This window comes from Nicotiana tabacum, chromosome 24 (assembly GCF_000715075.1).
Source record: "Nicotiana tabacum cultivar K326 chromosome 24, ASM71507v2, whole genome shotgun sequence".
NCBI classification, from domain to species: domain Eukaryota; kingdom Viridiplantae; phylum Streptophyta; class Magnoliopsida; order Solanales; family Solanaceae; genus Nicotiana; species Nicotiana tabacum.
Genome location: NC_134103.1, coordinates 95682132 through 95823168, shown reverse-complemented (window position 1 = coordinate 95823168; position 141037 = coordinate 95682132). Strand labels below are relative to the sequence as shown.

General features: G+C 38.7%; 10 protein-coding genes, 1 long non-coding RNA gene, 1 other non-coding gene and 3 pseudogenes across 16 annotated transcripts; 9 read left to right on the top strand and 6 right to left on the bottom strand.

Annotated features, from left to right (window-relative positions):
• Positions 1–1325: 1325 nt before the first annotated feature.
• LOC107815168 (premnaspirodiene oxygenase-like) lies at positions 1326–6459 on the bottom strand. Its single transcript, XM_016640682.2, has 2 exons — positions 5559–6459; positions 1326–2083 (listed from the first exon to the last, which is right to left on the bottom strand). The coding sequence occupies exons 1-2, from the start codon at positions 6369–6371 to the stop codon at positions 1463–1465; spliced, it is 1434 nt and encodes a 477-aa protein (XP_016496168.2). The 5' UTR covers positions 6372–6459; the 3' UTR covers positions 1326–1462.
• Positions 6460–43783: 37324 nt separating this feature from the next.
• LOC142178573 (uncharacterized) lies at positions 43784–47946 on the top strand. The gene is made up of 2 exons (XR_012706827.1): positions 43784–43920; positions 47306–47946. It is a non-coding gene; the product is annotated as an uncharacterized LOC142178573 (long non-coding RNA).
• LOC107825882 (premnaspirodiene oxygenase-like) lies at positions 45414–47858 on the bottom strand (annotated as a pseudogene).
• A 1837-nt stretch (positions 47947–49783) lies between the features above and the next one.
• Positions 49784–49880, top strand: TRNAY-GUA (transfer RNA tyrosine (anticodon GUA)). Its single transcript has 2 exons — positions 49784–49820; positions 49845–49880. It is a non-coding gene; the product is annotated as a tRNA-Tyr (tRNA).
• Positions 49881–50605: 725 nt separating this feature from the next.
• On the top strand, positions 50606–57304 carry LOC107825892 (ankyrin repeat-containing protein ITN1-like). Its single transcript, XM_016652811.2, has 4 exons — positions 50606–50844; positions 51098–51673; positions 52233–52642; positions 52966–57304. The coding sequence occupies exons 2-4, from the start codon at positions 51103–51105 to the stop codon at positions 53791–53793; spliced, it is 1809 nt and encodes a 602-aa protein (XP_016508297.1). The 5' UTR covers positions 50606–50844; positions 51098–51102; the 3' UTR covers positions 53794–57304.
• On the bottom strand, positions 55078–57120 carry LOC107825888 (pentatricopeptide repeat-containing protein At2g29760, chloroplastic-like). The gene has a single exon (XM_016652808.2). The coding sequence runs from the start codon at positions 57118–57120 to the stop codon at positions 55078–55080; it is 2043 nt and encodes a 680-aa protein (XP_016508294.1).
• Positions 57305–57790: 486 nt separating the features above from the next.
• LOC107825887 (phosphatidate phosphatase PAH1-like) lies at positions 57791–65946 on the bottom strand. Of its 3 annotated transcripts, none has more exons than XM_016652806.2 (11): positions 65712–65941; positions 64191–65538; positions 63464–64068; positions 63288–63361; positions 62000–62084; positions 60902–60988; positions 60407–60479; positions 59485–59528; positions 59262–59390; positions 59069–59167; positions 57791–58285 (listed from the first exon to the last, which is right to left on the bottom strand). In XM_016652806.2, exons 2-11 carry the CDS (start codon positions 65386–65388, stop codon positions 58226–58228), a joined length of 2454 nt encoding a protein of 817 aa, XP_016508292.1. In that variant the 5' UTR covers positions 65389–65538; positions 65712–65941; the 3' UTR covers positions 57791–58225. The 3 variants fall into 3 exon arrangements, 2 of the variants coding, with proteins under 2 accessions (XP_016508292.1, XP_016508291.1); XM_016652805.2 differs by having other exon boundaries at positions 63464–64074; positions 65712–65939; XR_012706858.1 differs by lacking the exons at positions 57791–58285; positions 59069–59167; positions 59262–59390 and having other exon boundaries at positions 60902–61002; positions 63464–64074; positions 65712–65946.
• Positions 65947–69199: 3253 nt separating this feature from the next.
• Positions 69200–71111, top strand: LOC107825886 (protein CANDIDATE G-PROTEIN COUPLED RECEPTOR 7-like). Its single transcript, XM_016652804.2, has one exon. The coding sequence runs from the start codon at positions 69561–69563 to the stop codon at positions 70863–70865; it is 1305 nt and encodes a 434-aa protein (XP_016508290.1). The 5' UTR covers positions 69200–69560; the 3' UTR covers positions 70866–71111.
• A 5325-nt stretch (positions 71112–76436) lies between these two features.
• Positions 76437–76871, top strand: LOC107825881 (uncharacterized). The gene has a single exon (XM_016652800.1). The coding sequence runs from the start codon at positions 76437–76439 to the stop codon at positions 76869–76871; it is 435 nt and encodes a 144-aa protein (XP_016508286.1).
• Positions 76872–80332: 3461 nt separating this feature from the next.
• LOC107825891 (uncharacterized) lies at positions 80333–84145 on the top strand. Its single transcript, XM_016652810.2, has 4 exons — positions 80333–80469; positions 80683–80858; positions 82106–82304; positions 82583–84145. Exons 1-4 carry the CDS (start codon positions 80394–80396, stop codon positions 82813–82815), a joined length of 684 nt encoding a protein of 227 aa, XP_016508296.1. The 5' UTR covers positions 80333–80393; the 3' UTR covers positions 82816–84145.
• A 584-nt stretch (positions 84146–84729) lies between these two features.
• Positions 84730–87795, top strand: LOC107825890 (ABC transporter G family member 20-like; annotated as a pseudogene).
• A 3036-nt stretch (positions 87796–90831) lies between these two features.
• On the top strand, positions 90832–94077 carry LOC107825880 (ABC transporter G family member 20-like; annotated as a pseudogene).
• Positions 93876–97364, bottom strand: LOC107825889 (uncharacterized). Its single transcript, XM_016652809.2, has 3 exons — positions 97093–97364; positions 95521–95881; positions 93876–95338 (listed from the first exon to the last, which is right to left on the bottom strand). Exons 2-3 carry the CDS (start codon positions 95869–95871, stop codon positions 94088–94090), a joined length of 1602 nt encoding a protein of 533 aa, XP_016508295.1. The 5' UTR covers positions 95872–95881; positions 97093–97364; the 3' UTR covers positions 93876–94087.
• Positions 97365–98069: 705 nt separating this feature from the next.
• LOC107825884 (dirigent protein 17) lies at positions 98070–101092 on the bottom strand. Of its 2 annotated transcripts, none has more exons than XM_016652803.2 (2): positions 100930–101092; positions 98070–99667 (listed from the first exon to the last, which is right to left on the bottom strand). In XM_016652803.2, the coding sequence occupies exon 2, from the start codon at positions 99641–99643 to the stop codon at positions 99158–99160; it is 486 nt and encodes a 161-aa protein (XP_016508289.1). In that variant the 5' UTR covers positions 99644–99667; positions 100930–101092; the 3' UTR covers positions 98070–99157. The 2 variants fall into 2 exon arrangements, with proteins under 2 accessions (XP_016508289.1, XP_075104308.1); XM_075248207.1 differs by having other exon boundaries at positions 98070–99692; positions 100930–101091.
• A 17864-nt stretch (positions 101093–118956) lies between these two features.
• LOC107825883 (E3 ubiquitin-protein ligase SGR9, amyloplastic) lies at positions 118957–120600 on the top strand. Of its 2 annotated transcripts, XM_016652802.2 has the most exons (3): positions 118957–119615; positions 119935–120080; positions 120182–120600. In XM_016652802.2, the coding sequence occupies exons 1-3, from the start codon at positions 119059–119061 to the stop codon at positions 120193–120195; spliced, it is 717 nt and encodes a 238-aa protein (XP_016508288.1). In that variant the 5' UTR covers positions 118957–119058; the 3' UTR covers positions 120196–120600. The 2 variants fall into 2 exon arrangements, with proteins under 2 accessions (XP_016508288.1, XP_016508287.1); XM_016652801.2 differs by having other exon boundaries at positions 118974–119615; positions 119935–120600.
• The last annotated feature ends 20437 nt before the right edge of the window (positions 120601–141037 follow it).

The following is a 141037-nucleotide window of genomic DNA, read 5'->3' as shown; positions in this document are numbered from 1 at the left end:
GGGGGAGAGCGTAAGCCCCATGGATCTTTAAAAAATTTAATTTATAAATTAATAAAATAACATAATAACACAAAAAATATAAAATATAAATTAAAAGTCAAAAATTAAAAGAAAATTAAAGGAACTCATAGAAGAATAATATCCAACATGATTCTTAAGTATAACTAATGCATACAAATCATGTATAACGTCTTTAACTTTCAAATAATTAAAAACTTACAATTTCTTTAAAATAAATGATCAAACTCCACATTTTATCTTTCTAAAAGTAAATAATTAATAAAATCTTATTAGTACGATAATTAAAATATTACTCCTTCATGAATAAATATAAATTAGTTTAAGATATCAAATTAAGAAAAGTGTATAACAAGGACGGACAAATGAACTAAGACACGACCAATTACAAGTGAAGATATAAATTCGCAATATCATGTCTCATTATTAGAGTTATGCTCAATCTTCATATTTCTATCGATGAATAGAACTTTTATCATTAATTTGTTAAAGAATTTTGAAGGTCAACGATATTAATTAGGAAATTCAACACGTGATTTGTGTTAGAACTGTTAGGCGAGCTTGGGGCGTAAGCCTTACAGAACTAAGCCCCATACATGAGACTCAGGGCGTTTTGTAAGTGCCCAGCCCAGGGGCGATCCCCGGGCGAGTCTCAGAAATGCCTTTTAAAACACTGGTTTTAATGAGTTGGAGCAAATAAGCTATGATTCAAGTCTCACATCCATGCCCACTTCCCCCGGCTCAGTGCTGAACTTACACTCCAGATATTCTGTGTTCATGTTGCTCAGCTTGAAACCCTTAGACTCAAGAGCCTGTCTCCAACTTTCTACTTTCTTTTTACTTTTTTCCTAATGAAATGCGTACCTGTAGTATGTGCTTTTGTCTTATGTGTTGCGAGTTGAGACTTTGAGGCTGAGGAGACTGATGTTAAATGGGAAGTTTTGCTGCTATATAGGGATATAAAGAGCACTGCAGGAATGCTCTGCTTCATTGAAAAAATTCTAATCATTTTGTTCCACACTACACCTTTTAAAGCACACATTGAATTAAAAGATCAATTTTGTATCTTCTTAAAAACAAAAGGGCTTACTGCTATGACTAATTTTATTTGAATTAAAAGATCAATAAGCAATTGCATATAATTTTGGATGGTAGAGCTTGTTAGAACACAAGTGTCAGTCCCCCTTGATAACACTGAACTTATTGAACATCACAATAATATATTGCATATGCATCGGTAAGCTGATATATACAGCTTCCAACAAGATGACAGCCCCTCATAATTGAATAGATGACCATCGCAAAGTTGAAATTCCAGAATATATTGGATAAATAGGGTTTGGTATATCATTAATAAATACATAATTTACACAAGGGCGGAAACACATAAAGAACTCCCAAAATAAAAAAAGGGAGAAAAAAACCCTCACTGCTGTATCAGATATCATTCCTGAGAAGGATAATAAGGAGTGGCAATTAAGTGAAGTTCACTCTTCCTTGCTGCAGTTATTGCAGTAAATTCCGTCATGTCCAAATCCTCAGGTTTGACACCATCAGGGAGTTTCCAGTCAAAATGATAGAGCAATTTAGCTATTGGAAGGTGAACATTTATTAAACCAAATGAAATTCCAGGACACATTCTCCTTCCGACACCAAAAGAAAGATACTCAAAGTTATTCCCCATGAAATCCACAGAGCTCTGCTCAAATCTCTCCGGCTTAAATTCTTCTGCGTCTTCCCAATACTTTGGATCCTTTCCTATTGCCCAAACATTAACCATGACTCTTGTTTTTAATGGGATAGTGTATCCATTGATGTTTGTTTCTTCCCTACACTCTCTTGGAACCAAGAGAGGGAGTGGAGGATGAAGTCTCAAGGTTTCTTTAACAACCTGTTTTAGGTATTTCAACTCCTCAATCTCGTCCTCATCGAATGTTTCTTTTCCTTTGAATGCTTCTCTTATCTCAGCTTGTGCCTTTGCAAACACCCTTGGGTTCCTCATCATTTCTGTCATCGCCCATATTGTTGATGATGTTGAAGTTTCTGTTCCCCCAGTAAGCATGTCCTACATATATCGATACTTAATAAAGTATGAGTTATACATCATCCTTTTCATTTTAAGTGATGGGGTTTGATTGGCTACCAAGTGTAATAAAGAAAGATTTTTAGCACATCACAAAAAGTATCCTCAACACTTGTGGTTTAAATATGTCATGTTATTTCTATAGCTATATATAAAAGCATGTGATTAAGGGTAAAATATAAAGTTTCAAGTTGAAGAGTTTATAAATATAGAAATTTGTGATTCTTTTTGGAACGGATTGAAAATGAAAGAACAGTCATACATGAAAAGGAGTATCAACTAAGCAGTTTATTCCGATAGTACATGCTTTCACAAATTTAATGAACTATTAAGTGCTAAACCATTCAATAATCGATGTCTTGTACCATATTTTTATTCTTTTTTTCTTGACGAACTATTAAGTACTAAACCTTCAATTCTTATACTATCATATTTGATTCACCTTGATATTTTTATCAAAGGTGTGACCTAGTGGTTAATGAAATGGGTTGAGAATCGTGAGGTCTTAGATTTAAATCCCCGTAGAGGAAAAGCACTAGGTGATTTCTTCTCATTTGTCCAAATTTTAATGGACAGAATTATTCAGTACCTATGCTGGTGGGAGGGAGCCGGTATCCTATGAAATTAATCGAGGTGGGGGCAAGCTGACTCGTACACCACGATTATCATATATAATATTTATATTGTTACTCCATATTTGAGGCTAACATAGTTCTAAACTAGTCTTAAGTATTCCATACAAAAGGACCAAAATATAAATTTAAGTTAATTGAAGGTAAAGGGTGATTTGAACTTATAGGATACTTCAATGTTACTATTGATTTATTGACCCCGGTTGCCCTATGGGCAGAACTTCAAGTTTAATAAATGTTACTCCTTGCTTGTCGTATGGATAACACTTTTGACTTTTGACCTTAAAGGTTTGTCCATGAGCAAGCGGGGGTACAAAAATCAAGACCATCAATTTTCAAAGTCATTGCGTGTAATTCTTGAAGGTTAAAAGGGTTAAGTCAGGTTAAATGAAGTAGATGGAGAGGTATGAGGCTTCGGGTTCAAATCAATGGAGACAAAAACATTAAGTTATTTTTTCTCATCTGTCTAAGTCTTGGTGGACCGAGTTACCTGGTAGCTATGCTGGTGGGAGGAAATCATGCACTTGAAATATCCCATACACTGTATGCTGACAATACATTAGTAATGGGTGATGCAAATGAGGTTTAATTAAGATACTTGAGAGTGGTCTTGGTGTTTTGAGGCAACATTGGACTACATATTATAGTTTAGCAAGGGATTATAGAAAAGGTGGAGAAGAAATTAGCCACCATAACCACCCAAGGGTTGTGGCCTAGTGGTCAATGAAGTGGGTGAGAACCATGAGGTCTCAGGTTCAAATCCCAGCGGAGGTAAATACTAGGTGATTTCTTCCTATCTATCCAAGCCTTGGTGGATAGAGTTACCTGATACATGTTGCTGGTGGGAGGTGGCAGGTATCCCGTGGAATTAGTCGAGGTGCGCGCAAGCTGGCCCGGACACCACGGTTATCAAAAAAAAAAAAAAAATTAGCCACCATACCCCTTTTCTCCCTCTTCTTCTTCCATTCCCCCCCCAAACTCAACCCGACATGCGTAGATATTTAGGATATAATGTTTCGATGTTTCTTATATAATGTTACTTTTTTTCTTCTTTCTTAAGTTGTTTCTTATTTAATGAAATTGGAGAAATATTCTTAATACTTAAAATTCTAGATACAGATGTTTCCGTACTTGGCATTTTTGTACCATTTTTATATGAACTTTCTTGCGGATGGAAGCTTAAGTTTGATAACTTTGTGTATCATCACTGGAACTTTAAATAACTGCTGATCTGGGTTAGTTTGTAATGTCCAATTATATACTGCTAGTCATATATTTTGTTTATTATATTATTGTATTTGCTATTCGTTGTCAGATACTACGACGAATCTCCATTGACATGTGGTAGTGGAAAGAAACTCCATTGAAAGCCATTAAAAGTTTCCAGACTTTGAATTCAAAAATAGAGTTTGGTAAAATTATTATTTGCATGGATGGGCTGTTGTTGCAAATGATTGGGAATATCCTTTGGAGTTTAGTTAAAAATTGGAGGTGGTTTTGGTTGGAATTTCAGATTGAATCTAGACGAAGAAACACAAACAAATTGTATATATTTTATATGTCGGGTGTAGAAACACATACAAAATATATACAATTAACATAATTGTATATAAATGATATAAAAATTGTAGTTTTGACCGGATTATGTACAAAAAAATTGTTTTCAAATTGTAGATAGATTGTAAATTTTGACCGAATTTGTATATATTTTGTAAAAAAAACTTTAGGTATGTTATGTAAATAGGAAAATTTAGACAAAATCGGATAAATATATTTAAAATCTCGTATATATACGAAAAAGTCTCTAAATATTACGAGGACCAAAACCAAAATTCATGAACAACTGGGAGACCAAATTTAAACAACCCATGATTTTCTCGATAAGAATAGTTTTAGATTTTTTAGGTGAGCAAGAACACTTACAATCATAACTGCTTTAAACACTCTCCACCTCTAACTCTAAGGTTGCGGGTTTGGAGCTCCCGGGGAGAGGGTAGAAAAAAAATACAAAAAGCTGATAGTTCAAAGACATTGGTAGGAGCTGTAGGAGCTCTGCCCTGAATTCAATGAACGACAATTACAGAGTTAAAAATTCAGGATATATTGGATATTAGGGTGTGGTGTATCATTAAATACATAATTCACACAAGGGCAGAAACACATAAAGAACCAAAAGAAAAAGGAGAAAAAAACCCTCACTGCTGTATCAAATATCTTCTTGAGAAGTATGGTAAGGAGTGGCAATTAAGTAAAGCTCACTCTTCCTTGCTGCGGTTATTGCAGTAAACTCAGTCATGCCCAAATCCTCAGGTTTATCGTACGCAGTCTTACCCTACATTTTTGCAAGAGGCTGTTTCCACAACTCGAACCCGTGACCTCCTGGTCACATGATATCAACTTTACCGGATACGCCAAGACTCCCCTTCTATCTAACTAACAATATATGTCAATTATGTTGGTCGCTTGTAATTCCATTAACGAAAGAAACTCTCTTTACTAGGAGAAATTCGTTTAGCATAACTATTTGACTTGGTTAAAAAAAACCATTAAAGAGGAAACTGTCCCGGTATTCTTTATTATCAAGTCTCAAACTCGAAACCTCTCCTTAAGTGTGAAATGATCTCATTCATTTTATCACAGTACTTGTTGGTAACTAGCTTGTAATTCCATAGAAGTAGTTCTGTTTAATTACTAGGATAGATTTGTTTAGCTCGAAGGTTTGGCTTGGTTATTTTGAAACAAAACGAAAGAAAAGAAAACCCGTGATTTTCTTGGTAATTAATAAGAATAATTTGAAGATTTTCCCTACAAGTAAGAAAACTTACAATCATAACTGCTTTGATGTTGTCATTGATGATTGGGATTTGAAGTTCTCCACTCTCCTTTAGTCTTAGTAGAACATCAACTAGATCTTCACCTCCTAATGCACCATTGCCTGTTTTACCACTTGCAAGATTCTTTTTATGCTCATTCATAACATCCTCAACAATAGCATCTACTCTTTTGTGAGTACTCAAAATTCTACCCCTCATTCCACTTAGCAAATGAAGGATCTTGATTGAAGGGAAAATGTCAGCTACACTAAAGCCACCTGCTAAGGCTAACACTTCGTTTACTACTTCAATGAATTTGAATTTTTCTTGGTCTTTCAACAATTCTCCAAATGCTGTTTTGCAAGTGATGGAGCTCTCATACCATGATATCCTTTTGGTAATGTTTATTGACTCGTTGGGTGTTGATGACTGGATATGTTGCACTAGACGAGAAGACTCGTCGCGCCTAATAGAACTAAAGGAGCGAACGCTCTTTGCACAGAGTAGTTCCAAGACACAAATTATCTCGAGGGACAATAGTTTAGGCCTCGATACAAAAGCGAGGTCATGAGTTTTTAGTACCTCTCGCGCCATGTCAAGAGAAGAAACCACGACTGTAGAAATTTCACCTAGTTGAAGGTGCATGAGATCAGGTCCATATTTTTTGGCCAAGTTTGCAAGTGCATGGTGGGGAAGTCCACCTTCTAATGCCAAGTGATGGACACTTCCTAAAATAGGCAATTTCCATGGACCAGGAGGCAGTTTCTTGTTTAAGGTTTTTGATTTCTTCCATTCCCCTACTAGTAGAAAGAGGAAAAACCTCATAAAGGAATATGAAAATAAAGTTGAATGGAACCTGAAACTCCATTAGATATCCAAATGTTATATATACAACTCTCAAGTTTTGTTTGTAGGCTTTCTTTTGGCCTAATATATAATCCCAATATCAGAGAAAATAATCCACAGGTAAATAGTATATACTTTAGTTCCAAACAAGATTATAATACTAAGATTTGCAAAATGTCTCCAAATTTTGTAATAAAGTAAATGAAAGTTGCATTCGAGATAAAGACATTTTGCCGGACTTATATTTATTTATTATCGCACTCTCATGAAAACAATAAATCATTTGTTAATTAATTTTAATAATAATTTAAACACATGATATCAATAGAATAACGACGAAGACTTTAATATACTGTCCAAGCATGATTAATCATTAAACATTAAATTACAGCCAGCAATGATGTGCAAAATCTTAGGCGAATCTGTAGTTCCTATTTTGTAATAATATGCAGTCTCATAACACACAATAAGTGATGTGGACCTATTGTCATAATTTGACTTATAAATGAGTTTTAACCTAGGTCGATAGGTTTAAATTAATATTTACTAGCTAACCTAACGTGATGGTTACTTTGCATTATTTCTTAGGAATTTTTACATTCCTATACACTATTTTAATCTTTATTACCTTCCCTACTCAAGTTTTAATACAATTACATATTATATACCCAATTACCAATTATGTACATTTTTAGGCATTTAATGATAATAATTAGTATTCCTCCATTAACACCTATTTCCACTCTTCTTCAAAAATCAATCTATATTTTTTCACTCTTCTTCAAAAATCTCTTTCCATTTTTATAGATTCAAGCTCTAAATACTCTACCACACACCTCCATTAACGTCTGTTGCTTGCTTAACTTTCAATAAAGAAAAAAATACTTTCAAAGACCAGCCCTAATTCCAGTAAGAGAGCAGCAATTTCACCATTGACAGCCATTAAAAAGCTTTGAAGCTTTGAATTCGAATTTGAATTTTTAAAAACCATTATTTGTTTGGATTAGGTGTTGTTTCAAACGATTGGGAATATTGTTTAGAGTTTATATCTCATTTTTATAGTGCTTTGGTAAAGATTAGACTTGATTTTGGCTGAATTTCAGATTGAAATTCGAAGAAGAAGAAGAAGAAGAAGAAGAAGAAGAAGAAGAAGAAGAAGAAGAAGACATGGAATACATTATACTTACGAAATTGTAGTAAAGTTGTAGTAAAATTGTAGAAAAATTATATTTTGTTGTTTACATATATTTTTTTATTTAAATATTGTATGAAAGTTGAACAATATTATATAAAAATTATATTTAAGTTGTATGATATTGTAGTTGTATATAACTGGGTAGAAATAACATATGAAAATTGTAGATAAATTGTATAATATATAATTAGTTGTATGAAATTTATTTTTACTATGTATAAATTAGATACAAAATATACAAAAGACATATTGTATAAAAATTGTATTTTAGGTATATGATATTGTAGTTGTATTTAACTATGTAGAAATAATGTATGAAAGTTGTAGATAAGATGTAGATTATTTGTGCTTTTATATTGTGCTTTTAAGCTCTTTGCCTAAACGTGTTAAAACTATTTAAAACATTACTTAATTTCATGAAATACCTTGCAACTTAATTCAGATCGACTTCTCATAAAAGGTAAACTTATCTATCTTCAGCATTACATGCCAGAAGGATTCCATCTTATTTTGTAGGAAAAAGTATAACCATTGTTGAGTATGATTTGTAGAATAATGCCCTCCAAATATATACTATCCAACTAGGGCTGTCCTATTAATTATTACTCATACCTAAAGAAAGTGAAAATCATAGGATATAATTCTTTGGAAATGGGTGCTCTTCTGATTTTGTATTTTGAATAGCAACTTCAACAAGTTCTTAATTGGATAATAATTAAATAGACTTGATGGACAGGGAATAGAGTCTGGTTCCCTTTTAAGGATTAAATTAGAATTTTGGTTTTATCCTGAATCCTGATAAAAAGAACTTGTAAAAAGTTATCCCCAAATATTAACCTAATCTTCCTGTTAATTATAGAAGAATTCTTACTAAATTCCAACATAAAACCGAAGGGTTAAAAAGAAGAAGAAGAAGAAGAAGAAGAAGAAGAAGAAGAAGAAGAAAAATGATTAGAAGAAATAACACAAAATTGTAAGTACTATTAAGACATGGTTACGTGATCAACCAGATGAAAGAGTTGTCCACTGATTTAATCACTAAATTGCTTCAAGGGTGGAATATCCGGAGAGAAAAGGGGAAAGATGAGAGAAAAAAGGAAAAAGGTATAACTAAATCCCTTGATTGAAGGCACTAATAATGAATTGGGAGCCTTTAAGGTGGAATGTATATATTTTGTAAATAAAACTTATTTAGGTCGGGTAATTAACTAAACGTGGACATTTTTGATAATAAAGTTTCAAATAATGTATAGGAAGGTAAAAATCTCTATTTCTTAAACAATATAAATATACCGTATATACGCATGCCCTTTAAAAAATGCTATTATATGTGATATATTTGGTTGAATTTTGCTGCATTAACAATTTGAAATCACTTGATTGAAAATAGAGTTGTCAAACGGGCCGGGCTGGTCCGGTTCTGGACCGGCCTAGATCGATTTTAGCCCGGACTGGACCAACTCGGTAGTAAGGGGCCGGGCAGGGCTGGGTTGGGACGGGGACCGGGCTGTGCCGGATAGTTTTTTGGTACCGGTTAACCGGACCGGTACGACCCGTTATAATCAAGTCACATGGGAACCGATTAACCGGACCAGCCCCGACCGGTTCAATGGCTATTTTTTGATTTTGTTTTTAATTTTATAAAGTTGACGATTGTTATACAAAATACAAAAAAAAAAATAATAAGCCCGGCCCGACCCGATCCATTAGACCCGGAACTGTTCCGGTTAAATTTTGCATTGAGAAAGTCCGGAACCGGTAAACCCGGAAAAATATAATCGGAACCAACCCGGTACGAAACCGGTCGGTTTCCTTTTTCCTCAAACCCTGACCGGCCCGGCCCCTTGACACCTATAATTGAAAGTATTCCCGTGGAGTTCGAATCTTATCAAAATACCTAGAAATTTATGCAAGGTTATTCAAAGCTAATAAAACTTCATTCTCCAGATCTAAACCTATAACCTAAATTAATTTTCAAACCTCCCTTACCACTATACTAATATCTTTTCTTATGTTGAGGAAGGCAATAATTTATATATAACTAATATAAGTAGAGCGTCGTATGGATTCATCTGAAGCTAGTCCTTTAGACACGAAATATAAATTTATATTTAAATATTTACTAAAATTACAATAAATCTATTACATAAAAGAGGGAAGATGGTCGACCAGGGGAATAACTGACATTTCACATATCAATTATCATTTTGCTCAGTCATGTACTTTTAGCGTGCTCATTCTAGGTCTACCATTTCACTATTTCAACGCACCAAGTCTAGAAGCATCACTCTTTCAAAAATAATTTTGCTCTATTCATCTTGTATCTGTCTGTTATGATCTCAATTTTATGGTATGATTTTCTCTCAATTCTTGTTCAAATCTTCTTCTTTTTTTCTCTGCAATCTTCTTTTCTTTCTTTTCTTTTTTGAGACCTCTTAACAGTTACCAATTTAATGGAGGAGTTTTCTTGACTGTTGTTGTTTTCTGGAGACAGAACAAACTATCAACACCTCTGTTAATTGCTTAATGATGGAATGAGTTTTGATATAACTATTTGGACTTATAGTTAGTACTGCTGCATATATTTATGACTTACAGGTAAGTGTTCCCTATTTGGGAATTTTTCCTTTTTCTCTTCGAATTTCATAAATTATATTTGCACCGCTAATTGCAATAGAAGTTTTCGATGTTTATCTTGTGCATTTAGCTCTTTTCTTAACTAATTCTACTTAGGCATATTTTATTTTGAATATCTGGTGCCAAATTTCTTGGTTCTGTCCAGACAACCTCAAAGATGTTCTTTGAGAGATCGCAACATTTTAGAAATCTGAGTGGTCTACAATGAGGTATTGTTCGCGATATTTTCCCTTTTATTCTTCGTCCTCCATCACCGCTGGACTCAATGTAAAAAATAAAATTTATTAAAGTCAATTGTAGTATTTCTTGAGCCTTAGTCTCTTTTTTAAACTGATTTTGCACATGCCTATGCTCATTGACTATTTTGTGTTAATTTGTTAGCAATCAATGGTATTAAAGTACCATTGGAATGCTTAGAACAAGCTGTGTTTCCCAAATGCAGAGGGAGGCGCTGGTTTCAAAAGATTGGAGGATATAGCCAAGACCTTTACTGCTAAAAGGTGGTGGAGGTTGAGGACTCACTATAATCTATGGTCCAAATTCATGATCAATAGATATTGTCAGAGAAGACATCCGATAGCCAAGAAAAAATAATGTGCTGATTCTAGTTGTTGGAGGGAGCTGATGGAGATTAGAAATAGGGTGGAGCCTATGGAGACTGTCTACTGATGATTTTTTCTCTTGCTTAACCGCCTTTGATCTTCTAAGACAAAGAGGTGGACATCATCAAATGTGGAAGGACACTTGGATTAAACGCATACCTTTCAAAATCTCATTCTCAATATGGAGGATCTGGAATAAAAAAATTCCAGTTGATGAAATTATCTTCAGATTTGGGCAACGTCTGGATTCTAAGTGTTCTTGCTGTAGACAGCCACAGGAAGAGACTATTGAACATATTTTCAATACTACTCCCAAAGCTAGAGCAGTATGAACTTTCTTATCCAAGGCTTTAGGTTTTCATTCAAATCCCCAAATCCTCTATATAATAACACTCACATGGAAGAATCAGACAACCTTAAATTTTTATATCAGGACTTTGTATCACATAACACCAGTTTACATCTGCTGGGAAATCTGGAAAGCTATATGTGGAGCAAGATATGGCAGAGGATATCCAACTATGGAGAGAATATGCAGTAAAATTCTCTTCCATCTAAAGATACACTTGAAGTAAATTGGAGCACAAATTGATTTGAAATGGAACTGGTATACTCTTTGCAAGGATCTGGACAGTAGAAGACCTTCTTTAACTATTAAACTTGTCACATGGGAGAAACCTCCAAGTAGCTGGATTAAAGTTAATACAAATGGGAGCAGTAGTTCAGGAAATCAAACAACAGGTATAAGAGGCATTGTAAGGGATACAAATGGAGACTTAATTATGGGTTTTTCTAAAAAGCTTCATTTATGCACTAATAATCAAGCAGAGATTCAGGCTGCTTTATTTGCGATTAACTGGTGCAATCAACAAGGTTATTGTAACATCATTTTGGAGTTAGACTCACTCCTGGTAGTAAATATGATAACTAACAAGAATGGAATTCCTTGGAAATTATCTCAATGGGTGGAGGAGATTAAGGATAGTTTGCAAATTCACCAATACAAAATCCAACATTGTTACAGAGAAGCAAACTCTGTAGCAGATGTTCTCGCTAAAGCTGCAAGTAACATACAAAATGGAGATGCTATTTTTTTCTATAACTGGAAAGACCTTCCAAGGGATGCTAGAGGTTGCTCAAGGATGGATCAAATCCAGATGCCTAATTTTAGGATCAAGAGACAAAGGAAAGGGAATTTCCTGTAAGTCTCCCAATTCTTTTGGAAATTTAACTTCTTTAACCTAGTTTTCTTTGCACTAGGATCTCTCTTTGTTCTTGGAGATGTTACAACATGATGTGGAGATAACATGTATAATTTTGTCATTAAAAATATGTATAAAGTTAGGCATGCCTAACTTACTTGATGTAGATGGAGAGGTAAGGTTTTATATCCCCCTTCTTCATGTGTTCTCGTTTTAGATGCTAATATATAGGTTTGGGGTTATGCCTAAACCCCCACCGGCAAGGTGAGTTTTAATTTTAAAAAATGGTATTAAAGGAACTCAATGAGAATAGGAAAAGGCTTTGTGAACTAAACACTCAAAGGACAATAAGGCATTTATGTTCTGTCAATTATTTTGATTGCTTTTTATGGTAATGTCTTTTCTATTTTTCTGAGTAGAGATTGGCACTTTGGACTATGTCATTGTGTACGGTTAGAACCGATTGAATCAATCGTATGGACTGATCGAGACGGTAATACTTCGATCAAAAGGTATCTACGTAAGGTCAGGTCAGGTCAAGGTCCGAAGAAAGGGCTTCAGGATTCGAGCTCCAATTCCGATCAAGGATCAGTTCGGTATCATTATCGGGCCCATGACTAAATCGAACCACGAGGCAAAAGGTTGTCGGAGACGCACAGACCGACCAACACCCACCCCGAATATCAAGACTCCGAGTCAGGATCGAGCTCGAGTCAAGGCTAATGGCTTGACCCGATATCGAGTTCGAGTCAGTATCGAAGCTCACATACAAGACCGTTACAGCCGCACTAAGGGAGAGAATCCTGACGGGAAGTAGGAAAAAGACAATACATCATGGGCTCTCCACTACGTATTTTTTATTGTATATAAAGTAGGATCCCTCTACTATAAGAGGGGGATAGATTGTAAGCAGAAGGGCAGGGTAACAAAAGATTTTCTTTCATATTGAAAGATATCCTCTTGTGCTTATTTCCCTTTATCTTATTCGTTCTTCTTCTCATTATTCTCATTCTCATAGTCAAGAATACACGTATTTCTATTTCTCTATACGATTTGTATCAAATTATATCATATATCCTTAGAACCATATACAAATTTAACTCTATCCTATTTTTCGGGTAAATAGTTTGACGCCCACCGTGGGACTAAGGATAACAGTGGTTGTTTGATACAAATCTACAATACACACTAGTTTACAACTTCAAATCAACAATGGCAAACCCTCGATTGATGGCTTTACCTATCGACCACGAAGCCGGCCTTCAAGATGAAACTAACAACTTGACACCCAGGACCGGAAGGCGAATTAACGATGTCACCGAAGCTCGAGTCGAAGTACTGCTAAATGTCAATTCATAAGTGTCTCTTGAGGCGAACCAACGTTCCGAACCGAAAAAAAAGCATTTAAGGCGGTACTCGATCCGTAGCTCGAGACACCCATAACGTGGAGGAGATCGGAGTCAGCTTACAGTTGATCTTCGAGATGTTACAAGCCCAGCAAATAGAGATAGCTCAGTTATAGAGCCAAACTCAGGTACAAAGCAGGCCGGAGCCCAATCCTCTTAGAGAAATCACCCACAGAACGAAACCAGCCATAGTGAAGTCAAATGAGCAAGAATCGAGGACTACTCCCGAAATTACTAAATTGCTCGAGAAACTCACAAAACGAGTCGAAGCCAACGATAAAAAAGTAGAAACATATAATTCCAGGGTCGATCAGATCCTGGGAGCTCCACCAATGATAAAAGGGCTAGATTCGAAAAAATTCATTCAAAAGTCTTTTCCCTCGAGTGCAGCCCCAAAACCAATCCCCAAAAAATTTTGTATGCCCAAAATACCCAAATATAATGGAACGACCGACCCCAACGAGCACGTCACTTCTTACACGTGTGCCATCAAGGGCAATGATTTGGAAGATGATGAGATCGAATATGTATTATTGAAAAAATTCGGCGAAACCCTGTCAAAGAGGGCAATGGTATGGTATCATAATTTACCATCTAACTCTATTGATTCTTTTGCTATGCTTGCAGATTGCTTCGTAAAATCACATGCCGGAGCCATAAAGGTCGAAACCAGAAAGTCGGACATGTTCAAGGTAGTACAAAAGGATAACGAGATGCTAAGGGAGTTCGTATCTCGTTTTCAAATGGAGCGAATGGATCTGCCACCAGTCACAGACGATTGGGTTGTTCAGGCTTTCACTCAAGGTTTAAACGAGCGGAGCTCGATGGCTTCACGACGGCTGGAGTAGAATCTGATCGAGTACCCAGCTATTACTTGGACCGATGTGCACAATCGATATCAATCCAAAATAAGAGTTGAAGGTATCTAGTTGATTTCTAGGTCCGTTACGAAAAGAACTACCAAGCAAAGGTCGACCAGAGATCGATACCAGCCATATAGCGGAAACTATACTACTGCTGAGTATTCGAGGCCTCTTTAAAATCAACCTCGTATACTGGGGGGCTTTATCATTGAACACATCTGTGATGATTATCAAGTTCAGTGCAAAGGAAATTACTTCGTTATTTCATGACAAACAGTGTCTCAAAAGGAAATGTTGTAAGAGCCAAATGGTTCAAAACGAACCATGCTTATGTAGTTGGCCCGATCCCTGACGCAAAACATGAACACATGTATAATGACTTGCAAAGAAATCCCTCTTCTTTACCGATATTCTATGTTCGAGAGTTATTATGCAAACATGATGGAGTTCGAGCAAGCGCTCACTCGACCATTACGCCTACAGGCTACATTATTTCGAGTTCGAATCATTCACTCGACTACTAAGCCTACGGGCTACTTTTATTTCGAGTTCGAGCAAGCACTCACTCGACTATTACGCCTACAGGCTACATTGTATCAAGTTCGAATCATTTACTCGACTGCTAAGCCTACGGGCTACTTTTATTTCAAGTTCGAGCAAGCACTCACTCGACCATTAAGCCTTTGGGCTACTTTGACCATTACGCCTACGGGCTATATTATTTCGAGTTCGAATCATTCACTCGACTACTAAGACTACGGGCTACTTTTATTTTCGAGTTCGAGCAAGCGCTCACTCTACCATTTCGCCTACGGGCTACATTACATCGAGTTCGAATCATTCACTCGACTACTAAGCCTACGGGCTACTTTTATTTCGAGTTCGAGCAAGCACTCACTCGACTATTATGCCTACGGGCTACTTTGCATCGAGTTTGAATCATTCACTCGACTGCTAAGCCTACGGGCTACTTTTATTTCGAGTTCGAGCAAGCACTCACTCGACCATTAAGCCTAAGAACTACTTTGACCACTACTCCTACGGGCTACATTATTTCGAGTTCGAATCATTCACTCGACTACTAAGCCTATGGGCTATTATTTTCGAGTTCGAGCAAGCGCTCACTCGACCATTAAGCCTACGAGCTATATTACATCGAGTTCGAATCATTCACTCGACTACTAAGCCTACGTGCTACTTTTTTTCGAGTTCAAGCAAGCACTCACTCGACCATTACGCCTACGGGCTACATTATTTCGAGTTCGAATCATTCACTCGACTACTAAGCCTACGGGCTACTTTTATGTCGAGTTCGAGCAAGCACTCACTCGACCATTGCGCCTACTGGCTACATTATTTCGAGCAAAACTACTCATTTCTTCGAATTCAAATGAACACTTGACTATTTAAAGTTGAAGTATGTTCAAGCCCGATAAAGCAAAGGGAACTACCCACAAGGCCCGAAGGCAACAAAGATTAAAATTCAAACTATCTATTTAGCTTAAAAGGCTATTTTGCCTCAAGAGGAAGAAAGATTTATATTTAAATCTTTTTTGTACAGAGGCGGCTACTCTGCCAAAAGAAAGTTCTTTATACAAAAATCGAAAGCAGTATCGAAAGAATGCAGCAAACGACCTAAGGCCTTAGATGACTCAATCTTCATCGGAGGCCGTATTCTCGGCATCGTCCTCATCTTCAGACTCCCCCGAGTCATCGGAGTCCTCCTCAGGAAAGGCCAACCTCCGAGCTTTGTTCTCCTCCGCCCTGACGACTTCAATCTCAGCCTCAATATCGAATCCCTGAGCTCTGACCACCTCGAGAGCCTCTCTCCGAGCTTGCCATTTTGCATGTTAGACCATACTCTCAGCTTTGGCTTGGTTAACCTCGACATCGATCCTGAACTGAGCCACTTTGACATCAGCTCTTTTATTGGCCTCGATCACCTCAGATCTGGCCACTTCAAATTCTTTGGCCAAATCTGCTTTATCTGAAGTGGCCAAATCCAACCAATGCTGAAGCTCTTTCATCTTTTCGATCAGCCCCAAAGCATTTTCTTTCGCGGATCGAAGTTGGGCATCATACAGCTCCAACTAAGCTTCGACGGCTTCCTTTTTCGATGCAAGGATATCCATACACTTTTTAAATTCTTCTGCCTCGGCCAGTAGCACATCTACCTGTGAGTTAAGCCGTCCAATCTGCTCGATCCTCTGCCGAACCTGCAAAATCGAATCATTAGTGGTTATCTCATTTTCATCTTCACTATCATGGAATATTCGAAATACCTGCTCAGCCATCTCCTCATGCTCTTCCCGAGCCGCTGTCAAATCTGCTCGAAGTTTTTTACTAAGGATCTTGTACGAGTCACTCTTCTCAGTGAGGCTCCGAACCTCGGCATCATGCTCCTCCCGGATTCGAAGAAAGGCCTCGTGATGCAACACCGAAGCCTGCAAACAAAAGAAGAAACATTAGAATTACCTACAACTCTATGTAAAAGAAGTAGCAAAAATGCCATTAGAGTTACCCGATTCAAAGCATGTTGGGCCTCATTGAAGAGACAGGCGGGCCTCACCGCATTCATCACTGATTGATCTTCTTCAGTCACCAAGGACCGAAGGTAGTTGGCAATCCCCACAGGGGAAGAAAAAATTCGGGTATCCGCTGGTACGGAGAGCACTATCTTCCGTCTTCGGTCGGGATCGATACTCGGGGCCAAAAATTGGTCCACCAGTTTATGAATCGATGAGGGCTCGGTAGAACCCGACCACGACATTTTTTTGGGTACCGGCATTCCACCAAAACCAGTAACCTCCTCCGAGGCACCTGACTCGAGCCCCTCCAGAAAACCATGGATATCGGTGGACTCCTAGATACCCTCATAGGACCGATCCTCTAACAGGACGGCCTCTCAAATCATGGCATCCGAAATCTGAGGGGATCCGCCAATGTCAACTATCCCGAACTCATCCCTTGAAATATCTTCTACTGCCCGAGAAGATCCACCATCGGTGTCCTTTTCAATCATCTTAGTTCGAGAAGGGATAATCTCGGCTTCTTCTTGTTCTGGGATTATGGCCAAGGTTCCCTGATTTGCTTCCACCAAATTGGAAGACTGTTGGATCACAACATTATCTCGTACGCAGGCTAAATTCTCCTCTCTTTCTTCGGGCTCGTCCCTTAAATGGTGGGACACTTCCGAAGACATAACACCAGAGCCCCCCTTCAGCTTTCGAGATCTCTTAGCCGGTTTCTTCTTTTTCGAGCTCGGGGAGCCCGATACATCTTTTCTCTTCCTTTCTTTTACCTGCTTCAGAACAAGAACTTCTTCGCCACCAGATGGGGGCCTCATGACTACATCTTTCCCGAGTCCTACAAAGGGAAGAGGGAGATTTACCATACAAACCGATAAAGAGACAAATCGACAAAAAGATTTACCATGACTGCGGACCTTCCATCGACCCTTTGATAATTTGACCCAAGCACGCTCAGAGTACGGTCTCTGACAACCACCAGACTTTCGACCCATTGTCTAAGATCCGGGATCGGTTTCGGCATTCGAGCTACGACTGTGATAAGGAAAGAAAAATGGATCAACGAAATAAAAGGCAATCACAAAATCAAAACGGGCAAAGAGAAACATTCACTCACGGCTCATATTCCATTTCTCGGGAAATGGCAAGTCATTGGCAGGGATCAGGTCCGAGGTTTTAATTCGAACAAAATGGCCCATCCAACCCCGATCCCGGGTCTCGTATATGCTCGAGAATGGCGCTTTTGTCGCTCGACAAGCAAGCTTGATCAACCCTCCTCGATAGAGTCGGAGACTGTAAAGGCGCATAAGATGATCGAGGGTGAAAATACGCCCCTCGACCTTGCTCGAGAAAAATCAAAGAAGAATCACTATCCTCCAAAAGGAAGGGTGGATTTGGCCGAGGGTCACATCGTACCTCTTACAAAAGGCAACGATGACAAGGTCTAAAGGTCCCAACGTGAAAAGATAAGTGTAAATACTTAAGAACCCTTCGACGGGGGTAGTAATTGATTCATCAGGCGATGGGATTACTACGAGTTTATTATCCCAGTTGCATTCTTGTATGACTTTATCGAGAACTTATTCGGTAATTGAACATTGATACCTCGACATCGGCTCACACCGACCCGGTATCGGAGAAGGCTTTTCAATTTTAAAATCGCTCACAGTCGAACACCCTACCGGAATGAATTCCTTAGGGCGGGGCTCTTCCACATCCCTGCCACCAGCAGGTCGAGATGAAGAAGCGGTCTCCTTTTGTGGAATAGGTTTAGACATTTTTGCCATTTAAAATTTTGTGAACAAAAGAACGGAAGTATTTGGTGTTTTAAGAAAGAGTTTACAGTAAAACTCACAGATTTACAGGCAGAAAACTCAGAAGAGAAGAAAAGAAACATAGAAAATTTGGAAGATTGAAGACGTAAAAGTATGAATGATGGAAGGAAAGGTTATTTATAGATTAAAGCAATGACGCTTCAATATCAGAGGTGGCCGACCACCGTCTGACACATTAATTGCCTTGGTAAAACCAAACCGATGGGACAGCTATCGCATACGTCATGGTCGGGATCGGTGTAAGCGTCAGTATATATCTGATCGAGCTGTTGGGAAATTATATCGTTTCTCGCCATATTCTTTTTTGAGAAACGAGGGGACAATCTGTGTACGGTCAGAACCGATTGAGTTAGTCGTACGGACTGATCGAGACGGCAATACTTCGATCGAAAGGTATCTACGTAAGGTCAGGTCGAGGTCCGAAGAAAGGGCTTCAGGATTCGAGCTCCAAGTCCGATCAAGGATCAGTTCGGTATCATTATCGGGCCCATAACCAAATCGATCCACGAGGCAAAAGGTTGCGGAGATGCACAAACCGACCAATACCCACCCCGATTATCAAGACTTCGAGTCAGGATCGAGCTCGAGTCAAGGCCAATGGCTCGACCCGATATCGAGTTCGAGTCAGTATCGAAGCTCACAGACAAGACCGTTACAGCCGCACTAAGGGAGAGAATCCTGATGGGTAGTAGGAAAAAGACAATACATCATGGGCTTTCCACTACGTATTTTTTAATGTATATAAAGTAGGATCCCTCTACTATAAGAGGGGGATGGATTGTAAATAGAAAAGCAGGGTAACAAAAGATTTTTTCTCATATTGAAAGATATCCCCTTGTGCTTATTTCCCTTTATCTTATTCGTTCTTCTTCTCATTATTCTTATAGTCAAGAATACACGTATTTCTATTTCTCTATACGATTTGTATCAAATTATATCATATATCCTTAGAACCATACACAAATTTAACTCTATCCTATTTTTCGGGTAAACAGTCGTTTTGTGGCATATTATGATCAATATATATAATGCACTACATAATAATATAAATTTAAAGTGGATATTTATTTTTGCTCAATTTTAATATGTCCAAGTTTAATCAATCTTCTCTTATTTTAATGGAAAAATTAAGTTATACTCTTTGAATTGTTTTTTATTGTGGATGGAGGAATTAATTAAAATGGTTAGCTAAGTTATGGAAATAATGTAGCGAAGTCACTTTTGTATTTTATGAGATTTATTTTTCATATTGTGCTTGTTTACTAAAAAGCACGGCTAAAGCATGGTTGTGAATTTCTTATCCTTATATATGTCAATAACTAACTGATCACACAGATTATGACAAGATGGTTGAAGAAGCTAACGTCACATCCTTTAGAATGTTTAAGTTTCTTGCTATTAACAACTTTAGATTTTATTTATTTATTTATTTATTATTATTATTATTATTATTATTATTATTATTATTATTATTATTATTATTATTATTATTATTATTATTATTATTATTAATTTAGGGATTATTATTTCCTGTATTAGGTTGACGAATTATGGATTAGTTTCACAAGCTATTAGTCGTTCCAAGAGATAATCTCAATTATCATAGATATGTCAAACCCAAAAATTATATTCCCTCTGCTTCTGGTCCTTAACCACCCAAAGCTGCTAAGATATTTTCAATTGAAACTTTTATTTTTATATTTCTTCTTTCAAGATACTAAAGTACATTCCATTTTTTCCGGTTTGTTCTTAAAAGTTCTTATTGCGTGGTGGAAGCAAGAAGAGAGCAAGAAGGGTACAACTTCAAATTTAGACAAAGAAGTGCCAAAAGCACCATATCTATAGGTGATAAGTCTGTTTTACCAATTAAAGAGATTTATCTGTTATCTTCCATTTTACTTATATACATTATGGGATTTTAATTTAATTTTTGTCTGTTTGGTGTATATATTATTCTACTGGAAGATCTGAAAAGTATTATTGTATACAGTCGAAATCGGACATACCCGATTTCGTTGGAAAGGGAGTTGCTCCGAGGGTAACTTCATAATAGAACGGGCTCGAGCTCGAAGATAGAACATCGAGCTTAGAGATCGAAGTGTCCATTGAGATCGAGGCCAGCAACAATCGAGATCAAACATGACTGACATCGAGTAAGACGTAATAACATAATGGAGAGATATCAGTAACCGGTCGAAGATCACGGCGAAAATCCCGAAACAGATTAAATCAAAGCGGTTATTAGTGTGAATCATGGGATCTACTTCTGTTATGAGAGTTTTACCTTATTTAGGATCTCTCTATTATATAAAGAGGGATCCCATTCACTTGTAAGAGGGACAATTATTATTCACTTATAAGAATATACACATACGTTGTTTTCTTTGTTTATCATTGTTCATCGCTGTTTGTTCCATCCTTTACTGTTCTTATTAACTAATCTCGAGACTATCTCGAATCGAGGTCGAGGTATTGTTTGCAGACCGGTTTGATTTATTTTATTGTCCAATTTATTTATTTAACTCGTTGTTTATCAATTGGTACTGTGTTAAATCACATATCCTTAAAATCACAATATAAGTTTAATTGTTACTCAATTTTTAGGATAAACAGTTTGGCGCCCACCGTGGGGCTAAGGATAATAGTGATTGTTCAGTACTGATTCTAGTAAAACACACTATTTTACGCTTGTTTTTGTCAAGTATCTTTGCTTTCAGGATAAAACATGTCAAACTCACAAAACACATCCATACACGGTGACAATGGCCTCAGATTCTACGGTGAAAACGAAAATGTGATTGCTCTAGGAGTCGAGGTTCCACAAGCTAATCTCGGGGGAGCACCGGTTGCCAACCAAGTCGATGTCAGTTCGTACGTTTCTCTAAATGTGGACCTAGGCACAAATCTCGATGGGAGTGTACGCAGAGAAGGCCGAAATAGTGAACAAGAAACACAAGGCAGAAGAGACGAAGGAGTCAGTCTCCAAGTGATATTCGAGATGCTTCAGGCTCAGCAAGCCGCTATTGCTCAGTTACAAAATCAACATAGAGCTCCGAATAGGGTCGAGCCAGAAATTACTCGACGTACCGAGCTAGTACCGGAAAGGTAAAATGGTAACGAATCAGGGACTGATCCTGCGGTAATGAAAATGCTCGAGGAGCTCACCAAAAGAATTGAATCAGAGGAGAATAGAATCGAAGCCAACGATAAAAAAGTGGAGACATACAACTCTCAAGTTGATCAGATACCGGGGGTACCACCAATCTTGAAATGGATGGATTCGAAGAAGTTTGTACAAAAGCCGTTTCCTCAAAGTGCGGCTCCGAAGCCTATTCCAAAGAAATTTCGTATGCCAGACATGCCCAAATATAATGGAACTACCGATCCCAACGAGCATGTTACCTCGTATACATGCACCATCAAGGGTAACGATTTAGAAGATGATGAAATTGAATCTGTGCTGTTGAAAAAATTCGGAGAGACCCTTTCGAAGGGAGAAATGATTTGGTATCATAATCTGCCACCAAAATCCATCGACTCATTTGCCATGTTAGCAGATTCTTTCATAAAGGCACACGCCGGGGCCATAAAGGTCGCAACGAGGAAATCAGACCTTTTCAAAGTAAGACAAAGGGATAATGAAATGCTGAGGGAGTTCGTGTCCCGATTTCAAGTGGAACGCATGGAGTTACCACCGGTCACAGATTATTGGGTCGTTCAAGCTTTCACCCAAGGGTTGAACGAGCGGAGTTCGATAGCATCACGTCAGTTGAAACAAAATTTGATCAATTATCCAGCTGTAACTTGGGCAGATGTGCACAATCGATATCAATCGAAGATCAGGGTCGAGGACGACCAATTAGGAGCCCCTTCCGGTTCAGATGTTCAGTACATCCAAACAGGTCGGCAGTTAAAAACCAGAGGGACATCGACCGGGATCTAAGATCGAACAAATACCGATATCAACCATATACCGCAGATCGAAGGAACAATAGTTCAGGACACAATTCCGCCCGGAACGATCGAAGAAGTGATCGAAGACAGAATTCTCGGGGACTTATGATAAAAAGTGGTTTCGACAAGTATGTCGATCCTACAGAGGCACCTCGGTTATCGGAATATAACTTTAGCATCGATGCATCGGGCATTGTATCGGCAATCGGAAGGATCAAAGATACTAGGTGGCCCAGACCCATAGAAACTGATGCTTCCCAAAGAAACCCAAATTTGATATGCAAGTATCATGGCACGCATGATCACAAGACCGAGGATTGCAGGCAATTAAGGGAGGAAGTAGCCTGTCTATTCAATGAGGGCCACCTTCGAGAGTTCCTCAGCGATCAAGCCAAGAATCATTTCAGAGAAAGGGACGCCAATAGGAAAAATAAACAGAAGGAACCCCAAATGGGCTGTCGAACTCAGTGGGTACGATATCGAATATCAACTCCGGACGGCCATCAAGTCTCAAATTTTAGCAGACTTCGTGGCCGATTTCACGCCAACCCTCATACCCGAAGTTGAAAAGGAACTCTTGTTAAAATCGGGTACATCATCGATGGTATAGACCCTCTTCACAGACGGTACTTCGAATGTGAAGGGGTCCAGGCTAGGCATCTATTTGAAGCCGCCCACATGTAGAACTATTAGGAAATCTATCAAAACTTCTAGGTTGACTAACAATGAGGCCGAGTATGAGGCCATGATTGCAGGTCTCGAGTTAGCTAGAAGCTTGGGAGCAGAAGCCATTGAAGCCAAGTGTGACTCTTTACTGGTGGTGAACCAAGTAAACAAAACCTTTGAAGTTCGAGAGGATAGAATGTAAAGGTATTTGGACAAGCTGTAGGTAACCTTGCACCGTTTCAAGGAATGGACTTTACAACATGTACCTAGAGAACAAAACAGTGAGGCTGATGCACTTGCAAATTTGGGGTCATCGGTCGAGGAAGATGAGATCAGCTCGGGGACTGTCGTTCAACTCTTGAGATACGTGATCGAGGAAGGTCATGCCGAGATAACTCTACAAGCTTAACTTGGGATTGGAGGAATAAATATATTGAATACTTGAAGAATGGAAAGCTCCCATCGGACCCTAAAGAGTCGAGGGCCCTACAAACCAAAGCTGCTCGATTCACATTGGCTGAAGATTATACAGAAAGACATTCGATGGACCATTGGCAGTATGCTTAGGACCAGGAGACACCGATTATGTTTTACGAGAGGTCCATGAAAGCACTTGTGGGAACCACTCCGACGCCGAATCACTGATTCACAAAATCATTAGAGCAGGATACTATTGGGATAGCATGGAAAATGACACTCAGGAGTTTGTTCGAAAATATGATAAATGTCAAAGGTTTGCACCGATGATCCATCAGCCTAGAGAATAACTTCATTCAGTCCTATCCCCATAGCCATTCATGAAATGGGGGATAGATATCGTCGGCCCTCTCCATCGGCCCCAGGTAAAGCTAAGTTCATTTTATTTATAACTGACTATTTTTCTAAATGGGTTGAAGCACATGTGTTCGAGAAAGTAATAGAGAAAGAGGTTATAGACTTCATCTGGGATCACATCATATGCCAATTTGGGATACCTGCCGAAATAGTGTGTGACAATGGAAAATAATTTATCGGCGGCAAAATGACGAAATTCCTCGAAGACTACAAAATAAAAAGAATATTATCAACGCCGTACCACCCTAGTGGGAACGGACAGGCCGAATCGACGAACAAGACTATCATTCAAAACCTAAAGAAAAGGTTGAACGAAGCTAAGGGGAAATGGAGAGAAATTCTACCCGAAGTCCTTTGGGCATATCGAACAACATCAAAGTCCAGTATGGGGGAAACCCTTATCTCCTTAGTATATGGCTCTGAATCCTTGATTCCAGTCGAAGTTGGAGAACCCAGTGCTAGGTTTCGACATATAATAGATGAATCGAATCATGAGGCTATGAATACTAGCCTCGAATTATTGGATGAAAAATGAGAAGCTGCACTCATTCGAATAGCTACACAAAAGCAACGAATCGAAAGATACTACAATAGGATAACCAACCTTCGCCACTTCAGAGTCGGGGACTTAGTCCTGAGGAAAGTCACCATCAACACTCGAGATCCTAATGAAGGAAAGCTCGGCCCAAATTGGGAGGGACCCTACCAAGTCCTCGACATCGTCGGAAAGGGATCTTATAACCTCGGCACGATGGCGAACAACTGCCAAATAATTGGAACATATCGCTTCTTAAACGATATTATTGCTAAGATGTTCGATCGAAGACATCAAGACCTCAGGTTGTAAAGCACGCGTTACACTCTTTTTCCCTTAGATCGGTTTTTATCCCAAGTAGGTTTTTCCGGCGAGGTTTTTAACGAGGCAACAATTATGTGCTACCCGAGGACAATTCAACAGTATCCAAGGCTCCTTTACAATCAACCTCTAATACTGGGGGGCATCACCCTCGGATGTTACACTTTCGAGAAAAATACTTCGTGTCAAAGGGTCTCGATAGGGAAACTTTGTAATGGGCCAAATGGTCGAATGAACCGTATCCATATTGATTAGTCGAGCCCCGATGGCAAAACATGTACGCATATATAAATTATACAAAGAAGCATTCTTTCTATACCAAACATCTTGTGTCTCAAAGAAAATTTTCTACTATACAAGCTCCATACTTATGATTTTGTGAGAAATAGCTCAAGGGCCAAGTGCAAATATACCTCATACACTCGAGGACTGCCGTCGACGATCGACATATTCGAGTAATCTAAACTCAAATTCATATGACCTCAAAGAGGCACCCCTCGATGTATAGGCCAAGGACATCATTCTCGGGGACTAACACTTCGAACAAGTTCGAAGTGTTATTGGGAAATAAGCCCAAGGGACATACCCAAATGCTACGGCCAAATTAAGGCGGATCGGAGACGTCCGAATCCCGCAATAAAAATTAGCCTTCGAATTCTTTGAAAAACCGATTAAAAAAGGTTACCCTCGGGAAGTAATCAAAAGGGCTTCAATAAAATCAGCCCTCAAAAAGCCTTAAGAGGTATCAAATTATCTTAACACAAATGTGCAAAGGCACAAAAAGCAAAGGGGTTTCAATCGATATCGAACCCTCAAAACCCCCAATAGGTAAAGAATACGTGTTAAGGCATAAAGAAATTTTTTACTAAGTCTTCTAAGCCGAAAAAGAGAGAAAATAGCCATCTTTTAGAGGCCATATCGGCCCAATCTAAAGAGCCTAAGGGCCAATACACTTAGAGTTTGAGATTTTGTTCTCACTCAATTCGGACCTAAGGGTTCCGCTATTCCGAGCTCAAATAAAACTGACTTGAATATAGCTCGAGGATTCATCATTATTTGATATAAAACCTTAAGGGGTTTGTTACTGTGAGTTCGAAACTTATTCGAACTCGGCTATAAAAACAGTACAATTACGGCTTTGATCAAGCCATCTGAAATCAAAATCCTGAACATATTGTTGAGCTTGGGGACTCTCCCTCGCTTAACTAAAAAACCTAAGGGTTTGTTCTACTCTGAGTTCGAGCTATTGCTCACTCGATTATAGAGGCTACAACAACCCGATTGCAACAAAGTTTTCACAAGGCAAAGGCAAAATATAATTTATCATAAATCAGAAATCGGAGACGAAACAGAAAGAAAAGGAATCTTTCATATATGCAAAGTATTTACAAAGACCACACAGGGTCTTACACAAAAAAGGAGAAAAAAATCCTAAGTGCCTAGTCCTCCTCGGGAGCCGCATCTTCAGGAGCTTCATCTTTATCTCCTCCGCTCTCGGATCTACTCGCAGAGTCTTCATTATTGGAAAGCAAAGCTCCGGCCTCGTCCTACAAAACTTCCGCACTCTCGATATCAGCCGTAAGGTCAAAGCCACGAGCATATACCTCCTCAAGAGTCTCTCTTTGATACTGGCACCTAGCATGCTCGGCAACATGGGACAATCTAACCTCAGCAGCGTCAGAAATTTCCTTTGCCCGAGTGTTAGCGGCTTCAGCATCGGCTTGGTAGGAGGCCACGAGCGCCTCTGCCTCGGATGTGGCCCTTGCAAGCTCAGCGGCCAACCGAGTCTCGAGCTCTTCAATCTTCCGGGCTCGGGCCAAGTTCTCCTCCTTCACACTTTGGAGTTGACGCTCAACCGAAGATAGTTGGGCCCGAACCACATCCTTCTCCGAGGCGAGATGGTCCATGTTCTGCTTCCACCCCAAAGTCTCTACCTCTTTCATATTGGCCTCCTCACGAAGCTGCTCAACCAATTCGGCCTTCTGCTGAACCTACAGGAACAAAATGTTAGTCGCCAATATCAAGTTAATACATAACAAGCTCCCAAAAATTTACATTACCCGTTCAATGAGCTCGGTCTGATCTTGATGAGCTCTTGTCAACTCGGCTCGAATACACATGATCTCCTCTTCTCTTTGCACATAGAGGAGTTTGAGGGCGTCTCTCTCCTCCATAAGCTTTTTGAGATCAGCCTCACATCGGGCTAGCTCAACTCAGTATTTGGAGGACACTTCTCGATGGAGTGTCGTAGCCTGTACAGAAAGGAAGGAAATCAAACATAGAGAAATAAGAACAAACGCAAACATGGTAACATGGTCTAAAACTCACTTGGTTCAGATGCCGCCGAGCCTCATAAAAAATGAGTGATGCGTCCAGGTCGGGAACATCATCGACCCCCGCGAAGCAGCCGCAAAATATATCATCCCCTTCGGGGGCTATCCCAACATCGGGGGTCCCCATGGAACGGGCATCCCGAAACTGCCCCTCAGAGAACGTGGGGCCGGGCGGCGAATCATCAATGTTAATTGCCCCGAGCGAGTCACTTGGGGCATTCTCTTCTCTTTGAAGGGCCTCAGAACTAGACCCTTCGGGCACACCTGCCGGTTGCTCATCACGGCAGGAGGCATCATCAACAGCCCGATGACTCAGGGACTCTGCTCGGACCTTCCTCCGAGATCACCTCGGTCTGCGGGTGAACCTCTTCGACCGTCACCGACTCAGCAGTTTTGATACCTCCCCTCTTCCGAGCCACCAGCAGGTAGCTTCTTCTCCCTCCTCGTCTTCATATCGTAGTGTTTGGACTATATCGGCAGACAGAACGGTGGGATCAGTCTTCGACTTTTGAGCCCTGCTTTTCTTGGGCTTTGGGGTATCTGGAGGCGAGGCCCTTCTCCTTTTCTTGTCTTTGGTCGGCTTTGGGATATCCTCTTCCTCGAGGGGAGGCGGCCTCATGACGACATTGTCTCCAAGACCTATATGAGAAGAAATCGAGTAAAAAAGAAGTATTTCACAGAAAAGCATCAAGCACGGACAAGGGAACTTACCATGATTTTTGGCCTCCCATCGACCCTTGGCTAAATCGCACCACGAGCGCTCAGCATACAAAGAGGTTGAAACCAGTTGTCGAATCCAACCTGCAAGGTCCAGGACTGCACCAGGAAACCAGGGGGAAGCTGCACCATAAAGAAGAATATAGATGAGAAGAGGTAAAGGAAACATAACAAGTAATCAAACGTTATCGGTGAGGTTCTACTTACGCTTCATGTTCCATTCATCGGGGAATGGAATCTTCTCGGCTGGGATTAAGTCGGAGGTCCTCACTAGGACAAACCGGCCCATCCATCCTCGGTCCTTATCCTCATCTATGCTTGAGAACAACACCTTCGTGGCCCGGCGCTGAAGCCTTATCAGTCTGCCCCGATAAAGATGGGGCTGTATAGCCTAATGAGATGATCGAGGGTGAAAGACATCCCCTCGACCTTGATCGAGAAAAATCTGAGCAAAATAACAATGCACCAAAAAGAGGGGTAGATCTGGCCTAGGGTTACCCGGTATTGGCGACAGAAGTCGATTATGACAAGATCGACGGAACCCAGTATGAAAGGGTAAGTATACACACTTAAGAACCCTTTCACATGAATGGTGATGTCCTCCTCAGGGGTAGGAATCACCACCTCTTTATTCTCCCAGTGGAAGTCTTTTTTCACCTGCTCGATATCGCCTTCGGATATCGAACAGATGTATCTAGACATGGGCTCGCATCGACCAGGAACCGAAGAGGGTTTTTCGACTTTAAAGTCGAAAGTAAGTTCACATGGCCCGGGGATGCACTCTTCGATACGTGGCTCCACCGGTGTTTTGTCACCGACCGGCCGCGATGAGGAGGCCTTTTCCTCTTGAGGAACGGTCTTTGATATTTTTGCCATTGCTATATAAGGTTTAAGGAAGAAGAAGAAGGCGGAATTTGTGTTTTAATAAGAGATTGGCAAACGGAAACCGGCAAAGTTGATGAACTTGAAGAGAATAAGAGAGCTTTTGAAGATTAGAAGAAGTTTGAAAGTAAAATTTGAGAAGATTATGAAGGTGGTCTATTTATAATAGCCACTTTGATGGTTTGAAAGCACTGGTGGCCGACCATCAACTAGCGTTAATTAATGACCTTGGGAATTGTATAGACACGACACTTCAATCGCTTTTGTCGCTTACGTCATGATGTTGACGTCATAATTGATCGAGGTATTAAATCGAAGTCTCAAATTCGTTTCTTCTCGTTACACTCCAAAAAATGAGGGGACTATCTGTATACGGTCGAAATCGGGCATACTAGATTTCGTTGGCAGGGGAGTTGCCTCGAGGGTAACCTCATAATAGATCGGGCTCGAGCTCGAAGATAGAATATCGAGCCTAGAGATCGAGGCCAGTAACAATCGAGATCAAGCATGACTGACGTCGAGTAAGGCGTAATAACGGAATGGCGAGATATCAGTAACCGGTCGAAGATCATGTCAGAAATCCCAGAACAGATCAAATCAAAGCAGTTATTAGTGCCAATCATGGGATCTACTTCCGTTATGAGAGTTGTACCTTATTTAGGATTCTTCTATTATATAAACAGGAATTCCATTCACTTGTAAGAGGGACAATTATTATTCACTGATAAGAATATATATATACGTTGTTTTCTTTGTTCATCATTGTTCATCGATGTTTGTTCCATCCTCTACTGTTCTTATCAACTAATCTCGAGACTATCTCGAATCGAGGTCGAGGCATTATTTGCAGACCGGTTTGATTTATTTTGTTGTCCAATTTATTTATTTAATTCGTTGTTTATCAATTGGTACTGGGTTAAATCACATATCCTTAAAACCACAATATAAGTTTAATTGTTGCTCAATTTTTAGGGTAAACAATTGTAATGAGTCATTTTTATCTTTGTTGAGTCCTTTTATTATTACCATTTGACAGAGACTCTTCTACATGATTGCATTCACTTGCATCATTTAGATCTTCAAATTTAATTTGGTCAGAAATTTGGGATCAATGGGGATAGATATGCTTTTTGAATGGTTCAAACAAGTCTTACCTTGAGACACTGTGAAACAATCATAGATGAAACACCAATTGTAAGCAATAACAAACAACATGGACATTAAAAGGCAATATTTGTTCGAGTTTATGGTGCTGGTCATGATATCTTATTTATGAATAGTTTCACAATGAAAAGGTTATATTACTTGATATATGTTAAATTTTGAATAAAGTGATCCCTGCATGCAGCCAATAAAGTATGGCTGTAATTGTTGCTTGTCTTCAAAATAAGAGTCTAGTACTGAATCACTTTGATTATGTTATTCGCTAATGTACATGGTGATTGCACATTAAGATTCTTTTGATAAATTATTATTTCACATTGTACATGGTAGTCGCTACTTTAACTGACTTACCTTATTCCAATGTCTAACTTAGATTCTTATGATGGACTCGAAAATTTTGTCCTACGGTGCAAGATCTGTCATAAAAATTTGAATAGGTGTTCCACTTATGTAATGTTGTACTTTCTGTGTGTTATTTAGTTATTAAATTTCTCAATGGAATCCAGTTTATTGGAAATATTTTAGAACATATCAGTACCACAGTTGAGGCTCTAATTTGCATTTTCACTTCTCTTTTAGAGTAACGTTTGTGATGCTTCTCAGCAGCTTGTAAGTTATTTTCAATGGAGACTTGTAGGATTTAGCTTTTAGTACTTGAATTTTTTTAAGATTTTAATGATAATATATTGTTGATATGCAGGACTTTGTGCGAATACACAATGATTGGTAAATGCTAAAGGAGATTGGCTAGTTATGCAAAAGAATGATTTTTGACTTGGACACTAACCGATTCAAAAGACCAAGAGCCCGTTTGTATTGACTTATTTTAAGTACTTAAGTTAAAATAACTTTTATGTCATTTTGTAGTATTTGGATTATGAATGTTTAACGGGTGGGCCGGGGCGGGAAAAAAGGTGACCGACCGGTTTCCAATCCGGACCGGTTACGGGGTTTTCAATAACGGGCTTAACCGGTCCGGGTCCATCCGGGTTCAAAGGGCTAAATAAGTAATTACTAAAAGTATTATTTTTTAAAAATAATTGCCCAAAAAGGGTTATTCTTGCAAAATATCCGTTGGGCAACGGTCAAATTTGAAGGCCAACGGTCATATGACTTTAAAAAAAAAAATTCAGATTTATAGCCGTTGAACCGGTCCGGCCGGTCCAGTTAACCAGTTCAACAGTATTATTCGTTGACCGGGTTTGACCGGTCCGGTTAATCGGATTTTTTTTTAAACGGACCAACCCCCTAACCCAGCCCCCTAACTACCGGGCTGGGCCGGGCCGAGTTACAACCAGTCTGGACCGGTCCGGAAACGGGTCAACCCGGCCCGTTAAACAGGCTTAGTTTGGATAGAGTAAAAAAGTGCTTTTAAGCACTTGTTTTTAAGCTAAAATGACAAAAACAAGCCTAAAGCCAAAAGCTAGAATTCATAAATTATGGCTTAAAAGTCACTTAAAACAAGATCATTCAAACGGGCTCCAAATTCTTCCCAAGCTTGGCAATTTTCCAAACATTGCAGAAATGTGAAGTGCACTTTGACTCTCTGTCATTGTCCATTGTATGTGGACATCCTTTTTTTTGTCTGAGCTAGATATTTGTTATTGTTCACTGTTTCATATTGAATTCCTTAGCTTCAAGTATATGTGATGTAGCTTGGATGCTTGATTTCTGTGATTGTAAAGTAAAATATTTCGTTCTTTATTTCCCTAAGCACTGGACTTCTTTTGTTTTTGCAACTTAAATGTTTGGGAGGTATGATTTACATGGCGGGTATTTTACTTTTCAGTTTTTGTGTCTTCATGTTTGAGGCTTCTGAATTTACATTACCTTGTTGTATACGGTCGAAATAGGTTTCGGCCTTAGCACGTCCGATCGAGTTCAAATGATGATTTATCAAAGTGAGATCCTGAAGGTGGAGCAAACTATCCTCGAACCTGGGGAGGCCGATCCGTGTCAAGTTTGATATCATTACCAAGATCGAATCAAAATCTACCATGTTGACAATCCATAGACCAACCGACATTGACCTCGAATCAATTCGAGGGCTCGAGCCAGGATCGGGCTCAAACCAAGATCATGAGTTCGAGCCGAAATACCAAAATCGAGGGTTCTAAGCAAGATCGAGCTCGCAGACAAAGGCCGTTGCAATCCCACTAGAGAGAATCTTGGCAGAAATTATGGAAAATGTGACTTATCATGGGTCTCCCTCTGAATGTTTATTTTATTATGCTTAGAGCCAAATCCTTCCACTATAAAAAGGCTTGGTTACTATTTCTGTAAGACAAGTTTTTTGGAAGGCTTACATTGTAATAAAAGGGCTATATTCTTCTACAGAAAAGAACCGTTCTTTCAGATTTCTTAGATTGATTCTATTTATTGAATCCTGAGATTCATTGTTCCTGATAACCTTATCTATTTTAGCATTCTCCTCAATCTATATTTACAATTTTTATTTATCCTTGCATTTTGTGTTAAGTTACGCCACATATCCTCGGAACTACGTATAAATTCAACGCTATTCATTTTTCGGGTAAACAGTTTGGCGCCCACCGTGGGGTCGAGGATAACAGTGGTCATTTGATACAATTCTAAAAAAACACGCCATTGTGCTTTGCACTTATTTCCGAAAATATCTTGAATTTCGGATCAGCTACGAATAACCACCAATCAATTGGCTTCACCGATCGATTATGAAGCCGGCCTTCAAGATGAAACCAACAACTTGGCACCCGGGGCCGGAAGGTCAATTAACGATAGCTTGGCACCCGGGGCCGGAAGGCCAATTAACGATAGCTTGGCACCCGAGGCTCGAATCGAAGTACCCAAAATTCGAGCTGGAATACCATTGGATGTCAATTCACAAATAGCTTTGGAAGCGAACCAGCGATCCGAACCGGAAAGAAGCATTCAGGGCGGTACTCGATCCATAGCCCGAGACACCCAAAACGCAGGAGAAATCGGGGCCAGCTTATGTATGATCTTCGAGATGCTACAAGCCCAACAAGTAGCGATAGCTCAGCTACAGAGCCAAACTCGCGCACAAAGCAGGCCGGATTCCAATCCACTTCGAGAAGTCACCCCCAGAATAGAGCCCGCCATAGTGAAATCTAACGAGCAAGAATCGGGGATTACTCCCGAAATTACTAAATTGCTCGAGAAACTCACAAAACGAGTCGAAGCCAACGACAAGAGGGTGGAAATGTACAATGCCAGGGTCGATCAAATCCCGGGGGCTCCACCAATAATAAAGGGGCTTGATTCGAAAAAATTCATACAAAAGCCTTTTTCGTCGAGTGCGGCACTGAATCCAATCCCCAAAAAATTCCGTATGCCCGAAATTTCCAAATATAACGGTACGGCCGATCCTAACGAACATGTCACCTCTTACACATATACTATAAAAGGCAACGATTTGGAGGACGATGAGATCGAATCCGTGTTGTTGAAAAAGTTTGGGAAGACCCTCTCGAAGGGAGCGATGATCTGGTACCATAATTTACCGCCGAATTCCATCGATTCTTTTGCCATGTTAGCAGATTCGTTCGTAAAAGCACATGCTGGTGCCATAAAGGTTGCAACAAGGAAATCAGACCTCTTCAAAGTAAAGCAAAGGCGGGATGAAATGCTGAGGGAATTCGTATCCCGATTTCAAATAGAATGCATGGAATTATCCCCGGCCGCGGACGATTGGGCCGTACAAGCTTTCACCCAAGGGTTGAACGAGCTAAGTTCGACAGCATCACATCGGCTGAAACAAAATTTGATCGAGTATCCATTGATAACTTGGGCAAACATACACAACCGATATCAATCGAAAATTAGGGTCGAGGATGATCAGTTGGGAGCTCCGTACGGACCCATTCATCAGAACAGGACAGTTACTAAAAACCAAAAGGAGATCGACAGAGAACGAAGGTCGAACAGAGACCAATATCGACCATAAGTCGCGGATCGGCTGAACAACGGTTTAGCATGCAATGCAATTCATAACAATCAAAGGATTGATCGAGGACAAAGTTATCGGGGGCTTATGAGTAAGAACGGCTTCGATAAATATGCCGATCCTATAGAAGCACCTTGATTATCGGAATATAACTTCAGCGTTGGTGCATCCGCTCTCGTGTCAGCGATCGGACGCATCAAAGACACTAAATGGCCTCGACCCATGTAGACCGATCCTGCCCGAAGAAATCCCAATCAAACGTGCGAATATCATGGTACCCATGGCCACAGAACGGAAGATTGTAAGCAACGAAGGGAGGAAATAGCTCGCTTGTTTAACAAAGGGCACCTTCGGGAATTTCTAAGTGATAGGGCGAAGAAAAATTTTAAAAGTAGGGATTTCAGCAAGCAAAACGAGCAAGAAGAACCGCAGCACGTCATCCACATAATCATCGAAGGCATCGATACCCCTTAGGGACCAGTACTTAAACGCACTAAAACATCGACGGTGAGGGAAAAACGATCTCGGACTCAAGATTACGCACCCATGGGGATTTTGTCCTTTGACGATGAAGATGCAGAGGGGGTCATCCAACCTCATAACGACGCACTGGTAATATCCGTAATCATGAATAAAACTAAAATTAAGCGTGTGTTAATCGATCCAGGTAGCTTGGCCAACATCATCCGATTGAAGGTAGTAGAGCAGCTCGGCCTACAGGATCAGATCGTACCCACAACTCTGGTCCTGAACGGGTTCAGCATGGCATGTGAAACCACCAAGGGTGAGATAATCCTACCAATAAACGTGGCCGGGACCATCCAGGAAATAAAGTTTCACGTGATCGAAGGCGATATGAGATATAACGCCCTTTTCGAAAGGCCATGGATCCACAACATGAGATTTGTGCCTTCGACCCTACACAAGGACCTCAAATTCCCGACATCGGGAGGTGTCAAAACGGTGTACGGAGAACAGCCAGCCATAAAGGAAATGTTCGCCATCGACGAAGCTAAACCAATATTCGCACTTTCGCCGATAAAAGGATCGGGCCCGGAAGGAGAACGGGACACCAAATAGCAATCACAGACATCGGCTTCGACCCAGCCATACAACCAGAAAATCGAAGAGGATGATGACCAAAGGGTCCCTCGATCTTTCGTGATGCCCGATGACTCCGACGCCACCAAATCAACAATCGAGGAGCTAGAGCAAGTCATATTGATCGAGCACTGGCCCGAGCGAAAGGTATACTTGGGAACGGGGTTGAGCCCCGAACTCAGGAAGAAACTCATTCAATTTCTTATCGATAACATCGATTGTTTTGCATGGTCCCATTTAGATATAACAGGGATCCTGCCGGACATAACGACGCATCGGCTAAGTTTGGACCCCAGGTTCAGACCGGTGAAGCAAAAGAGAAGACCCCAGTCAGAGAGAAAGCACACATTCATAAAGGACGAGGTAACCAAGCTTCTCAAAATAGGGTCCATTCGGGAGGTGAAATATCCCGAATGGCTAGCCAACGTAGTTGTAGTCCCTAAAAAAAGGGAACAAACTTAGAATGTGTGTGGACTATAAGGATTTGAACAAAGCATGCCCCAAAGATTCCTTTTCGCTGCCTAACATCGATCGCATGATTGATGCTACGGCCGGCCATGAGACCCTCACTTTTCTTGATGCCTATTCCGGGTATAATCAAATTCAGATGAACCCGGAGGACCAGGAAAAGACTTTGTTTGTCACCAAATATGGAACGTATTGTTATAATGTGATGCCCTTCAGGCTAAAAAATGCAGGGGCTACTTACCAACGCCTAGTAAATAAAATGTTCGAAGAACAAATAGGAAAATCAATGGAAGTTTATATTGATGACATGTTAGTTAAATCCCTGCGCTCAGAGGACCATTTGACCCATTTGCAGAAAACGTTCGAGATTTTAAGGAAATACAACATGAAGCTCAACCCCGAGAAATGTGCTTTCGGGGTCGGTTCGGGCAAGTTCCTCGGCTTCATGGTATCACATCGGGAAATAGAGATTAACCCCGATAAAATCAAGGCCATCGAAGACATCATCGTTGTGGACAGCGTGAAGGCCGTACAAAGGCTAACAGGTCGGATTGCAGCCTTAAGCCGATTCATCTCAAGATTATCTGACCGAAGTCAAAAATGTTTCTCTCTACTCAAAAAGAAGAACGATTTTGCTTGGACCCCGGAGTGCCAACAAGCATTAGAGGAACTAAAGCGATATCTAAACAAGCCCACCACTACTTCGCACTCCAAAAACAGACAAAAAATGTTTTTTGTACTTGGCGGTATCAGGAGTCGCCGTAAGCGGTGTCCTAGTTCCAGAAGAGCAAGGTACGTAATTCCCCGTTTATTATACGAGTCGAACCTTAGGAGAAGCGGAAACTAGATATCCGCTCTTAGAAACATTGGCGCTTGCACTGATAAGCACCTCAAGAAAGTTAAGGCCGTACTTTCAATGCCATCCCATATGTGTGTTAACCACTTACCCGCTTCGTAATATTTTGCGCAAACCCGAGTTATCAGGCTGACTGGCCAAATGGGCCGTCGAACTCAACGGGTACGATATCGAATATCAACCCCGCACGACCATCAAGTCTCAAATTTTAGTAGACTTCATGGCCGATTTCACGCCAACACTCGTACCCGAAGTCGAAAAAGAATTATTGAAATCAGGTACATCATTGGGATATGGATCCTTTTTACGGACGGGGCTTCGAACGTAAAAGGGTCCGGGCTGGGCATAGTTTTGAAACCACCCAAGGGTAGCACTATTAGGCAATCTATTAAAACTATCAGGTTGACTAACAACGAGGCCGAGTATGAAGCCATGATTGCAGGTCTCGAGCTAGCTAGAAACTTGGGAGCAGAAGTCATTGAAGCCAATTGCGACTCCTTGCTGGTGGTGAGTCAAGTAAACAAAACCTTCGAAGTTCGAGAAGGTAGGATGCAAAGGTATTTAGATAAACTGCTTGTCACTTTGCACCATTTCAATTAATGGACTTTACGACATGTACCAGGGGAACAGAATAATGAGGCCGATGCGCTTGCAAATTTGGGGTCATCGGTCGAGGTAGATGATTCAGGGAATGTTGTTCAACTTTCGAGATCAGTAATCGAAGAAGGTCACGCCGAAATAAATTCTACAAACTTAACCTGGGATTGGAGAAACAAGTATATTGAATACTTGGAGAGCGAAAAACTCCCATTGGACCCCTAAGGATTCCAGAACCCTACGGACTAAAGCTGCTCGATTCACATTGGCTCCGGACGGAACACTATACCGAAGAATATTCGATGGACCCTTGGCAATGTGCTTGGGTCCGGGAGATACCGATTATATCCTACGGGAAGTGCACGAGGGCACTTGCGGGAATCAATCTGGAGCTGATACGTTAGTTCAAAAAATAATTAGAGCAGGGTATTATTGGGTTGATATGGGCAAAGATGCGAAGGAATTTGTTCGTAAATGTAACAAATGTCAAAGGTTTGCACCGATGATCCACCAACCCGGAGAACAACTCCACTCGATCCTATCCCCATGGCCATTCATGAAATGGGGAATGGATATCGTCGGCCCTCTGCCATTGACCCCAGGTAAAGCCAAATTCATTTTATTTATGACTGACTATTTTTCTAAATAGGTTGAAGCGCAGGCGTTCGAGAAAATAAGAGAGAAAGAAGTTATGGACTTTATCTGGGATCATATCATATGCCGATTCGGGATTCCTGCCGAAATAGTATGCGACAGTGGAAAACAATTCGTTGGCAGCAAAGTAACAAGATTCCTCGAAGACCACAAGATAAGAAGGATACTCCATACCACCCCAGCAGGGATGGGCAGGCTGAATCAACAAACAAAACTGTCATTCAAAACTTAAAGAAGAGATTGAACGACGCTAAAGGTAGATAGAGAGAAATCCTGCCCGAAGTTCTTTGGGCATATCGGACAACGTCAAAATCTAGTACGGGGGCGATCCCATTCTCCTTAGTATATGGGTCCGAAGCATTGATACCAGTCGAAGTGGGTGAACCCAGTTCCAGATTTTGATTCATGATGGAAGAATCAAATAACGAGGCTATGAATACAAGCCTCGAACTATCGGACGAAAGACGAGAAGCTGCTCTCGTCTAATTGGCCGCCCAAAAGCAGCGAATCGAAAGATATTATAATCGAAGAACCAAGCTCCGCCATTTCAAGCCTGGGGACTTAATGTTGAGAAAAATTACCATCAGTACCTGAAATCCGAACGAAGGGAAACTAGGACCGAATTGGGAAGGACCATATCAGGTGCTCGAGACCATCGGAAAGGGATCGTACAAGCTCGGCATTATAAACGGCAAACAACTATCAAGCAGCTGGAATGTATCACATCTAAAACGGTACTACTACTAAGGTACAACCTTTCCATATCCATTTATATCTCAAAACTGACCCCTGCAGAAGTCCGAACAAGGGCTAAGGCGGGTCTCTCACTAGGAAGCACGTGTTGCACTCTTTTTCCCTTAGACCGGTTTTATCCCAAATGGGTTTTTCGGCAAGGTTTTTAATGAGGCAACCATTAATCGTGCAGCATTTACAACAATATCCGAGGTCTCGCAAGAAAGTTATTTCACAACAACAGGGTTCCAATAGGAACAATTATAAGAGCCAAATGATCGAAGCGAACCATGCTCATATAGATTGGCCCGAATCCAGGCGTGTAATAACGTGCGAAGAAAGTTCTCTTCTTTATCGGCGTCTTATATCCAAGGGAAAATTCCTCTATTTTGAGATTTATTATGCAATCATAATTAAGATAAACTCGACGACTAAGCCTACAGGCTATTTTTATTTCGAGTTCGAGCAAACACTCACTCAACCATTAAGCCTACGGGCTACATTACTTTGAGTTCGAATCATTCACTCGATTAAGCCTACGAGCTATTTTTATTTTGAGTTCGAGCAAACACTCACTCGACTATTAAGCCTACGGGCTACATTACTTCGAGTTTGAATCATTCACTCGATTAAGCCTACGGGCTATTTGTATTTCGAGTTCGAGCAAACATTCACTCGACCATTAAGCCTACGGGCTACATTACTTCGAGTTCGAATCATTCACTCGATTAAGCCTACGGGCTATTTTTATTTCGAGTTCGAGCAAACACTCCCTCGACCATTAAGCCAACGGGCTACATTACTTCGAGTTCGAATCATTCACTCGATTAAGCCTACGGGCTATTTTTATTTCGAGTTCGAGCAAACACTCACTCGACCATTAAGCCTACGGGCTACATTACTTCGAGTTCGAATCATTCACTCAATTAAGCCTACGGGCTTTTTTTATTTCGAGTTCGAGCAAACACTCACTCGACCATTAAGCCTACGGGCTACATTACTTCGAGTTCGAATAATTCACTCGATTAAGCCTACAGGCTTACGGGCTATATTTCTTCAAGATCGAATCCTTGACAACTAATAAGCCTAAAGGGCTACATTGCCCCAAGTTTTGAGTAAGCGCTCGCTCGGTTACAGGAGCTACGAAGTCCAAACTTGATTAAATTGTTTAAATCATTGTGAAAACATTCATAAGGCATGAATAAAGTCCTCGCCAGACGGGAAACGAAAACAGAAGCAAGTCGGCAAAAAGGGAGATATGTCTATATACAAATTTATTTGCATGGGAGATTACAACGTAAAAACTAAGAACTAAACTTCTCGACCAGGAGCGGTCTCTTCTTTATTAGGCTTCCTCCCATTTTCGGATCCGCTCTTGCTCTCATCGTCATTATCATCGCCATCGTCATCTGAAACCAGAGCTTCAGCATCGGCTTCGAGTTCTTTGGACCTTTTTATCTCTTTAGCGAGATTGAAGCCACGGGCATGGATCTCGTCGAGAGTTTCCCTGCTGGATCGGCACTTAGCAAGTTCGGCGACCCAATGCACTCGAATATCGACAGACTCGGCTGCCTCTATTGCCTGGACTTGGGCAGCTTCAGCATCGGCCCGATAGACGACCACGAGCACATTCGCATCGGCCTTTGCCTTTTCGGCATCGGATTCGGCCTTGGCAAGTATAGAGGAAAATCGAGCCTCAAGCTCCTTAATTCTCCTTGATTGAACCAGGCCTTTTTCCTTCATCTTCTGAAGTTGGGTTACGGACGATGATAACTGGGCTCGAGCAGTCTCTTTTTCGGTAGCAAAGCGGTCCATACCTTCTTTTCACTACAAAGACTCCGTTCTTATCACGTCGACCTCCTCACGAAGCTTCCCGATTATCTCAATTTTTTGCTGCAGCTGTGAGACCAAAATGTTAGCTATCATTCCGGTATCAAGCCCATAGGCTTTCAAAAGCATCATTACCTGCTCAGACAAATCGGTCTGATCTCGATAAGCCTTAGCCAGCTCAGCACGGAGGTCTTTTATTTCCTCCTCTCTCTGCCCTAAGGAAAGTCCAAGGGAGTTCCTCTCGTCAGTAGCCCGTTGTAGGTCGGCCGCGTATTGATGCAACTCATTCTGGGACCGAGAACATTGTTCTCGATGAACTGCCGCTGCCTACAAAGAAACAAGAAGTGAAGTTAACGAAAAACGAACATGAAGATAGTACCGACAAAATAGTTTTAAAAGCTCACCTGATTCAAAGCCTGCCGTACTCCGTGAAAAAGATCCGATTCATCACTAGCACCGGCAACGTCCTCAATGCCGATAAACAGGTCACGAAAGGGATCTTCTTTATCATGAGGCCTGTCTAGATCGAGGGCTCCCAAAGCTTGAGCTTCCCGAATCACCCCTGCAGAAAAAGCGAGAAAGGTAGGCGAATCCTCGACTGCTGCTGCCCCAAATGGCTCGCCTGGAGCGTTCCCCTCGGTTCGAAGGGGTTCGAGGGGCTCTTCGATCATATCCCCTGCCGGTTGACTCCGGTGAGATGCATCTTTGATATCTGATAGTTCGGGGACTCTACCCGAATCTTTCTCCAGTATATCTTCAGTTCGAGGCGGAGCCTCATAGAGCATCATCGATCCAGCCGGCGATGAGGCATCAATGGTTCTCTTCGTTCGGACCGCCAGAGCGCACTCATCGTTCTCTTCTTCTTCTTCTTCTTCATCCCTTAGACGCAAAACGGATTCTACGATCAAAGGAATGATATTCTTGTTCGGCTTACGAGCCGTCCTCTTCTTTGGTTTTGGATATTCGGGAACCGAGACTCTCTTCCTTTTATTTTCCTTCACCGACTTTGGGACATAGGCTGAAATTCCCTCTTCATTGGGCAAGGGCCTCAAAACTGCGTCTTTACCCAAACTTGCATATGGGAAACCTGAATAAAATATTTTGAAAACCGCCTCGTTTGGATCATCAAAGAATCCGAGAAATGGGCTTACCATGATTTTTGGCCTCCCACCGACCCTTTGACAAATCACGCCATGAGCGCTCGGCGTATGTGGAGATCGAAACAAGGGCTCGTACCCAGTTCTTGAGATCGGGGATTGCTCCGGGCATCCAGGGAACCTCTACATCAAGAAGAATGGGGAGTGTCGATGAGATAATAAATGAAAGAAGAAAATAGAAGTAACAGAAAGATCACACTTACGTTTCATATTCCACTCCTCGGGAAAGGGCATCTTTTCAGTCGGGATCAGGTCCGAAGTCCTTACTCGAACGAACCTGCCCATCTAACCCCGGTCCATGTCCTCGTCAATACTCGAGAACAGAGCCTTGGTAGCCCTATGCTGGAGTTTTATTAACCCCCCTCGAAAAAGTTGAGGACGGTACAATCGAATAAGATGATCGAGGGTGAACGACATCCCCTCAATCTTGCTCATAAAATATCGGATCAGGATAACGATCCACCATAAAGAAGGATGGACCTGGCCTAGGATTACTTAGTATTGTCGACAGAAGTCAATAATAACAGAATCAAAGGGACCCAAAGTGAAAGGGTAAGTATACACATTCAAAAACCTTTTTCACGTAAGAAGTGATATCTTCGTCGGATGTAGGAATTATTATTTCTTTCTCACCCCAATTGCAATCTTTCTTTAGCTGTTCGAGGTGCTTTTCGGTTATCGAACACATGTACCTCGATACAGGCTTACACTGGCCAGGGACCGATGAACCTTTATCGACCTTAAAATCTGAAGTAAGGACACACGCCCCGGGAACACACTCCTCACGCCGTGGTTCTGCCGGTGTCTCATCGGCGGCACACTGTGAAGATGAAGCTTTCTCTTTCTGAGGAATGGTTTGCGATGTTTTCGCCATTTTTGAATTCAAAGGTGGGGAGTAGAAGAAAGGGACAAAGATCTGGTAGAATTGAAGAGGGATTTATGCGGAAAGAAATCACAGATTTACTGGTAAGATGGAGAGTACGAAGAAGAACTTGGGAAATTTGAAAGATAGAAGATGTAAAAATGGTAAAAGATAAAAGAAAGGGTTATTTATAGGTCCAAGCGATGGCGGTTCAATATCAACAGTGGCCGACCATTGCCTGGCATGCATTAAATGCCTTGAAAGACTAAACCGACGGGACAGCTACTAGATGCATCATGGTCGAACCCGATGGAAATGACAGGATATAATCCGATCGAGCTTTTAAAAAATCATATCGTTTCTCGCTACATTCTTTCTGAGAAACGAGGGGACTATCTGTATACGGTCGAAATAGGTTTCGGCCTTAGCACGTCCGATCGAGTTCTAATGATGATTTATCAAAGTGAGATCCTGAAGGTGGAGCAAACTATCCTCGAACCTGGGGAGGCCGATCCGTGTCAAGTTTGATATCATTACCAAGATCGAATCAAAATCTACCATGTTGACAATCCATAGACCAACCGACATTGACCTCGAATCAATTCGAGGGCTCGAGCCAGGATCGGGCTCAAACCAAGATCATGAGTTCGAGCCGAAATACCAAAATCGAGGGTTCTAAGCAAGATCGAGCTCGCAGACAAAGGCCGTTGCAATCCCACTAGAGAGAATCTTGGCAGAAATTATGGAAAATGTGACTTATCATGGGTCTCCCTCTGAATGTTTATTTTATTATGCTTAGAGCCAAATCCTTCCACTATAAAAAGGCTTGGTTACTATTTCTGTAAGACAAGTTTTTTGGAAGGCTTACATTGTAATAAAAGGGCTATATTCTTCTACAGAAAAGAACCGTTCTTTCAGATTTCTTAGATTGATTCTATTTATTGAATCCTGAGATTCATTGTTCCTGATAACCTTATCTATTTTAGCATTCTCCCCAATCTATATTTACACTTTTTATTTATCCTTACATTTTGTGTTAAGTTACGTCACATATCCTCGGAACTACGTATAAATTCAACTCTATCCATTTTTCGAGTAAACCCTTGTAAATAAAGAATATTTTACGTTTGAGGTTTATTTTACTGTCCAAGTTATCATACTTAGTTATTACTTTTTGTTATGTTTACTTGACTTTCTTGCTACAAGAGTATGTTGGTTGAAGCAATGACTAATTATATCAGAATATAAATGTACAATATTCTGAATTGTTGTCCTTGCTTAAACCAACTAGAGGATTGAAAAGTGAAAGAAGTCTGCTACCTAAAAATATGGGATGTTGGGCCTGTGCTTTGCACGGGCTAAACCCATCTAGTAGTAGATATAAATCCTTGGCTGAGTATCCCTCCAGTACCTTTTCCTCAAGTTTTCTCTAATACATCACTTGATTGCTGACACGTGGCGTATATTAAATTATGGACTAGATTTCTCGAATACACAAACTTCTTTCTCCATTACAGTGACTAAAGCTACCCGATTCTATAACAAAGAAGTGACCAACGCTAATTTTTCGGCAATTTCAACTTTTCTGGCTGCTTCCGATACTGTTGAAAAAGACGCCCAGGCCACTTTCGCTGCCATTTCTCTAAATTCGGTGAGCTCTTGGGTTCCTGTAAATACAAGTAGTTTTTTTTTATTTCATATAATATTCCAGGGGCAAATCTTTCTAGAATGAAAAAGATTTAATATTTCAACCTCAATATGCTGAGTTGTAATGTTTCAGAAGCTACGAAATGGTTGCAAATCATAATTTTTCTGTATTTTATTTTGGTGTTTCAATAATTTCGCAAGTTTTCCTAGGACACTATCATTTGTGTTTTTCGAATTGCGATGACATTGGTTATTGGAATATGGAGAGGAAGGAGAAAGAGGGGTAGTCTGTAGTTCATGGTTGTGTGAACTTTGAGTATTGGAAAAATCTGGTCCATAAATTTGTAGGCGCCACGTGTGAGAAATCGAGTGATGTATTGGATAAAACTTTAGGGAAAGGTACTGGAGGGAATAGTGGGCTGGGATCTCTAGGGACCATTTGGTTGATTCCCCTGTATGATAACCAAACCCTTGTTATCATGAACAATTCGGACCAAACAAGACAGTTCTTTTTCGTGGTATTTACTTTGGCTTTGGAGTTTCGACCAGTTATGAAATTCATCTATAAAGTCCTACAGAAATGAAAAACTTGAAACTTACATTCAAGATATTCTCAATAATAGAATGTGATACTACTGCTCAAAACTTGAGTTGTGCAATTCTCAAACTTCATATTTCATTACTGGGATTGATGAGTTAAGTAGTCAAGGTATTACTAAAGAATTTTGAGAGTTGATAATGTTAATTAGCAAATTTCAAACATATTTGTGTAGCAGATGTTGGATGAGTTTCGGATGTTGGGCATTGGGCAAGCTTACGCATAGGCGTTTGGGACATATGGCTCCCGACACAAGCGCCCGTACGTGTTCCTCGGGCCATTTCTAAGTGTCCTGCCCTGGAGTGAGCTTCGAAGCTAGTCCCAAAAGTATCTTGTAAAACACTAATTAGTGTATTAGCATGAATATCAATCAAAACATGGAAAAGTTAATTGTTTTGTGAAAGCTTGGGCTTAAAATTAAGTAACATGCAAGCTTAGCCATGCATTGATTTGTGCCCCTGTGCTTGATTTCAGGAAATGCACTTGTTGAAGAAGACCGTGATAAAAATATTGAACTTCTTAATAACAAAAGGGCTTATTGATATGTCTGATATTAAATAGATTGTAAAAAATTACTAAGCAATTTCATATAATTTTTGGATGGTGAAGCTTGTTAAAATACAAATGTCAGATCCCATAGGTAACAGTGAACTTATTGAATGTCACAAAAATATATTGCACAAGTATAGGCAAGCTGATATATACAAGCTTGAAACAAGCTGACAATTGACAAGAGGGGTTGCTTAAGTGGTAAACACTCTCCACCTCTAACTCTAAGGTTGCGGGTTTGGAGCTCCTGGGGAAGGGTAGAAAAAAAATACAAAAAGCTAATAGTTCAAAGACATTGGTAGGAGCTGTAGGAGCTCTGCCCTGAATTCAATGAACGACAATTACAGAGTTAAAAATTCAGGATATATTGGATAGTAGGGTGTGGTGTATCATTAAATACATAATTCACACAAGGGCGGAAACACATAAAGAACTCCCAAAATAAAAAAAGGGAGAAAAAGACCCTCACTGCTGTATCAGATATCATTCCTGAGAAGGATAATAAGGAGTGGCAATTAAGTAAAGTTCACTCTTCCTTGCTGCAGTTATTGCAGTAAATTCCGTCATGTCCAAATCCTCAGGTTTGACACCATCAGGGAGTTTCCAGTCAAAATGATAGAGCAATTTAGCTATTGGAAGGTGAACATTTATTAAACCAAATGAAATTCCAGGACACATTCTCCTTCCGACACCAAAAGGAAGATACTCAAAGTTATTCCCCATGAAATCCACAGAGCTCTGCTCAAATCTCTCCGGCTTAAAATCTTATGCGTCTTCCCAATACTTTGGATCCTTTCCAATTGCCCAAACATTAACCATGACTCTTGTTTTTAATGGGATAGTGTATCCATTGATGTTTGTTTCTTCCCTACACTCTCTTGGAACCAAAAGCGGGAGTGGAGGATGAAGTCTCAAGGTTTCTTTAACAACCTGTTTTAGGTATTTCAACTCCTCAATCTCGTCCTCATCGAATGTTTCTTTTCCTTTGAATGCTTCTCTTATCTCAGCTTGTGCCTTTGCAAACACCCTTGGGTTCCTCATCATTTCTGTCATCGCCCATATTGTTGTTGATGTTGAAGTTTCTGTTCCAGCAGAGAACAGGTCCTACATTTATTAAAAATTAATAAAGAATGAGTTTATTTAATATATCAAATAAGGCAGTACTTATCAAAAGTTCAAGGCATGCTTTAGTAAGTTATTTTATTGTCTAGAAAATCAAATAGCTAGTTTCTTGTTACATGTGTTCATGTCCTGAAAGGCCGAGGAATTTTTAAAGCCTTAGGTTCAATTTCCTCAATATTAGGTGAATAGTTTATTCAACTAAGTGGTTATTATATTATGCAGTAATATTTTATACATCTAACTAACAATAAAAAGGGCAGCCCGATTGCGCTAAGGGTCTGAGCACAAGGGTCTATCGTACGCAACCTTACCCTGCATATTTCTGCAAGAGGCTGTCTCCACGGCTCTAACCCGTGACCTCCTGGTCACATGACAACAACTTTACCAGTTACGCCAAGGCTCCACTTCCATCTAACTAACAATATATGTCAATTATGTTGGTCACTTGTAATTCCATTAATGAAAGAAACCCTCTTGACTAGGAGAAATTCGTTTAGCATAACTATTTGACTTGGTTTAAAAAAAGCCCATTAAAGAGGAAAATGTCCCGGTATTCTTTATTATCAAGTCTCAAACTCAAAACCTTCACAGTACTTGTTGGTAACTAGCTTGTAATTCCGTAGAAGAAATTCTGTTTAATTACTAGGATAGATTTGTTTAGCTTCATGGTTTGGCTTGGTTATTTTGAAACAAAACGAAAGAAAAGAAAACCCGTGATTTTCTTGGTAATAAGAATAATTTGAAGATTTTCCCTGTAAGTAAGAAAACTTACAATCATAACTGCTTTGATGTTGTCATTGGTGATTGGGATGTGAAGTTCCCCACTCTCCTTTAGTCTTAGTAAAACATCAACTAGATCTTCACCTCCTAATGCACCATTGCCTGTTTTACCACTTGCAAGATTCTTTTTATGCTCATTCATAACATCCTCAACAATAACATCTACTCTTTTGTGAGTACTCAAAATTCTACCCCTCATTCCACTTAGCAAATGAAGTATCTTGATTGAAGGGAAAATGTCAGCCACACTAATAAGCCACCTGTTAATTCTGCCAATTCCCTTACTATTAGAATGAACTTTTTTTGGTTTTTCAACAATTCTCCAAATGCTGCTTTGCAGGTCAAGATCCTTACAGTAACATTTATTGGCTCGTCGGTTGGCGATGACCGGATAATTTGTACGAGACAAGAAGCCTCGTCACGCCTAATAGAAGTAAAGGACCGAACATTCTTGGCAGAGAGCAGTTCCAAGACAGCGACTTTGCGCATTTGTCTCCAGTAATCACCGTAAGCACTAAATGCAATGTCTGTGCTCTTGTAAAATATTATCTCGAGGGACAATAGTTTAGGCCTCGATGCAAAAGCGAGGTCATGAGTTTTTAGTATCTCTCTTGCCATGTCGAGAGAAGTAACCACGACTGTAGAAATTTCACCTAGTTGAAGGTGCATGAGATCAGGCCCGTATTTTCTGGCCAAGTTTGCAAGTGCATGGTGGGGAAGTCCACCTTCCAATGCCAAGTGATGGATACTTCCTAAAATTGGCAACTTCCACGGACCTGGAGGCAGTTTCTTGCTTAAGTTTTTTGATTTTTTCCATTTACTTAGTATTAGAAAGAAGAATGATATAGGAAAAGGAATAAGAAAGTTAAGTTGAATGGAAACTGAAACTCCATTCGCAAGCAAAAGAGATGTATTTGTTGGTACTTCTGTACTTTTCTAGGCTTTCTTTTGGCCTATATATAATCCCAATATTAGAGAAAATGATACCATAATAAATATAGGGTTTTTTTCGCTTTTAGCCCGCCCCAGAAACTATTTATATATGGTAGCCAAAAAAATGTATAAAATTTGTATAATTTTTGTATATAACATACAGAATGTATATATATACAAAAAATATGTATTTTTTCGGCTATTCTTTTTAGAACGGCTATATAGTGTCATTTTTCCGTAAATATAATAGTACTATGACTATACGTGCAAGTCATTTCCTCTTGGTAAAAAGTTAATGAAAGATGAATTCGAGATAGAGACCTTTATTTAGACTTACATTTGTTTAACAACGTTTGATAAAAGCAATAAACCAGCTGTTAGTGGTATTATATTGAATTAACACCTGATTGTTATCAATAGAATAAGGAAGAAGTGTTTAATTTAACGTTAAAGCATGATGCAATAACCATTAAATTACAGCAGGCAATGATATGGAAAATCTTATGCGAATCTACAGTTCCAAACTTTCAATTGTGATTAAGATTGCAATCAGGATAATTAATTACATCTTCACCTTTCACTATACATAAGATTTTGTATACGCAATCAGTATTGACTCTATAGTCACACTTCAGTGGAGCGAAGGTTTTAACTAATGCTTTACTCTTTAATGCAAATTGAGGTTTTAACTAATGCTTTACTCTTTAATGCAAATTGAGGTTTTAACTAATGCTTTACTTTTTAATGCAAATTGAGGTTTTAACTAAATAGTGCTTTACTCTTATTAATTGCAAATTGATGTTTATCTTGCCGTATTTTTCAAGCAGTATCGACATATTGTATGCAGACGCATGACATGATATTTTTTCGGTGGAACAAAGTACAAACTTTGGTTTTATTTGAAATAAACAAAGAAAAATTCCAAAATTTCTAGCTATTATCATGTTAATCTCCGCAACACCATCTGATATTTCAAAAACTTGCGTCATGGCTGATATTATAAATGTCTAATTTTGAAATAAAAGACAACAAAGCAAATTTGGATGATCAGACCAAAAATGAGGAACAAATGATAAATAATTTTCTACTCCTTTATATTTGTAAATATTTAATGATGAACTTTAACGGAGCAACCTGAAATAATAATGATGTATATAATTAATAATGTTACAAAACAAAGTTATGTAACTTTGATTAAAAAAAGTCAGAATTATATTGTGTGACCTTTTATGAAATTTACCCGAATTGAATAATGTTTACTTTCTTGTTCTATAAGAAGCATTATAGACTTCTTTTAATTGGAAATCAAGTTTTCATTTTATTGTTGATTTAGGAACAATGTGCTTCATTCATATATGAAGAGTACTTACTAATTCCTTTTCAATCCATATTCCAAAGCTTCACTCATTTATATAGCATTTGACTGAGTTCCCATTTAAGTGGAGTTAACCATCAGCTTTCTTGTTAAACTTTGTTTACTCAAGCCTAATTACCAATTAATTAATGAATAATCTATTATCAATAAGGAAAGGAAAGTTGACTTGAGAACTTCAGATAGAGACCTTATCTAGGATTTTAGTTAGTTTGGGAAGAAATCAAGAGTTGAAACTTGAAAGAAGAATTATTTTATTGACAAAGACTTCTGAAAAAGATCACGAGTTAATCAAGATTTAATGAAGAATTATTTTATTGCCAAAGGACTTGGAAACCTCTGAAGTCATTAAGAAAAGTAGAATATTACTCTCAAACGGAATCTGAGAAAAGAAGAAAATTGATAATATTGATTATCCAGTTTTATAAGGAATAATGTTGATTGCTAACATGAAAAAGTTGAAACTGTAGATAATTAACAAATAAATAATACATTGAAGATTACAATCACAATCCGACCTTAGCTCAGTTGGTAGAGCGGAGGACTGTAGTCGGGATTTAAATGCCCACAGCCAATCCTTAGGTCACTGGTTCGAATCCGGTAGGTCGGATGTTTTGTTAAATAAGCTATACTTTTCCTTATCTATCAACATAACGTGAAAAACCATTTTTCTTTTCTTTCTCGTGTGCTTTATTAATTCATATTTCCTTTTCTTCCCTCTTTTAATTTTCAAGTAATAGATCCAATACCAACTGCACATACTCAATTATATATTCTTGTTTAAGTAGTTTTTTGCTAAGATCCGAAGACAATTCCCCAAGAGTACATTTTATTTTTCTCTATTATTCTTGAGTACCTCTTGGGAAACAAACTTATCTAGATTGTGTAATTACACTGAATTCAATTGAATATGACTTTCCAAAAGTAAGAAGAGGATAAGATTGTATGTAATTGCATGCTCTAATTAATTACACTCAAAAAGTGGCTTTTCAAAATTTCTTTTATATTTTTGTTTCAAATATAAATCTTAAATATACTCCTATTTTGTTACAAGGATGACTTATTAAAACAGTTTCGAATTTGACTAGTTTTCTTCTTTTATTCAAATATTCTGTTCATTAGTAAGATAAAAACGGTTATAATACTAATACTTATATAAACATCCTTTTTTTCTCAAATGAAGATAATACGATAATTTCTTTTCTTATATAAATTAAATTATGAGTTGGTAATTACAGTCCACTACTTAAAATGTGTACTTCTAATAACCACTAAAGTCAAGCAAAAGTTAGAAGCCAATATAACAAACAAACAAACAAAATCCGAACCTTTTGGTCGTTAAGAATATGGTAATCAGTACGGCGGCGTCAACATCATTTCACTCCAACCGTTTTAACCACCATCACCACCGGCGGCGTCGCCCTCTTCCCTTTTTCCGTCAGCCGCTGCCGCCTTTCTCTTTAGCAAAAACTCCCTAATATTCTCCATTCTTTAAAAAAAAAAAAACAATTAAAAAATCCATTCATGGACTCGTAAAAAATTTCTAAATACATTGGCTTCCATCAACCAACAAGGTAATGGCACCAACATTTTTTTCTTCTTTTTTTAACGTACTTATTTTTCCCAAAAAAATATAAAAATTTGATTGATACGATTATATATTGTTAAATAATAATTTGATAAGCAAGACATTAAAAAAACAAGAAAGGCTTTTAAAAAGTAGTAGATTCAGATAGTTTGGGATTTAGACGTTGTTATTATTGTTACAATATAAGATTATTACATATTGTGTACGTAATGCATGGTATTTGAATTTACGTGATTCAGGTGAGATGGATTTGGAAATGGGGCTAACTTCGGCCCCAAATCCAATTTCTAACATGAATTATACCGGCGAGCCATCACCGTCGCCATCGCCACGTGCACCAGCACTCGTGGTGTCACATTCAAGCAAGTCTCTGATACCATCAAATTCAGGGAAGGCATTGGTTGTGTCAAATTCAGGGAAAGCATTACTTTTATCAAATTCAGGGAAAAGGATAGATCCTTCAGGTAAAAAAAAGTATGTGAAGCAGGTGACGGGGCGACACAACGACACGGAGCTACACCTCGCGGCTCAGCGCGGGGACGTGGGGGCGGTGAGGGAGATATTGGAGGAAATTGATGCACAGATGTTGAAAACAATGAGCGGAGCAGAGTTTGATGCAGAGGTGGCGGCGATAAGGGAGGCAATGGTGAATGAGGTAAATGAATTAGGGGAAACGGCATTGTTCACTGCTGCTGAACGGGGATATATTGACGTGGTTAAGGAGTTGCTTCCTTATAGTACAAAGGAGGGGATCACGACCAAGAATCGTTCTGGTTTTGATCCCTTGCATATTGCTGCTAGCCAAGGCCACCAAGGTAATGAACATTTGTTTATGGCTTTGAAGAATTTTCCTTAAAGAGCATTGAATTGCTTGATGTTGTTACTAGGCAAGCGAAAACTGTGTGATCATCTCATCTAAAATCTTCTCTGAGACAATTCTTAGCTCATAATTAGTTTTTGAGGTCAAATTAGGCTCAATGTCCATTTCAGTGACGGTGTTTATATTAGTTGGTTTTTAAGTTTCAATGCATCATTTTTAACATGTAGAGGAGCGTTGGAACAACGGTAAAGTTGTCTCTGTGTGACCTATAGGCTATGGGTTCGAGCAGTGAAAGCAGCCACTAATGTTTGCATTAGATTAGACTGTCTACATCACACCCCTTTGTGTGCGGCCCTTTCTCGAATCCTGCGTGAATGTGGGATGTCTTGTGCACCGGACTGCTCTGCATTATTTTGGCCTGATTGGCATTATCCTAGAAATGATATTTTAGCTCGTATTTTGTCTCTCTGAGTATTTGATCAAGTAGTTGAGAAGGTTGGAGATAGTCCATTGAAGCCTGAGAAGAACCTAACTACTGAAAAATGTATGTGCAGCTATTGTTAAGTTACTATTGGAGCATGAGCCAGAGTTGAGCAAGACAGTTGGCCAATCAAATGCAACTCCTCTTGTATCTGCAGCCACAAAAGGGCATATATCGGTTGTCAATGAATTGCTTTCCAAGGATTCTAGCTTGCTAGAGATACCAAGATCCAATGGCAAAAACGCGTTACATTTGTCTGCCCGCCAAGGCCATGTGAACATTGTTAAAGCATTGCTGGAAAAGGATCCGCAACTGGCAAGAAGAACCGATAAAAAAGGACAGACTGCTTTACACATGGCTGTAAAAGGTGTTAGCAGTGAAGTAGTGAAGTTGCTTCTGCAAGCAGATCCAGCCATTGTAATGCTGCCTGATAAGTTTGGCAACACTGCATTGCATATTGCCACACGGAAAAAGCGTTCAGAGGTAAGCGTTGTTGCTTTGGTGTTTGCATCTTGTTTTCCTTAGCTCTAGAAACAGTAGCGGATTTAGAGTATAGTATATGGGTTCCCGGGAATCCAGTAACTTTTGCATAGACCCTGTATTTATATAAATAAATAAAAATCCACTAAATATCTATAAATATCTAACTGTGAACTCAGTTATATATATCTAACTCTGATTTGAGATTACAACAGGAACTCATAAACTTCAAATCCTGGATTCGCCTCTGTCTGGAAAGTATTGCATTGTGTAGCTTCTTCTGATGGCATAATCTGCTATTTTAATCCATCTTTTTATCAATGCAGATAGTGCACGAGCTTTTGCTGCTCGACGACACAAATGTCAATGCACTGACAAGAGATCATAAAACAGCTCTAGACATAGCCGAAGGGCTTCCTATGTCTGAAGAATCGACAGAACTAAAAGAGTGCTTGACTCGTTATGGTGCTTCGAGAGCCAACGAATTGAATCAGCCTCGCGATGAACTTAGAAAGACTGTGACAGAAATTAAGAAAAATGTACACTCCCAGCTTGAACAAGCGCGAAAGACTAACAAAAACATGACAGGTATTGCAAAGGAACTTCAGAAGCTGCACAGGGAAGGAATTAACAATGCTACCAATTCTGTAACTATTGTAGCTTCTCTTTTTGCAACAGTAGCTTTTGCTGCTATATTCACAGTTCCTGGTGGTGACCTTGACTCTGGGTACGCTGTGGCGTCTAACACCCCATCATTTAAGATCTTCTATATCACAAATGCTCTTGCACTCTTCACATCGTTGGCTGTTGTGGTTGTACAAATCACAGTAGTCAGGGGTGAGACAAAATCTGATATAAGGGTTATTGGGGTGATTAACAAGTTAATGTGGTTGGCCGCGGTTTTCACTACTCTGGCTTTTGTATCTGCCTCTTATGTAGTTATTGGCCGGCGTAATATATGGGCTGCAATTCTTGTTACAGTTTTTGCAGGAATTATCATGGCAGGGGTTTTAGGCGCCATGACTTATTTTGTTGTGAAGTCTAAAAGGACTAGCAAAAACAGGAAGAGGGATAAGTTTGCAAGGACTAGAACCAACTCATGGCATCACTCGGAATTATCCGATTCAGAAATTAATCCAATGTTTGCACTCTGATTCAAGCTAGTGGTTTCAGAGTGTGTTTGTTATCTCAAACAAGATACAAAGAATAGTAATCTGTTGCAGGAAGTGTGTGCTGGAAATACTGAAGCTTCACCTCAGCAGTGTTGTAAATGAATATATCTCTGAAAACTGGCTTGTTTTCTTGCACTTGGGGTGAAATATAATGATAGGTGAAGAGAAGAGAAAGCAATCACAGAAAAATTGATTGTGGCTCTGATTATTCTTGAGTACAAGCACTACTGCAGAAGGTTTTTGTTTGTGTTAGAAGTACATATTATTTGAATTTCTACTAAAGCAAATATGCATTGTCCCGTATTCTTTTTTCATTTCTCATAAAAAAAAATTCGTCGATAAAATTTTGACTTATTCGTTTGTTGGTGTATTTCTTTCCATTTGATCTCAGAGTGTCATCTTTTGTAGGAAAAATGCTGTAAATCTTTTCTTGATTTTTTGATAGAATATGGTAATTGTGGAAAACAGAAAATTGGAAAACTAACTGAATACTAATCCTACAAGAATCTGACAAATTTTCAACAGAAAGAGAAGCACAAGTACTTTAGAAGCTAGAGCCAAAAAAAAAAACTCTCAAAAAAGAAGCTTAAGTACCTTCATCTTGTGTACATGAGAATGTTTTTCCCTTATGATTTAGTAGCACTTAGATAATTTCAAAATAATTCCTCGTAATGCTGCTGGCACAAAAACCATCAAGAATGTGCCATATAAGCTATACAAAGTAAGAAGGTAAAGCTATGTATGAAATGGCCATATGACCTATTCAAAGGACTCCGAGCAACTTGTATAGGACCTATACGAAGGCAGACTCAGAAGAGTAAGCTGGTCCATTACGACACTTGGAGGGGCTGTGTCCATGTCTTTGACTTTATCATGTATGCACTTCGTGTGGGGCCTGGGAACACAGCATGGGATATGTGGCAAGTGATTGCTAGCGGAGCACAGGCTGGAGTTAAGGATGCTGCCTACTGATGGGCGTTTCCGGCATTGCCTGCTTACGGGAATGGGCGTGCACAACGGGTGGTGCGACATAGTCGCAGGTGCACTTGTCAATTAGCGCGGCCAGAGCCATGGGGCCGTCCATGCACTAGGATCTGGGAGGCTTGCCAAGGAGCCATGGGGTGCAACCAGGATCATGGGGCTCATGGGGCATGGCTTGAAAACCACCCATGACATTTGTTTGCTCCATAGCCTGTCCTAGGTACTAGGATGCCTGTACCATCGAACTTTCAGCACTGTTTGTTAACTGGAGAGGAATTTGTAGATTCACCAATAGTCTCCACAAGAGCAAAAACCATTCTTGAAGTGGTGGAAACGATGGCGGTCCCTAATTATTATTTCTCTTTCAAAACTAGCAGAAATCAGCTTCATAGCTGCATGGCAATCAGCGCAAATGCGAAGGTTTTTCACTACACGAATGATAGTGTTTTTATCAGTTGCAATAAGTCCAAAAGCAACAGCCATTTTCTCACTATGGAAAAACAAAGCCTTTTCCTTTTCCTCCTCTTCGACGTCAAAAAATACCTCACTAGTGCTCGCGACATGGCCAGCCTTCTTGAGTCGCCTATAGATTTCATCTATCAGATCATAGATTTCTCTGGCTTGAGGGTGTCTTTTCTCTTGGACACCAAATTCATGTATTACCCCATTAACCTCAATGGAGCTAATCCCTCGCGACTTACCAATGCCTTTTACTTTCATCAATTTTCGGACTTTTGAGACATCTTCCCACCTTCCTGCATTGGCATATATGTTTGACATAATTGCTAGGTAGCCCCCATCCTCAAGGTCAAGTTGGATCAAGTGTTCTATGGCCTTTTCAGCAAGCTCAACATTTCCATGTATCTTGCATGCACCTAGTAAGGCGCCCCAGGCACCCGTATGTGGTTCATATGGCATAGATTGTATCAAATTATATGCCTCGTCTAACAAACCAGCTCGACCAAGGAGATCAACCATACAACCATAATGCTCCAACTTTGGTGTTAAACCAAACTTCTGAGACATACCATAAAAGCATTTCCTTCCCTCATCAACCAACCCTGCATGCACACAAGCACACAGAACCCCCAAAATTGTCGCATCATTTGGCCTTTCAGATTCATCTTTCATACGGTAAAAAAAGTTCAATGCAGTTCTACTCTGCCCGTTCATTGAGGACCCCATGATCATTGCACTCCAAGCTACCACATCACGTTCAGGCATCTTATCAAAGACATATGCAGCACTCTCCAAATCCCCACACTTGCAATACATATCTACCAATGCCGTTCCAATCACAGCATTTAACTCATTATACCTCCTATCAATATATGAGTGCAACCATTTCCCAGTATCCAGAGCTCCAGCTTGTGCACAAGCAGAGAGCAAGCTCGCCAGGGTAACATCATCAGGCGACAAATTCACTCTTTCCATTTGATGGAAGAATCTCATAGCTTCATTAATCCTCCCATCACGTACGAGCCCTCCAATTACTGTATTCCAAGATACCAAATCCCTAAAAGGCATTTCATGGAACAATCTCAAGAGACAATCAAGTTCGCCATTCTTGGCAAGGCAACCTAAAATAGTATTGTACATGAGTAAATCCTTAACAGGCGCTCTATCAAAATACCATTTCGCTAGTTCTAAGTCCCCGGCTTTGACATACCCAAGAATTATGGTATGCCAAATTACAAGATCCTTACACGGTATCTTCTCGAACAAATCCCGAGCTTTTTCCATGTCGTTAAATTTGTTAACATAACAAGATAACATGGCATACCATGTTACCTCATCTTTAACCGGCAATTCCTCAAAAACCTTTTTAGTCATGCTCATGTTCCCCATACCAGTATAAAATTCGATCAAACTAGTACCCACAAAGATATCAAAATGGACTCCAATTTTAAACAACTGGCCATGAAGACTTAGTCCTTTGGCAAACTCCAATAAATCCGAACAAGCGCGAATGACAAAAGGGTATGTGAATTTATCAGGCTGGACACCGTGCGCCCGCATTTGATCAAAATAATAAAGGGTATTTTTCGCGGAATGATTCTGTTGGAAGCCTCTGATGAGGGTATTCCAGACAAAGGAATTTGGCTCGGACATTTGATCGAACAGTTGGGCTGCATATGACATGATTCCAAGAGAAGCGCAATAGGTTATGAAGTTGCCGACGGCGAAACTGCTGTGGTGAAGGCCGGTGCGGAGGAGGTATACATGGAGAGACTTTAGATGATTCAATGTGGTGAGCTTGTGTGAAGACTTTAGCAGAGAGAGGGCGATATCTTTCTGTTGCCATAGCCCATTCCGAGAATCATTCATTGGCGGGACCAAAGGCAGTATTTCAGGCTCTCGCTCTGGACCGTTAGCTGTTAACTCGGTTAATTGCCAAAAATGTTATATTAGCCGAAGCAATTTTTAACTTGAGAGCTACACGGCGCCATATAATATTAAGTAGAAACAACGCTAGATACCCGGCCTGCTATTTAAAAATTAGTCAATACCTACTATCGGTTTAATTTTTTCTAGATACAAATATCACATGTTATCTTAAAATCAAGATTTTTAGTTTAAATTTACAGTACAAAACAAATACTCTACTAGCTAATCCCTAAATAGCAGCCCTAAGAATGGTTGTTTATACATTTCTCCGTTAAATAGGCGTTTGGACATAGATTCCATGTATTTTTTAATATTTGAAATTTGAATGAAGTTTGATTTGAAAGTATAGGGTCATTTTTTGAAAAGGTGAAATATAGAAAATATTTTCCTCTTGAACCAAAAAATAAACATATACAAGCTGTTTACCATGAGATACGCCTCTGTACCAAATAAGTTGGTATTGTTTATATAGATCCTTACTAACCATAGATTGCAGGAAATTTTTTTTTTTTTTTTTTCATTTGGTTTAAAGTGACATGCCCTGTAATAGGGCCAGAAATGCACATTCTAACATTGAGAAAGAAAATAAGAAAGGGCAGAGCACAGCATAGTGGAAAGAGGCATCAAATGCCAATTTTTATTCCCTCAGGACCTTATTCTTTAAATGAAATAACAATATTAATTGATTGCGAGTACAAAACTGTTTTTATACACTTAATACGAGCAGTGGCGGAGCTACAAGCACTCAAGGGTTGTCCCCTTCGTCGGAAAATTACATTGTATAACTAGGTAATTTTAAAAAAATATGTATATATACTATGTATTGACATGCCTTGACTTCTTGGTGAGTTTATTTCTTTATATTTTGATTTTTGACCCCCCTTGATGAAAATCCTGGCTCCGCCACTGAATACGAGACCAAAAAATCAATAATGACAGCCCTCTTTTTCACAAAGCTAGAAGTGATTGATGTATACTGGGCTTAATTACAGGTTTTCAACTTTCCAGATCAACAAAATAGATCCATCTTTGTGAAAACAAATCTCTACAAGTAATTTATATCTGAGAGGGGCATTTTCCAAAAGTTCCATGCATTAAAATCTTCCTGCACACAGAATGAAAATCCAGAGCAATGTAACAAAGATGCCTATTTAGTAAACAACAAATTTAGTCAAATCTCCAAGATAATCAGTAAATGAAAAGGTGGTTCGCAATGGAAAATGGAAAAAGAAAAAGATTAACTATACACGTAAATTGTGTTCTTTCTAACTTGATTTTATAGGTGTTAAAACAATGTAGAAAATGCAGAAATATATGTGTAACTAATAAAAGGTCTGAATGAATGGCCTTGGAGCAACCGTAAAGTTATTTTCGTGTGACCTATATGTCATGGGTTCGTGCCGTGGAAACAACCACTAATACTTGCATTAAAGTAGACTGTCTACATCACACTCCTTGGGGTGCGGCCCTTCCTCGGACGCTGCATGAATGCGAGATACTTTGTGCAGTGGGCTGCCCTTTAATAAAAGGTCTGAGTGCCATGCATTCATTGCAACGTCGGACTATGTTAAGTATCAACAATAACAACAACAACAACAATCCAGTATAATCCCACAAATGGGGTCTGGGAAGGGTAGTGTGTATGCAGACCTTACCCCTCCCCTGGTGGGGTAGAGAGGTTGTTAGCGATAGACGGACTATGTTAAGTATGTCAGCAGCAAATTTATTGGATGGCTTAACTCTATTTATTATTAGAGCATGAATCTTAACTCAAACAGCATTGCAATCGCACAGCTAAATTGTATCAATTATCTTGTCTTTTTAACACTAGAATTACATGCAAACTAACAAGGACGATATAACAAGAACAGAGTGAATATTTTCTTACCTGCTCAACCTTGGATGTCGGTGGGAACATGTCATCAACAAGACTGTGCAATGAAGTATAGGATTTCACATCAATTTGATGATTAATTGATACCTCCCCCTGTAAAGTCCACTTCAACATGTTAGGCAAACAGTGTAGACTAAATCGATAAATCTTGTAGTCGACAGAAAAGCATATGGCGGGGATTACCAACCTTTGGGTTGATTATAAAAATTTTGCCTTTGGGAATCCCAATTTTTCTGTAACTGAATTCATCAGTGTCCCTATTCCCAAAGCCTGCATAAAATGGATTGTAATCTTGTGGGAAAAGTGCTTTGATATCCTGAAAAGCACAAAACAAAATTAGAAAGGGCAACCGCTGGAAGATTCAAAAGAATTGGAGTCCACCTGAAGAAGTGTCAGCTTGAGGTGCATACCTCTAAACAGGCTATCTTGAATTCATGAGGAGCTCTTCTTATAACTGTCACGACGAAAAGAGAAGGAGTAGTAAATTAAATCAGTTTAAACGTGTTCCTTCTTAAAGTAGGAAAGTGGTTCCCTTCAACATGCACTCAAACTCAATTTTGAAAACCATGACATGGTACCAAATAGAGTGATAAGCAGAAAAACAGATGAGCCTATGTTGGAGCTAATTATTGCTCACAAGCATTCTTTTATGCTCAAAACATGTACTCAAAATATTCATTATCTTACCAGAAAATACACCTAAAATATGCTTAGTATGTAGGAGTAGTAAATTTTCAAGAGAGTATATGTTAGATAACTACAAGTACAGAGAGAAAGCAACTTAACTCCAACAAAGCTCCTCTTTAATTTAGGTACATATCTGGGTATGGGTGTGTTCTTAATGGCTATTTTACTGCTAATGGCAGGCTGAAGAAGGTAGGGAAATGGATGTAAAAGTCAGAGTGTGGAGAAGAAGGCAAAAAGTTTTAAGGGGTTCACGCACTCAAATTTGAGTGAAATACATGCACCTCGCCATATCAGCACGACTGTGCATGAGATACATTTATGCCAAGAAAATGTGTTTATCTGGTCATTGGGTAAGTTGGAGTGTCAAACTGACAATTGAGGCAAACTTTATAGGCTTGGTTTATGTATTTTGCCCTTTTTCTTTTTGTGGCAAAGCAACATATATGCTTTTTTTAAGCATATGTGCTGTTCAAAATGTAATTGTCTGCAGCAAAAGTCAGTAAATTATACCGTAAAGAAAGCCAAAGATTTTGAAATACATTCATCAGAGCCAAACATCAAGAAACATGTTCAACTCTTATGCACTGATCAAGCACTTTGATTCAGACTACAAACATGAGGAGACATTAGAAGAACGCGGCCTACCTTCTCTGTACAACGATGGAAATAAACCGTCAGGAGAAATCACAACAGGTCCATTGGGTAGGGTCTTTCCGTCCTACAAAGCATTTAACATTTACAGTCAGAGAGATCCATTGGACAATCAAACCCCCAAAGAAATGACAAGATGAACAGAGGTCACATCCAAGAAACTCAAGGTGGCATATAGCTGAACGACAAGTACCAGGAGCAAAATGATTCTCTATGCCTCTCCTTTTCCTCCGAGAAAAAAAGAAACACACACACACAGGGAGAGAACAATGAATAGTAGGAGAAAAAGTATAAGCGACGTAAAAGAAAAGGCCAAGTTGTGAGAGATACGGGTCAAGCTAATGCACTGTGAGACCAACTAGATATTTGAAAATGTGTTAAGGGGAAAATTCAATTAACTGTTTCCCTGGGAATCTGGGGGAAATGTCACTATAACTCAGAAGCCTAGAACTGGTGTGGCTGATGTCTCATGAATGCATATACTAGTACCTGTTTGAGATTAAACAGGAAATTCTTGGTCAGATATGCTTGAACAATTGCACGCGCACTGAGAAAGAGAAGCTCATACCCATTTTCCTGCGATTAAGAAGCTAATGCATATCAAGATAAGTATCCATGAGAAACTATTAAGGAAATCGGGTCAATATAAGTGAAAATAGAAGCGGAAGGTCATAAATGTTGAGCCTCATTTGTGTCAGCCACTCATGATAATCCATTTAAGCACAATAAGAAAATGGAAGAATATAAAAGCGGAGAAGGTAACAAATAACAATATTAGAAGAATCATACTTAGACATATGTTGATGATTGGTTTTCAAAAAGATGACATAAAACAGATTCCACCACAATTCACTCTGAATTTCAGAGAGGAATTCCCAAGAACTGCTAATTTTCTCGAGGAATGGCATCTCATAGAGGCATACTGCATGGGACTTGTTACATATTATAAAAATGTAGTTTTAGAAAGGCAGAGACAGCGGTTATCATAATATGGTGGTGTTGATGAATAGTAAGCTGGTTCCTAATGGAACAGTTATCACAGCCGAAATTAAGGAAGCTCATCTCCCAGTAAGTAAAAGCAAATTCACTACTTTTGCATAATAAAGAACTTTTTCTGAAAACCAGATTCTTAGTCCATGAATAAATCCAAAAACCAGATTCTTAGTCCTCAAATAAGGCCACATTCAACTTCGGCATACAATTATATCTACTTGGAAAGTAAGCAATTTGGAAAATATATTGATAAATACATAAGTGTGCATGTATGTGTATACATACACATATATATATATATGCATGTATGTAGACACAGTGGCGGAGCCACATGCACTCAAGGGGTGTCAACCGACACCCCTTCGTCGTAAAATTATATTGTGTAGGTAAATATAAAAAAAATATGTATATATACTATGTATTGATACCCCTTGACTTCTTGGTGAGTTTATTTATTTATATTTTGACCCCCCTTAATGAAAATCCTAGCTCCGCCATTGCATAGACAGACACACACAAGTACATATACTGGTTTACAGAAATAATGGACTATATGGATGCGAAATCTCAAATGTGGATCAGACAAAGAAGTACCTTGATTGCCGAGAAAAGTCTGGCAGTTCCAAAATGTGTCCAGTCCTTCCCAACCAAAGGCATAAACTGACCAAGAACATCAGACCTGGACATGAAACATGTACCTCAAAGGTATGTTATCATAGATATCCACATCCATAGTCAAATTTGACAGAAACACGGTATTTGGATTATCATTTTTACTTCTAAAGAAAGAATGACCACTAAGCATAAATTTCTCACATAATAGTCAGATAAAGCTTAAAGCAGTGCATTCCTCAATAGGAACTCCCACAAATAATCTGCTCGCTATACAATTCAACTACAGATGCATAAAAATCGATGGTAGTTAAGTTCTACTTATTTCGGATAATTTTACAGCATCTAACTTTGTCAGACTTTATTGATAGGCTCATAAACTTAAGGTTATAGCTATTCTTGGGTAGTTCAGCTAATGATAGGCTGATTCTTAGGGGTTGTTTGGTTTAGGGACAAGTTATAAAGGGATTATTAATGCAGTGATTAGTACTACAGTAATGTAAGGATTACTAATGCATGGATTAGTAATGTAGGGATTGAACAATGCATGGATTATTTCTTATTGAGTGTTTACTGTTTAGTTTGATATCCATTATTACATATTAGTTTACAATGTATAATTAAAACATTGTTTACTTTTCAAACAAGATATACATTTTATTACTATTATGAGGGTTACTTCTGTCATTTTAGCATTTTAGTGCAAGTATTAATAATAACGAAATCTTATTCCACATTTTATTCCGCATAAAATAATACATAGCTTCCTGCACAACTTATGCAAGTATTATCTATGAGGATAACAAAAAAGAGTAATCAAACGTTGTATTAAGTAATGCTGATTTCTATGCGGCGATTAAATCTCCTCAAATCCCGACCAAAACATTGTATAAATTTATGTTGATTTATATGTGGAGATTATATCTCCTAAATCCAAACCAAATGCCCCCTTAGGATTATAATCTGCATTAAGCAATAATATTCAACCACAGTCAGATGTTCAGCTAATCTAGTAAATTAGACAATGCACAATCCATATGCTGTCTGAAAAAGCAGAACAAGAATCAACTCCATTGTTACTTATGCCACAGTTCAAAAAAATAAAAATAACCAACCCCATCCCGATTATGTGATGGAACTCCTATTTTTATATATTAAATCTTTAATGAATTCAGAGGGCTTATAAGTTCAAGTATGCAAAAGACAATCTCCTAGATAGCATGTAAAAGCTACGAATCTTGAAGGTTAAAATTTTAGTGCAAAATCTTACTTGGTAATAGTCCCATCGACATCAGAAATTACTATTTGTGCATTCCACTTCCACAAATATAGGTGGGATTCAACCTGTTTTAGAAAGTTGCTTGAGCATCGAAAATAAGAAAGCAAAAAATACAGTAGACCACAGTATAAGAACTAAATATTTTGAGTGCAAGAAAGACGACAAACCTTTTGCTCTCCTAGGACTCGGGTCAAGAAAATGAAGGTTACCATATTCTGCCCCTCCTTCAGGTTCAAAGATGTGATTTGACCGGAAGTGGGAATATTTGTTCTCACAAATTGCTCCTGAGGAGATTGCTTGCCTCCTTGGGTGATATTTGTTTGTTCTATAGACTGGTACATTGGGCTAGATTCAGAATCAACAAAGACCTCTTCATTTGATGAATTATAGTTACTGTCCTCAAGTGTCTTAACCCTTCTAAATGGATTTGGCCAGAGAGTCCATTGTCGTCCAGAAGCAACCGAAGTGATCCCACTATCATCCTCTCCCGATTTTGAGGTCTCCTCCCGTTCCACAGGTATGACATCATCACATTCAGCAGGCAATTCCATATCACATTCGGCCATGCCAAGAATGATAGGAGTAGCTCTATCCCACGAAAAATAGTTTCCTCGAATTCTGACAACTAAATTCTCGTTCTTGATTATGGATGCTGAAGAACTTCTGAATTCATCCTCAGATATGCGATTTGCATCAAAGGCTTCTCTTGCAGCACTAGAACCCATTCCAGCATAAAGCAAGTTGCCACAAAGAGATATCTCTACTCCTGTAGCTATTACTATAAGAGAGTGAAATTAATGAGAAGTTGCAATAAATCAAAGACTAAATGTGAAGCTATAATTGTAATTAACAACAAGAGGAACACCCTACTTGTGTTTGAATCAGCTTTTGTACCTTTGAGAAAAGCTTCTATAAGACGCTTCACATTTTCACATTGAGAACATTCATCTGGTTCTTGCTGGTCACTTTTTATTTTTTCAGCTGCTAAAGATACATCATTCTGTTCCTCTAGGTGTTTATCACTAACAGCACGATGGTCTATTGAGCCGTCAGAACCATTACAATCAATCTCTGACTCACATTTCTGAAGGGTGTTACATTGAAGCTTTAAATCTGGTGAAGGAGAACTGCAGGGACGGTCAGTACTAGGATTTAACAAATCGTCAACCCCTTCCGGAATCTTCACTGGAGAAACCTTATCCTTCTTGTTGCCACATGATGTAACCTCCACATGGCCATTTTCCTGGTTCTTCACATCCAAATTTACTCTAAATTGACCGTCTACTTCAGAAACATTTAACTGGTGCTCAACCGTATTGCTCTCGTTCTTCACACTGCAAGCATCTGCAGGAGCATCGTTTGGTGTCTCCTGATCACTCGAATAATCATCAGCCCATGTAGCTTCACCTGTGATGAACTCTGAGTTACCATCAAATAAATCTGTCCCCTGACCAGGGCCTAGATTAAACCTAGGCGTGTCTAATTTGACATCTTCCACATTCCTTTCCGATGATGAGATTGGTGCTGTCAATATATGGCCATCCACACTCACCATAACAACTTCAGAACTGGAGTCATGTGATTCTAACACCTCCTCTACATTATCCAAATTCTCATATCTCCTGGAACCAAATTCCGCTAGCTCATTACCCAATGTCACACCTTCATCTCGCGATGGTAAATCAGCTTCATTAGAGTCACTATTATCATGTGTGGACAGAGCACCATCCTTTATAATATCTTTGTTGTTAACATTATCCCCTTTTTGACTACCAGATTCCTTTGAATCCCCATTTGTTTCGCTCTCATTATCAGCGGTAACCTCTCTGATAAAATATGCTTCACCAGAATTATCAAGATACATGTGAAAACCAGCTTCTACACCGTTAACTTCAATTCGGACAACTTTTTCTGCCCCTTTAAGGACACCTTGAAATTTACCGAATCGAACATGCCAAGGTGTGCTCCTAAAAGTTCCATCCTGCTGCTTCACAACAATTATGTCAACTGCTCCACCAAAAGGATGAAATGGGGTGGCAACTGAGTACACACCTTGTGTTATAAAGCTGCTAACTTTACCAACAACATTCATTTTCTCCACCCCCCTAATGACTTTCACCCCAGATACTAAATAGTTGAAAACTCAAAAGAAACTTAGGATATATTACAATGTAGTCGGACCAATTAATATTGATCCCAGAATCCACGTGACAAACATAACTTCCAAGCTTAACAAGAACATCTGCATGCAACATATAGAAGCAAAATAATGTGTGATCATATAAATATGTTACCGCAAATTACATGTTTAAGGTCATCTAACATCTATAAGCTTCAAAATACAAAACACAAATGAGAATTCCTTCGATAGAAATGCATGGGAACAAAGGATTCATGAAAATATAATAGACTTACAGATTGAAAATTGTCAATGTGACAAAAATGTACCCCAGAAAATCTTCAAACTTCAATTATAGGTGGATCAATTCGACATTGATCTCAGCGCTGAAGAGGGGTTGGAGAGAGAAATAAAAACGATAACCGAAAATTCTCTCTTGATTTTTTGTTTTTCTTATTTTCGTACATATATATAAGTCGATACCTAGACTATTATGACGGTGTCTTAATTTATCTCTTTGAAAAGTAGCAGACTATTTTGTAAAGTTTTTCTTATGGTTTTTGTGATATCTATTGGGTGTTGTGACGATACACATATAAATGTCACGTCAAAGATTTTCAGCAAAAGCTTTGAAGTTTGTACTGATGATGAGAATTGAATGAATTTTTGGAAAACCAACCAAGAGTCATAAATTCCTACTTACCAACAAAAATAGAGAATCACAATTCCAAATTCAGAAGGGGAGCCCTATAACAAGCCAATCATGACATAAATCAATAAAACATGTTACGGCGTGCAGCCCGATCCCATCAATATCCTCACCATCAAGCCTTCGGCCTCACTCAATCTTCAATCTCTCCAGTCTTTCGGGCTCACAATGTCATAAAAAATCAGCCCGAAATGATAATGTGATGTATCAATAAATGGTAACAGAGACTAAGATATGATATGTAAATGAATACGTATGACTGAGTATGTAATTGCAATGAAAGCAAATAACTCAACAGCACAAATGATCATAGTGGGTCCCAACATGATAAGTATATAGCCTAGACATGGTTTCTAACATAGATCACAGCTCAATTACTCTAGCACGTAGAGATTTCATAGATACAAATAAGATTAGGTAACTACACAGTATCACAGAAATAACCGAGTCACAATTCACACGGTGCACGCCCACACACCCGTCACCTAGCATGTGTGTCACATTTCACTCAAATCCGACTCCAAATTGATGTTCAAAACTCGAAAATTCACTTTATGAAACTTTAGGTTAAAACCCCCAATTTCTATTTATCATTCATAATCCAATTACCAAAAACAAAAATAGAATCACGAAATATAATTAAAACCAAGTATAGAACACTTACCCCAATCCTTGAGATGAAATTTGCTTCAAAAACCGTTTTAATCCGAGTCCCACGTTTCAAAATATGATGAAAGAACAAAAAACCTCGATATATAGTTCTGCCCAGCAAATTCCATATTTTCGGACAAGTGGTCGCATCTGCGACCTTCGCTTTTGCGGAAAAAGGCTAGCATTTGCGAGAAAAACCTCGACCCTCCAATGGTCACTTCTTCGATGCTCAGAACAACATATGCGGTCGCGCTTCTGCGCAAATTCCTCTACATTTGCTGACTCCTGCCCAGCAGTGCATTCTCGCTTCTACGCGCCTGGCTTGCTTCTGCGGCCATTGCACCTGCGCAAAACCAGTCGCAGGTGCGGAACACCAGAACTAGCAGCTTAGCAACAATTCAATATGCGATGAAATGATCTAAACCTTGTCCGAAACTCACCCGAGCCCCTCAGGACCCCGTCCGAATATACCAATAAGTCCCGTAACATAATACAGACCTACTCGAGGCCTCAAATCACACATAACAACATCGAAATGATGAATCGCACCTCGAATCGAACTTAATAAACTTTGAACTTTTAAACTTCCAAAACTCGTGCCGAAACATAATAAATCAACTCGGAATGAACCCAAATCTTGCACACAAGTCCCAAATGACATAACGAAATTATTTCAATTTTCGGAACTACAATTCGAATCTGATATCATCAAAATCAACTCTCGGTCAAACTTATGAACTTTCCAAACCTTCAAATTTTTAACTTTCGCCAATTAGCGTCGAATCCTTCTAGAAATATCCAAATGCAACTCCGGGCATACGCCCAAGTCCAAAATCATCATCCGGACCTAACGGAGCCCTCAAAACTTCGTTTCGGGGTCAAATTCATAAAAGTCAAATTTGGTCAACTCTTCCAACTTAAAACTTAAATCATGAAATTCATTCTTCCAAATCGATTCCGAATAACCTGAAAACCAAAACCGACGATTCACATAAGTCATAATACATCATACGGAGTTACTCATGCCCTCAAACTACCGAGCGAAGTGCAAATACTCGAAACGGTCGGTTGGTCGTTACAGTAATGTGGAGATTGATGATGATATCATGCATCGTATTGGAGAAGGGTGGATGAAATGAAGCCTCGCATCCGGTGTCTTGTGTGACAATAAGGTACTACCAAGACTTAAGGGTAAGTTCTACAGAGTGGTTGTTAGACCGGCTATGTTGTATGAGGCGGAATGTTGGCTAGTCAAGAACTCCCATGTCCAAATGATGAAAGTAACGAAAATAAAGATATTGAGTTGGATATGTGGGGATACTAGGAGAGACAAGATTATGAAGGGATATATTGGGGGCAAAGTGGGAGTGGCTTCTGTGGCAGACAAGATGTGGGAAGCGAGGCTGAGGTGGTTTGGGCATATGAAAAAAAAAATGCACAAATGCTCCAGTAATGGGGTGTGACAGGTTGGCCTTGGTGGGTTAAGGAGAGGTAAAAATAGGCCTAAGAAGTATTAAGGGAGGTGATTAGGTAGGATATGGCACAACTTCAGCTTAGAAAGGACATGACCCTTGATGGGAAGGTATAAATAACGAAAATTAGGGTAGAAGGCTAGTAGGTAGTCGAGCGTATCTCTTTGCCATACCAGTAGTTGTAGTATTATTGTCGTATTTCTTATCATTAGATTTTTATTAATACATGTTGTTTCTCTTGGTTCGATTATCTTATTATCTTGATGTTGTTACTGCCTCTTTTTCATAGTTTTTTCACTACTGTATTTCTTTTAAACATTGATGTGGTTGTATTTTGCTTGAGCCGAAAATCTATCGAAAACAACATATATGCCTTCGTAAGGTAAGGCGGCATATATACTATCTTCTCCAAACGCACTTATGGAATTATACTGGATTTGTTGTGTTAGTATTAAGGTATGGGAAACTTCCTTGAGGAAACCGCTAGACTAGACGATTGGTGTTTACATGGCCTATAAGCTTAATTAATTAAGTTTGGTTTAAGTACTTTAGATGATTCAATAGACTTAGATTTTTGAAAGAATAAAAAAGAGATTAACGTGTAAAAGAATGGGATTGACTTATCCATTAGTATAATCTCCATATGGTTTCATATTGTTAACAAGTTTTCTTTAAATGCCCTTGGGTCTCGTCATTTGGACTTTGAAAAAATCTCGAGATGTGAAACAAAGACAACTTGCAATTAACTATGGACAACTGGACATAATTCTAGAAGGTGAAATACAGCAAGATGCTACAGGTTTATGTTACCAACAATATGTAATGTTTCTAACGTGTGTTAAATTAGGTACAAACTAATTAGGATAGAACTAATTATCCAATTTAAACTTACTATTTCCTGCTGAGAATAATCAAAATTTTGTAAGTGTCTCAACTTTAACTCTGATTTGTAGTTTCTCAATATCTCATATTTACAATGTGGTTTGACCTTATTAGGATAATAACTTAAATTTCCTTTTTTATAAAATGCCAAAATATTTAATCTCCTTTCAATACATTGGTTGGTAACTTCAGAATCAAGACTATTGTTTACTTTTCTTCAAACTAGATCCAGATCTAAGGCCTGAAAGGTTAATTCCGTCATTTCCTTATATCTTCCTGTAAATCTTACTCTATTCATTTCTTTTCGTTCTCCCCTTACTACTGCCAAAATCCCCTCACATCTCTCTTCCTCCTATCCTCGCCGGCGTTGCCGTTTTCCTCCTCCACAGATCACCCGTAAATCTACCCTTCGCCGGCGTCAACATTTCAAAATGACGAAATTACCCCTTCTCCTCCCGCTTCTCCTCCTTTGTCTCGTCTCATTTACCACCGGCGAGATAAAAAACCTCAAAATCTCCTCCGATCCACGTGCTATGATCCTCTTCGAGCGGTTCGGGTTCACACATACGGGTCAAGCCGCAATCTCAGTCTCTTCCGTCTCCGTTATCTCCACCTTAGCCACGCCCGACCCGTCGCGTCTCGGGTTCTTCCTCTTATCAGAAGAATCCTTAATTCAAGTCCTCCTTGAGCTCCAACAAAACCCTAATTTCTGCGTTCTCGATTCCAAATTCATCAATCACCTCTTCACTTTCCGCGATCTCTCGCCTCCACCAAATTCCTCATTCAACCGATCTTACCCCGTTACTTCCCCCAATGAATATTCCCTCTTTTTTGCCAATTGTGCCCCTGAATCAAAAGTATCAATGGACGTCCGTACAGAATTGTATAACCTCGATAATCAAGTGAAAGATTATCTTTCGGCTGGGCTAACTCAGCTTCCCACGTTGTACTTTCTATTTTCGTTTGTTTATTTTGGATTTTTAGGGTTATGGTTGTATGTGTGTTTCAATAATAAGAAATCTGTGCATCGGATTCATATGCTTATGGCTGCTTTAGTTGTAATGAAGGCTTTGAACTTGGTTTTCGCGGCGGAGGATAAGCATTATGTTAAGGTTACTGGAACTGCACATGGTTGGGACGTGTTGTTTTACATTTTTCAATCGATTCGTGTTGTTCTGTTGTTCACTGTGATCGTTTTGATTGGTACTGGGTGGTCGTTTTTGAAGCCGTTTTTGCAAGAGAGGGAGAAGAAGGTGTTGATGATTGTGATCCCTCTTCAGGTTTTGGCCAATGTGGCTTCGATTGTGATTGGGGAAACGGGTCCGTTTATTAGGGATTGGGTTACTTGGAATCAGGTGTTTTTGATTGTCGATATTGTTTGTTGTTGTGCTATTATCTTCCCTATTGTTTGGTCAATTAGGTCGTTGAGGGAGACTTCGAAAACTGATGGAAAGGCTGCTAAGAATTTGGCGAAATTGACTTTGTTTAGGCAGTTTTACATTGTAGTGATAGGATACTTGTACTTCACGAGAATTGTTGTGTTTGCGTTGAGGACGATTGCGGCTTATAAGTACCAATGGGTGGCAAATGCTGCCGAGGAGATAGCCAGTCTGGCGTTCTACATGGTGATGTTTTACATGTTTAGGCCAGTGGAGAAGAATGAGTACTTTGTTCTTGATGACGAGGAAGAAGAGGCTGCAGAGTTGGCTCTTCGGGATGAGGAGTTTGAGTTGTGAAGTTGAGATCTCGTGGAAGGTCTCCTTCTGTCATTTTATACGGTTTGCAGCCTAACACTGTGAGTTCACTGAAGTTATAGTTAGGTTTGCTGGGATGATATATCATTTACTGTTTTTTACTTTTTCACTGTTATTAAACAATATTTTGGGTTATTGTAGTAGCACTGGTATCATGGAACAGTTGTTTCATTTTTGGATATTGTAAGTTCTTTCGATGAAATTACCATGTAAACCTCATTTTCATGATACAGTGGTTTATCATGGTTTCCTCCTTGTTGGTCCTTTTTCTCTTCTTTCCTCCATCTAGAAGTTTGTTTATCTGAATATGAAATTGTTAAAATGTGTTGTTTTCCATTGAGAAATTTAGTATAGTTGTGAATGTAGACTGTTTAGTTGATGATAATGACTGCTTGGTGTATGTCTTTTTCTGTGTTCTGTTGTTTGCGTCATGCTTTTACATCACTCTGGACTGGCCAAATTATGTCCACTTATATGACTGTTAGGATGCCAAATAATCCACCTTCCTCTGAATGATATAATATCTGTTGACCAATGGCTTCTTAGTTCATTTTTGGAGTTACTGCCTATTGGCATATTGAGGATCAGAACCAGAACTGAGAGAAATGGTCTCGTTCACTTCTCGTCTGTCTATTTGGACAACACCAAAGATATGTCAAAATTGTTCATTGATCGATGGATTTCATAGTTCTTGTGCTTGGTAATTATATTGCTTTACTGAGGTGTTGAGCACATGATATCTTGTGGTTGTCTTAGTTATTAAGATAGTTATGGCTTATGCGTCTGGTTAAAAGTTGTAGGATCTGTTTGGTAGACTCACTGACCTTTTTCCATAACAATGCTTTCCTATTTCAAGTGTTGGTGTTGAAAATGTTCTGTAGAAAATAATGAAAACAGCTTGTGGTGTAATGTGCTATTACTTGTAAGTTAATCTCCACTTGACTTTAAACTCGAATTGGTCCCATGGATAATTACATACTGTTGATACCTTCCATTACTCTCTTGTCACTTCCACCTCCAGTAATGACTCGACAATACTACTACATGCCCATAACATTTATCATCAATGTCCCAGAAGAATGATTTAGAACGTGTTTTACCTTATAAAGCATTTTACATGAAACAATGAGGAGTAATAGATTATGTGACATAGGCCAAAACGCTTATTGTCAAAGAATCAATGAAAGCCTGAAAGGTAATAGATCAGGGATGGTATGTTGGTGGGAATTCTTATAGTTTTTTTTCCCCATCACTGAGATCTGAGACCCCTTCCCGATATGAGGCTTATGGAACCGCGATACAATAGGGTACATTAATTGACGCCCTGCTATTCATCAGGACAATTCTGCCTTTACGTGAGAAACAGTTTAACTGACATTGAAGGTTTTTTATTTCTACACTAGAAAGCTGGCTAAATTGAACAATGTGACTCGGAAACAAGAGTGGTAATATAATTAGGTATTTTCTGCATTTTGTGTTAGACACAATCGGGGATCATCCATCATATCTGAGGGCAGGTGTACCTCCTTTTTGCTATCTTTATCTGTTATCTTTATCAAAACACAAATGTCATTAAATATCTAGTGATAGTCTATAAGGTGGAACAGATACACAAAATAGAAAGCACCATTACAATCTTGTTTACGCTGCTACAACTTTCTCTATTCTTTTTTTCGATAGATCTAGATGCTCTTTCATACATAGACCATAATGATAGATAAGATTACATGGAACTTCTGGGTTGACTTTCGCTTTTCTGGTTGGTTCCCATACTTTTCCAGTTTTCCTATGCTGATATGGTTAGTCTACTACTCGTCAGGGAACTCATAATACGGTGTGTAGGGAAGTAATGAAGCTGCTACATTTGCCTTCATCTTACAAATTTATGAATCCCTTAGTAGTGACAGAGGAACTTAAAAATAAACAAAATAGTACTTGTTTAACTTGCAGAAAGATGCTCTCGCTGTCTGTTAAAACTCTTCTATGCTAGCTGTGGTTTTTCCCTTTGAATTCCCGGGGAGGTGGTGGGGCGTGGGAGGGGTAGGTTCTTGGTTTTTCTAGGTGAAGGCTCATCATAACCTTAAGTTGAAATCTTCATCGGCTATTGTGCTGCTGAAAAAGGGTAAGTTTAGCATCAAACTTGTGTTCACTTCCTCGCAGCTAGTAAATTTATCCTACTGTTGCTCTGCTGATTTTGTGACAAGTTTTTAGTTCTTATACAGATGGACATAAACACACTCTTTTTCTTTTGAAATTCAGGTAGTACCGTTTTCCTATTAATTGTTTTGGTGATGTGACAGTCCTCCAACATAACCAATGAAAACGCGGCGCTATTCTCAATGGTCTAATTGCTGGATAGGGCTGTCACAATCCACTTATTCTTGCGCAACTATCAAATATTTCAGGGCTCTGCTTTGATCCACTTGTACGAGCAGCTAAATCATAGCAATCACTTCCTAAACAATAATGCTAACTTCTGACAATAGAGGACTTCTTTAGTTCTTTATGGTTTGCACTCTCTTTTTTTTCCACTTTGTTGGGCGAGGGATTGATCATCTGACTTTTATATTGGGCATGCCGTGCTCTTTAACTCAAGGCAAATGATTGGTTACACATATACAAGTATAGGTTCCATGAACAGAAAACAATGAAATTTTAACCAGATCTCTTTGTTTGGTGTTACAAGATAATCTTGATAGATAAGTAAAACATGGAAGCATATCAAAGATGAACATACTGGCGGGGTCCAGACTGATAAGGTGTTCCATCAGAGAAGACGTTCGCTATCAGCTCATACTCCTTTGATAATGATAGTGAGGTTTCTGCCTGTTTGATTTGCAAGTTTTGTTCTTCTACTAGTTGATGCTTGCACATTGAAAGTGAAATCTGAGCAACGGCATCAACTAGAAAGCCCACCTAATAGATATTTGACCTTTAAAATGTCTTGAGAAGTTCCTTTGCTATCTCATAATGAGGATTACCAGGTTCTGACCAACAGCATTCTTATGAGTTGTGACGGATCATCAAAAAAAGCAAAGCAAAAGCGGTTGTCATAGTAGCAGCGAGCGAAATGAGAGCAACCTAAACTCTGAAAACATTGTTGTGGAATACAAGTGTCTAGAGGCGGAGCCAAGATTTCAAATTTATGGGTTCTGAACTGGTCATCGAACTCATAACTCGTCTTAGTTACTGGGTTCGCAATTAAGTATTTATATATATTTGATGGATTTCCTAATACAAATACCCAACACTCTACCTCCACCCATGTAAGTGTCATAGGGGAATTAGCAGTTCGAATGATCTTTAACTCATGAGCAGCAAATGCCTGCTTTGGATTTTCCATCTCTGCATCTTTAGTCTATTCTCCTTTACTTTAAAGAGCTCTTGACTCTATTTATTCTTGTGTATTTAGGTACAACTGAAGATTTAAGTAGTTTGATGTAATGTAATATTGTTAAAGAGAAATATAATTTTGATACACACCAGCGACACAATTAGAATTTAGACTTAGTAGGTTATGAAATAAATACATAATTTCATTTAACTTGTTATTCACGTACATATATAAAATTCGAGTGAAAAGTAATGGAAAATTTGGAAAACTGTTTGTTGCTCTAATATACGTTCTTAACTTTCTTTTGAATATGAAATTATTTGCCATTCACTATCGTAAATTGACAGTTTAAGAAATCACAAGAAAAAAGAAAATTATTTTAAGTTGTATTGCGCATGGAACTTCCATTCTGAAAGCTGCAGCAACTTTTGACTGCTAATAACAATAACAATAACAATAACAATAACAATAATAATAATAATAATAATAATAATAATAATAATAATAATAATAATAATAATAATAATAATAATAATAATAAGCAGAAAAGGCCTTTGCAGTATGACAGTGATTGTAGCAAGACGAGTCCGGCCTAAAGGCTCAAAATATTATTATTTAGGAATTAGCAGACGCGTTTTGAATTTTAATTTTCCAGATAAATTTTTTGGGATACAAATATCCTGAATTGTCTTAAAATTAAAATTTTTAGTTTAATAATTCATAATAAAATAAGTACTAGTTAATCCCTAAATAACAACCCTAAAAATGACCCTTTGCGCACCTCGCCCGCTTTTTTAGAGTTGAAATCTAGGGTGTCTTCATTTGTGAGTTGTGAACTTGTGATATAATTCATGATTATATTGTTTATAAGAAAGAAAAAACTTATTTTCCTCAGCTTCTCTTAGTCACGTTTTCCACATGTACTTAGCTGGATTAGATAAAACCCCACGATTTAAGGATAATGATTTTTTTTTGGCAGTTAACTTGAATTAGTTTCTTTACTAGTAGAACAAGAAAGAAATACACGTGAAATGGATAAAGCAATATTTTTTAGGTTGGGATATCTGTCATTGCGTTACTCCTCCTTTCTTTTTTATTTTTTGGACGACATGATGTTGAATATTACTTGTCTTATTTTTCATGTGAGTATTAATTATGGATAATGTCCTTTAAAATGACTTAAATTTTACATTGTCACCATATAAAAATTTACTAATTTATTTCATTTTTCTTGACAAGGTCATTTCCTCGTTTTGTTAAAAAGTAAAACTCTACCTTGACCATCTTTCATCAATAATGAGTTATTTTCATTTCATCCCTTTATCTTAAATTCAGGTCGAATATAATTCTAGGTGGAATGGGATTGTAAATATTATATATATATATATATATATATATATATATATATATATATATATATATATATTCTCTTTATTCATTTTAATTAATTTTTTGGCCTTTTTTTGTGGTCCAAAATATTTATTTTTTTAGTTATCAAGAAAGAATTAACTTCTTTTTTCCATTGCCTTGAGAGTAAAGAGCTTAGGAGTATTTTTTATATTTTTAATAAATAAATTAAGGTTAATATGATCAATTTCATTGTTAATTAATGTTTAAAGGTGAATTCATTAATATTTCTGAAAACAACTAAAAATTAATTAAAGTGGACCGGAGGGATTACCATTGTACACCTCAGGGGCGGATTCAACTACGGGTTCAACTGAATCTATAACTTTCAATACATCATATGAATTTATATATAAAAACTTACTAAAATCTCAACAATAGTAGATTTGAACTCATAATTTTAACAGTACAATAAATCAATGCTAATTTGTTTTAGAAATTGAAGTCATTAAATTTAAATTCTGGATCCGCCGACTTTTTGGTTTCATCAACTTACTTACTTTATCTATACTTTGTCAAGTTGTATAATACCCACCCCTATGCTCGATCATTTCTCCATAATTGATTTTTAAGTCAACCTAATTATGTAAAAAAGAATTGCATGATTAATGCACTTTCACTGCTAATAGTGTGAGATTACACTATTTAAACAGCACGCAAATAGCCACACATTTTTTCCATCTATCAACTATATCAAACTTTACTTTTATTAATCCACTGCCCACACATATAAAAACTACAAAGTGAAAAGAACTACAACAAATTCACAGACCATTTACTAAACGAAAAACCAACCCCAGCAAAAAGCTGAAATGGCCACAGTTTTTATACCAAACAGTGACACAACAACTCCAGCCAGAGCTACCAGCTATGTCAACTTCCGGCCAGAATCCCACGTCGAACTCCTGAAGACTGATTCTCCGGCGATGTACGGCAGAAGACGGCAGCTGTGGCAGCCGCCTAGGGTGGTGGACACCGTGTCATGCCGGCAACTATACTTAAGGAGCGCCTATACGTTTTCAAGAAAAGAAACTGTCCCTCAAAAAACTAAGAAATGTTTCGGAAAGGTCAAAGAAAGGGTGGCTTCCGGCGGCAAAAAGCAGGGAAAATCCGGTCAACGGCGGCGACGGAGTAGGTTTGCGGTGGTGAGGAAAGTGAAGAAAGTTTCTTGTGCGGCGTTGTCTGGTATTTTCCGAAGGCTGTTATCTTGCACTGCTACTGCTGATGTTGTGGACCATAAAAGTTAAAGTCAATGTAGTCACAGTATTTCTCTTTTCCTCCTTTCACCTTTTTTTTTTTTTTGCTTTTCTTGTCTGATTATTTTTTATGTTCTGAAAAAAAAAAAAGAGAGATAGAAAGAAAGCGTCTGCGTATATCTTCTCCTTTGCTTTGGCCAATATTAAAACATGAGCACGAATTAGTTCGAACTTTGAAAAAAAAAGGTGGGGAAATATGCAAGTGTAAAATTCTTAGTAGTGCTTAATTTTCTTTTTTCTTTTTAATGACGATTTTCTATTTGAGCTTGTACCCACTTTTATTCAGACAATTTTGTCAGCCAATGCTTAGCCAAATGAAAAAGAATTTACCTAATAGTATAGTTTATGCAATTAGTCAATTTTTTATTAGGTCCTTTTAATTTACAGTATTCTTCTTTCTTTTATTTTTCTCCATATGACAAAGTACAAGAATTTCAATCCCGACCTTTTACCCAAATCAAGCAATTTAACAGAATTAAGATTTAAAGTGAGAATACAAATCATTTAAGCATAATCAAATATTAAATATGTGTATGCAAGATTACAATTCTTGCATTAATTGGTTTAATGTAAAAATAAGGTGCACATAAGTTTTTATCATTGTTCAATTTGCAAGGTCAAAGAAGTAATAAAGGACTAAAGTTACCCCAGTTAAGGTAGAGCTGTTACCGTAATTAATGGGATAAAGACGCAATGATAATGCAAGATTAAATTGAAGATTCCAACGGCTATTGACCATGATAAGCTTTTTCATTTCAGTAATTAGTGTGTCATAAAAAAAAAACCAATTTGTTTTTTCCCAAATCATCAACCACAAAAAAAAAAAAAAAAAACACAGAATCACAAAAGTAAAAGAATAAAGGAAAAAAATTGCTCACAGTAATAACGATATGATTTTAATCTTTACTCATAAGTTAATAAAAAAAACTCATAAGTTAATATATTCTATTATATAATATTATATTATATTATAAGGTGTTATTTACTTATTTTTTATTTATTTAATTCTATTACCATTCGGGGAGTTAAGTGCTTTTCAATTGAAAGGCTATTCTCAAACATATGAGATTTTGTGAATTGTGATTATAGTACATCTATATGGCTATGTAAGTTTAATCTAAAAAAATTTAAGACAGTGATGTCCGAATTTATGTCGAAAGAAATTTAAAGGTGTTTATAAGGCAGGCAAGCCGATTATAGTGAAACAGTTTAGATTCTGACATAGAACTATACATTGTAATACAACATTTGTTTAGCATTTTGATTTTTATAAAAATAATAATAATAATAATAATAATAATAATAATAATAATAATAATAATTTAGGTAAAATTTTATATATTATTTTTGCAAAATATAATGTGGAATAACAATACTTGAACAAAATCTAAAATGGCAGGGTACCTTATGGGTCCTTTTGTCCAAATCTAAGGAAATCTTACGGATATGTCCCAAATAAGTTCTAACTTACTAACTACTAGCCATTAATTATAAACTTATCAAAATTAATTACCACATACAAAAATTAAAAATCCAAATAAATAAGGATTCTTTCTCTCCAAGAATCACACGCAAAGATCTTCTTCTATATTTTTAAGTGTGATCAGCAACATTAGATTCAAAACGAAAAATAAATTTCATGGATGAGGTAGCAAACAAGGTGATGAAATATAAAATTTGAGGAAGATTGGGGGTGATTTGATCTGATTTGGTATCAAAATTCGTAGTTAAAATCGAGTTCAAATTTTTTTTCCTACAACACATACATGTATCACGCATGTATCTCACACATATGTATACGTGAATATACATGTGATACACATTTGATATAAATATCATATATATATATATATATATATATATATATATATACACAGTGTGATACACATATCATCTTTTTGGAAAAATATAAAAAATAGCCAGATTTACAACTGGTAATTGAAAAATAGCTACAGTTTCAAAACTAATTGAAATTTAGCCACTTTTCATGTAAAGATAAAATCTGAACAAAAATACCCTTAAAAATCCGGAAATATTCCAGCACAATATGCTGTAGTTCGAATTTTTTACATATGAGCTTCCAGCATGATGTACTGGAATTTCATAATATGCTAGAGTTCCAATGTAATATGCGGTAAGTTCATATGCAGGAGCTCCATAATCCCGTATATTATACTGGAACTTTTCGTGTGCTGGAGTTCCAACATAATATACTGGAAGTTTACACGCAGGAGTTCCATAATCTCGCATATTATGCTGGAACTTTTCGTGTTTCGTCAAAATAAATGGCTACTTTTCAATGACTTTACAAACATTGACTATTTTTCAATTACCAATCCAAAACTGGTTAGTCCGTGCTATTTTTACCATCCTTTTTCATATTTATCTTCTATTTTGAATTTTCAATTCAAACCACCTCAAAACTCTACCAAATCATCCCCACAACTGAGATTTAAGCTTCTTAATATGTATCAAATCTATTCCAATAATACCCACTCAAAAGAAAGCAAAACTTTGATATTTTTTTGGCTACAAATAGCTTATTGGCTAATATTGGTAATATTTTATGAATTGACTAATTTTGTACTAACTTACTTATGGGCTGATATAACTGGTTGTTTAATTTCTAATAACACAAAAATTGTTAATTATGTGGGGAATAATAATACATATATTTTTAACATGGATTGCAATGGGTAAGAACTAATTCGCGCCGAGTGTTTACACCAAATTAATAGAAGCATAATATGTGTTTGCACATAAAATTTTATCACTTAATCATAGTTAATTAATTTAGAGTAAACAACGGATGGGAGTAAGTATTTACTATTACAATATTATGATTTTTTAAAACAACGGATGTCGTTTTATAATATATCGTATTGTATTGTTCGATGAATACAATGTTTGGATAGATTGTACCGTTTACCGTAGTTTCATGATGTCACAAACCAAAAATATGAATAATAAACTTGTAACATTACTAAGAAAAAATAAAATACGGAGTAGAATTATTATATAAAAAAGTATGATAAAGATAAAATAATAATTATTTAATAACAAAGAAATGCAGAATGAGAGAAAAAAATAATGTAACGATGTCACCACACCAAATATGTCGTTACATAAAGTGATACTTTTCATTGTTACGTAACGACGGATTTTACGATACGATACAATAAAATTAAAGTAACAATCAAAATAAATATTATATTTAAAATATCAGGTAACAACCATGCACACAAGCTGTTAATCACCGTGTAAACATCAAATTGATGAAGCACAAATTTATTTTTCTTTGGCAATATTGTTTGCAACAAAATGATATTTTTATATTATCATCAAGTGTAGAGTAATTTTGGTCTCAGAAGTCAGAACAGAAATGTAAACGAAATAAGAAGGCAACTGTTAAACAGCGCGCGAACTGCTCCTCAGCCTTCTTCTTCACCTCTCGTGTAATTCCCTTAAGCTTATGTCGCACACAAAAGTAAAAAATAATATGTATAGGCAACGATGCATCATTGTTTAAGTCCTAGAATTCTCATTGTATTTATTTTGTGTAGCTCACTTTTTCTCAGATGGCTTCCAGGTAATCTTAATTTTGATTAATTGGTTGACCTCAAGCTAATTAAATTCAGAATAAATGTGAATGGTCATTTATGGTCTGTATCAATCACGATTCTAAATAATTGGGATAGGCTATGTGAATCCTTTTGCATGCATTCTACTAGGTTTCTTGATTTTTGTATAAAGAGAGAAAAAAGATTGATATTTTCTCTTTAATGTTTGTTAATTTCTGCAGGATTAGTCATAGCGGCAGTTGTTACACTTGATTCGATCCAAATATATAAGAAACATGAATTATTCGGATCGAAACCAACAGTATTTTTTCAGTGTAAAGGGGAGAACAAAACAATTTTGCCAGATGTGAAGAAGAAACATGTCTTGTATACTTTCAAGGGCGAAGAGTCTTGGCAGGTTTATGATGACTGAATCTCTCTCAATTGTTTGATTTACTTACGATGGAACTTTCTCTTTGCTATCTTTTCCAGCTTTCGCTTTTACAATTCCCTTTCCTTTCATTGTTTAGGATAACTTGAGCATTTAAAATTTACTAGCAATAACCATTTGTCACGATGTTTTGTCATCAAAATGCTTATAGCATGCTAGTTTCGACTACTGTCTTAGTTAGAGGCGGACCCAAGATTTTAACGCGACGGGGGCACAATATTCTGCTCAACTAGTGCCCCCTAAAGGCTTTTAGTGTTTAGGGTGCCAAGTGATTTGAATTAACCTTTTTCAAGGTATACACTTATACATATACAAGATTTCTACCGAAGTTTACGGGTTTGGTGACCCTTCAACATTACACATAGGTCCGCCTCTAGTCGTAGTTGCAAAAAGCTATTCTTCTTAACAAAGTATGTTGGCATCGTGCTTGAGACGACTTAAGTATAAAATAAAAACTTGTGCAGTTGTTTGTTGGGAAAAAGATGGCAATGCATATGCCTTTATTTTCCTGCTAAAACATAACAGGTTGTATGTAGGAGTTGCCTTTTGTTGGTTGGGGGGGGGGGGGGGACCTGTTACTCCCTAAGGTTGGTGAACCTTTTACCTACATTTTGCCAAAGTGTTGGTTCATTGCATTTTCAAAGGAATTTCTACACAGCTGGTCTTTGCTAACTTACTTCCTAGTTAGACGATACCTATTGCAAATTACAAAATTTAGTTGTAAACCTGCAGCACCCTCCCACCTGTGAACTGTAGTCATAACTCTTCTTTTCAACTTTTGGCTGCAACTGCTTCAGTTGGGTTAATGTTTGGCAGGGAGTGTCATGTCTTACTCTTTTTGGGTGTAGAAATTATAGTTTCCTATTTAGTGGTTGGTTTGAAAAGTTGTGCTGGGAACTGTTTAATGGTTGTTGAGTGCTACATGTGGGAATATTTTAATGGAAAATGATTTAACAGAAACAAAAGATAGCAGGGACTGAGATATTTGTGTTGCATGATGGGGAGGAATCACATCTAGAAATTAGCATGTGGGTCATGGAAGTTGTTATGCATTATTTTCAACTTCTATCAGTATATTTCAAAAATTATGCGTGTTGCTCTAGAGCTTGTGAATTTCTGTTGTAGAGATTATCCAGGTTTATACTAATATGATGTGCATGGCATAAGATATATCTCCTTCCAGAATTTGATGTTGAGTGCATTTTATGTTTTAGCCTTTGACAGAGCTTACAGATAAAAAGTGCAAACGATGCGGGATCTATGAGAAGGATACAATAAAGCCTGATGATACTTTTGATGAGTGGGAGTTATGTGCTTCTGATTTTACTGATCTTGATGGGAAGTATGTTCATTTCTTAAAGAAAGAGCTCAATGCCACATTTTTGTGCCCAGAGTGTGTCCCTCGTGGTGGTGGTTAGTCTTCTAGTTCCTTATGGTATTCCTTTTTGTAGTTCTCTCTGGTACATTTTGTTAGCTGATGCAATAGAGGTCGGGCTGTTGATGTGGTGATGTAGAATAAGTCACTAATACCCTGCAGTTTTAATCTTTAGATGTTAAAGGAAATTCCTTAAGATTTTTCTTATCTGGGCTCTATTTATAGATTGAAGATTTTTTTGCTTCCGCGAATTTGTGGAGTTGGTTTACTTATATGCTCAGTACTAATTGTTAGTTCTATTGCGTTGTTTCTCTAGCTTCTAATCACTCATCTGGCTCACAAAAAGGGGGAAAGAGAATGCACTGGGCTCTAGTGCTGCTTATCTGTGCTTTAGCGTCAATGGTTTTAGTTCTTGGAGCAGTCACTGTTTACAAATATTGGAAGCGAAAGAAAAGGCAGCAAGATCAAGCTCGTTTCTTGAAGCTGTTTGAAGAGGACGATGACATAGAGGACGAATTAGGCATTGGGCCACTTAGTCATGTTATTTAGAAAAATAACATCTTTTTTTATGTCATATCCAACATACATGTACATGCTTGACGTAGTTGTAGAGTATAACTTGAAGGGGTAAAATATTAATTTCATTTTACTGTAAGAGAATGTAGCAAATGTAGGTAGTACCGTGAGCTTGGAAGTATGTGACCACTGGGGAGTTATGAGACTGTATGCCTTTTGAATAGAAGATATTATTCTTTACAACTGAGCCTCACTGTGTAATTTCATTTCACTATTACTACCGTTCCTTAGTGGTTATGACTAATATCATCAAAATGATCTAGCTATAGTTCATGATGGCTATACATAATTGTTAAATGGAGAATATACACATGTGGAATGGTATAACCAACTTTTCTGTTCACTTTTGTTATCTTCTTCAAGGTGTTCCTTCTTCATTTTGATATCCTCCTCTGTATTTGTTTACATGCCTCTTGCAGCTCAGTTGCTACAAACTGCAAACTTCCTGGCACTCCAAAACATACCCGTTTCCCTTCTTCGTAAGGTTCCCAAAGAAGTTTGAAGAGATGGAGAAGTGTCTCCGTAATGTTTCTAAAGAAGTACTCCAAGGGTTGAGAATTAGGCTATTGTTCTTTTTTATGACCAATGTCGAAGTATTCCAAGGGTTGAGAATTAGGCTATTGTTCTTTTTTATGACCAATGTCTCGATTGTTGGGTATCCGAACAAAGTCTCGTATTGGAAGTTGAGAAGAGAAAGAAGCAACATATAAGGTGTAAGATACTCTTAATGGTGTGACCTTTTGGGAGAAACTATGCGAGCTTGCTCCAAAGCGAAGACTATCACATGGTGTTAAGAGTATTTACGGCTTACTTAGCCCAATCAGAAGAGACGGTTCGGTTGAACGAGCATCAAGATGATGGAGAGTAGTTGTCATGTTACGTTGAAGGGGCACGTTTACTGCCTTGGCCAATCTACAGATCGGTTTATCGCCTTTGTCAGTCTATAAAATGATATCATCTTTGATGTGACAAGAAAAAACTGGCTATATCAGTAAATACCAATTGTGTTGCAAGCGGCTAATTCTAGGGGACTGTTATCAGCTACAGTATTGAAGGTGAGTCTCCAATATGCTGATGGGTATCACAATGTTGATATACAGGAATTTCTGACAGGACTCCGGTACTTCGTTCCACTAGTCGTCCTTATTTTCATTATTCTTTTTGCTTTGCCTGAGCTTACCAACTTAGCTAGTTATATATGGTAAGTTGATAAGTAGGATTTTCTTGCTGGTGCTGGTGCATCTTGTCATGTTTGTTCTGTATCCGTTTAGAGTGGACTAACAAAGGCAGTATTATAATTCTCTTGCAATTTTTGAGTGAAATGCAGAGAGGATAGTCTTAGTAAACTTAATATTTTTGTAGATTTGTTAATAATGATTCTTTGGTCCTAAGCAGTGTAACATTCTTAACTAATCTAATATGTTCAGATAATTAACAAAAGAATTTATAAGATTATTCTGAAAAGGAGAAGAAGAAAAAGAGAGGTAATTTTAGGACACTCCTCATTTCTCTTGAAGTTTCTGTGAAAGCTTAAAACGGGGAACTAATGTTAGCTTTGAATCACAACGCCTTGCTCTCGCGTTTCTTCCTTGCTTTTGATGTGAAACTCACAGAAGGAAAACAGGTGTTGATTGTTTAATTAGTCTTCTTAAGGAATTTATGCCCCCATTAGTGTTTAGACGAATTCCTTCAGACATAACCCTCTGTAAACAGACACTTAAAATTTTCAGATATCAAATTCAAAATTTAAATTAATAAAATTAAACGTATTAATGAAAGCTCTTTACTGTCCCTTGTTTTTTTGGTTCTTTTTGCTTAAAATGCACTCATTTGCTTCTCCCAAAGCTTGAAGTCCCCCTCTTTTTTGGTTCTTTTTGCTTACAATGCACTCATCTGAAAATCAAAGCTATCTGCTAGTCCACTTGGGCCATGTGATTGCATCGACTGAATACATCCACTACATTCAAGAAATCCATTTGTTGAAGCAATTAAGGAATGTGCAGGAGAGCTTTAAGAATGTGTTCATTACCGAATTAGCCATTGAGAAGTGACTGATGAGACATGAGACTAAGGAGTGCTGAAGTTCCCTACAGTTCAAATTGTTGTAATTACTTGCATCATAGATAGAGGAATTTGTTGGCTAAGTTAGAAGTACAATGATCTTTTGTCCCAAAAATATGCCTTATTGGGCATGTTGACTTTCTCTGAAGTAGTACCCAAGAATGCTTATCTCCTAGCGTAGAAAAGAAGAAAAGTTTGTGAGATCTGGAATCATTGAAGTTTAGTTTTCGACAAGCATTAAGTTGGCCGAATAGTGCTGCAAATAGGCGTACTACATTGAAGAGTGCACATAAAGTATCTAATTGAAAATGTGAAGAAAACTTAATGTTCAAAGCCCTTCCAGACTCACTTACTCCCACTCCACACTTCCCGTTCTATAGATAGTATTGTTTTTTATACAGCAATAAGCACTCTTTACAATGTCTCTTGGTGGAGGAGATTATGTAGAATGTATTATACATATTATGGGCAGGCAAGATGCGGTGAAATTAGCTCAGTGCACATGTCTTGAGCCCAAACAAAACACCCATAGTCAACAAGTTTTGACTCTATCCATCACTGCCATTTTTAGGCCTAGAAGCAAACGCATGGAGCTTCAAGAATTTGGTGACTCCATCGAGGAAAATAGCAATTGCCATGATTCTCTTTTTCCTAATCCTACTTCATTTCCCTTTGTTCTTTCCTTCCATAACCTCAGCTATAGTGTTAAAGTTCGACGCAAACTGACAGTATTTCCTAGGTGCTTGAAGAGAGCTAGCTGGGATGGCAAGTTGCCAGGGGAAGGAACAGATGAGGACATGACTCGCACGAAGGTATTGCTGAATGACATATCTGGGGAAGCAAGGGAAGGCGAAATCATGGCGGTCCTTGGTGCTAGTGGCTCGGGAAAATCCATGTTGATCTACGCCCTTGCGGACCGTATAGCAAGGGAAAGTCTTAAAGGTACTGTAACTTTGAATGGTGAAGTTTTGGAGTCCAAGTTTCTCAAAATGATCTCAGCTTATGTCATGAAAGATGACCTCTTATTTCCCTTGCTAACAGTGGAAGAGACCCTCATGTTCTCAGCCGAATTCCATCTCCCAAGGACTTTATCTTGGTCTAGAAAGAAGGCAAGAGTTCGAGCATTAATCGATCAACTAGACTTGCAAAATGCTGCTAATACTATGATTGGAGATGAAGGCCACAGGGGAGTGTCAGGCGGAGAGCGAAGGCGTGTTTCAATTGGAATAGGTATCATTCATGACCCTATTCTCCTATTTCTTGATGAACCTACTTCAGGACTTGATTCTACTAGTGCTTATATGGTGGTAACTGGTAAAGGTCTTGCAAAAAATAGCTCAAAGTGAAAGCATTGTGATCATGTCAATTCACCAGCCAAGTTACAGAATCCTCTGTTTGTTGGACCGCTTGATCTTTGTTTCATGTGGTCAAATAGTTTTTGGTGGTTCACCTACAAGCATTCCCCAGTTCTTTGCTGAATTTTGGATTCCAATTCCAGAAAATGAAAATTGGGCAGAGGTGGCTTTAGATTTCATACAAGAGCTAGAAGAAACTCCAAATGGAACCAAGAATTTGGTGGAATTCAATAGATCATGGCAAAGAGAAAATCCAACTTGCACCAGCTTTTTCAGTGGACCTAAACCATCGTTGCAAGATGCCATAAGTGCAAGTGTTTCAAGGGGAAAATTAGTCTCAGGAGCAACAAATATCGGCCACAATATTTCTTCGCTAGACGTCCCAAAATTTGCTAATCCATTCTGGATGGAAATGGTTGTGATAGCAAAAAGATCCATACTTAACTCCATGAGAATGCCTGAGCTGTTTTACGTTCGTTTTGGTGCTGTTGTTGCAACTGGGATCATTCTAGCCACACTCTTTAGGAAACTGGACAATTCCCCAAAAGGGATTCAAGAAAAGCTAGGTTTCATTGCCTTTGCCGTGGGTTCAATCTTTTACATATGTCTTTATGCCATGCCAGTCTTCCTCCAAGAAAGGTACATTTTCATGAGAGAGACAGCATATAATCTTATCGCTGTTCCTCTTATGTTCTCTCCCATACCATCATCTCACTTCCTTTGCTATTTGTCCTCTCCCTTACTTATGCTGTAACAACTTATTGGTTAGTCGGTCTAGCAGGTGGCTTTTCGGGGTTTGTGTTTTTCTACCTCTTCATGTTTTCCACATTTTGGGCTGCTACTTCCTTTATCACATTCCTCTCTGGAGTCATTTACTCTGAAATGGTTGCTTACACAGTAGTCACCTTAATTTTGGGTTGGTTTATGTTGTTAAGTGGCTTGTTCATTGACCGAGATCGGATCCCCCCTTATTGGATATGGTTTCACTATTTATCTCCACCAAAATACCCTTATCAAGGTGTTTTACAGAATGAATTTGACAATCCATACAAGTGTCTTATAAAGGGTATCAAGATATTTGATGCCTCGCCGTTGAAGGATGTTACTGAGTCGTTGAAGATAGAGTTGCTTCAAGACATGAGCAAGATCTTGGGGATGAACATAACAAACTCAACTTGTTTGACAAGAGGAACAGATATATTGAAGCTAACCGCGTTGAATGATTTAGACAAATGGTCTAGTTTGTGGATCACCATTGCTTTGAGAATTTTCTACAGGATTCTCTTATATTTTGCTTTGTTGATTGGAAGCAAAAATAAGAGGCGCTGAGTACTTTTTTTAGGAAAAATATCATGTCAATATCTTTGCAGTAGCAAGGTAGTCAAACTGAACTAGAAAAGTGGAGATTTTTTTGTTTGAAATTTGCATTATGTTTGTGTCTCAAGATTTGAGATAGCTATGTAACTACATTAATTTTGAACTTTAAAGTAGACCTTTTATAGGCCAAGAGACGAATTTTGTCCATTATGGACATGTTTCTTTGTTGAAACACCATGTTTGCCTCCAATTAACATAATTCAGAAATTTAAAGTCAGGGTCGCTAGCTAGCTAGCATTGCAATGTTCATTTTTGTGCAATGCTGCAATCATTTTTGAGCGCTGCGACGCACATTTTCTATCTGTTAATACTGACTTGGCGCTGCAGTTCACAGCTTCAAAGCACTGTGGCACCAAATCTGCCCAGCAAACATTGCCTGCCTGGAAGGAGATATATTGGTTTGGCCAGATCCAAATTTTATATTTGTATGAAGAAATCCACTGAATATGTACGAAAATTAAGTTAAGAACTCAGTTACTAACACTTGATGTCGCTATCCTAGAATTTAGAACCCATAAAGTTCAAATCTTGGCTTTGTCTATATATGCTTCCAGCATACCAAAGTAGTTCACCCAAATTTCATATACTAAAACTAAACTTTTCGATCTTCATAATATATATCAAAACATGTATATAATGTCAGCACTATATCCCAAAGGTCTGCTCTCTCATCTCATACTTGTGACTTGTAAGTCACTCTTTTGCTTAATATATATATTCACACCATTCTCCCCCAAACTTGACATTCACCTTTTTTTTTTCTTTTTTTTTTTTGCTTCTCCCAAAGCTTAACCTCTTTTATCTTTGTATAGTTGATAATCATACTTATGGGTCAATGCTAGTTTTCTTATAACTTTATCCTGCTAGTCCATGTGATGCATCGACTGAAAACATGAACTGCATATTAGAAAAAAAAAAGGGATTTCTTGAAGAAATGATAAGGCATGTGCAAGAAAGATTAGTAATGCGTTGGTAACCGTATTAGACATTTAATTGACTAATGTACTCCTTTTTATCTCATGAAAAACTTAGGCTCATTCTAAATACCCAAACTTGAGTCTCTGCATTTTGAGCTTTTGATAGCAATTAGCAAGATATGCACTTATATGAGAGTTAGTAGATCTCTTGAGCTATGGAAACCCAAAATCTACACTAAAAGTTTTCATAAAAACTTTATGTTAGTAATTTCAATGTTTGTAAATAAACTGAACACTGCAAAGAGGAGAATAAAGGGGAAGTTTTATTCTGCAGGGGCACCTATTTACCTACTTAATACTAGCTTGGAGTTGTATTGGCTGCTATGATAAGATGGTTTGACTTATATACGGCGACTGTAAAAAATTCTACACAATCAACAATATCAAGGTAACATATATTATTTTTGGTTACTAACTCCAATTCTTATAGACGATAATTCCAGTTATTTCTTAGTTCATATGATAGTGTAAAATATTTTTAATGATGTCAATGTATAAAATTGAATTATATATGTACTGAATCTAGTGCAGCAGCGGTAAAGTTGTCTACATGTGACCTACAGGTCATGGCTCGAGCCGTAGAAGAAGCCATTAATGCTTGCATTAGGTTAGGCGGTATACATCACACCTCTTGGGATGCGGCCCTTCCCCGGACCCTGTGTGAATGTGGGATGCTTTGTGCACCCTGCTGCCCTAGTGCCAGCAAAGTTTATCCTATTGTTGTGTTTGCTTGAAACACACAGGAATTTATTTGCAAGGTTAGACGAACAACGGTTTGTTGTTTCAAATCTGCCTTTTGAGCAATTTAACTCAAAGATGCTAACTCAAGAGCGCTTCTCCACAACCCAAGAAAAGGAGAAAATTTTGTGAGGTTACGGAACCATTGAAGTTTAGTTTTAGACATACAGTATATGGTTGTATAATGGCAAATAGGGGTATTAAAAGGGAAAATGGTCAAATATACCTCTACTTTCAAATATTGTCTACATTTAACCTCCGTTATACTATCAGGCCAAATTTACCCCTACCGTTATACAATCAGGCTAAATTTACCCATATCATCAACAATCATTTAAAAATTAGCCCTTGATCTGTTAAGTAATCCAAAATCACCCAAATTCATTTTATTTAAATCACTTGTTGTTCTGCTTGCTCCATTATTTTCAGAAATTACTGTTGACGTGAATGCTAAAGTTACTAGACTATTCATAATTTTTTTTAATTACCAATGAACTCACTTCTTTTCTTGTAATAATGGGTTTTGGAATTGGTTTAAAATTTTATTTATTTTTCAATCATATACACACTGTAGAATTCAGTAGGTCTATTTATTGTGTATTATATACAGCTAAGCATCATGTATGTACATATATATTCAAATATATTTTGTCATTGTCGGGTTAGTATAAAGTTCGATCAACTAACTTAAGAGTGCACAATGTTTAGCCATTTAATTAAAGCAAAGTTGAATTCGACAATGTAAAGTCTTAGAGAATTTCAACTTCAATCACTAATACTTGCAAAGTCTCCATGCATTTGGTGCAACGAATTCATTAAAATTGAGATGCTGTAAACACTTTTAGAATTTAGAAAAGTTACATAATTTAGATTTTTCAATTTACTATACTTTGTTTATTCGGTTGTATTATTTAATATTTTTTTCTCTTATTTTTTCCCCTCTAATTCAGAAAGCACGTAAATGCCAATTATTTCGAAAATAGTGAACCAATAAAAAGAATCAGTAACTTAATTAAAATGATTTGGGAGATTCTAGGTCACCTGACTGACCGAAGGATAATTTTTTAAAGTTTACTGATTGTAGGGGTAAATTTGGTATGATAGTATAACGGTAGGGGTAAATTTGACCCGATAGTATAACAGTATGGGTAAATTTGGCCAATAATATAACAGAAGTTAAATGTAGACAATATTCGAAAATATAAGAGTATATTTGGGCCCTTTCCCGTAATAAAATGACCAATATGAAGGAAATTTGTACAAAGAGAGTGTTTAAAAATGCGAAGAAAACTTAAAAACCCTCTAAAACTCTCCCACTCCACACTTTCTACATAGAGTGTTTTTTAGCCATAACCATCTTTTAATGAAATGACCTACTAAAGGGTTTAAATTAATGTATATTGTATTATACATACGAGGAAGGTAGGGTATGGAGTATAAAGGGTAGACAAGATCCGGACTTGAGCTTGCTGCAACTATGTATTAATGTTTTTTCTAATCTCTGCATTTGCAAGTTTTGCTGCCAACTACCCCTTAGCTCCTTCGGCAATATGACATAAATTTTAGCCCAATACTAAAACAGCTTCCTACAAGAATGGAGCTTCAAGAATTTAGCCGAAAACTCAAGGACAGCGTCTCTATGGCACATGGAGAAAATAGTAACTGTAACTCTGATGCAGAACAAGTCCTTGAACCCGGCCATGATCTCAATATTCTGCCTTATCCTACTTCATTTCCATTTGTTCTTTCCTTCCATAATCTCAGCTATAGTGTTAATGTTCGACTTTACATGTCACTTCCTAAGTGCTTGAGGAGAGATGAGGTCACGACTCGCACGAAGGTATTGTTGAATGACATTTCAGGGGAAGCAAGGGAAGGCGAAATCATGACAGTCCTTGGTGCTAGTGGCTCAGGAAATCCACGTTGATCGACGCCCTTGCAGACCGTATAGCAAGGGAAAGTCTTAAAGGCACTGTAACTTTGAATGGTGAAGTTTTGGAGTCCAAGTTTCTCAAACTGATCTCAGCTTATGTTATGCAAGATGACCTCTTGTTTCCTATGTTGACAGTCGAAGAGACTCTCATGTTCTCAGCCGAATTCCATCTTCCGAAGACTTTATCTTGGTCTAGAAAGAAGGTAAGATTTCGAGCATTGATCGATCAACTAGATTTGCAAAATGCTGCTAATACTATGATTGGAGATGAAGGCAACAGGGGAGTGTCAGGCAGAGAGCGAAGGCGTGTTTCGATTGTAACAGGTATCATTCATGACCCTATTCTCCTATTTCTTGATGAGCCTACTTCAGGACTTGACTCTACTAGTGCTTATATGGTGGTTAAGGTTTCGCAAAAGATAGCTCAAAGTGGAAGTATTGTGATCATGTCAATTCACCAGCCAAGTCATAGAATCCTTTGTTTGTTAGACCGTTTGATATCGAGGCATGAAAAAACTTCTCTATGATCTGCTTATTTCCAAGTACGTATCATCCGCTGCCTTATCCGCCGTCTCTGCGGCCGCCAAAAGCCTACCCTCTCTCGGATATTGAGTGGGTTGACCCGGGAAGAGATCCGGACGAACCTTCCAACAAGCAGAATAGCTTTCACATGGGCAGAGAGTGTTTAGTGGCTCTCCTGCAAAACTTCCTCAATTCTTTGCTGAATTGGGAAGTCCAATTCCAAGAGATGCAAATCAAACAGAGTTTGCTCTGGATTTCATACAAGAAGTAGAAGGAACCCCAAATGGAACCAAGAATTTGGTGGAATTCAACAGGTCATGGCAAAGAGAAAATCCAACTTGCACCAGCTTTTCCAATGGACCTAAACCATCATTGAAAGATGCCATAAGTGCAAGTGTTTCAAAGGGAAAATTAGTCTCAGGAGGAACGAATATCGACCACAATCTTTCTTCCTTAGATGTCGCAAAATTTGCTAATCCATTCTGGATAGAAATGGTTGTGATAGCAAAAAGATCTATACTTAACTCCGTGAGAATGCCTGAGCTGTTTTACGTTCATTTTGGTGGTTCTATTGCAACTGGGATCATCCTTGGTACTCTCTTCAAGAAATTGGACAATTCCCCAGAAGGGATTCAAGAAAGGTTCGGTTTCTTTGCCTTTGCCATTTCCACAATCTATTACATTTGTGCTGAAGCCATGCTAGTCTTCATCCAAGAAAGGGATATTTTCATGAGAGAGACAGCGCATAATGCTTATCGCGGTTCCTCTTATGTTCTCTCCCATGCCATTACCTCAATTCCTTCCCTATTAGTCCTTTCCCTTGCATTTGCTGTCACAACTTATTGGTCTGTGGGACTTGCTCATGGCTTTTCGGGTTTTCTTTTCTTCTTGCTCTTCATATTTGTCTCATTTTGGACTGCAAATTCCTTCATCACATTTCTCTCCGGATTCATTTACAATGGAATAGTGGGTTATACACTAGTTACCAGGATTTTTGGCTGTTTTTTGTTGTTAAGTGGCTTCTTCATCAGGCGAGATGAGATCGCCCTTATTGGATTTGGTTTCACTATATGTCTCTAGTGAAATACCCTTATCAAGGGGTTTTACAGAATGAATTTGATGATCCACACAAGTGTTTTGTAAAGGGTATCCAGATTTTTAATGCCTCGCCATTGAAGGATGTTACTGAGTCGTTAAAGATTGAGTTGTTGCAAGACATGAGCAAGATATTGGAGATGAACATAACAAACTCAAATTGTTTGACAACAGGAACATCTATATTGAAGCAAAGTGGGGTGAATGATTTAGACAAATGGACTAGTTTGTGGATCACCATTGCTTTGGGAATTTTTTACAGGATCCTCTTCTATTTTGCTTTGTTGATTGGAAGCAAAAATAAGAGGTGCTGAGTATTTTTTCGAGGAAGAATATCATGACAAAATCTTTGATAATTTTTCTCTACTTTCTTGAATTGTATTAATGTTTCTGACTACATGTAGAGTGCATTTTTCAAGTGATATGAAAACTTATATTCATTGTTAGTAGTCAGAATTCATGGGAGAGGTTATTGCTTAGTCTTTTCAGTGAAAAGCTAAATATCAACCTTTTGATATATATGATATATATAGTGACTTCTTATATTTCCAAAGTTGTAGGCTCTCACTAGGTTTTGCAGATTTGCTCTCTAAACATACTTTTGTTATTGTTTGATTGATGGCGAGTGCTCTCTAAACATACTCTTGTTATTGTTTGATTGATGACGAGTACCCCAATGTAATCACACAAGTGGGGTCTGAGCAGTGTAGTGTGTATGCTGACCTTTTACCCCTACATTGTGCAGGTAGAGAGGTTGTTCCCAATAGACCCTTAGCTCAAGGAAAACAAAATCACAACTTATAGAAAAAACTAAACGAATATTGTTAACGTTCTCATCGCTACAAACACTAGTATCGTATCATTTATGCAGTTATTAGTAAACCAACTAGCACATTTTTAAATGAAGTAATGATACTTATATTAAACAAAAAACATCCAAAAGATGCAGCAATACAAAAACATTATTTGGCCCAAGCATATAAATAGGAGATGTGAGCATTCAATCCACTACAGCTGAAAAACTTTGATCTTTTTTTTACAGGATCTCAGAAATCTTGAAATATGTTACCCAACATTAACTATCTTCCTGAAAAGGGCCGATGAACCACTTCCAACAAAGACAAGAATATATTGGTTGAACTTAGCACTTTCTGAAACATTATCAGCACTTCCTTAAATTTCAGAGGTCATTTCTTTGCCCTCTTCCTTCTCTTCACAGAACATGTAGAGTCGTATTCAAAATCTTCTTCTTGTCGATCACCATGTAAATAGGCCCATAGACGCCATTTCTTCTCAAATTTTACACACGGATCATTTTCATAGTGCAAACGGTCCAAAGCTCCACTAACAACTTGGTTAACTTGCAAAACTGAGATGTCCTCAACAATGAACTGAGAGTCCCGTACCAAAACGCAGATATCAGCTCTGGTTCCAACACCTCCAGGCAATCTAGCAGCTGCATCTCTTACCAAACAAAGGACAGTAAAATGAAGTGGTCGATTTTGTTTAAGAATATGGTGATCACGAACCTTTGTTGATGGTTTTCCGCTATAACTTTTCAGAGGTGCAACGACAGACCTCCGACCATCAATGGCTGTATATGAGAAAGCCCTGTCAGGTACTGTGTACCTTAGAGTTTCTTCTCTACGGAAATAAGCTCTTACTGCCTCACAGCAGGGACTTATGGTCCTAAGACTCTTCACAGCTCTCGATTCCTTTAACCTTTCCCTACAGTTGATATGTTGCATCAACTCCCGTGGGGGTTTCGGAAGACTACCAATTTTTAGTTGCATCTCTTGCCCTTCTTTCAACCAGTAAGCAAACGAATCAACCATTTTCACGAGAGTTTTGTGTGGAAGACCCCAAGCCTGAGGAGATGTTTCTTCCTCAATATGGTGAGAATGCAGTAAAAAGGAAGGGAGCGGACCAATCCATGACCAACTTTTGCTATGCCTGTCATATACTACAAGTGCCTTTCGTGATTTTGCTCCGACTGGTAATGTTCTTGATGAGAACACTTTGAGAACTCCAGTGACTAAATCCTGAAGCGGCTCCTCGGCTTCTAGAATATGAAAGTCACAAGGATTCAATCTCACACGCTCCACAATTTCATGTGTAGTAAGAGAAGGTAAGTTCTTCCGGACAAATCCTTTCAATCCAGAGAAACATCCACCATGCTTCTCAATCCAACTGACCTCTTCAGAATGCTTTCTTTGTTTCTTCTCGTTGGTTTCAACATACTTGCCAAAAATGAGGCTATTGTTTTTTCCAAGTGGTGTAATTAAAGCAGTTCGGACAGCGTAGACAAGATGTATAATGGAAAATGAGGATGTATCAGCGATAGTGGGGACAATACAAGTTGACTGCAGCTTCTTTAGTGGTTCCTGAAATGAGGGATTTATCCAGTCCCTAAAAGCACCAGTCTCGTCCTCCATTTCCTGCAATTTTTTCTTCCCTCCATTATCAACTTTATTCACCCATTATAAACTTGGAATATGTTCAGTTTAAAAGATTATGATCGTCTGATTTAAAAGGCTGTTGAAGTTTCTTATCAATCCATTGCAACTATAATTGTTATCAACATTGTAGCTAAAGCATTATGATCATAAATAGAACAAACCTTTGCTTTCTGTAGATTTCTTTTGCATGATCTACTTGTTAAATTAAGATGATCTGATATTTCAAGTGAATGGAATGTCCTCTTTCTACTTTTTCTCTCTGCAATAGTAGCTCTTTCAGATTGCAAGTCTAATTTTTTCCCATTTTCTATCCTCATCAGCTTGCCTGTTCTGAATCGGCAGCCACCTTTAACCACACCATCTTTAACATGAAGAGATGGAAAATCCTTTGCAAAACTGGCTTTCACTTTGGCCATTTGTACCAGAATCTTTGCTGCACGAACGTCTTTCTTGTCATGAGGCATGTCATCAGATGTCTTTTTGGTCAAGTTTTTGCAACTCACGGTCTTCATTTTCTAAATCCTGACAAAAAAAGAAAACTCCAATATCAGCTTAAACACCTGATACTTGTAATATCTATCTGGTTCTAACTACACAATGTGAAGGGTAAGCACATTTCTTATCAGAATCGTTAAAAGTATGCTAATGCACTTGAGATGTGAACATTTCTCTGCTTACTCTAACCTATATTTGTTTCCTCTCATTGATGTCCATAATTGCGTAGCTTTCAATGCGATACTATATCACCCAGAGGCGAATCTAGGGTTCTAATTTTATGGGTTCAATATTTTAGGTTCTTATCATTAAACCCATTTTAATTTTTAAATTTATGGGTTCATATCTACTATTTGTTGCAATTTTAATGAATTTTTACACACAAATTTATATTCCGCGTCGAAAGTACTGGGTTCAGATGAACCCGGTAACTCTAGGCTGCATCCACCCATGGTATCACCCCGTGGAAAACATTTTCCTAGAAGATGGATTTTCGTCATACCAAATACACTCAGTCTATTAAGTGTTTTTAAGAGCAAGAAGCGACAAATTTCATGGAGCTTGAAGTGAAATGTGAGAAATGAAGCGCACAAATTACGGAAAATAAAAAATACCAAATATATATGAATTTAGTACTACAACAATCAAATTGTAATCGAAATAACTAATTTAGCATCCAATTTACCATATGTTGATATTAATCTAACTCCACAAAGTTGAGATTCAAATAATCGACCGTTTCTGGTTAGGATCACTTTGCATGTCATTGTTTGAAATGTAAACAATGACACTAAAGTGAAGGGAGTGAAGCGAGAACCCCTCACTTCACTCGCTTCATCACTTTAAGTGTCAAAGCGGTGACTTTTAATAACACGGGTACTATAAAGTCCAAATTTTTTATTTTTAAAAAAAACCAAATGATCATAGTCTCAATATTCACCAAAATAGAGAAGTACATTTATATATAACTTTAAGCTCCTCTTAAACCACAAAAATTATTCCAACCCTATTCTTAATCTCTGTCAATCAAAGTGAGCATATAAAATTGGGAGTATATAATAAGTTTATGTGTCATTATTCTAAAAAACATCCCTATAAAGAACCCTTACATGCATACATAAACATGCTATACATGTATGTCAGTGTACACACACATAAAACATGACGTGAATACTCATCATTACCACATTAAACTTAAAGAAAATAAAACCAACATACAAAAATAATGCTAATCTCACCTTCACTAACTTATTAATGGGAAGTCTTTTTTGAAGTGATGGGGCGATGGTATCGACGCTTCAACATTCAAAGGTACCACATTTTGCTACAGAAATTAGTGAACAAAAATTAGTCGTGTTCTCTGCCTTGTTTGGATTGGGAAAATCGTATAAATTTTCCTTTTTGATTTTTGACTGTTAAAATATCTGAAAATCAAATACTTATAAAAAAGAAAAAACAGAGAGAAAGAAGAATAAAGAGAAACTACAAGAAGCTATGGAGACAAAAAGAGTAGAGAGGCAGAGTGAACAAGAAAGGAAGAAAACGAAGCGTTTTCGTTTGTTAAAAAGGCAAGGAAAGGAGGAGGAAGACGATGCTGACGTGGAATAATTTGAGTCGTTAGATGATGTAGTCGTGGAAATCAGATACATATAATAGTGTGTGTGTTTTTGTTATTCCTTTTTTCTTTATCTTTTTTTTTTGTTGACATTGCCAGAATAGTAGTAGTATTAATTAGGTGGGAAGTGGAATTTAGTTGCTTTTCTAGATTAGGCTAAGGAAGATTTTCATCTTATCTCCTTTCTAAAACCTCCCTATAAAATCTTGCAATCAAAGTACAAGGATCGATGTATCTAAGGGTTGAGATAATTATTACAATTTTAGAGCTACATAAAAAATATTACGAATCACAATTCTACAATAGAAAATCTTTAAAATGATTATATTTAAAATTTGTTTGATACATGGTCATAGTACAACTCCATTTTTTTGGAGGAATTTCACTAATTTGCATCCCAAAAACTTTGAATTTACTCTAAACTTGACTCCGTTGAGCTGCAGTCTGCCAAACCCATTGTCCGTTGACCTAGTTCTCTCTTTTGCAAATGACTTTATGTTTGTTTTAGATTGAAATGAGTTATTAAGAAATTACTTCTATTTTATTTGATCTTTCTTTTGGCGCTTCATTTTAGTTGGTTTATACAACAAAAAATGAGAATATCAAACTGAAAAACATATTCGTATTTCTTTTTCTCCAAAGTAAATTACACAATATATCATTCTCAAAACATGAATTAACGGGGTACTGGTATCATCTCTTTTTCAAGATAAAAATTATTGAACAAATGTAATCTGGTTGACTGACCATTGACCACAGAAACTACTTTCTAAAAGACGTCTGTCAACTAGAAAAATTAGCTAAATGTACTAAGCAATGGCAAATAGAGCGCCAAATTCCAACTAGCAGTAAAAATAAGAAACACCAATAGGCATGAAATCATGCATAGCCCTACTGCAGCACAGACATTGGCATTCCGCGGAACTTTGTTCGTCGATCAAAAGTGTCACCAACAGAGAGTCTCTAAGTCGTCGTCATTAAAATTCATAACTTAAGCAAGCAGAGGCTTCTTCCTCACATACTCGATGTAAGAAGGGCATTAATACAAGATCTCCGTGATTATACATCTAATTACTCTTCTTGGCACATCGGGCTATGAAAGAAATGCCATTGAAAGCGCTTTGGAGACTCGAACTGATGAAGGTCATTGAATCTCATTAGTCCTGCGCAATTTACCACATGAAGTTCAAGCCCAACAAAAGGAACAACTATTACAATCAGCCAGAGACGAAGATGTGGCAGAAACCTTCCACGGATAAGCGAATGTCCAACAGTAACCTCGTCCCAGCTGTTGTAGAGCCATCAGTCCTCAGCATCTTAAAGACACCATCCCTGGTCTTTACTCAGTATCCAACCAATGAAATCCATATTATGCGACTTTCCAGAAATGACTCCCGGAGATGATGCGACCAAGCAAATTGGGGACCAATTCTTCACTTGATACTCAACCAAAAATTTCAAAAATGATGCTTTTGGACTAATATAGACGAGACTGAATGAATGTGCTAAATGAAGTCGATATAATTACAGGGATACTCAACTCACCTGACTATACCTACTAACCATTCTCTACATGATGTTTCAAAATTCTCATGGCTTGCTCATGAAGATGGAAAATATGCTGTTCTATCCATAGGAGCTAAACATACCATGCCACGTTTGACATGACGGGAGTTTCTCACATAAATTCAAGAAATAGCCAACACTGTCTTTTTCATTTTTACGCCTTGATTTCTAGTTCCACCCCCAGATTTTCCAGACTTCTGAGTAGATCTCTGCTTCCTCTTAATGATCTTTGAGGCTAATGTTTTCAACGGAATAGTAATGTCCAAAGGCCGAAGAATTTGTTCCAACTCATGCCACTCAAGATCTTCAAAATCACCATCTTCATACTTCACCCTGAACCAACCAACTTCCTCATCAAATTCAGTAACTTTCCCAAAGTAATACTGGTCCCCAAACAACTTGCGAACTTCTCTTCCTTCAAGCCATTGCCCAAAACCAGAATTCTTACGTGGTTCTGCATTTGTAACTGTTGGGCAGGGTAAAACGGTGTCAGCACTTGAAGAAATGGGAGGTAACCCATTAATAACGACAGCCGGCTCTCCAGGTAACTCAAATACTCCAGGTGATAAAGAGTCCTCCGCATTACTTTCTTTGCATGTAAAATCCATTTCCAGCAATCCTTCTAATCAACCCTATAAATAGATGACCAAGTATTTTCTGTTATTAAAAGAAGCTTATCACTTTCATATGACAAGAAGTAGAAGAAACGTCCAATTAGATTCGACCACTAATCTCAACATTTAGCAATTCAGATATTTGTCAAAGCAAAAAAAACAGAGAGATGTCCAATTAGATTCAACCACTAATCTCAACATTTAGCAATTCATTTTTTTCTTCTTCTGTGGCTTCCTTTAGAGCTTGTTTGGTTGGTTGTTACTCATTGTATCGTACTGTATTGTTATCCCAAAACAATGTTTGTTTTGATTGTTTATTTAAAATTAATTGTATCGTATTGTTAAATCTATTGTTCCGGATCAACCAAAAGCCCCATTTTATGAAATAACCGATTTGCTGTGGTGGGATCGTTTCCTATTTTCTTTTCCAATTATGCCCTTACTTATTACTCTATAATTCTATTTTATCATTTTTTTTTAATTTTAACTCCAAATCTCCAACTTATTGACCTACTTTGTCTTCTTCCATCTTTTCTAGAGTTTGTTTGCCCCGTTCTTTTTATCCAAGTCTCCGTTCGATTCTTTATCTCTTTTGTATCATTTTAAATTTTGTTTGGTGCTAATATTAGTTAACCTTTTTTTCAGGTTTTTGCTCTTGTTTTCAAGCCACGTAATTAATGATAAATTAATAGAAAGAGGTTGTCTTAAATTATTTTTATGTGTAATTCTTGATAAATTTTATTTAAAACAATTGAGGGTATTTTAGTGAACTTATCAGTTACAGTGCAGTACGATACACTCAAACCAAACAACAAAAATATTATTTAACAACAGCAAACGATACAATCTATTCAAACATTATATCTATAAAACGATACAATACAATACAATACAATATATTATAAAACGATGGGTAACAATGATCCAAACATAGTGTTACTTCCCCGTTTATAGGGAGAAATGTAAACATATTAAAATTAAAAGACAGATTGGGTAGATCAATTAACTCAAAGATCAGTACAATATCACAACTTAGAAGCAGTTAATTTCACCGGGAAAAAATACAAATGCAAGTTAACTAGTGTAAATTACAAAAGCTATGAGAAATCGGACTCCTTTTCTTTATGCGGATCCAAAGCAAATCACTTTAACTAAAGTGACAATTCGTACTCTAAAGTTAGAATTCATAGGGAAAGGGGTTTAGGGTTTTTGTTTCATAAGAGAAGGAGAAGATTATTGAAGAGTGGACAGCGAAAACGAGAGAAAAGGATGGAACTTACAATTCGATTTCACCGGAGAGAGAGAGAGAGAGAGGATAAGTGTTCGCCGGAGAAAGTGACGGAGAGAAGAACGTTTGAGTTTTGACGCCGGAGAGCTATTTCGAGGGCGGCGGGCCAAAAACCAGAATTTAGGTCCCAGTTTTTAGCCAAAACTGTCCCTTTCTGTGAGGGTTAGGTCTATATTTGTCCTTTAAGTATGCTCTTAATAATCTTTAGTCCCTTATGTTTACAAAGTAGAACACCTTTTAGTCCAACTAACAACTTGACAAACTTAAGGGATTAAAAATGTTAACCACATTTTTTTTAGTTATTTTAGTCAAAGAGTCTAAGGGCACGTTTGGCAATAAAAAAGATTTCTTTTTTTCAATTTTTTTTATACTTTTCTCGAAATTAGTGTTTGGCCATTTCAAATTCACTTAAAGTTGAATTTCGAAAAAAAATTAGAATTTGAAAAACTCCAAAAAGTCATTTTTAAAATTTTTTACTTCAAAACACTCACAAAAATTCAAAAGCGGCTCTAAATTTTATTTATGTCCATACACAACTTTAATTTTTAAATTTCATTTTCAACTTGAATTTTGTTCACTTTTTTCCGAAATTTCACAATACTTCCAAACGCCCACCAAGCTATTTGATTTCAATAAGGTGTAATAGAAGCAGAGCACCCTACTTTGCTAGTGCACCCCAAGTGCTATTTGTGCTAATGTGTGTACATCTATAATATTATATCATATTAAAAGGGCAGCTGAAAATTGAGGGAAAAAAAATATTAAAAAGGCATCTCGATGCATAAAGTATATGGCGTTTACGTAGGGTTTGGGGAAGGGTTGTATCCCGAGTGGTGTGATGTAGACAACATGTCCCAATACAAATATTAATTATTGCTTGCACGGCTTAAACTCATGACTTATATGTCACACAGAGACAATTTTACTGTTGCTCCAGGCAGGCTCCCCTTCAATAATATATCATATTGCTTGTTCAAAAAAAATCTATTACATTATATTACATCATTGAGAAAAAATGAAGAAGTTTAATAAGATATTTGGAAATTTTGCTCGGTTTGATGAGAGAAAGACGGTTATGTAATGTTGGTGATCTTGACGAGGAAATTAATTAGCATTAGACAAATCTTCTGGCGTAAGTAAGAATGTGAGTTTCAAGCAAATTATAAAGGTTGTGATTGCATTACTCTACAGGTGTGTTTGGTATAACGAATGTTTTGGAAAACAAGAAGTAATCTTACTCATTTTTTGGTGTTTGGTACGCAAATTAAGGAAAATAACTTCTCAAGAGTATTCATAAATAATTTAGATACAATAAACATGAAGCCATAAACTTTTGAACCAACAACCTTCCGAACCCACAAATTTCATAAACTTCTGAACCGCTAAACTTTCGAACCCGCAAACTTTCGAACTCGAAAATTCTATAATTTCTAAACTCGCAAACTTCCAAACACATAAACCTCCGAACTCATAATTTTGGAACTTGTAAAATTTTGAACCTGTAAACTGAAAAATGAAAAAATAAGAACTGAAAATATAAAATAAAATAAAAAATTTTAGGGGAGGGGTTGAGGTGGGTGAGTGGTGCAGAAAACAGAAAATAAAAAATGCAAAAATAGAAGTAACAAAAAAAATTGGGGTGGGTGGGTGGCGCAAAAAAACAAAAAAAAAACAGAAAATTGAATTTGGAGGGGGTTGGGGTTAGATGTGAGGATGAGTGGAGTTTTTTGAAAAATATTTTCCTAACTTTTTCTAGGGAAGTATTTTTCCTTCAATTTCAGGAAAATGTGATATCTAGAAAAATATTTTCCAAACTATTTTATGCAACCGAATAGTGAAAAATGAGAAAATATTTTCCGAAAAATATTTTCTTTCATACCAAACACACCCTATATATCCTTATATTCAGAAAAATCAGATTCCTTATCTTTTTATAAGAAAATACATAGAACGTACGATTCAGTAAGGATTATTGCTTTAACGTAGTATTGTTAGCATTACGCATTTCTAAGGGAATTAAACAAAATTGAGTCAATGATATAGGTTTGATGTGGTAGAAGTGGTGTGTTGAAATGAATCATTTTATTTTTACTTTTTATGGTAAATTGATGTACATATATTCCAAGAGTAGGCCATGCTCATATATACATTTGCTTCTTTTTTTTTGTCTTCCACTAGATGCTTGTATTGGGGTTCTAACTAATTCAAATTCATACAGCATAAGACTCATTTAAGGGGAAAACGTTCACGGGACTCGAGTTCGTGACCCTTATTTAAAAGTAGAGATCATATTGATCCCACCAAACCCTTTGATGATTTATGTATGTTGCTCTTCTGCTTGTTCTTTTTCACCTTATAATTGTTAACAGAGATAATGAAAATAAAGCATCTTGTTGAAGTTGATTAAAGTGGACACAAGCTTCTTGACAAAGGCCGACATTCCTAGCAACTCCCGTACATTCTACTCCACCAACCTCACATCCATAGGCAGCCCTCCAATAAGTACAACATTGTCCCACACATACATACAATGCTTAATAGTGCATCTTTCTAACAAAACCTTTTATCTTTGGCCAAATACATAGACAGGGACCGAAATTTGGCACCGATTTTCACATGGACACGTAAAGTTTGGCTCTTTCCTATCAGGGACGCGAACATCCTCCCATGTGTGTCAATTAAACACAGACTGCTGACTTGTAATATAACGCGACTTTAAACAAAAATAGGCGCGTAAAGGATTGATTTTGATTCTTACCTATCAAGTTGTCAACACTCCAGCAAGCGAATTCTTTATAATCCCTTCCCCAAACCCGAAAATCTACCGTATTTTTCCCCCCAAAAAACCCTAGGTCGTCTCTAACAAAGGAGATAAAAGATTCCAAGATGAAATTTCTCAATATCTTTCTGTTGTTTCAAACCCGTAACTGAAGGCTCAAACAAGTAAATGATTTTCTTCTGTTTCTTTCTTTCTTTTCTCTTTATTGGCATGGGTTTTTCTTATATTTCTTTCTTTCTTTTTTCTGTAGTGACTCGATGTAAATGTAATTGGCAGTTCATCTGGTTTGATTTTCCAAAGGACAATGAAATCACAAAATGGACGGATTATTTGTCACTGTGGGATCAATGCTCTATTGAAAACATTATGGCCAGAGAGAAACCCAGGTCGTCGATTTTATCGCTACATAATTGACGAAGTAAGCACATGAATTTATCGTTGTTGAATTGTTCTTCATTATTTATTGATTTTACAAATTGTATCTTTTTTTGGTCTGTTTTTTGCAGAAGAAAGGTGGATGCAAATTGTTTATGTGGTATGAACCTCAATTTCCAAATCAAGCTATAAGGGTTGTTGAAGATGGTCAAAAAGAATGATGCAACTGTACTTAATGCTAAAAGGTGGAAACAATATCGCTTGGTGATAGTTATGATATTTATGTTGTGGGTTTGGAATGGTATTACGGGTTGATCGTTTAAGGTGCGATAACAACACATTGTATTCGGTATCACTGGTTGTAATTGGGACATAAAGTGTACCCAAATTTTGGACTATGTATTCAATCAATGATAATGGTATTTAGGTGTAAGGCCCCGTAATTTTTTTTTCTTTCCTAAAACTCGGATTTTGTGATCTCAAAGTAGGTGTAGAGGTTAATAATAGTAAAAATTCTTTCGGACTTTTTGGATTGAACAGTGCGTTGGGGAGTTGAAGAAAAATGTTGGACAAAAGTAAGCATTTCTGCGGCCGCAGAACAACTCTGCGGACCGCAGACTGGTCGCAGAGTGGGACAGTTTTCTGGGGCATTTTGATGTCAATTTCGTGGCCATTATGCGAACGCATAACCATTTCACGGGCCACACTCTTGTCGCATAATCATCCTTAGACTTTTTCGGAGGGAGGTTCTGCGTTGCACTATGTGACCGCAGAACCGTTATGCGTTGCATTATGCGACCGCAGAACAGGTTTGCGAGCCGCATAGTGACCGCAGACCAAGTCAGTTTCTTTTCAGTTTTGCCACCCAATTTCGCGGTCATTTCGTGGACAACATAACCATTATGCGGTCGTATATGTGATCGCAAAACCCGTTCATGAGCTTCATTTTTGGGATTTTAAACCTGACCATATTCCATTAAAACACCTACTTTGGACCATTTTGAACATATTTTCTCACATTTTTAGAGTGAGAGAGAGAGAGGGTCCTAGAGTGAGAGAGAGAGAGAGAGAGAGGGGCTCAATTGAGGTGGAGTGAGTTTGTTGATGCCTTTTATAGACCATTTATTGCCTACCAAAACTAGGGCAGCCCGTGTTACAGATTTTAAGCAAGGGAGTAGGAGTGTGTGGGAGTATCATATGGAGTTCGCGCGCTTGTCAAAATATGTTATTCACATGTTGCCTACTATGGAGGGTAGAGTGCGCCGGTTTGTGCAGGGCCTTAGCCCCTTGGTTATCAATGAGGCCGCTGCAGCTGCCTTGAATTCAAATATGAACTATGGGAAAATGGTAGCATTTGCTCAAGCTACAGAGGACCATAAGTTGAAGAACAGAAGGGAGCGAGAGGGTACCGGCAAGGCCCGGTCCGCGGGCAATTTTGGGGAGTCATTTGGTGGGGGAAGATTAGCTTTCAGGGGAGGGTCATCAGGGCCATCCCAGTATTATGCTCAGTCTTCAGCCAATGCACCACCAGCGGGGTACAGTTAGCAGCAGGGGAGTCGCTTCAGGCCCAATCAGGGTAGTAGGGGACCCCACCATCACGGCCGATCAGGAGGGAGATTCCTACAGTAGCGGAGGCCCCCATGCCCCAGGTGTGGGAAGATGCACTCCGGGATCTGCTACATGGACTTACCTATATGTTACAGGTACAAATTAAGGGGCCATATTCAGAGGGAGTGTTGTTCATCCCGCCAGGGTGCGGGTAGGGGCACAACACAACCATCCAGTTCTGCAGCTGCTACATCTTCAGCACCCCCTCCAGTTCGAGGCCCTCAGGCACCAGCAGGGCGTGATGCAGCTAGGGGTAGTGCACAGAGTTCAGGAGGCCAAATATTTCTATGCTATGAGTAGTTGCCAGAGTGTATAGGCTTCTCCAGATGTTGTCACAGATATGTTGACTGTCCAAACTCATGATGTATATGCTCTTAGGATTGCCACGTACTACTGAGACAGAAGGAGTGGAGTTGGCCGCCTACCGCCTGAAAGGGGTGGCATATTCTTGGTTTGAGCTGTGGGAGGACTCTCGGGAGGAGGGGAGCCCTCCAACGAGGTGGAGCGAGTTTACTGATGCCTTAATAGACCATTTATTGCCTACCAAGACTAGGGCAGCCCGTGCCACAGAGTTTGAGAATCTAAAGCAAGGGAGTAGGAGTGTGTGAGAGTATCACACGAAGTTCGCGCGCCTGTCAAAATATGCTATTCACATATTGCCTACTATGGAGGCTAGAGTGCATCGGTTTGTGCAGGGCCTTAGCCCCTTGGTTATCAATGAGGTTGCTACAGCGGTTTTGAATTCAGATATGAACTATGAAAAAATGGTAGTATTTCCTCAAGCTACAGAGGACCATAAATTGAAGAACAGAAGGGAGCGAGAGGATACTAGCAAAGCCCGGTCCGCAGGCAACTTTGGGGAGTCATTTGGTGGGAGAATATCAGCTTTCAAGAGAGGGTCATCATGGCCATCCCAATCTTATGCTCAGTCTTCAGCCAGTGCATCACCAGCGGGGCACAGTCAGTAGCAGGGGAGTTGCTTCAGGCCCAATCAGGGCACCAGGGGACCCCACCATCAGTGCCCACCACGAGGGAGATTCCCGCAGAAGCGGAGGCCCCCATGCCCCAGGTGTGGGAAGATAAACTCGGTACATGGACTTACCTATATGTTATGGGTATGGATTGGGGGGGTCATATTCAGAAGGAATGTCATTCATCCCTCCAGGGTACGGGCAGGGGCACAACACAACCATCTAGTTCTGTAGCTGTTACATCTTCAGCACCCCCTCCAGCCCGAGGCCCTCAAGAACCAACAGGGCGTGGTGCAGCTAGGGGTGGTGCACAGAGTTCAGGAGGGCCCAACCATTTCTATGCTATGAGTGGTCGCCAGAGTGTAGAGGCTTCTCCAGATATTGTCATAGGTATATTGACTGTCCAAACTCATGATGTATATACTCTTATTGATACCGGTTCCACCTTATCCTATGTTACCCCTTATGTTGCTATGGAATTTGGGATAGAACCGGAACAGCTTCCTGAGCCGTTCTCTGTATCTACTCTGATTGGCGATTCTATTATGGCTGCACGGGTTTATAGAGGTTGTGTTGTCATGGTGCGTGGTTGGGATACCGTGGCCGATCTCATTGAATTGGGGATGGTTGATTTTGATGTAATTATGGGAATAGATTGGCTTTATTCATGTTTTGCCAAGCTCGATTGCCGAACTAGAACTGTGAGGCTTGAATTTCCTAATGAGCCAGTTGTTGAATGAAAGGGGGATAATATGATGCCAAAAGGTAGGTTTATTTCTTACCTTAAGGCCACGAATATGATCAATAAGGGGTGTAATTACCATTTGGTCCGAGTTACGGACACCGATGCTGAGGCACCTACACTCGAGTTTGTACCAGTTGTGAATGAATTTCCAGAGGTCTTTCGTGATGAACTCCCTGGGATTCCGCCAGATAGGGAGATTGATTTTGGGATTGATGTGATGCCAGGCACGCAGCCTATATCTATTCCACCCTACAGGATGGCACCAACAGAATTAAAGGAATTGAAGGAGCAATTGAAGGATTTGTTAGAAAAAGGGTTTCATCTGACCGAGTGTGTCGCCATGGGGCGTACCGGTCCTCTTTGTGAGGAAGAAAGACGGATCACTGAGGATGTATATTGACTACCAGAAGCTCAACAAAGTCTCAATCAAAAACAAATACCCATTACCAAGAATATATGACTTGTTTGATCAGTTACAGGGTGCTAGGTACTTCTCCAAAATTGATTTACGGTTCGGGTACCACCAATTGAAGATCAGTGAGCAAGATATTCTGAAAACAGCTTTTAGAACCTAGTATGGGTACTTTGAATTTCTGGTAATGTCTTTTGGACTAATAAATGCCCCAACGGCTTTAATGGATCTTATGAATCGAGTTTTCAAGCCTTTCCTCGACTCATTTGTGATAGTGTTTATTGACGATATTCGTGTGTATTCACGGGGTCGGGAGGACCATGCCGATCATCTCAGGGCAGTGTTGCAGACTCTTTATCAGCACCAATTGTACACAAAATTTACAAAGTGTGAATTTTGACTTGAATCTGTCACATTCTTGGGTCATGTTGTCTCTAGAGAAGGAATTAAGGTTGATCCTCAAAAGATTTCAGCAGTAAAGAATTGGGCTTGGGTGTATGTTAATGCAACACGGAAAGGTTATAGCATATGCTTCTAGGCAACTCAAGAATCATGAAAAGATTTATCTAACTCATGACTTAGAACTTGCGGCGGTGGTTTTTGCATTGAAGTTTTGGCGTCATTATTTGTATGGGGTCCATGTGGAGATATTCATGGACCACAAGAGTCTTCAATATATTTTCAAACAAAAGGAGCTGAATTTGAGGCAGAGAAGATGTCTTGAGTTACTCAAGGATTACGACATCGATATTCTATATCACCCGGGGAAAGCCAATGTTGTGGCGGATGCTCTTAGCCGGAAATCTATAGGTAGTTTGGCTCACTTGGAGGCATGTTAAAGGCCGTTGTCCGGGGAGGTTCACCAACTAGCCAGTTTGGGAGTTCGTCTTGCGGACTCTAGTGAAGGAAGGGTAATTGTGCAAAATAGGGCTGAATCATCGCTTGTTGTGGAAGTCTAAGAGAAGCAATACAACGATCCATTTTTGGTGCAATTGAAGCAGGGGATTCAAAAACATAAGACTACGGTTTTTGCTCTTGGCATGGATGATGGTACACAAAGGTACCAAGGGCGGCTATGTGTTCCAAATGTAGATGATCTCCGGGAAAGAATCATGATCGAGGCTCACGCTTCTAGGTATTCCGTGCATCCAGGTTCTACAAAGATATATCACGATCTCAAGGAAGTCTATTGGTGGAATTACATGAAAAGGAATGTGGCGGACTTTGTGGCAAGGTGTCCGAATTGTCAGTAGGTCAAGGCCGAACACCAACGGCCTGGTGGGTTGGTACAAAACATAGCAATTCCAATGTGGAAGTAGGAGATGATTAATATGGATTTTGTGGTAGGATTTTCATGAACTCCGCGCAAGTTTGACTCAATTTGGGTGATTGTGGATCGTCTCACGAAATCAGCACATTTTTTGCCAGTTATGTACCTCCGAAGGGAGAGTATATTTATTATAGAATCAATTCGAAAGGATGAACAATGTTTTTTAACAATTAAATAATTAAACAGAAAATTTAAGAGTGAATTTTTGGAAGACATTTCATCAAGGTTTGGGTGCTCAGGTGAATCTTGGTACAACCTTCCATCCATAGACCGATGGACAGTCAGAGCGGACTATTCAGACGCTTGAGGATATGTTGTGTGCTTGTGTTCTTGACTTCAAAGGTAGCTGAGATGATCATTTTCCACTCATAGAGTTTGCTTATAACAACAACTTTCATACTAGTATTCATATGGCCCCATTTGAGGCATTATATAGTAGGATATGTAGATCTCCCATTCGGTGGTTCAAAATTGGGGAAGCTGAGTTGATAGTGCCAGACCTCGTGCATCAAGCTATGGAAAAAGTTAATATCATTAAGGAGTGGTTGAGAACTGCTCAGAGTCATCAAAAATCCTATTCGGATGTTCGTCGCAGAGACTTAGAGTTCAAAGAAGATGATTGGGTATTTCTTAAGGTTTCCCCCATAAAAGGAATAATGCAGTTCAGAAAGAAAGAGATATTAAGTTTGAGGTATGTCGGGCCGTACAAAATCATCGAGAGGATCGATGAGGTGGCGTACAAGCTTGAGCTACCACCCGAGATGTCATTAGTGCACCCGATATTCCATGTGTCTATGTTGAAGAAGGTTGTTGGAGATCTGTCAGCTATTGTGCCGGTTGAGACCATTGAGGTTAATGAAGAATTGTCATATGAAGAAATTGCAATTGCCATTCTTGATAGACAAGTCCGGAAGTTGAGAAATAAAGAAACTGCTTCCGTGAAAGTGTTATGGCGAAACCAGCAGGTTGAAGAAGCCACTTGGGATGCCGAGGAAGAGATGAAGAAGAAGTATCCTTACTTATTTGAATAGTTGTGTAATCCGTTTTATGAAACTTGTCGCCTATGAATTTTGTATCACTTGTTCAGTTAATATAACGGTGTTCGTTTTGATTATATGTTGTTTACATGAGGCCACAGTTGGTATTGTTATGAGTTATGTTACATCGTTGGATTGTGTATATATTTTAGTATGTGATTTTGGGGCTCTCTGACAGGTGGATAGGCCTAGTTACAAAGGAAACTCTGGCGAAAGTTTTGAAATTTTAGGGAGTTAGTCAAATTTTGGGTTGTTGGTGTGTGGTATGAAAAACGAGATATATAAGATGCTAATAGTGAACCTTGACCCTCATTCGAGGACGAATGATCTTAAGTGGGGGAGGATGTAAGGCCCCGTAAAAAAAGTTTTTCGCTAAAACCCGGATTCCGTGATGCCAAATTAGGCATAGAGATTAATAATAGTAGAAATTCTTTCGGACTTTTTGGATTGAACAGTGCGTTGGTGAGTTGAAGGAAAATATTGGGCAGAAGTAACCATTTCTGCTGGCCCATTTTGCGGCCGCAGAACCACTCTGCGAACCGCAGACTGGTCGCAGAGTGGGATAGTTTTCTGGGGCATTTTGATGTCAATTTCACGGCCATTATGCGACCGCATAATTGTTTCACGGGCCGCACTCTTGTCGTATATTCATCCTTAGACTTTTTCGGAGGGAGGTTCTGCGGTGCATTATGCGACCGCAGAACCATTATGCGACGCATTATGCGATCGCATAACAAATCTGCGGGCCGCATAGTGACCGCATACCAGGTCAGTTTCTTTCCAGCTTTTGGCACTCAATTTTGCGGACCGCATAACCATTATGCGGTCACATATGCGACCGCAGAACCCTTTCAGGAGGTTCATTTTTGGGGTTTTAAACCCGACTCTATTCCGTTAAAACACTTACCTTGGACCATTTTGAAGATTATCTTGAAGATTATTAAGAGAGGCACCTAGGTCTTCTTCATAAGAAGTAAGATTCTATCACCCAAACTCTTAATTTTAAAATATAACTAGAGTGGGCCATTAGTAAGGTAATTCATGGGGATGAGAGTGCTTACCTTGCATGCATGTGTTCCTAAGGTATGTTGGGAGGTTGTGAGTTAAAGATAGAAAAGAATGGGGTGTGGGTTGGTAGAGTCCTTCATAAAAAGGGCCATGAAACCTTAATACACACATAGTGTTTGATAGAATGCTCAAGTGAGCTAGAATTTTGATCGTTTTCCTAATTTTGGGTTCAATTTTGCTATATTGCTAAAATAGATCGAAGTTGCTAATATTCCGGAACATCTTAGAGTTTTAAGAGGCTCAATTGAGGTATGTTGGCTAAACCCCTTTCTTCTTAGAATCGAATCCCACGGTGTTCATGAAATTGGTATAAACTGACCATTCCTAATGTGTTTGTGTTAAAGGATGTTTGTTCAATACTCATTCTAAATGCTTCATCATGTTATCTTGTTATTTGAGGATGTGCTCAAAATGTGGAATATGTGTTAGAAATATTAAGACTTCATGTTAAGATCGAAATAAAGGTTGTTATGCCAAATTGTATGAAAAGCTTCTATGTGCCTAAGATTCCCAAAGTGCTAATATATGAATTAATGTCTTGAATGGGAAGACTTATTGTTGTTGATAATGATAATGATAGATGAATGTGGAAAAGGAAATTGGAACTATGAAATACAGCAAAGTTCCAAGAATGACTTTGTAATCGTGATCACTAGTGCCAATGAATTGAAAAGATATGAAATAAGTATGATGTGAGATGATTGACTGAAAATGGTAACATCTTGGGTGAGACGGCCTAGCCGGTCGGGCCGTGATCGGGCGCCACGCCGCACACGTAGTGGTACTGTACTGTAAATTATGGTTAAGGTTGATGTCTCAAATGAGACAACCTAGCCGATCTGGTCGAGATCGGACTTCGTGTAAGAATACAGAGGTATTGTGAATTATGGAATATCGGCACTAAAGATCACCCAACCTTATAATATAAAAATTGACTTGAAAACTTGTGTGATCCTTAACTTGATGTTTTAATATTATTTGAAGCTCTTATTGAATTCTTGATTGTTCCTCTTGTATTATTATTCATTCTATTGAGATGGTGTTTAGTTATACATACTTGTACTATTTGACAGTACTAACGTCCCTTTTGTCGGGGCCGCTGCATCTTTAAATGGATGCAGATGGTTCCTTAGCAGACAATGTTGATCACAGATAGTGTTGCATCCTCTTCTCAGCTGACTCGCTGAGCCCCATTTCATTATGGGGTCATATATTGTCCTTTTTGTTTATATTGTGGTCACTTTTTGAGGTATAGCCGGGGCCTTATTGCCGGCACCATCTTTACTCTCTTTTGTATCTTTAGAGGCTCCGTAGACACTATGTAGGTTATATATGGGTATTGAAAATGTTAAATAAGTTATGTTATGTATTTTGAGACTTAAAGGCGAAATAGCTAATGAAACAGTTTAGTGTTGTATGTATGAACTTTCTTCTGTCTAATTAATGAAATCATAGCTTCTCTTGATTATGGGTGAGTTTGATAGAAAGTATCTATCATGCTTGCTTGACCGGGTTCACTCGGTTGAGTACCGGTCGCGTCTCCCGAGGTTGGGAGTGTCAAACTTGGGGTGTACTTTACATGGCTTATACTATATTTGACTGCTGCAAGATTTGTATAAATGGTATTGATAAACGATACCAACACAAGACCAAAATACAAGCATATGAAGGTTGACAATAACATTGTATAATATTGGCCAAATGAAGACTTATATATATAAGACCAAACTCATAAAGAGCTAGAAAATAGGATGTTCATGATGCCAATACAAGACCAAAATACAAGAGCTAAAGCACATGCTGTCCTTGAAGCCAATATAAGAACTAAACCAAAGGCTAATCATGTAGCCACCAATACAATACCAAAAGGCCATGCCAAAATAAAGTTATTTTTCAAGAAGTCATTACTTCATGTCCAAATACTTTACTAAATAAGCACCTAAACCATATTAAATAATGAAGTCACTTGGTTCCACTCCTTTTGCTTGACAGAAAAGATGAGAATGTGCCTTCTTGACTGGAAGTCTTTGTATTCCTTGATGCATTCATCCGCTGGAGTTGGTTAGTTGTTACTGCTTTTTTGCCTTTCCATTTTAGATTAGTTGGCTTAAATCCAATATCTATATTGGTTTCAGTTGTATTCTTCAGAGGTCTCCCATGTGATATCACTTTTTCAGATGGATTACCAGGCTGAAAAATATCACATATTAGTCACATTTAATATGAAATATAAAATAACATTTGCTTCAAATAATTGTTGCTTATATTCAAACCAGTTTCTCCACTCATAGTGTTTGTATATATATCCCAAATCCTACTAGTCTTGGCCTCTTTTGTCCAATGTTAGATGATGTGCCTTCTTGACTGGTTTCAGATCATTTTCCTCTAAAAGCATATATTTGGCTGCCCCATAGCAGGCTGCAATGTTAACACCAAATAAATGATTGAGTATTAAATTGTAAAATATTATTAAACTTAATTGAATAATATATTACTATTTTTTTGCAGGCTCTCTTGTTGTGTCCTACTTGATGACATTTTGAACATGTCATCTTCACCCCTTTCTTGGATAGTTTGCCATAGTTTGCCTTTTTGGGCTAATACTTTACCTTTTTTCTACATCTTTTTGATCTACTTGGCATTGGTTTTGGCTCTGGAGGCTCAATAACTGGACTGTTAGATTCTGGCCACATCTTCATATTGATCATGGGTTGAAGAAAATATTTGTAAGCCTTTAGGAATGTTTCTTTTCTATACCAAAGTTCAACATGTTATTCTGGCTCTTGTTCTAAGTGATAGTATGAACAAACAACATGTTGACATAGTATTCCCCTCAACATCCAGGATCTACAAGTGTAAGTCTTTGCCACCTTATTAACAATAAACCTCTTATCACCTTCTTCAATCTCAAAACCATCATATCCATTAAATCTTATTTTACATCTCCTAGACAATTCCTTGTTCTCCTCTAAAATTATCCCTGCCATTGGTGAAATGTCACTTATCCAAGTCTCAGCAAAGTTCCTCATGTCATTATTCCTATTCATTATTTTGTGTCTGATTTCCTCCAACATTGTTATAATTGACTTATGTCTAGGTCCAACTAGCCAAGAGTAAAAAGTTTCACACATATTGTTCTCAACAACATCACATTTAGAATACTCACTAAAGTAAGCTTTGCACCAATATTCTTTGTTGTACTTCAATAAGTCTTCACACAGTTTAGGACCACCAAGTAAACTCAAAGCATGTAACTCTTCCCTGAACTTTACCTCATATGTTGATTTGGCACATCTCCAGAATTGGTTTTTTCTTTCTTAGCCTCTCTAGTTTTGAGCCCAGTTGGACCAAATAAGTCTTGCACACATTATGTGTTCAGCAAATGGTAGTAACTCTGCAATTGTTGGGACAATTCCCTGCAATAACACGCAAAAACAGATCTAAAAATGAATGAAGTAGGAATAAATGAAGTAAAACAATAATTTGAAAATAGAAATACATCACCTTTTGCATGTCTGACATCAATGTTAAGCCAATTCTATCTCCCAGATCCAAATATGATTTTAGCAAGTTGATGAACCATGTCCAAGAATGCTTGGTCTCTTAGTCCACCACAAACCATGCTATGAGAAACATCTGTTGATTTCCATTCTTTCCAGTTGCCACCAATAATTCAGCTTTGAATGCTCCTTTTTAAAAGCAACCATCAAATCCAATAATCTTCCTACATCCTTCTAACCAATCCTTCTTCAAAGCATCAAAACAGATGTAAAATATACAAATAAATTCTTTCTAGGTACAATATTTGTATCTGTTCTGATCCAGCAAGTGCTCCCACGATTAGTCTCCTGATAATATCAGCATAATCACACAACCTTGCAAATTCCATCTTCTAGTCTCCCATGAACTCTTGTACTACCCTACACATAGCCCTATAACAAACAGTTCTTCCAATATACAAACCAATCTTGTCTCTCATATGATCTTGTAACTCCCACAGTTTTATACCAGGTATGGATATGATTTGTTTTCTAATTTGTGAGCAATATATTTAGGTGTGCACAACCTATTCTTGGTGTACTTATTGCATTTGTGTTATGAATGCTACCTCTTCATAATGAAGTCACCAGAATCTATGTCTTTGCTTGCATACAGTGTCCATTTGCATCTTCCAGTTCTGTACTTCACAAGTACTCTGTGGCTCTCATTTGGTTTTAATTTCAGCTGCACCTTGTACTTAATAACATAATTGGTCAGTGCCTTCCTAAACTCTATAGCATTTTCAAACACCATCCCAAGTTCAAAAATAGTAACTTCATATTTAGGATCACGTCTAACCTTTTTACTTCTCCTTCTAGCTGGTAAATCAACACCCCTTTCATCTTCGACATCTAACTCATCCTTATAATCATTACTTCCAAGGTATGAACTACCAAGATAGTCCTCATCTCAACCTAAGTTCCCTGCATATTTGTCTCTCTTATTTATTCCAATATTTTCAAACCCTTTATCTAGCCCAGCTTCTCCTATTGATACTTCATGTGTTGCAGTAGGTTATTTTCTATTCTTTTTCTATTGTTTTTTACTCCTCCTTTCATTTTTTTAGTTCTCTTAGCTCTTCATCAACCTCACTATCATCTACATCAGGTATGACATCCAATTCAGACTCACCACTATCCAGATCTGATAGAAGATCAAGATCTGTTGTGTATTCAATCCATCTAAGTGTTCAAAAACTACAACATCTTCTAGTGCCAAGCCCTCTATTGTTGGTGCCCCTTCAACCACACTTAGGTTATCTTCAGCAGGTACTTTTATATTTATATTGTTTGACCCAATATGTGCTTCCCTAGAACTAATAATTGAAAGGTTGTCTTCAACATCTGCCCCACTAGTAGGACCACATGGGACTACCCCTTCCACTATAATAAAGTTATTAATAACATGCTCAATAAATAAGTCCAAATACTGTAAAGGTTTAAGAGGAGAGACAATATTATACAACTGAGTGTCATTTTCCAACAAAATAAAGTCTTTTGTCTCTTGGTTCAAAACATAGATAATCAACAATAGTATTGTAACCAAGATCTTTAGAATAAAACTGTAATTCAACCAAGGAAAAGTGATCTTTTTCAATACCGTAGATTCCCACGTCTCTTTCACCTATGTATTTGGGCTTGGCTTCATTGGTAAAAGTACCACCATGGTGAAATCGGTCTTGAATAAATTTCCAAGATATGACAAAGATTTTACACTGCAAAACAAAATAAAAAACAAAAAGCCCAGCTCAGATTCTCTCAATCGGACAAAAGAAAAACCCTAGCTTTTTAGGCAAAATTTTAAAATCACCACTATAACTATAATAATAATAAATATAAGCAATATACAAGCTTACATATACTTAAAAATCTTGATTATTCCTGAATATTAGTAGCTCATTAATATGGGCTTCTAGATTATATATATGCATCGACCCCTCGACAAATACCTCACTTAATAGTCAGTTAAACAACAAAATACACTTGTAAGGATGGAAGAAAATTGAAATTTAAACTAATCGACCTATAATTTTTGGGATTGTACGGTGGGAGACGACGGAGAGATGGATAGTGGAAAAATATATATAAGGGAGATGAGTTGATAAACGGGTTTGATTTGGGTAAAAATGAAGTGAGTAAATCTGTTTTAAGGCAAACAGAGCTTATGTGGACTATTTAGACACGTGGAGGATTTTTATTAGATACATATTACACATCAGCCGCGTTTACATACACGCTCCAAAATTTTAAGAACGGATATGAGGTCTATGTTTAATTGGCACACATGGAAGGATGTTCGCGTGCCTGATAGGAAAGAGCCAAACTTTACGTGTCCATATGAAAATCGGTGCCAAGTTCCGGTGCTTGTCTATGTATTTGGCCTTTATCTTTTTATACCTTTAATTTCTGTGTCACATATTATTTTTGGGTTGTTAGGTAATATCCCCTCTCTTTTAAAAAGATTGACATTATTTTTTTATTAATCCACTTTAGAAAGATTGGCATCTTTCAATATTTCTTTAAAGGAAACATTTATATCCATACAAACGAAGTTTTACTGCCAAACTAATGTTATGACTTATTTAAGACAACATATTTTGAAAGTCTTTCCTTCTTTATTAAAGTTTGTTTAAAATCAAACTAGGACAATCTTTTTGAAACGAACAGAGATGTACTTATCTAATCTAACCTAGAATGGACCATGCAATAGGGGTGAGCATCAGTCGGTTCGGTTCGGTTGTGAATGTTATCGGTTCGGCATATCGATTATCGGTTTATGAATATGCTAAATCGATAACTGAACCGATAAAATATCGGTTATCGGGTATCAGTTTATCGGTTATCGATCCCTATCGGTTTACCCGATAAGAATAAAAAATACCCAAAAATTTCATACTCTAAAGAATAAGGTCTGAACATGAAGAGTAACTGCCGAGAGAATTGAGAGAATGAAACCATAAGGTGGCTTTATATATTTAGTAGGTAAAATTATAATTTTGTTAAAGCTTATTGGGCTATCGGTCTAGTGGGTTGCTCTAGTGGTAGACACCCTCCACTTCCAACCAAGAGGTTGTGAGTTCGAGTCATCCCAAGAGCAAGGTGGGGAGTTCTTGGATGGAGGGAGCCGAGGGTCTATCGAAAACAGCCTCTCTACCTCAGGGTAGGGGTAAGGTCTGCGTACACATTACCCTCCCCAGACCCCACAAGTGGGATTATACTGGGTTGTTGTTGTTGTTGTTTGTTGTTGTTATTGGGCTATCGGTTAAACCGTTAATAAAATTAGGCAAACCGATCCTAACCGATAACTCAATAGTCAAATAATATTAAACCGTTATCGAACTATTTACCCAATAACCCGATATCCATAATCCAATAGTATTTTATCGGTTCGGACTATCGGTTATACCCGATATATATCCTACCATGCAACATTTACGTAACACTTTTCCTTCTTTTTCTTCTTCTGCTTTGCATGAAATTGTTAATTACTGGTTTACCGCAATCACTAAGAATACGGAGCCAGGATTTCATTCTTATGGTTACGAATAATATAACAATATTTCACCAAATTTGCTATAAGATTATACTGGGATTATACTGGGTTGTTGTTGTTGTTGTTTGTTGTTGTTATTGGGCTATCGGTTAAACCGTTAATAAAATTAGGCAAACCGATCCTAACCGATAACTCAATAGTCAAATAATATTAAACCGTTATCGAACTATTTACCCAATAACCCGATATCCATAATCCAATAGCATTTTATCGGTTCGAACTATCGGTTATATCCGATATATACCCTACCATGCAACATTTACGTAACACTTTTCCTTCTTTTTCTTCTTCTGCTTTGCATGAAATTGTTAATTACTGGTTTACCGCAATCACTAAGAATACGGAGCCAGGATTTCATCCTTATGGTTACAAATAATATAACAATATTTCACCAAATTTGCCATGAGATAGTTTGTAAACCACTGGCGTTGCTTATATAGTCTTGAACTATATACAGTTGTCTTGTTTTTCCTCCTTTCGTGTCACTATCACATGGCCATAATTTTGTTAGACTTTTCTTTGCCCTTTTTTCTCATGTGGATAGAATTAACTCACCTAGCAAATTAAAGATTTAATTATTGAGCGACTGGGAAATATATACCGATAGCAATCACTTTGTAATGATTTCATGCATGATATAGTCATCAAGTAAAATACACACCTCTATAAATTAATCCCACACATCCCAAAAACTCAATCCATAAATGGAAGATCAAAAACACTTAGAAGCCATAATCATGACAGCTCTTTCTACGTTAACACCTTTGCAACTCACAAATCTAACTCACTATTCCTCCTCCCTCTACCACCATTACCACCGCCGTATTTTCTCTCTCCTCTCTTCTCCCACCCTTTTCTCTCTCACTCTCCACTACCTCAACTCCCTCTCTCTCCACCAAAAATTCGTCCTCATCGCCCGTCACCTCTTGTCAAAACTCGCAATTTTGGTATACTTCATGCAGAAAAAGACAATTTTGCCCCCACCCTCGACCACCTCCATGAATCTCCGTGACTTAGACGCAGTTCTTCTACTCCTACTCCTCTGCGAACTGCGCCAACACGAACCTGGGGCACTTGACGCCCCACCATCGCGTTGGCGCGATATCCTAGGTGACTATATAGCCAAGGACATGTTGAAACTATCTAGCATTGAAAGTTCTAAAAGTGAAGTCATAATCAAGTTCGTTGAGCTAGTCACAAAGTGCAAGAATTTTGTCAATGTCATGGCCTATGATGTTGGTGAACTCGGGCGGAGCTCCAGGTATTTTTTTTTTTTTTTTTTTTTGTATATATATAAATTGTTGAAACTTTTAGTCAAAGATGAATGGACCATATAGTTGATAGATTCAATTGAAGCCTTCATTTTTTATACAGAGTATAGATATACATATAAAATGTTATCAAAATTAATATCAACAAAGTATTAACTTTTAAACTCATTATTTATAATTGCAATGAATTCAGTGATAAGACCTTAAAAATTCACTTTTGCTTCTAGTATAGTAGCAAAAGTGGGTTAAAAATTATTTTAGGTCATACGTTCAAATCCCAAGTGTGATTCTTATTTTTTTTTTTTCCAGAATTCTTGACTCCGCTACTGGTGGTGAAGGAAAAGATAGCAAGAACTTAGCCGCGTCTGTGGCGGTGGTGGCGGCGCTGCCATCAGTGGAAGTGATGAGTGGCAGTGAAAGGGAATGTGTGATATGCAAAGAAGAGATGAGAGAAGGTAAAGATGTTTGCAAATTACCATGTGATCATATTTTTCATTGGAAATGTATACTACCTTGGCTGAAGAAGATGAATACTTGTCCATGTTGCCGGTTTCAGCTGCCGTCCGATGATGTTTTGGCTGAAATTCAACGGTTGTGGGAAATTCTAGCCAAGATGAGTGGTGCTGCGTAGTTTGTACATGCATAGCCAGAAGACTAAATTAATTAGTGGATGAAATTATAATAGCAATCTTTTTCAGCCAAAAATAAAAAATAAAAAAAAATTCAGCCTCGCTAGATAATATATCCAAAAAAATATCTATACAGAAACACAGGTAATAGTTCCAAGTGGAGTACTCTTATAGACTTATCCTTTTAGAACAGGTGGAAAATGTAAATATACACGTAGACATATTCGTTTTTTCATGAGTAATGGGACCATTGGAAGTTAATGTGAGACGGGGTTCAATTATTGGACCCTGGAATTCTTTTATTGTGTAATATATAGCATGCAGTCTGTTTGTTGTTTTTGGTAAATATTTGTGTATTTTTATCTCTTTATGTAATGTATCAAGGTCGTAACCATAGGTCTACTAGTCGTTTTTTTTATTATTATCTTGAATTATTAAACTAAACCAAAAGTTTCCTGACATATCTAAACGTATGCGTCGAGTCCAAAAGAAGACTGCATAAAGGGATTTTTAATCAAAATATAAATATATTGTCAATGTTATAATATTTAATGTGATTCAGTTAATAAAAGCTAATTTTCTCGTTATTGCTTGGGTCATAAAAAATTCATTTGAACAAACGAGTTCCACGAATTCCTTTCTGGTGTTTCCTTCTTCTTTCACCTCCTATTATCCGGTCATCGAAATTGCGCTATACGTTCAAGAGCCAAATCTTTCAGTAAATACACAGAGACAGAGGATTCATCAATTTTCAGAAAATGAAGTTTATGCCTTCGAAGTTAAATCTCAATCAAGATCAATACATGCTTATAATAGCTTGAACATTGATTACCCTTAAAATGGTTAACAATTAAATTTATACGCGATTTAAAAGATAGATGATTTAATTTAACACAAATAATCAAAGAGCAGTAAATAATTGAATTGAAATAAGATAAAACGATCAAACCAATGTGGCGAAATAATTAAGCCTTGTGTTATGTTTAAACGTAAATGATTGGTTTTAATCGAGCCCTCGAGATGGAGCCCAGATCCAGCTAAATGAGTGAACAATTGAAGAACACTTAGAACAATTACTAAGAACCAAAATAAATTCTATTGCCTTGATATGCGTACAAAAAAACAATGTCAAAAAATAAAGGGGGTCCTCCTCTTTATATAGTAGATAAGTTCTAACCCTAATACAAGTCTAAATAAGGTAAAAATCTTTCTCTTCATTTTCTCCCAAGAAATTAAAATCCGCAGTCAGTACCGAGCGTGATCCTCGCCGTATCATCCGGCTGATGGCAGATATTTTGACTTCACGTTTATCTTTTTTAACCGCCTTTCCTTTATCCTCGATTCTTCATCTCACTCGAGCTTGATTCTCCCCGGGTTTGGCCGTGCTCGAGACCCGGTGTATCATTCGTCCGCTCCTGGTTCTGATCTATCTTAGGTCTCACTCGGGCCTATAACAAGTAACGTCGTTCCTTGCCTCACAACGGGAAATCGGGGGTAATTTTATCCTCGATTTTATCCGTATATAGATAGTTCCCTCACTTCTCGGAGAGTAGATTATAGGAGCGACGAGAAGTGACTAATTGACCCCAGTTCCTTCTCTCGTAAGTCACACACAAGTTGACAAATCGAAACGTTCCATCAGTCACGTCGCTCTGACTTTGGACACGCGTCAGTCGTCATTGAATACCCCCGATAGTTAACGAATCCAAAACGTCTCGTAATCATTACTCTTTTCCTATAAAAGTTCTGGTTTCCTACTTTTACATTTTTACTTTCTAACTTCAAATTTACTTAAGTTACCCTCGAGTTTTTCATATCTTCATCCGTTCATCTATCCTTCAAATCTTCATAATATGTTCTTCACATCTTCATATCTTCATAGTTCATCTTCAAACCTTCATACTTTACCTTCAAATCTTCAAACCTTCATATCAAACCTTTAAATCTTCATATTCTTAGATAGAGTTAACGAAGACTTCAAAATTGGTACCCAAAATACTGCATCGACGACTTCTTCCTCAGCCACCGGCACCGAGGCAGTGCCTCCGGTATTAACCCCGATGACTTCTTATAGATTTTATCCCCGACGGCTGCTCCATAGATAATGTCTTTAAAGTCGAGAAAACCTCCGCACAAGGGGATCAGGGTGAGGAGGCGAGGAGGTATGTTTGCTCAATTATCGAGGAGACGCTCGAGGCTGTCCGAGAGAACTATAAATAGGAAGGAAAAGACGTAGTCATTCCCAGTTCTGAGGAGGACATCACGACATACGTGGAAGTATACTTAAGTGTTTAAGCGTATCCTTTCACATTTGATCCTGTTAACACGATGGTCCTCTAATTCTATAAGAGGTATGAAATTTGCCTTAGGCAAGTTCACCCATCCTTTTGGAGGGTCGTGGCTCTTCTACGTCATTTTGCGAATAATATGGAGGAGCCTCGGTTCAAGGTTGATCAGTTACTCCAAGTTTACAGCCCCCGAATCTTTCGAGGCGGGTTAATCAAACTTTCCCCTCGGGCAAAGAAAGCTCCCTTTCTCCTGTATAGACAAAGACAGGTATCGAGGTTGGCAGGGTAGGTTCGTTCGGATAAAGACCAAGGACCTCATTCCTCCTGAATTCATGGCGTTCCCTGAGAAGTGAAGCCCGAACCGTAAGTTTACTTCCTCTTAAGTCGTCAAAGTCCTTCCTTGTACCTACTTTTCATTCTCATGACATGTTTTATTTGATATGCAGTCGTCCCACGAGGGGGTTAATCAAACTTTCCTGTCGGGAAAAGATGACTCCTTTCTCCTGTATAGACAAAGATTGGTATTGAGGTTGGCAGGGTAGGTTCGTTCGGATAAATACCAAGGAACTCATTCCTCCCGAATTCATGGCGTTCCCTGAGAAGTGGAACCCGAACTGTAAGTTTACTTCCTCTTAAGTTGTCAAAGTCCTTTCTTATACCTGCTTTTCGTTCTCATGACATGTTTTATTTGATATGCAGTCATCCCCCGAGTCCCCAACATGGTTCCGCATTTTAGGAAGTGGGTCGAGGGTATATGAAATCAACTCACCTATTCCTAGCGTGAGTGGCGTAAGCTCTCCAAAGACAAGTGGGAGACTCGTTATCACGGTGAGTGTCTTTTTCTGGTTGAATTTCTTCCTGGTTGTTTTTTATTCTGTTATTGTCATGGATAACTCCTTCTTTCACAGGCTTGGCCAAGACTACCAAGCTTGGGAAAACCACCGATGCCGTGATCTCGACCCTGTCTACAAAATCCTCTGCTTCTCTACAGCCCATTGTCGAAGCTGCTGCAAAGAAGGAGCAGAAAATAAAAAAGAAGAAAAGATCCCTTGATTCCTCGAACGCTCCTGCCGAGGTCCAGAAGAGAAAAGGTACTGTGCTCAAGGTCAGAAAGAGCATCAAAAAGACTTTGGGTGCCCGGGTCCGGAATTTCGAAGCTCTTCATCGGCTCAAATATTTTCCCGAGGATGACGAGGACGTGGACTTCATCATTCATGAGTCGATCGATGCCGATGAAGAGTCGGTATCCTTGGAGGAGGATGCTTGTAAGGCTGAATACTCCTTATCTCGGGGGCTCAAAGAAGAACATGTGGTTGCTGCTTCGCAAAAAGCCCCTCCTGTCCCAAGAAGGGCCATTTCTGAAGGTGACGCCGTTCTCCACATTCTAGAGTCACTGCCTCATATGGAGGCCATTTTAAATGAAGCTCGGGCCACTGAAGAAAAGCCGATCGAGACGTCCCGAGCTGTGGACGATGCCCTGAACTCATTTTTTTAGGGCGTGGATGTATGTTTGTTGGAAGACTATTCTGGCTTTGGCCACCTGGAGATCCCAAAAAGAGTCGTGCAATCGGAATCGGGTGGGCCGAGTTCGAGCTTCAAGCTTGACAAGCATTTTCTCCCCCCGAGTGTAGATCCCAAATGAAAGAAGACGGTTATGTTCTTGCTACCGGCGGATACCAGCATGTTGTCCGAGCCAGTCGGAGTTGCCAGCTATCTCTGTTCTTTGGTAACCAAAGAAGACCAAGTGAAGGAGAACGAGGAAGATTGGCCGAGCCTTTTCAACGAGGCCCAGTAGGCGTTGAATCGGGTACTCCTTCTTCCCTCTTTATTTCAATAAGTCCCCGTTGTCTTAACTATTTTTTTAATGGTTTTCTTTCTCTATATCTCAGGCCTCGGTGCTTTACCATAAAAGCTTTCACCGATCCAGGATGGAGGTGAGTCACCTTGAATTCGAGCTCAAGGAGAAGGTCCGGCAAACAGAGATGTACAAAGCTTTATATGAGCAGAAAGATGAAGTCCTTAGGGACATGGCCAACTTCCCCGCCCTTCGGGCCGAGCCGGAGAAGGCCCAAAAGGAGGCCTCGAAATCAAAACAAGACCATGCTCTTCTGGTTGAGAAGGTAAGAGTTCTCTAGATTGATAATGGGAGGCTAAACGCCGATGCTAACGCTGCAACATCACAGGTCCAAGAGAAGATAACTTTGATCGACCATCTCAGGATCGAGATGGACACGGTCAAGGCTTCAGCCGATGAGCTGAGGGAAAAATAGACCGCCTAGAATTGGAGCAGGATGGCACCAAAAAGGACTTGGCATCGACCAAAGTGCAGCTTCGAGTGATGAAAAAAAAGGCTGACAAATGGGCTCGGCTGAATGAGGAATTTCGGGTACAACTCTCCTCGACAGTCGTAGAGCGTGACGCTCTTGGCTAAGAGTATACTGCGTTGAAGTCCAAATTAGAGGTGGCTACGAACAAGGTCTCAGAAGACCATGATATGCTAGCCTAGTATAAGGCCGATGTCGAAATAGCCGAAGCCCAGATCATAACGAAGGCTGAATACGTGAAGTGGATATCTCGGAGGGAGGCTCTCGAGGAGATCCAAGCGGGGGGTGGGGGGTTCGATTTAGTGGCCAAGATCGTGGAGGTCAAGAGATTAGAGGCCAAGGCCAAAGCAAAGTATCAGCCCGAAGGGTCAGATATCGAGCTGGGATTCGATGAAGATTAGGCGGGAAATGCCTTAGTTAGTTTTGTATTATTTTTTATTTTTCTTTACTCGTATACTTTATACTCTAGGGTTGTTCTTTTGTGCCTATGTAAATATGTTTTGGTAAATATATGAAATTGCTCTTCAGCTATTTATTATGTTCTTTAATTTTTTCACATTTGCTTTTGCCTAGGACTTAGAATATATAACTTGTGTCTCAGATTAAATATTACTAATATATCATCGATGCCTTAGCATAAATTTTGTGGTTGCTTGAATTGTTTGACTTCCAAAGCCCGAATAAGGTCCGGGTCAAACAACGACTCCGAGTTTCTTTGACTTCGGAGGATCTAACAAAAATTAAATGAAGTCTTAATTAAAAGGCAAAATACATAAGTTACCACCTGAATTATGGACCAAATTCTTATTACACACTTTTTGCGGATGAAAATTATTTTACACACTCAATCTTTTTAAAATGTGTCTAAGACATACTTCTTTTGCAACGTGGCATGCGCATGCTTAACAAAAAAATAAAAGCGCGTTCAGCTGTTAATTTGTTATTCCAATCCTTATTTAGATGACAAATGTCAAAGTTTAATTTTTTTCTTTCTTTTTAACATTATTGGTTCCTCTTTACCTCCCAAACCCCACCGTTCTTCCTCATCTCACACCATTTTGTTCCCTTGAAACATTATAGCCATTTATTAATTCCCATACAACCATACTATCTGAAATTTTTTTAAATTATTAAATTTATTTGAATTATTTATCTCAAAGATCCCTAGTATTTTGGTTCTTTATCTTCAGATTTTTCTCATTCAGTTTTCTTTTTCAGTTTGTTTTAAGATTCAATTTTTTTGTCTTCTTCCCCAAATTGTCTATGTTATCAACTTTCAGAAATTGATAAACATAGCTAAATGATCGAGAAAAATTACAGAGCCTCATTGCCTTCTTCTCCTTTTCATTCTCCACCCATCTTCTCTTTATCCGACGCCCCCATGAACTGCGGCATATCAAAGGTTGGGTCGAGTTTTCAATCACATTTTCACGGTAAATTGCAATGTGAAGTTTTTATTTTGATTGTTTTTCATTATTTTCTCCTATTTTTATTTTCAAGTTCTTTGTGAGATTTAAGTGGGTATTCAAATTAATTAGAAATAGGTTATTAGGTGATTTTTGTCACGACCCAGAATTTCTGACCTTCAGGATCGTGATGGTACCTAACATTTCACTTGCTAGGCAAGCCAACGTTAGAGAAATTCTTAAGCGAGTTTTAAACATCTCAAATAATTAAATCAATTAAATTGAAATGAAAATAAAACGAAGTGCGAAGTGGCATAATACCCAAAATATCTAAGTACAACCCGGATATGGAGTCACAAGTGCACGATCTTCTAAAAGTGCTACAAATAAAGTCTAAAATAAGTACCACTGTCTCGAATGAAATGAACACTAAATAAGGAAGGAGGAAGGGGACTTCAAGGTCTGCGAACGCCAGCAGATCTACCTCGAGTCTCCAAATATGCCAATTTGAGCTGATGCACCTCATGTACAGCTGAGACCAGTACCAAAATCTACACAAGAAGTACAAAGTATAGTATGAGTACAACCAACCCAATGTATTCCGTAAGTGTCGAGCCTAACCCCGGCGAGGTAGTGACGAGGCTATGACAGGACCCTCACATAATTAAACCTGTGCAAACGAAAATATACGAACAATATAACAATAATAAAGATTAAACATGTGCTATTGGGAGGGGGAATGCGAAGGGGAACATGATACGATAGCTATAACAGAAATGGCAACATAAAACCGTCAAGTAAATCACCAACAAATGGAAATGGATAACATAATAAATAAAGACTACACGGCATCACCCATTGTGCTTTTGCTCTCAACCTCACCATGGAACAACAACAATGGAACGACATCACCCTTCGTGCTTTTACTCTCAATCTCTCCATAAAATAATAAATACGACACGACATCACCCTTCGTGCTTTTACTCTCAATTTCATCATAAAACGATAAATATGGCACGACATCACCCTTCATGTTTTAACTCTCTTCCTCACTATGTATTAATAAATAAATGAGACAAATGGCACGACATCACTCTTCGTGCTTTAACACTCTCCCTTACCATGTAGTAGTGAATATATATATATATATATATATATATATATATATATATATATATATATATATGATTAGGGAGATAGAATAAGCAAGAATAAACATTACGTCAACAACGGTTCCACAATACCAAACCTCAACTTTTAACAATACTCAATTATCATAAATAGTTCATAAATGTATAAAGAACGACCAATTTAGTAATATACTAGTTTAAGCATGGATTTCGTAATCAAAGAAGGATATAAATTACAAGAAACAAGTCCCACCGGCATGATTTAACCCAACAATAACGCATAAGTACTCGTCACCTCATATATACGTTGTACCGAAACATTTAAACATATAGCAAGTAGGCAAACAAGTTCTAATCCCTCAAATTAAGGTACAACACTTGCCTCACTTCGCAGTCAATTCAGAGCTCTACCGGGGCCTTTTCTCTAAAATCCGCCCCCAAACCACTCGTATCTAACCACAATCGACTCGATAACGTCAAATAATGATAAGGGTATCAATTACAATACATAAAGATAGGATTTTTACACATTTTCCAAAAAGTCAAAAAAATTAACCCCGGGCCCGCATGGTCAAAACCTGAGGTTCGGACTAAAATCCATTTACCCATTTACCCTCGAGCCCGATTATGTAATTTATTTCGAAATCCGACCTCAATTAGAGGTCTAAATTCCAATTTTTACAAAAATCCCTAATTCTACCCAAATCCCCAATTTCTACCATGAAAATCATAGATTTAAGGTTGAAATATTATGAAATGTAATGGGTAATTGAAAGAAAGTAGGTTAGAATCACTTACTAATAAATTGGGGAGGAAAAGATCTTGGAAAAATCGCCTCTAAGGTTTTTACGGTTGAAAATTGGGAAGAATGAGAAAATTCCCATCTAACTCAACTTAAGTCCAGGCGCAGATGTCGCAATTACGAACCCCGCAAATGCAAAAAACACTTTGCAAATGCGAAGGCCTCACACTTCTGCTGCCATCACAATTGCGATGGTTTGTTCGCAAATGCGAACTTGGACTCCTCGCAACTGCGATCATTTTGATCGCAAATGCGAACTCTGCTCCCCCAGCCCCACTTCGCAATTGCGAACCATTGGTGCCCTACTATTCTTCGCAAATGCGAGGAAGTAGCTCGCAAATGCGAACATGACAGGGACACTACCATATCGCAAATGTGAAGCCAAACCTCGCAAGGTCTGAGGCCTGCACCAGAAACAGGTTTTGCACCAGATATTTTCTAAGTCTAAATTCACTCCGTAGCCTATCCGGAACTCACCCGAGCCCTCGGGGCTCCCAACCAAACATGCACACAAGCTCAAAAATCTCATATGAACTCGCTCGGGAAATCAAAACATCAAAATAACACCTAAAACTATGAATCAGACACCAAATCAAATGAAATATTCAATGAAACTTAAGAATTTCCATTTTAACAACCGGACGTCCGAATCACGTCAAACCAACTTCGTTTTGCACCAAATCTTGTAAACAAGTCATAAATATAGTAATGAACCTATGCCAATCTCTAGAACCAATTCCGGACCCGGTAGTAATAAAGTCAAACTTTGGTCAAGTCTTTAAATTCTTTAAACCTTTAAACTTCAAGTTTCCGACAAAATGCGATAACTCGAGCTAGGGACCTCCGAATTCGATTTTGAGCATACGCCCAAGTCCCAAAATCACGTTATGGCCCTACCGAGACCGTCAAAACACGGATTCGGGTTTGTTTTCACAAAACATTGACTGATGTCAACTCAAATGAATTTTCAAGGCACAAATTCATATTTTAATCAATTTTCACATAAAAGCCTTCCGAAAAAAGATATGAAATACGCACGTAAATCGAGGAAGGAAATATGAGATATTTGAGGTTTCGAAACACAGAATTAAGGTTTAAAACTCTAGATGATCTATCGGGTCATCACAGTCTCCACCTCTAAAACAATCGTTCGTCCTCGAACGGACATAGAAAAGTATCTGGACTGGCGAAAAGGTGTGGATATCTACTCTAAACATGTCCGGCTCAGACTCCCAGGTGGCTGCCTCGATCGGTTGACCTCTCCACTACACTCGAACTGAAGGATAAATCTTTGACCTCGGCTGTCAAACCTACCGGGATAGAATAGCCATTGGCTCCTCTTCATAAGTCAAATTCTTGTCCAACTGGAATGAGCTAAAATCTAACACATGGGACGGATCACTGTGATACTTCTAGAGCATAGACACATGGAATACTGGATGGACTGTTAATAAAATAGGTGGCAATGTGAGCCTATAAGCCACCTCACCCACTCTCTCAAGAATCTCTAAGGGTGCGATGTACCTAGGGCTCAACTTTCCCTTCTTCCCAAACCTCATCACACCCTTCATGGGTGAAACCCGGAGCAATACCCTCTCTCCAACCATGAATGCAACATCACGAACTCGAGGATCAACATAACTCTTCTGCCTAGACTGAGCTGTGCGAAGTCGATCCTGAATAACCTTGGCCTTGTCCAAGGCATCCTGTACCAGATCTGTACTCAACAACCGAGCCTCTCCCGGCTCGAACTATCCAACTGGCGAACGACACTGCCTCCCGTATAATGCCTTATAGGGAGCCATACGAATGCTCAACTAGTAGCTGTTGTTGTAGGTAAACTCCGCAAGTGGCAAGAATTGATCCAAAGAACCCCCGAAATCCATAGCACAAGCGCGAAACATGTCCTCCATTATCTGAATAGTGCGCTCGGACTGTCCGTCCATCTGGGGATGAAATGTTGTGCTCAACTCCACATGCGTGCCCAACTCACGCTGTATTGTCCTTCAGAAGTACGAGGTGAATTGCATACCTCGATCAGAAATGATAGACACGAGCACACCGTGAAGGCAGATGATCTCGCAGATGTAAATCTGTGCCAACCACTTTGAAGAATAGGTAATTACCATAGGAATGAAATGCGCTGACTTGGTCAGCCTGTCCACAATGACCCATACCGCATCGAACTTCCTCTGAGTCCATGGGAGTCCAACAACAAAATCCATAGTGTACACTCCCACTTCCACTCGAGAATATCTAACTTCTGAAGCAAACCACAAGGTCTCTGATGCTCGTACTTAACTTGCTGATAATTTAGACACCGAGCTACATATGTAACTATATCCTTCTTCATCCTCATCCACCAATAATGCTGCCGTAACTCCTGATACATCTTGGAGGCACCCGGATGAATAGAATATCGGGAACTGTGGGCCTTCTAAAGAATCAAGTCACGAAGTCCATCTACATTGGGCACACAAATACGACCCTGTATCCTCAAAACCCCATCATTTCCAACCGTAATCTGCTTGGCATCACCGTGCCGCGCCGTGTCCTTAAGGACAAGAAAGTGAGGGTCATCATACTGTCGCTCTCTAATGCACTTATACAAGAAAGACCGAGTGACTATACAAGCTAGAACACGACTGGGCTCTGAAACGTCCAACCTCACGAACTGATTGGCCAAAGTATGAACATCTGCATCAATCGGCCTCTCACCAACTGGAATGTACACAAGGCTGCCCATACTCACTGCATTTCTACTCAAGGCATCGGTCACCACATTTTCCTCCCGGGATGATACAAAATGGTGAGATACATCAATACGAGATGCATCATAATACACCGTGTAAGATCCTGAACATGTGGGCAGCACCAACACTGGTGCCGTAGTCAAAGCAGTCTTGAGCTTCTAAAAGCTCAACTCACACTCATCCGACCATATGAATGAGGCACCCTTCTGGGTCAATCTGGACAGTGGGGCTGCTATAGATGAAAACCCCTCCACGAACCGATGGTAATAACCCACCAAACCCAGGAAACTCCGAGTTTTCATAGCTGAAGTGGTTCTAGGCCAGTTTTAAACTGCGTCAATCTTCTTAGGATCCACCTGTATGCCCTCTGCCGATACGACGTGCCCCAAGAATGCGACCGAGTCCAACCAAAACTCGCACTTTGAAAACTTGGCATATAACTGGCTATCCCTCAGAGTTTGAAGTACAATCCAAAGATGTTGCTCGTGCTCCTCTCGACTGCGGGAGTAGATCAAGATATCATCAATATATACAATCACGAAGGAATCCAAGTAGGGCTTGAACACCCGGTTCATCAAATCCATAAATAATGCTGGGGCATTTGTCAACCCAAATAATATCACTATAAACTCATAATGCCCATACCAAGTTCGAAAAGCTATCTTAGGGACATCGGATGCCCTAATCTTCAAATGATGGTAGTTAGACTTCAAATGAATCTTCAAAAATACCTTGGCACCCTGAAGCTGATCAAATAAGTCATCAATCCTCGGCAATGGATACTTGTTCTTGATGATGACTTTGTTCAACTGCCGATAGTCTATGCACATCCTCATCGATCCATCTTTCTTCTTCATAAACAACAAGGTGCACCCTAGGGCGAGACATTAGGCCTAATAAAGCCCTTATGAAGAAAATCTTGTAGTTGCTCCTTCAATTCTTTTAACTCTGGCGGGGCAATACGGTACATCAGAATAGAAATGGGCTGAGTACCCAGAGCCAACTCAATACATAAATCAATATCTCTGTCGGGCTGCATCCCCCGCAGGTTTGTAGGAAATACCTCTATAAACTCACGAACAATATGCCCTGAATCCATGGAAGGAACCTCCGCACTAGAATCATGGACATAGGCCAAATAAGCTAGACCCCCCTTCTCGACCATACGTCGAGCCTTCACATAAGAGATAACCCTACTGGTAGAATGTCCAGGAGTCCCCTTCCACTCTAATCGAGGTAACCCCAGCAAGGCTAAGGTCACCGTCTTGGCGTGGCAATCCAATATAGCATGATAAAAATGACAGACAATCCATACCCAAAATGACATCAAAATCTACCATATGAAGAAGTAGAAGATCTACGCTAGTCTCAAGACTCTCAATAGTAACCACACACAAACGATAGACACGATCTACTATGATAGAATCTCCCATGGGTGTGGATACATTCACAGGAGCACCCAAATAATCACGAGGCACAACCAGATAGGAAGCAAAGTAGGATGACACATAGGAATAAGTAGAGCCCGGATCAAATAGAACTGAAGCATCTCTATGGCAAACTGGGACAATACCTGTGATAACCGCGTCAGATGACTCAGCCTTAGGCCTCGCTATAAAATCATAAAATCGGGGCTGGGCCCTACTACTCTGAACCGCGTCCCTGGGATGGACTCTCACTGGTTGGCCTCCACCTCTAACGGGCTGACCTTCACCTCTAGATGTCTGAACCCTACCTCTAGCTGGCTGAGAAGGCGGTGAAGCAACCGATGCCGGAACCATGGCACGAAAACCCTGCTACTGTGAGTTGCCCGGTGCCCGAGGGCAAAATCTAGTCATGTGACTCGGGTCACCACAAGTATAACAGGACCTTGGCTGCTGTGACTGCTGACCCTTAAACTGACCCTGTCAACCTGAGTAACCACCCTGAAAACTCTGGAGCGGAGGTGCACTAATAGGAGCTGGTGGTGCACTATAGGCTAGATAATCGGGATGAGACATATGAGGGTCGCGACCACCTGAAGCACTATGAGATGCCTGAAGCGCTGAGTAAAACGGCCTAGGAGGATGGACTCTACCAAAAGTACCACTGCCTCTTATCAGACCCCTGCCCTCTCTCCTGTGCAAGAACCATCTCAATCCGCCTAGAAACATTAGCAGTCGTCTGAAAAAAATTGCACTCCGAGTCTCCTTGGCCATCTGTAGCCTGATAGGGTATGTGAGTCCATCAATAAACCTCCTCACCCTCTCCCTCTCAGTAGGAATCAAGAGAAGAGAATACCGAGCTAGATCCAAGAAACGGGTCTTGTACTGAGTAACAGTCATACCGCCCTTGCTGGAGACGCTCAACTGCCTGCGGTAATCCTCTCTCAGTGTGATAGGGAGAAACTTCTCCAGAAATAGCTGTGAGAATTGCTCCCAAGTAAGTGTAGGCGACCCAGCAAGTCTGGTCAACATGTAATCTCTCCACCACCTCTTGGCGAAACCCGTCATCTGAAACACAGCAAAATTTTCGACTTTGGTCTCAACTATACCCATGTTCCGCAGCACCTCATGACAGCGGTCAAGATAATTCTGTGGGTCCTCAGAAGGTGCACCACTGAAGTGAACTGGAAAGAGATTAGTAAACTTGTCCAACCTCAATATGCCTTCAGAAGACATGGCGGGCCTATCACCGGCCTATGCCGCAACAACTGGCTGAGCTACCCCAAATGGTAGGGCTGCTGAAGTCTGATACTAGGGAGCCATCTGCTCCAGAGTGTGAGTAGTAGGAGTCTGTGCTCCTCCCCCAGCCCGAGAGACGGCTGGTTCCACAGGAAATGTATCGGCCTAGGCCACACTCTCTAAAAGGCCTACCAAACGAACTAGAACGTCTTGAAGAACTGGAGTGGCGATGAACCCCTTCGGGACCTGAGCCGGTCCAACAAGTACAGTATGAGCTGGAACCTCCTCATCAAAATCCACCTGAGGTTCCACTGCTGGTGCTGCTGCTCGAGCTCTAGGCTGAGCTCTGGCTCTGCCTCGGCCTCGACCTCTGGCCCGACCTCGGACTTGACCTCTGCCCCTCGTAGGAGCTGCCATTGGGGGCTCCTGCTGCTGTCCAACTGAAGATGCAGTACGTGTTCTCGCCATCTGCGAGAGAATGAGAGTAGAAGAGTTCAATCATAAATAATAAAACAAAATAGCACAACAAAGAAGAATAGAAGTGAAATTGTTCCTAAACTCCGTAGCCTATGGAAGATAAGTACAAACGTCTCCGTAGCGATCCTCCAGACTCTACTAAGCCTGCTCGTGACTCTTGAGACCTAAGTAACCTAGTGCTCTGATACCAACTTGTTACGACTCGGAATTTTCGACGTTCAGGATCATGATGGCGCCTAACATTTTACTTGCTAGGCAAGCCAACGTTAACAACCAACCCAATGTACTCCGTAAGTGTCGAGCCTAACCCTGACGAGGTAGTGACGAGGCTATGACAGGACCATAGCGTAATTAAACTTGTGCAAACAAAAATATACGAACAACATAACAACAATAAAGATTAAACATGTGTTATTGGGAGGGGGCATGCGAGGGGAAACATGATACGATAACTATAACAGAAATGGAAACATAAAACCGTCAAGTAAATCACCAACAAATGGAAATGGCTAACACAATGCATAAAGACTGCACGGCATCACCCATCGGTCTTTTGCTCTCAAACTCACCATGGAACAACAACAATGGCACGACATCACCCTTCGTGCTTTTACTCTCAATCTCTCCATAAAATAATAAATATGGCATGATATCAGCCTTCGTGCTTTTACTCTCAATTTCATCATAAAACGATAAATATGGCACGACATCACCCTTCTTGCTTTAACTCTCTTCCTCACTGTGTATTAATTAATAATGAAACAATAATCGGCACGACATCACCCTTTGTGCTTTAACACTCTCCCTTACCAGGTAGCAGTGAATATATATATATATATATATATATATATATATATATATATATATATATATATATATATATATATATATATATATATATATATATATATGATTAGGGAGATAGAATAAGCAAGAATAAACCTTACGTCAACAACGGTTCCATAATACCAAACCTCAACTTCCAACAATACCTAATTATCATAAATAGTTCATAAATGCGTAAAGAACGATCAATTTAGTAATAGACTAGTTTTAAGCATGGATTTTGTAATCAAAGAAGGATATAAATTAAAAGAAACAAGTCTCACCCGCATGCTTTAACCCAAAAACAACACATAAGTAATCGTCACCTCACATATACATTGTACCCAAACATTTAAACACGTAACAAGTTGGCAAACAAGTCCTAATCCCTCAATTTAAGGTTAACCGCAACACTTACCTCACTCCGCAGTTAATTCAAAGCACTACTTGGGCCGTTCCTCTAGAATCCACCTCCAAACCACTTGTATCTAACCATAATCGACTCGATAATGTCAAATAATACTAAGGGTATCAATTACAATACATAAAGATAGGATTTATACACTTTTTCCAAAAAGTAAAGAAAAATTAACCCCTGATCCGCTTGGTCAAAACCTGAAGTTTGGACCAAAATCTATTTACCCATTCACCCCCGAGCCTGATTATGTAATTTTTTTCGAAATTTGACCTCAATTTGAGGTCTAAATTCCATTTTTTACAAAAAACTCCAATTCTACCCAAATCTTCAATTTCTACCATGAAAGTCCTATATTTAAGGTTGAAATCTTATGAAATATAATGGATAATTGAAAGAAAGTAGGTTAGAATCACTTACCAATGAATTGGGGAGGAAAAGCTCTTGAAAAAATCGCCTATAAGGTTTTTAGGATTGAAAATTGGGAAGAATGAGAAAAATCCCATCTAACTCAGCTTAAGTCCAGGCGGAGATGTCGCAATTGCGAACCCTTTAAATGCGAAAAACACTTTGCAAATGAGAAGGTCTCACACTTCCACTGCCATCGCAATTGCGATGGTTTGTTCGCAAATGCAAACTTGGACTCCTCGCAATTGTGATAATTTTGATCGCAAATGCGAACTTTGCTCCCCCAGCCCCACTTCGCAATTGCGAACCATTGGTGCCCAGCTATTCTTCGCAAATGCGAGAAGTAGCTCTCAAATGCGAACCTGATGAGGAAACTGTCATATCGCAAATGCGTAGCCAGACCTCGCAATTGTGAGGTCTGAGACCTGCACCAGAAACAAGTTTTGCACCAACTATTTTCTAAGTCCAAATTCACTCGGTAGCCTATCCGGAACTTACTTGAGCCCTCGGGGCTCTAAACCAAACATGCACACAAGCCTAAAATCTCATACGAACTCGCTCGCGTGATCAAAATACCAAAATAACACCTAGAACTACGAATCAGACACCAAATCAAATAAAATTTTCAATGAAACTTAAGAATTTCCATTTTAACAACCAGACGTACGAACCACGTCAAACCAACTCCGTTTTGCATAAAATCTGTCAAATAAGTCATAAATATAGTAATGAACCTATGCCAAACTCCGGAACCAAAATCCGGACCCGGTAGCAATAGAGTCAAACTTTGATCAAGTCTTTAAATTCTTTAAACCTTTAAACTTCAAGTTTCTGACAAAATGCGATAACTCGAGCTACGGACCTTCGTATTCGATACCGAGCATACGCCCTAGTCCCAAATCACAATATGGACCCACTGGGACCGTCAAAATACAGATCCGAGTCCGTTTGCTCTAAATATTGACCGGGGTCAACTCAAATAAATTTTCAAGGCACAAATTCACATGTTAATCAATTTTTCAGATAAAAACCTTTTGAATAAAAAAGACACAGATCGTGCACGCAAATCAAGGAAGGCAAAAAGGAGCTATTTTAGGTTTCGAAACACTGAATTAAGGTTTAAACTCTAGATGACCTATTGGGTCATCACGGCTTTTGAGTGAAATAATCTGTTTGATATTGTAAATGAGCTATTTGATTTTAAAAAGAGAAAGATATGAGAATTGCTAAGGGGTATAACTATGAATTTTTTTAATGTTTTATTTTTTAAAAAATTAATAACACGTGTCACGATCTTATTGGTGCGTGAATTTACACATATTCTGAGAAATTGGTAAAGAAAAAAGTGGTGTGTCTTAGACACATTTTGAAAAGGTTGAGTGTGTAAAGTAATTTTCGTTCGCAAAAAGTGTGTAACATGGATTTGGTCCATAGTTTAGGTGGTAACTTATGTATTTTGCCTAATTAAAATATTTGAATGATTTATCTAGACACAGTTAATCTTTGCCAAATGTGGCCCTTTCTTTGGCCGTAATTCAAAACCGATTGATTTGAGAAGATCAGACATAATCTTTATAGACTTAAAATATGTAAGGACCTTACTTTTTGCGAACTCAGACATATCCGAGTCATTTATACATCGGGGTCTAAGCTCTAATGGCTTCGTCCCTTAAGTTGGTCGTAGCCTTTCGTATTTAGGCCCTGCCTTGTAACCTCGGTGCCCTCGGGGTTTAGTAGCCCGATTTGCCCGATCTTACTATCAGCCGAGAGTCCTCAGTTCAGGGAAACCCGTAGGCTTAGGGGTCTTTAAATGATTAGGCATGATCTTATGGACTCTTACTGCCTATGAGGTTTCATGCCCCTGGTTAATGATGGCCTGAGAGCTTAGAAGGTTTTGAATCCAATATTTATTCTAAGTGACATAAAAGTAACATTACTAGTGTAAGCATGAATCGATGAAGTATATAAGGTGAATTTCTCACTTTATTACTACAAATGTAGTGTAAATAATCGAAGATATAAAAACTATCCGCCACGACGAGAATGAACTATCCGGGCACGATTAATTTGATCGTTTGACCGTTACAATAAATCTTATTATTCAGGCCTTGGATTTTGATGCCGAATAAAATCGTCTTTGAAATTTCTGAACTCAGATCTTTGAATCTTGATTCAGGGTGTGGTAGTCCCTTCGTACTTGAGGTCGAATGTTGAGGGCTAGAGTACTAACAATCTGATGCAGGCAGTCACTAGTCCTCGGTGCTTGACCAATCTTCAAAGCTAGAGTAGCATTCTTACTATTGCCTCATTAAAAACCTTGTCGTAAAACCCACTTCGAAAAAAATGGTTTAAGAAAAAAATAGTGCAACACATGCTTTTGGACCTAATTCTTGGACATGGCTTCGAATGAGTACCTACACGGGTTAGTTCGAAGGATAATAAACCTCAAATAAGATTAGATATTCATTCCTTAGTAATAGTACCGCTTTAAGTATGTCACATTCTAGTTGTTTTGGAGTTGCATGCCATTTTCGGACTCAAGCTGGTACGAGCCCTTTCCGGTTATACTGGTGACTCTATATAGTCCTTCCCAATTCGGGGCTAGTTTCCCGTCATTCGGTTTATTTGTATGTAGTGTGACCTTTCTCAATACTAAGTCCCCAACTTGAAAGTGTCTAAGATTTGCCCTTCGGTTGTAATACTAAGTCCCCAGGACGGCTTCTCGCAGTTCGTCTGCTAAATTCAGAATTGTGGTCATGGCCTCGTCATTTAATGCTTTAGTAGTATATTGGAACCTCAAGGTCGGTTCCCCCACTTCTACTGGAATCAAAGCCTCTACACCGTAGTCTAGAGAAAATGGTGTCTAACCTATACTCGACCTCTAGGTTGTTTGAGACGCCCATAGGACCTCAAACAGAATTTCCTTCCACCTTTGTTTTTAATCCGTCAATATTTTATTCAGGTTCTGCAGTATGGTCTTGTTTGTCGACTCTTCTTGACAGTTCGCGCTCGGGTGATAAGGGGTCGATAAAACATTTTTGATTTTTTGATCTTCAAAGAATTTATTGACCTTGTTGCCGATAAATTATTTCCCATTGTCACACGTAATCTCGGCTGGTATCCCAAACTGGCAAATTATGTGATCTCGGATGAAGTCTATAACCTCCTTATCTCTAACTTTCTCAAACTCCCGTGCTTCAACCCACTTGGAGAAGTAATCGATCATAAGCAAGATGTCTTGAGCCTTACCGTGTGACCATGGTAAAGGATCTATGATATCCATACCCCACTTCATGAACGGTCAAGGGGAAAGGACCGGGTGAAGCAATTCCCCCGGTTGGTAGATCATTGGGGCATGTCTTTGACACTCGTCGCATTTTTGAACAAAGTCTTTTGCATCATTCTCCATTTCGTTCCAATGATACCTGGCCCTAATCAATTTCCGAACCAACGATTTTGCTCCCGAATGGTTTCCGCAAGTCCCCTCGGGGACCTCCCTCATCACGTAATCGGTCTCCCCGGGCCCTAAACATCTTGCTAATGGTCCGAAAAATGATCTTTGGTACAGTTGTCCTTCAACCAAGAAAAAACTAGCTGCTTTAGTTCGAAGGGCCCACGATTCTTTTGTATCCGATGGCAGTTTCCCCTTCTCAAGGTAGTCCACCTATTTATTTCACCAATACTAAGTCAAACTCGTTGAATTTACCTTGGCATGACTGACTTCTATCACTGAGCTCATCAATTGCACCACTGTTCCAGAGTTAAATTATTCGGAGTCCACTGATGATCCTAAATTAGCCAAAGCATCCACCTCACTATTTTGATCTCGGGGCACATGTTATAGAATCTATTTTTTGACTCGATGTAACTCTACCTACAATTTATCTAAGAAACTCCACATCTGGTCTTCTTTGACTTCGAAAGTTCCGTTGACTTGGTTACGAGGAGGAATCGTGCTTGGCTTCAATAACCTCAGCCCCTAGGATTTTATCCAGTTCTAGACCTACAATCATAGCTTCATACTCGGATTCATTGTTAGTTAATTTTACTGTTCTAATTGATTGCCTTATTATGTTATCTGTGGGGGGTTTTAGTATGATACCCAACACAGACTCTTTCGCGTTGAAGGCACCATCCGTGAATAAGGTCCAGATACCCGAGCTAGTACTTGAGGCAAGTAATTATTATTTATCGACCTCGAGGATCATGACCGGTGTGAAATCGGCCACTAAGTCTTCCAATATCTGGGGCTTTATAGTTGTTCGGGGTTTGTATTTAATATCATACCCGTTAATATCCACGGGCCACTTTGCTACTCGGTCTGAGAGTTCGAGTTTGTGCATAACATTCCTTAACGGGTACAAGGTCACAACACATATAGGGTGACACTGAAAATATGATTTTAGTTTCCTAGATGCACTTAGCAAGGCAAGCGCCAATTTTTCCAGGTGTGGATACCTCATGTCGGCATCACCTAGGGTTCTACTAACATAATATATAGGAATTTGCATACATTCTTCCTCCCGAACCAGGACGCCACTTACTGCTACCTCGGACACTGCCAAGTAAAGGTATAGTTGCTCGTTCTCCTTTGGGATGTGCAGCAAGTGAGGGCTTGATAAGTATTGTTTGAGTTCCTCCAAAACCTTTTGGAACTCCGGGGTTCGGAGAAGTCGCTCTTTTTCTTTAGTAACGAGAAAAATAGGTGGCTTTTCTCCGATGACCTGTAGATGTATCAACTATAATATGGCTATTCCCCCGGCCAATCTTTGAACTTCTTTAACGTCGTTGACCACGTTGATATCTTTTATGGCATTTATCTTATCCGATTTGATCTCTATTCCCCTGTTAGATACCATGAAATTGAGGAACTTGCCTGAGCCAACTCCGAAGGCACACTTCCTTGGGTTCAACTTCATAATATATTCCTTTAGTATGTCGAAGGTTTCCTGGAAAAGCCTCAAATGGTCCTCTGCTCGTAGGGACTTAACTAACATGTCATCAATATAAACTTCCATCGATTTTTCTATTTGATCCTCGAACATTCGGTTAACTAGGTGTTGATGTATGGCACCGACATTTTTTAACCCAAAGGGCATCACATTATAACAATAAGTGTCGAACCTAGTTATAAAGAAGTTTTCTCTTGGTCCTTCGGGTCCATCCATATTTGGTTGTACCTGGAGTAGGCGTCGAGAAAGCTTAGCATATCGTGCCCTGCCTTTGTATCAGTCATTCAATCGATGTTGGGCAAAGGAAATGAGTCCTTCGGGAATGCCTTATTCAAATCCT

Excerpts from the sequence above, each read along its gene's own strand:
- LOC107815168 (XM_016640682.2), bottom strand. The coding sequence starts at position 6,371 with ATGAGGTTTTTCCTCTTTCTACTAGTAGGGGAATGGAAGAAATCAAAA. Across the intron at positions 2,084-5,558 it reads ACATCAAAGCAGTTATGATT|GACATGCTTACTGGGGGAAC; the intron begins GTAAGTTTTCTT and ends CGATATATGTAG.
- LOC107825892 (XM_016652811.2), top strand. The coding sequence starts at position 51,103 with ATGGATTTGGAAATGGGGCTAACTTCGGCCCCAAATCCAATTTCTAAC. Across the intron at positions 51,674-52,232 it reads TGCTAGCCAAGGCCACCAAG|CTATTGTTAAGTTACTATTG; the intron begins GTAATGAACATT and ends ATGTATGTGCAG. Across the intron at positions 52,643-52,965 it reads CACGGAAAAAGCGTTCAGAG|ATAGTGCACGAGCTTTTGCT; the intron begins GTAAGCGTTGTT and ends TTATCAATGCAG.
- LOC107825888 (XM_016652808.2), bottom strand. The coding sequence starts at position 57,120 with ATGAATGATTCTCGGAATGGGCTATGGCAACAGAAAGATATCGCCCTC.
- LOC107825887 (XM_016652805.2), bottom strand. The coding sequence starts at position 65,388 with ATGAATGTTGTTGGTAAAGTTAGCAGCTTTATAACACAAGGTGTGTAC. Across the intron at positions 62,085-63,287 it reads GTCGATGGGACTATTACCAA|GTCTGATGTTCTTGGTCAGT; the intron begins GTAAGATTTTGC and ends TTTCATGTCCAG. Across the intron at positions 60,989-61,999 it reads GACTTTTCTCGGCAATCAAG|GAAAATGGGTATGAGCTTCT; the intron begins GTACTTCTTTGT and ends TCTTAATCGCAG.
- LOC107825886 (XM_016652804.2), top strand. The coding sequence starts at position 69,561 with ATGACGAAATTACCCCTTCTCCTCCCGCTTCTCCTCCTTTGTCTCGTC.
- LOC107825881 (XM_016652800.1), top strand. The coding sequence starts at position 76,437 with ATGGCCACAGTTTTTATACCAAACAGTGACACAACAACTCCAGCCAGA.
- LOC107825891 (XM_016652810.2), top strand. The coding sequence starts at position 80,394 with ATGCATCATTGTTTAAGTCCTAGAATTCTCATTGTATTTATTTTGTGT. Across the intron at positions 80,859-82,105 it reads AGGGCGAAGAGTCTTGGCAG|CCTTTGACAGAGCTTACAGA; the intron begins GTTTATGATGAC and ends TTTATGTTTTAG. Across the intron at positions 82,305-82,582 it reads GTGTGTCCCTCGTGGTGGTG|CTTCTAATCACTCATCTGGC; the intron begins GTTAGTCTTCTA and ends TTGTTTCTCTAG.
- LOC107825889 (XM_016652809.2), bottom strand. The coding sequence starts at position 95,871 with ATGAAGACCGTGAGTTGCAAAAACTTGACCAAAAAGACATCTGATGAC. Across the intron at positions 95,339-95,520 it reads GAAATCTACAGAAAGCAAAG|GAAATGGAGGACGAGACTGG; the intron begins GTTTGTTCTATT and ends AAAAAATTGCAG.
- LOC107825884 (XM_016652803.2), bottom strand. The coding sequence starts at position 99,643 with ATGGATTTTACATGCAAAGAAAGTAATGCGGAGGACTCTTTATCACCT.
- LOC107825883 (XM_016652801.2), top strand. The coding sequence starts at position 119,059 with ATGGAAGATCAAAAACACTTAGAAGCCATAATCATGACAGCTCTTTCT. Across the intron at positions 119,616-119,934 it reads GAACTCGGGCGGAGCTCCAG|AATTCTTGACTCCGCTACTG; the intron begins GTATTTTTTTTT and ends TTTTTTTTCCAG.